The sequence below is a fragment of the Bombina bombina genome, chromosome 2 (genome assembly GCF_027579735.1).
Source record: "Bombina bombina isolate aBomBom1 chromosome 2, aBomBom1.pri, whole genome shotgun sequence".
NCBI lineage: Eukaryota > Metazoa > Chordata > Amphibia > Anura > Bombinatoridae > Bombina > Bombina bombina.
In genome coordinates this window covers 1,344,259,117-1,344,403,295 of record NC_069500.1, presented here as the reverse complement: position 1 = coordinate 1,344,403,295, position 144,179 = coordinate 1,344,259,117, and the positions used below count along the sequence as shown (strand labels likewise).

The following is a 144,179-nucleotide window of genomic DNA, read 5'->3' as shown; positions in this document are numbered from 1 at the left end:
ATACGCTGGAATTCCGCAGCTTATTTGTGGTGAGCCTGATTCGCCGTAGTTATCAAACCCTACAGACCGGCAAAAGTAGAATATAGTGACGTAACATACGATCCGGCGGACTCAGTCCAACACAGATCGATGGTTACGTCACTACAGATGTTCCGAACACAAGTTCGGCACAATCTGACTACTTTTGGTAGTTATCAAATACCTACCAGGTACGCTCGCCACTATTCTGGCCCAGCGTACCTGGTTTTCAATCCGCCGCCCTGGAGGCGGCGGATGCCATAGGAATCAATGGGAGTCTGACAGCAGCGAAAGCTCATGTTCGCTGCTGCCCGATATCCCATTGATTCCTATGGGAACGTCTACACCTAACACCCTAACATGTACCCCGAGTCTAAACACCCCTAATCTGCCCCCCCTACACCGCTGCCACCTACATTATACATATTAACCCCTAAACCGCCGCTCCCGGAGCCCACCGCAACTCTATTAAAGTGTTTAACCCCAAAACCGCCGCTCCCGGACCCCGCCGCAACTCTAATAAATGTATTAACCCCTAAACCGCCGCTCAAGGAGCCCACCGCCACCTACATTATACCTATTAACCCCTATCCTGCCGCCCCCTATACCGCCGCCACCTACATAAAGTTATTAACCCCTATCCTGCCGCTCCCGGACCCTGCCGCAATGAAATAAATAGTTTAAACCCTAAACTGCCGCTCCCGAAGCCCACCGCCACCTACATTATATTTATTAACCCCTAATCTGCCCCCCTACACCGCCGCCACTATATTAAATTTATTAACCCCTAAATCTAAGCCTAACTCTAACCCTAACACCCCCTAAATTAACTATAATTTAAAAAAAATCTAAATAAAAATCCTATAATTAACTAAATTATTCCTATTTAAAACTAAATACCTGTAAAATAAACCCTAAGCTAGCTACAATATAACTAATAATTACATTGTAGCTAGCTTAGGGTTTATTTTTATTTTACATTCAACTTTGTATTTATTTTAACTAGGTAGAATAGTTATTAAATAATTATTAACTATTTAATAACTACCTAGCTAAAATAAATACAAATATACCTGTAAAATAAAACCTAACCTAAGTTACAATTACACTACATTATCATTAAATAAATTAACTACAATTAAAGGGCCACTAAACCCAAAATCTTTCTTTTATGATTCAGATATAGAATACAAATTTAAACAACATTACAATTTACTTCTATTATTTATTTTGCTTCATTTTTTAGATATCCTTAGTTGAAGAAAAAGCAATGCACATGGGTGAGCCAATCACACAAGGCTTCTATGTGCAGCAACCAATCAGCAGCTACTGAGCATATCTAGATATGCTTTTCAGCAAAGAATATCAAGAGAATAAAGCAAATTAGATAATAGAAGTAAATTAGAATGATGTTTAAAATTGCATTCTCTTTCTAAATCATGAAAGAAAAAATTTGGGTTTAATGTCCCTTTAAGTAAAATTAACTAAAATTAACTAAAGTACAAAAAAACAAACACTAAATTACAGAAAATAAAAAAATAATTACAAGAATTTTAAACTAATTACACCTAATCTAATCCCCCTAATAAAATAAAAAAGCCCCCTAAAATAATAAAAATCCCTACCCTATACTAAATTACAAATAGCCCTTAAAAGGGCTTTTTGCGGGGCATTGCCCCAAAGTAATCAGCTCTATTACCTGTAAAAAAAAATACAATACCCCCCCAACATTACAACCCACCACCCACACACCCAACCCTACTCTAAAACCCACCCAATCCCCCCTTAATAAAACCTAACACTACCCCCTTGAAGATCACCCTACCTTGAGATGTCTTCACCCAACCGGGCCTAAGTCCTCAACGAAGCCGGGCGAAGTCTTCATCCAACCGGGCAGAAGAGGTCCTCCAGATGGGCAGAAGTCTTCATCCAGGCGGCATCTTCTATCTTCATCCATCCAACGAGGAGCGGCTCCATCTTGAAGACATCCGACGCGGAGCATCCATCCAGACCGACGACTACCCAACGAATGACTGGTCCTTTAAATGACGTCATCCAAGATGGCGTTTCTTGAATTCCGATTGATGCAATCAGCCAATAGGATTGAAGTTCAATCCTATTGGCTGAAGTTCAATCCTATTGGCTGAACCAATCAGCCAATAGGATTGAGCTGGCATTCTATTGGCTGTTCCAATCAGCCAATAGAATGCCAGCTCAATCCTATTGTATTTATTTTAGCTAAGAAGTTATTAAATAGTTAATAACTGTTTAATAACTATTCTACCTAGTTAAAATAAATACAAAGTTGCCTGTAAAATAAAAATACCCCGTATTGTTCCGAGTATAAGCCGCTCCTGAATATAAGCCACACCCTTAAAGTTTGGTGCCATTTTTAAGAAATAACCCTTACAGGCTGCCTCCTCTTAACCCACTCCTTCCCTCAAGCAGTGCCCACTACTCACACTATTACCACTACCCCTACCTTACATAAGCCTTCCCTCAGCCTCTCTCACTCCCTTCACACACAGACCCCTGTTTAATCTCTTAGCCTTAGCCCTGACAGATACCCTAAGTCTCCTTACCCTCCTCCCTTGTACACACATAGCCCCCTCATAACCCTCACAGGCTGCTTCCTTTTAACCCACTCCTTCCCTCAAGCAGTGCCCACTACTCACACTATTAACACTATCCCTACCTTACATAAGCCTCCCCTCAGCCCTTCTCACCAATCAGAGCCCCCTTTTTCCTCACACATCCCCCTCCTCATCAATCCTGACTCACCCTCCTTTAACAGGAGGAATTACCAGTACTATGGGGGCAAAAGTCTAAAAACTGTGCTCACACAAATTGTCCAGGAAGTCCAGGGTGTGTCCGGACTCCTCCCTGCAACATCAGCGATTCAACCTAAGCCCCACCCGGACCTTTCACTGTAAGATACTGAGTATAGGCCGCACCCCTGATTTAGAGACTTACATTAGGGGGAAAAAGTGCGGCCTATACTCAGAACAATACGGTAAACCCTAAGCTAGATACAATGTAACTATTAGTTATATTGTAGCTATCTTAGGGTTTATTTTATAGGTAAGTATTTAGTTTTAAATAGGAATAATTTATTTAGATTAATTTAAATTATATTTGTTAGTGGGTGTTAGGGTTAGGTTTAGGGGTTAATAAATTTAATATAGTGGCGGCGATAATGGGGACGGGAGATTAGGGGTTAATAAATTTAATGTAGGTGGGGTGGGGTCCGTAAGTGGCGGTTTAGGGGTTAATACATATAATGTAGGTGGCGGTGGGCTCCGGGAGTGGCGGTTTAGGGGTTAAACACTTTATTAGAGTTGCGGGGGGCTCCGGGAGCGGCAGTTTAGGGGTTAATAACTTTATTTAGGTGCGGGGGGCTCCGGGAGCGGCGGTATAGGGGGTAAAGTATAGTGTGGGTGCTTAGTGACAGGGTAGCAAGAAAGCTGCGAATAAGCCGATGAGCAGCGAGATCGATGACTGTTAGTTAACAACAGTCTACTGCTCATCGCACCGTACTTGGTCCGTGGCTTTTTGACAGCTTTCTTGATAATTTTGGCGAATGTATTCAGGTCCACGGCAGCAATGTTAGGCGATCTTAGGCAAGCGTATTGGTGCCGTCAAATGCAAGAAAGTCGACGGCTTGATAAGTAGGGGCCCATGCCTTTAGGCTGAGTACCTGGTGATTTAAAAAAAAAATTATGCTTACCTGGGGTGCGATCCGATATACGGCGTAGTTTTCGGCGCAAGCGAGGGAACCCGCGCCGCCCGTAATTTCACCTCGCAACTCGACCTATCCAATATACTGCGCCGTCAGATGCTAAACTGGCGTAAGTAGGAAAAACTGGCGATCAGCTAAAATGTGCGCAAATGCACATTTTAGTCGTCGCAAGTACTTACGCCAGTATTTTGTTCACGTAAACTCTCAATAAAGTGTAGTTTTATGCAAATTAGGCAACGAATCATCGCAACTAACCGCCAGTTCTAAGAGATGCGCCACATAATTACGACATTCAAAAATCATACTTAAACCCCTGCGCAGCCGCCATTTTCTTTAGTGTGTTTGATTGGTTCTTGGAGCTACAGCACACTACAGTGAGTAGGAGAAAGTGGTTAGAGTAGAGAGAGAGGCGCATTGCATAGATTTAGTTAGGTCGGATTTGGTGGATTTGTTAAGCTTGTACATTACTGTCACTTTTTTACATATTGCACACATTTTGCATACACACATATACAAAATACACAACACTTTTTTTTATAACACCTTACATATTTTATTTATCTTTAACAGTGTGAAAGGCTGAGTGTTTGGTTGTGATTGTGTGTGATTGAAGTGGGAGTGAGTGTGAGTGTGTGTAGTGTGAGGATGTCAGGGAGAGCTAGGGCAGGGGGGAGGAGGGAAGGGGAGTTGCAAGGAGAGGATTATGGTCAGGAAGAGCAGCAGGGTCCCCGTCAGGGAGTCAGTGGGGTGGGGAGAGGGAGACTTAGAAGGGAGGATGGGAGTGGGGTTGCCCCAAGGCCAGGCACACTCAGTAGAAGAGGGATAGAGGGTGCACATGGGGATAGAAGGGGGGAGGAGGGAGAGGATAGGGAGGAACCCACACCAGGGACATCCCAGGGAGGGAGCCAGGCGGCCCAGGACGAGGAGCGTATGAGGTGCCCCAACTTCACCTTTGCAGAAAACCTCGCTCTAGTCCAGGCCGTCCTGGAGAACCATACCGCCCTCTTTGGCCAAGAGAAGGGCAAAGGAGTTGCCTGTAGGCGTAAAGATGCCTGGCTGAAGGTGGAGGAGGCAGTTAATGGTGTGTCCCAGCAGAGGAGGACTGTGGATGGCCTCAAGAAACGTTGGAACGATTGTAAGAGGAGAGTGAAGGAGAAGATGGGCCAAGAAGCAATGTCCCAGAGGGCAACAGGAGGTGGGCCTCACCAGGAGGCAGAATATAATGAGTGGCAGGAGCTGATTCGTAGGTCCCTGAGTGTCACAGCAGTCCGTGGACTTCCAGGGGCTCGTGACTCAGGGATTGCAGCATCAGCGCAGCATGCTGGTGAGTAACATCCCACACACCAGTATTATATGTATTTGAGATATAACATCCTGTAATGTCACACATTCATGTACACGAGGAGCATGGTATTTGGCCTACTAACAAAAAAATCTACAATTAGATTTCACATTAAAGGGACATGAAAGCAAATCTTTTTATTTCATTATTCAGATAGAGAATACAGTTTTAAACAACATCCCAATTTACTTCTATTATCTAATTTCCTTCATTATTTTGTTATTCTTTGTTTATTAAATATCAATGCACATGGATGAGGCAATCACACGAGGCATTGATGTGCAGCCACCAATCAGCAGCTTCTGAGCCTATCTATATGCTTTTCAACTAAGAATATCAAGAGAATGAAGCAAATTAGGTAATGGAAGTAAATTACAAAGTTGTTTAAAATTGCATGCTCTAGCTGAATCATGAAAGAATAAAAATGGGTTTAATGTCCATTTAATGCTACTTAACACATTGAAATTCATGATATGAGGTGGAATAGTGAAATACTAACATGTCTCAGAGTAACACAGGCCACAAGCCACATGTAGAGTTTTCAGTAAATGGACACTATAGTCATCACAACCATAGTGTCACTTAAAGAACACATTTTCCCCATCACTGACATGTACACAGAACTATTGTATGAAACACATACATGTATACTTTGCATATTAAAAACCCTCATATCACAAATCTCAATGTGCACATGCATGTTATAGAGTTTGACATGAGAATGTGTATAGGCCCTAGCATGTACATTGTATGCCCACATGGATATATATCTGACTGTACTAATCCCTCTCATCATTTGACTCCTCCACAGAACCTCCAGTCACCAGGGTGCCAACGTCCATGCATCCACCTCCACCACCGCCACAAAGATTTTCTCCACCTCGACCACCGGTCCAGAGATTCCAACAGGAGTATGCTCCCAGGCATGAGCTGGGATGGTCTGCCTCTATTGACAATCCAGAGGTCATGCCGCCAGCAGTGCCATAGGATACCTGGCATGAGCCCTGGCCGGAGGACTATTCCTTTGGCTTGGAGGGGGAGCCAAGTCAGCCCTGAAGGGTAGATGCCTTTACCCCCCCCAACAATATCAGGCCACTCATGGATTATACCACCAGGCTGAGTGGGTGCACACCAGCTGGCAATGGGACTACCAGTCCATTCGGAGATCTCCACCATCTGCTTCGCTTGGAAGAGCTCCAGCATCTGAGGAGGAGCATAGAGCTGTCATCATCCCTCAGGCAGCACCAGCAGATGTGATCCCTCCGGCAGCACCAGCAGATGTGATCCCTCCGGCAGCACCAGCAGATGTGATCCCTCCGGCAGCACCAGCAGATGTGATCCCTCTGGCAGCACCAGCAGCTAAGGATATTGATGTTGAAAGAACAGATAGAGGTGAACCTGTGCCTAGAGTCCCTGCTGTAGAAGAGCCTATAGATCCTCTCACTTCCACCATGGGCGACGAATACATTGCCCTACAGAGGAGGCAAACATCAACCTGCGAGAGGCACACATTAACCTGCGAGAGAATGCAGAGAGACCAACGCAGGTTTTACAGGAGCCAACAGACTTTACTACAGCGTTCCATTGAGCTGCAACGGGACATGGCAGCATCTTTGAGTGGTATTGTCCAGAATCAATCTCAAATGCTGAGAGTTATTTCAGACATGCAGATTCAGAGTGACAACAGATGGAGGGAACAAAACCAACTGTTGGGTGTGTTGGTGGAGCATTTCACACACCAGCAGGACATTGCCTCCAGCATCTCATCTGTGGCCAGCACTCCTGCAGGATCCTCTGAATCCACACAACCCAGGAGAGGCAGGAGAGGCAGGAGACCTACTCCAGGCCCCTCAGCCCCCTCATCTAAGAAGCCGGAAAAAAAAAATTGTTATATTTCATCCTAAATCTTGTCCTCTGTTATTTACCATATAATTGTCATCCACATCCATGTGAGGGGTGTTTTAGTACACTAATATCTTTGAAAAATATAATAAGGCCTGTGTGGAAATGACCCAGAAAAGGTAATATCATCATGTTTATGACATATTCATGTTCTCTAAACCACATCACATAGTTGTGTATGAAGGGTACATATAGTGATAATCACTTTTAAGATGTAAATCAAGGTTTCTCACATCCAATAGAAATTGACCCATGTGCAGGGATAGGCACGAGCCAAGGCTGTGGCAGACATTTTCTAAGGTAAAGAGTTTTAGTGAAGGACACCTTGCCTATCCCTGCACATGGGTATATATATCTAAATAATAATGTTTTTACAGAAGGTGTGAACATAAGGTATAAACATCCATTTTCATTCCTTGAAATGATAGTCAATAAATCATAATGACCAAAACATGAATTGAACTAATGATATATTTTCAGTAATTAGGGTGGTTAAGGGAATGGGGGTGGGATGTAGTAGTTTCACTTACATGCAGTCGAACTCCGCAGTATGTAATTCGATGACCAGCTGCAGCAGGGGCAGCACCATCACCATCACCATGGACCTCAGCAGCAACTATAGAATCAGCATGTGTAGACATAACAACAGGGGATTGTAGGGCTTCCAGCACCCCTTGTGCCCCATGTTGACCCCTTGTGCCCCATGATGCACCCCTTTGTGATTGATTTGACAAACTTGCAGGGGCAGGAATAATAAATGCTTTGAAGAGGTTAACTATTTGTGATCTAGCTGCTGATATGTATGTTGTTAAGCATGCACTTGTTAGGCTTTCAGAGAGTTATGTTGGTTTCTAAGTCAGTGCAAGGGTTCCTGCGGCTGAAATTTGTGGCGGGAGGAGAATTGAGTAGATTTTCTGAAAAAAACGATGGGCGAAGTCAGAAATATATGCGCGTAACTTCTAAGTTACGCCGTATATAGGATACCAAACCCGCGCAAATATTGGCGTCGCCGGCTTTTGCGGACGACGATTTATATTGGATCAGGCCCCAGATATTATTTTCTTTTCTGGCATGGAGAGTGCTTGAATCCATTCTAATTACTAGTGGGGATTCAACTCCTGGCCACCAGGAGGAGGCAAAGAACACCCCAGCAAAGTTTTAAGTTTTCATCCCACTTCCCATAATTCGCAGTTATTCAGCCGAGGTAATATGGAAAGAGAAGAGGAACACGGGGGTTATAGAGGTGCCTGAAGTTTAGAAACCAAATAATAAGCCGTCTTGAATTTAGACAAGGGCGTGGACTCTCCATGCCAGGAAAATAATTTCCAAGAACAAAGGCACAGGTAGATCCCAGAAATACCAATAAAAGTCCATCTTTATTTTATCATTTTAAAAGCATCAATACAAGCATGATATAGCGTAGTAAAAGGACCAAAAAGTCTTGCGCGTTTCAGCTCATTAGAGCCATAATCATAGACCATGAAGAAAATAATTTATCAATTTATCAGGTAAGCATACATTTATTTTATTTCCAATGGCATGGAGAGTCCACAAATCCATTCTAATTACTAGTGGGAACCAAGTGGCCGCCTTGCAAATTTGCTCCACGGAAGCCTTGTTTTTAAAGGCCCAGGAAGAAGAAACGGACCGAGTTGAATGTGTCATAATCCTCTCAGGAGGCTGTTGTCCAGCTGTCTCATAAGCCAATCGAATGACACTCCTCAACCAAAAAGAAAGAGTAGTTGACGTGTCCTTTTGGCCCTTAAGTCTGCCAACAAACACTACAAAAAGGGCAGAAGATTGATGAAGATCCCTAATAGCCAGGAGATAGAATTTTAGAGCATGAACCACATCCAGGTTGTGTAACAGACACTCTTTCTGAGAAGGATTAGGACACAATGAAGGAACGACAATTACCTGATTGATATTGCGGTCCGAAACTATATTAGGAAGAAATCCCAATATGCTACGAAGGACCGCCTCATCCGCATCTCAAAAAGATAAGGGGGATCACATGGCAACATTTCATTCTTTTTGTGTTATTAGTTTAAGCAGACTGTGATTGTCTATTGTTGTGACTTAGATGATGATCAGATCACATTTTATGACCAATTTGTGCAGAAATTCATATCATTCCAAAGGCTTCATATACTTTTTCTTGCAACTGTATATATATATATATATATATATATATATATATATACATATACAATTTTGCTTGCTGCCAGACAGTGCCAGGCTGCAACCACCCACACACGGCGGTGCACTGACTTTACTCCTGCCCCAGAGCAGAGGCCAGCACAATGAGCACACGTCTGTTTTTTGAGGTCGGGCTGCGCACATTGCACACTGGCACTAAGTAAAGCCTCAGCCAGCCTGCGCCCTGCCCACAGTGCACAACATCCAGCGTAAAGTGTAGTGCGCATTTACACTGTGCCACCAATAGCTCCAGTGTGCAAAATCATTAGCGCTAGGTAGGAGGCCCTTATTTTTTTTTGGTTAAGGCGGGCAAATTCCAACATTACCAATAATAGATTCACATACCCCCAACCGGTCCTACCTACAGGTTGGGAATCGCTGCTCCAGAGGAATCGTAGTTCTCTTAGCGAATGTGGATATAGCTCCATCCACCTCAGGAATAGTATGCCAAAGCTCATGCACAGAGTCTGCAACAGGAAACATTGTCTTAAAAACAGGAGATGGTGTATAGGGAACACCCGGTTTCTCCCATTCCTGAGAAATAATATCCAACATACTATCTGGAACAGCAAACACTTCCACATATCTAGGCTTAACATCAAAAACCCTGTTCAGCATATTAACCTTAGGAGTCTCAGCAACTGTAGGTTCTGAATCCTCCAGAGTAGCCAGAAACTCCTTAAGTAGTAAACGGAGGTGCTCAAGTTTAAATCTAAAACTAACCTCATCTGAATCTACAGTACTAACCACAGTAGAATCTGATTCAGAAATTTCACCCTCAGAGGCTGCTGAAGAATGGTCATCCTCCCATAATTGGGATAAACTGACCAAGGCAGCTTTGGCGTTAGAACATATTCCTGACTTAGAGGAAATATTCTTAGATTTTCTTTTTATCTTACCCGAGATAGGTAAGGCACTCAGGGCCACAGACACCGCTGAGGTAAGCTGCGCTGCAAAATCACCCGGTAAAAATACTCCCCCAGGCACAGACTGAGTAGAACCGCAGGACACTGCTTGTGTAACTGCTAGGGATGGGGACTGAGGAGAAAGTTGAGGCATGTCAAGGGAAACATAATCCTGAGAGGCAGAGGGCTCTGAGGGGTTAGAATTTTTAGTACAAGCAGAATCTTTATTTTTAGACTGCAACATATTTGTTACACACGTAGAGCAAAATTGCACAGGAGGATTCACTTGTGCCTCTAAACAATATAAACATTTATCAAAAGTGACAGATACATTTTGATCAGAATCCATTTTGTCCATATGGGTAACAGTATATTCCCAGAACTAGACTAAAATAAAAATCCAGCAAAAATAATTTGGTTTAGCATAATAAAGATATCAAAGAAAATATCTATATCTTATCAATCCTGCAATGCTCCTTTCACTAGCTCTATTAGAAGCGCTAATCTGCAGGCAAAAAAGGACTAAACACGGCACCACTATACTCCCAGCCTATGCTGGAGTAAACTCACCACCTCCTCTACCACCAGAGTCACCACAATACTCCATTAAGACTCTCCTCCTCAAGAGCTACGGAAATCACTGCTGAATAAGCCGCTTCAGGTGGAAGGAGATGCACAGCCGTCACCTGACCGCATCAGAAATGAAAATGGGACAGTAGTAGAAAGTGAGTGAAAATACGCTGCGCTATACAAATAAAAACTGATATTTTCCTAAGTACCCTTTATTAGATTTCATGCCCAACAATATATAAATACAATTTATAAGCCTCATTTCTCTATCCTTGACAGCCTCAGTCCCAGAAAACAATGTAGCTTAAATAGTCCATTATTTCCTACTAACAGTGCCCTGCATATACTCCCCATCAATAAAAACTCCCAACAATGAAGAGATTTAAATAACTGTCCCCAGGCTCCATATTCCAGAAGAGAGGTATTAACCCCCAAAGTGCTTGAGCCTTCTCACCTAGACGGAAATAAGCACTTACCTTTGGAGCTTCAGCTGTAGGGCAAGCACAGCATCACAGGTCGGACAGATCCAGACAACTTCTGACAAGGACCTGGAGAGAAAGGAAAATCAGAGTAACCAACCCTGGTTTTCCATATGGGGGTTAGCATAAATTGTTGGAGGAGAAACAAGGACCACCCTGCTGACCTGCAACAGATAACAGCTACAACAACTCTTACTCAAGAGGATTACATGGACAGAACATTACCCCATATTCATGCTTGCAGGGAAACTATCCATTAAAGGATAAAAACTTAATTTTCTAGATATATAACTATGAAGGACCCAAGAGAGGTCTAGCAGAATATTATTAGGGACAAAAATGAAGATATTTTTTGTATTATTATGACTCCCAGATAAAATTTGTAATCTTGTTGAAAGCTTGCTATTTTTATGCTTGTATGTTTTTCAGTTTATGTTTATCCTCAATAAAAAAAAACAAAAAAAAAAAAAAACTTAACCCCTTAGTGACCAGAGCACTTTTCCATTTTCTGTCCGTTTGGGACCAAGGCTATTTTTACATTTCTGCGGTGTTTGTGTTTAGCTGAAATTTTCCTCTTACTCATTTACTGTACCCACACATATTATATACCGTTTTTCTCGCCATTAAATGGACTTTCTAAAAATACCATTATTTTCATCATATCTTATCATTTACTATAAAAAAAATTATAAAATATGAGGAAAAATGGAAAAAAACACACTTTTTCTAACTTTGAACCCCAAAATCTGTTACACATCTACAACCACCAAAAAACACCCATGCTAAATTGTTTCTAAATTTTGTCCTGAGTTTAGAAATACCCAATGTTTACATCTTCTTTGCTTTTTTTGTAACTTATATGGCCATAAATACAAGTAGCACTTTGCTATTTCCAAACCATTATTTTTCAAAATTAGCGCTAGTTACATTAGAACACTAATATCTTTCAGGAATCCCTGAATATCCATTGACATGTATATATTTTTTTTTAGAAGACATCCCAAATTATTGATCTAGGCCCATTTTGGTATATTTCATGCCACCATTTCACCGCCAAATGCGATCAAATACAAAAAATTGTTCACTTTTTCACAAATTTTTTCACAAACTTTCAGTTTCTCACTGAAATTATTTACTAACAGCTTGTGCAATTATGGCATAAATGGTTGTAAATTCTTCTCTGGGATCCCCTTTGTTCAGAAATAGCAGACATATATGGCTTTGGCATTGCTTTTTGGTAATTAGAAGGCCGCTAAATGCCACTGCGCACCACACGTGTATTATGCCCAGCAGTGAAGGGGTTAATTAGGGAGCATGTAAGGAGCTTTTTGGGGTAATTTTAGCTTTAGTGTAGTGTAGTAGACAACCCCAAGTATTGATCTAGGCCCATTTTGGTATATTTCATGCCACCATTTCACCGCCAAATGCGATCAAATTAAAAAAAACGTAAAATTTTTCACAATTTTAGGTTTCTCACTGAAATAATTTACAAACAGCTTGTGCAATTATGGCACAAATGGTTGTAAATGCTTCTCTGGGATCCCCTTTGTTCATAAATAGCAGACATATATGACTTTGGAGTTGCTTTTTGGTAATTAGAATGCTGCTAAATGGCGCTGCGCATCACACGTGTATTATGGCTAGCAGTGAAGGGGTTAATTAGGTAGCTTGTAGGGAGCTTGCAGGGTTAATTTTAGCTTTAGTGTAAAGATCAGCCTCCCACCTGAAACATCAGACCCCCTGATCCCTCCCAAACATCTCTCTTCCCTCCCCTACCCCACAAATGTCCCCGCCATCTTAAGTACTGGCAGAAACTCTGCCAGTACTAAAATAAAAGGTATATTTGGGCTTTTTTGTGCATTTTTTGTTAGCATATTTACATATGCTTCTGTGTAGGGATCCCCCTTAGCCCCCAACCTCACTGATCCCCCACTAAACAGCTCTCTAACCCTCCCCCTCTGACTTAATGTGCGCCATCTTGGGTACTGGCAGCTGTCTGCCAGTACCCAGTTTAGTGAAAAAAAATGCTTTTTTTTTAATAAAATATGTCCCTTTTCTGTAGTGTAGCTTTCCCCCCCCCCCCCAAGACCAACCCCCCACCCCTTCCAGATCCCTTAGATGTTTTTTAAAAAAAGTTTATTTATTTTTTTTTTTACTTTTCCTTTTCTACTTTTCTGTAGTGTAGCGGTTCCCACCCGCTCCCGCCCCGTGCACGCGCCCGCCCGCCACCCCCCGTGCACACGTGCGCGCCCCCGACGATCACGATCCCGATCCCGCCCCCCGTGACGTCACGCGCAACACCGATGGCCGCCCACCCGCCTCCCAATTCGGCTCCCACCCACCAACGATACCGGCCATCGATGTCCGGTGCAGAGAGGGCCACAGAGTGGCTCTCTCTGCATCGGATGGCCATGTATGGTTATTGCAGGATGCCTCCATATTGAGGCATCACTGCAATAACCGGAAAGCAGCTGGAAGCGAGCAGGATCGCTTCCAGCTGCTTTCCACACCGAGGACGTGCAGGGTACGTCCTCAGGCGTTAACTGCCTTTTTTTTGAGGACGTACCCTGCACGTCCTCGGTCATTAAGGGGTTAATTTTCTTTAAAGCACCATCTTCGCACAGCTCCTATATATACGAAGGCAAAGAATGACTGGGGATTATGGGAAGTGGCAGGGATACTTAAAGCTTTGCTGGGGTGTTCTTTGCCTCCTCCTGGTGGCCAGGAGTTTAATTCCCACTAGTAATTAGAATGGATTTGTGGACTCTCCATGCTATTGGAAAGAAAACAAAATAACGTGCTGGTGATTTTAATATGAACTTGCATGTACTGTAATCCATTATGGAAAAATGTTGTCACGGTGTTGTACTGTAAGTAATATGCTGGTGGGCTAGCCTTGGGATACCCCATGCCTATAGGCCAAGGTGTAAAATAAGCGTATTGAGATATCTTTGTTAAACTAAAGATTTTATTAATTTTAGCAAGGGGTTAATCTATTATAATCTGACTAGACTGAGTAGGAGCTAACTCTCTAGTAGTTTTAAAAGGTTTCATAGTTTTGTTATTGTATAGGCTAGCTTAGGTGATCTGCAATGAAATTAAAAAAAAATGTATGGCATAATCTAGTAATGTTTTCTCCCTTCTCCCCCTTTCATTTATTCAATCTCTCTTTCTCCCCCTCTCAATCCCTCTAATTCCTTTCCTCTCTCCCCTTTCTAGGATTCTTGCACCCTGAGGATTCTAGTTACGCCTCTGAATAGCGCTAATATTTTTGTGCCCCAATTTAGCCCTTTATTGATTAATGTATTATATCTCAAGATGTTTCCCTAACATCACTATAGACATTTTTCAAAGCTTAGAAAATATATTTCAGGGCTTAAATGCTAGACTTTGCACTAAAACCAAATCCATAAAAATGTTTGCCACTAGGGGCCTGATGATGAAAGGATTCTTCAGCTTGCAGAGAATTGCAGTGCAGATTTCACTGGGGCTGAACTCACTAATAGTTCAAAAGAATAAGGTTGGGACTCTCCAGCACTGCAAGATCTCTGAAGGAGAGACAAGCCCAGTGCAAAATAGGACTGCATGATATGAGACTTTGCTTCCACTTACACTTTGTGCATTGTATTTTATATTACTTTACATTTCAGAATGGGTCCTTTCAGTATTATTGCATTTAAGCTTTGCGCTCTTTTATATTTCAATACATTTAGATCCAGCAGTGATTTTACAAATTCTAATTATGTTTTGAATATTGCTGTTACTTTAATAAAAAAAAAAGTCCCACTTTGTATATTTCTGTGTATCTTTTACAACTTACATTGTACTTGGTATTTTCTCTATTGTTAAATAAAACACAGCTTCAGAAACTGGGAGGGACAGGGGATTTATCTGGGCTAAACAGGGGTATTTCAGTGTATGTCTGAAGCTCTCTCACAGGTCATATGAAATATTGTAAGAATTTTAAATAACTTATTTAACTGACAGAAAAGTAAAATATTCTAAACTATTGGCAAATGCTAGTGAGCTTGTAATGAAAACATTTGTTTAATTTGTAATTAATGCAAACTGAGCCTTTATATCAGCCCAATGTAGTCTCTAGTTACCTTCTCTCTCCCATGCAAAATTTTATATCTTCATTACCTTCTATGGAAGGCATTACTCATCTCTCTGGGACTTCAAGGTTATTTTCTGAGAAAATTCAGTGAGTTCAGCCCCTGTGAAATCTACACTATAATTTCTCTGCAAACTAGAGAATCTTTGCTTATCGTGCCCATAGAAAGTAATGAAGCTCTCTGGGAAACTGAAACAATGAGCAATGTAATTTGTAAAAGATACACAAATATACAAAGTATGATCCTAGTTTGTTAAAGCTACACAGAAACTTTAAAAGCATAATCAGAATGTGTAAAATCCCAATCCTAAATACACTGCTGTAAAAAAAAATACAAAACAGAAAGTGCAAAGTTTAAATTTAAAAAAAAAAAAAAACTTATTCTGAAGTGTAAAGTAATATAAAATACAAAGCACAAAGTGTAAATGCAGCAGAACAGTCATGTCATACAGAGCTATATTGCACTGGGTTTGTCTCTTCATCACATACAGAAATGCAGGGAACACTTTTGGAGAAGCAAAATCTGTCTTAAGAATTTCACTAGGGATCTCTCAGTGCTGGAGGATCATTTTAGATTATCTCAGCATTACGGAATTTTCGGCACTATACAAATAAATGATAATCTCCCACCTGAGCGCTTTAGATCATCAGGCCCTATGCAAAACCATATCCGTAATGGTGAGAATATGAGCAATTTCTGGAAGCTATATCCATACTGGTGGTTGAGCATGAAGATGCCCTAATGCAAATGCATTAAATTATTAGTTTAAAACATACAATGATCTTGTGACATTGACTGTTTTACTTTTCCATGCTTACAGGCCAAAGGAGGTCCAACAGTTCTACTGAAATGAGGTCAGACCTAAAAAGTAGCTTGCTTTCTTCCTGGGATTAAAAACCACCTGGATGGCAGAGAAAATCCAAATTGGCTAGACATTTTTAGAAGCTTTCTGGTCGTTTTTGGTACCGAAAACAGAAATGAAAATCAGATGCTGATTTAATTGGTAGCATCTAAATATTATTTAAGAACTATGACAAACCTCTTGTTCACACCTAGGATTTGTAAATAATGAAGGAACCACAACTTCAAATGTAATAGTTTGAGAGGAAACTATCTTTGGTTGAAATAACAAGAGTTTTATCCTGATGGAAAACTAAAGAACACAAGAAGAGCCTCCACGACTCAAAATTCCAAAATTTTGTAAAGATTTTAAAAGGATTTTGCTGAAGAACTTGCAAAACCAAATTTACATCAGTGAAAATAATGGAATCCTTTAGATAAGGAGCCAAAGTATACTTGTATGACACAATCCCTGCTAGGGCCTTAAGATCCTTAGAATAGTGGTCAATACAAATGGAAATACAAATATGATAACATGATAAATAGGAAAACATATTTTTATATCCAAGTAAAGGAGATGACCCAGTAGTGCAAGGCTCAATAAACCCACAAGCCAGAGTATCCATGGAGCCTTTACCATTGGTGCTCACAAATCCTGATCCTTTTTTCTGTCCACTTCCTGCTATCATCCCATCTATTTAGCTACTATAGCAGCAGACAGTCTAAAACCTTCCCACTGGACTGCAGCTTGGAGCAAAAGTTATCTGCATGATGTGAACACTGCAATATGCTGGAAATGTTTGTTTCCAACTGTGGGCCCTGACAGGTATATTAGATCTTTTTTGCGTCTGCTGGCATGAATAAAGGCTTGCTGCACTGGAGAAGACTGTATGAGCGGCAGGTGTTACTGGCCCAAGCTAGAGTGACAAGACAACAATGCAGGTATTCAGTTGGTGTGGCTGCCTTTCTTGCAGCTGGGCTATAAGCAAGTGGAACAGCTGCCTATGGCTTCTTAATCCAGAACAAAGAGAATCATTCTGTGGAGCCAATCATCTTCATGCACTGCTTCCTGTTCAGCTTAGCTGCAGCCACAACTGTTGTATGTATTCTAATACACTTGATTGCCCTGTATGTTCTGGACAATTAAGAAAAATGTAAGTGCATGTATAAAATTAAACATTGTGAGGGCACCCAAAAACTTCTAATATTTTAAATGGCTCCTAGATTATGAACATTTTTGTCAAGAGCTGCAGGTATACTCAAAAAAATTATGATGGGTGCATGGTCACTAATAAGACTGGCCACAGGGCACATAACCTACTCGCACTCAAGCTAAAGAGAATGCCGCACAATTTATTTTAGTTAAAAATACTTAAGAAATAAGTAATTATTGATTAATTTAATTGTATACTGTTTGTTTTCTACTCAGTAGTGCTAAAGACCTCAATCCCTCCCCCCAAGAAAAAAGCCCAAAACAAAACACAACTTGGCGGGCTGGATGGGACTCCTGAATCTGCAAACCTTAGAAACATCTTCAAAGTACTTTAAGGCTTACAAAATACAAAGTTAAGAATCCTCTCTGAAGAGCACTTGTGAGTTTGTTGTCCCTTTGTCCTAATGCTGACTTATAAAAGCCGAAAACACAGCCTAAAAAAAACAAAATATTCATCAAAAACAAGATAAGGAGGATCACATGAAAGAGCAGACAACGGAGACTCTACATGCAGACGAAATAGCCAAAATAAACAAAAACAGAGGATTAAAAACCACCTCATGCATAGGGGCCAATTTATCAAGACCGCTGCTCCTTAACTCATCACCCACCTCTGAGGCGGCGGACAGCAATCGGCCCGATCGGATACGATCAAGTTGATTGACACCCCCTGCTAGCGGCCGTTTGGCCACAAATCTGCAGGGGGCAGCATTGCACAAGCATTTCTTGTGAAATGCTTGTGCAATGATAAATGCAGACAGCGTATGCTGTCAGCATTTATCGATGTGCGGCGACCATGTCGGCTCACACTTTGATTATTAGGCCTCATAGGCTCAAAAAGGAGCAGTCTGCAAAACCATAAATGCCAATAAAGATTCCAAGGAGGAGAAATTAGCTAAACAGGACAAATTCTAACCGTAACTAAAACAAAACCATGAATATCAGGAAGATTAGCGTTTTTTGTTTGTTTTGTTTTTCACAAAAACTAGAAGAACAGAAATCGGACCTTTTTAAAAACAAAAAAAGCTGGCAGATAAACATTTATCTAAAACATCTTGCATAAGCAGCTGAAAATTCAGCCACCAAGAAAGACTGACTTGGCTGTTTTTAGAGGTTTATCTTAATTTCAGAATGAGTATAATCCTAGCACCATAGCTAAAGCATTCAAAGAGGCCTCATGTGAAGATGTGCAAACAGAATAGCATCAGATGCAGCAATTATGAGACCTAAACATCCTTTAAATCTATAGGACGACATAAACTGACCCAGCTGAACAAAAGGTAGAATAGTCGCATAATTTTCATTCTGAAAGAAACTCTGAGAAACTACTTCACCCAGAGGCAGAACTTTTCTTTACTTTCTGCGATGAGATTTTTTTTAGTGAAAATTTTTCTGCAAGTTATTTTTAAATAAAATTCAATTTTAAATTAGACAGTTACACTAAGACACCAGTTCAATTGCAATGTGTTGGTTAACTGAAGAATAAAGCAATTTTTTATGTTTTATAATATAGTGCAGTAGTTGAAAATTGCATTACAAATTAGCTGCATACAAAAATAAACAAATTTTAAAATGTCTCTTTAATAAATCTGTACTAATAAAAAGATGCAGTGCTCTTACATTCAGAATAAACAGCTTTGCAGACTGGGAAAGGCTAGGGGGGCGGGTTTGAAAAAATCTCACAGCCAGTCAACAAGCAATGCGCTGCTGCTTTGCAGCGCTACTGCATATTTGACTGCTCACTTCAAACTGCACTTTGCCCTGGATGCACTGTGTTAAGGAAAATTTACACAGTGCAGCCAGAGCACAGCTCTGTTTGAAGAGAACTGTCTAATGTGGAGCAGCACTACAGTTCCTGCATGCATCCTATTCTTTCTGCAGACATGCTGCATTTTCTGCGATGACATCTCACATCACTGTATGTTTCCGCCTTGGGGCTACTTCAGAGCCTTCAGATCCAAAAACTAGCCTGAAAACTCCATCCCTCTTTAGAGCAATTAAAAAATTTGAATAAAATCCTAACCCCTGTTTCAACAGAGGAACAGGAACAATCACTCCAATAAATACTAGATCCAGAATAGACTGAAAAAAGGCCCGAGCCTTCACATGATTTTTTGGTACAGTAGACAGAATAAACCTTACTCTGTAAGGCCTTATTCTGAAAACCTATCCAATAACTAAGAAACAATACTTAGAACACAGGGATTCTGAACAGACAAAAACCAAGTCCCCTACCAGAGCCTCTGGATCAGGGGCAGTGCCTTCATACAGACTTGGATGAGTAGGATTTATTTGTCCCAAGGATTGTATTAAAGAAATATATCATTATATATTATAAATATATAATATAATTAAATAACTTAATCTGGCTAATAGAGTGCCCACATAAAAATAAGTACTTACCTATAGGCACTCATCTACTGGAGGAAACCAGTAGAAATATCCAGTGCTGAAACATAACAGCTGAGTATATGGAATAGGAGTATATTGATGACCCAACAGGAGGAGGCAAAGGGCAGGTCCCTGTGACACCTGTGGAAGACTTGTGACTAATTCCCATGAGGTAAAAAATGTGTCACTACCCATACTCTCAATGCATCCCTCTATCAAACACTGCACTCTGAAGGGAAATTGACTTCAATTCAGTCTGAGAACCACTCTCTCTAAAGAATAATCTGCAAATCTTAATTCTTCACCTTCCTCCAGTGAAGGCAAAGACAAGGCTGATTTTCCAGTGAGGTGGGAATGGTTTTATAGGGCTCTTGGGAATCTTTGCCTCCTCCTAAAGGCAGGGAAGTGTAACCACCTGTATTAAATAAATGTTTCTAAGTTAAGAAAAAAAAAACATAATTTACGTAAAAATGTACCTGATAAATTAATTTCTTTCATATTGGCAAGAGTCCATGAGCTAGTGACGTATGGTATATACAATCCTACCAGGAGGGGCAAAGTTTCCCAAACCTCAAAATGCCTATAAATACACCCCTCACCACACCCACAATTCAGTTTAACGAATAGCCAAGTAGTGGGGTGAAAAAAGAAACGAGTAAAAAGCATCAACAAAGGAAATTGGAAATAATTGTGCTTTATACAAAAAAAAAAAATAACCACCATAAAAAGGGTGGGTCTGATGGACTCTTGCCAATATGAAAGAAATGCATTTATCATGTAAGTTCTTACATAAATTATGTTTTTTTCGTGTAATTGGCAAGAGTCCATGAGCTAGTGACGTATGGGATAGAAATACCCAAGAAGTGGAACTTCACACAAGAGTCACTAGAGAGGGAGGGATAAAATAATAACAGTAATTTTCCGCTGAGAAAACTAAATGCACAACCAAAAAAATAAGTTTCTCATAATGAAAGAAAAAAAACTTAAAACATAAGCAGAGGAATCAAACTGAAACAGCTACCTAAATAACTTTTCTACCAAAAACTGCTTCCGAAGAAGCAAATGCATCAAAACGGTAGAATTTTGTAAATGTATGCAAAGAAGACCAAGTTGCTGCTTTGCAAATCTGATCAACTGAAGCTTCATTCTTAAAAGCCCACGACGTGGAGACTGATCTAGTAGAATGAGCTGTAATTCGCTGAGGCGGGGCCTGACCCCGACTCCAAATAAGCCAGATGAATCAAAAGCTTTAACCAAGATGCCAAGGAAATGGCAGAAGCCTTCTGACCTTTCCTAGAACCAGAAAAGATAACAAATAGACTAGAAGTCTTTCTGAAATTTTTAGTAGCTTCAACATAATATTTCAAACTCTTACCACATCCAAAGAATGTAAGGATTTCTCCAAAGAATTCTTAGGACTAGGACACAAAGAAGGGACAACAATTTCTCTATTAAAGTTAGAATTCACAACTTTAGGTAAGAATTTAAATGAAGTCCACAAAACTGCCTTATCCTGATGGAAAATCAGAAAAGGAGATTAACAAGAAAGAGCAGATAATTCAGAAACGCTTTTAGCAGAAGAGATGGCCAAAAGGAACACCACTTTCCAAGAAAGTAGTTTAATGTCCAAAGAATGCATAGGTTCAAAAGGAGGAGCCTGTAAGGCCTTCAAAACCAAATTAAGACTCCAAGGAGGAGAGATTGATTTAATGACAGGCTTGATAAGGACCAAAGCCTGTACAAAACAGTGAATATCAGGAAGCTTAGCAATCTTCCTGTGAAATAAAACAGAAAGTGCAGAAATTTGACCCTTTAAGGAACTTGCAGACAAACCTTTATCCAAACCATCCTGAAGAAACTGTAAAATTCTAGGAATTCTAAAAGAATGCCAGGAGAATTTATGAGAAGAACACCATGAAAATATGTCTTCCAAACTAGATAAATCTTCCTAGAAACAGATTTACGAGTCTGTAACATAGTATTAATCACCGAGTTAGAGAAAACTCTATGACTAAGCACTAGGTGTTCGATTTCCATACCTTCAAATTTAATAATTTGAGATCCTGATGGAAAAACAGACCTTGAGACAGAAGGTCTAGCCTTAATGGAAGTGGCCAAGAATGGCAGCTGGACATCCAAACAAGATACGCATACCAAAACCTGTGAGGCCATGCTGAAGCTACCAGCAACACAAACGATTGTTCCCTGATGATTTTGATAATCACTTTTGGAAGAAGAGCTAGGGGCGGGAAGATATAAGCAGGTTGGACAGGTACCGGGGAAGTTTCTTGTTTAGATGGGAAGCCATCAAATCTTTTTCTGGAAGATCCCACATCTGAACAATCTGAGAAAACACATATGGATGGAGCGACCACTCCCCCGGATGTAAAGTCTGACGGCTGAGATAATCCGCTTCCCAATTGTCTATACCTGGGATATGAATCACAGAAATTAGTCTGGAGCTGGATTCTGCCCAAGCAAGTATCCGAGATACTTCTTTCATAGCTTGGGAACTGCAAGTCCCACCCTGATGATTGACATATGCCACAGTTGTGATATTAAATGAACCAAGTAGCAGGATGAGGAAGGGGTTAAAGTGGCTTTGAAATCACTCAGTGTGGTAGATAGAGGGTGATAATTCAATTGAGAACAACATATGCAAAAAAGCAAGTAATGAATGATTCATAAAAAATGTTCCCTTTCAGCTGAAATGCTGCTCCTTATATGTGGATACTAATTACTGTTGCTATCGAATGTCCACAATAACAGTGGGGAAATGAATCCCTGTATGCAACTTGAGGAAACAGTACCTGCTAAAAAATTATATGTCTATATTTGGAAGCCGGCTCAGCGCACTCACCGATCTGTCCTCTCGAAGTCCAGGCTCCGTTACAGATGCTGTCAGTCGACCGCCCCACACCTCAACTGCTGCTTGTCTTTCCTTTGTTCTCCAGTCGTCCCTACGAAGACCAGGCTTCGTCACAGTGGGTCCCGGTAAAGAAACGCTGCACCAATGTGCAGCCGCTAGCTTCTCTGGAGCCGTCAAACCGGAAATGACCACAATACTCTGTGAACCAATGGGGGAGCTGGAAGCAGGAGGTGCGTCCGTGGGCTTGTGCATCTGGGCCAATGCAAATATCCAAATCTCAATGCTGTGAATTATCTCACCAAAAAAGCCGACTCCACGGCTTGCCACGTAGGAAGTGTTGCTGCTCGTAAGGGCATTAGACATCCAACCCAAGGAGAAAGAACAATGAGCAGCAACGATGAGGTAAAATAAAACGTAGCTTTTATTAATGCAAAAGCATTAAAAAGTTCATGGAGGTGCAAAGATACAAGTGAAGTAAGACAGTATACACGTTTCGGCGTTGTGCCGTAATCACTACTGCTAAAGAACACTCTATGAGCTTAATTTAAAAAGGGTGTGTAAACCCCCTATTGGTTAAAACATATTCAAATAAGGATACTCCTTTATGACATCACACAATTGTATCTAATGAGACACTGAACCTGTCAGAATAATTGTCTAACACAACAAACAATAATAAGATCAACCCTAGGTCCTAAAGCTCATATATGACTATATATATATATATATATATATATATATATATATATATATATATATATATATATATATATACACAAAATCATCCTATTACAATAATGAACATTCATTAATGAAAAAATGTATAAAACAAAATGAGCAAAATAGACATCAGTCCTGCATCTACAAATCTTGATAGATTATGATATAATTAATACAAAACACACAGATGAATAGGGCCCAAAATTAATGATGCTACAGCTTAAAGTGGACATACATGAATATGTATAAATAAATATCCATGCTGAATATTAAATATGAAAATGAGCCATAGCAACAAAAATATATAAATTGGGCAATCGTTGACTATTGTATACATGGTATATGTGTGTTGTGAGGGATTAAAGCTAAATATAATAAAACCGAAACCCTTTGGTATATAGGTGGTAAAATGAGATAAAGATATATAATGATACCACTAAAAGAGGAATACTATGCAGACAGCAAATCTGGGTATATGGGATAATGTCCATATTGTAAATGGATCATTCCCAATAGTTGATTAAATTGTACTCAGTATTGAGGCCAAGCAGTAATTTGGTGGAGAGTTTAAATATCCAAGCATCTCACGCTTTTCAAGCAGCTTTTGTCTATCCCCACCCCTTTTAGGAGTGGGTATGTGATCTATGGCCTGCCACTTGAAAGAGGCATCATCTTTATTGTGTTTGGTACAGAAGTGTTGAACTATAGGCGAGGATGATTTCCCCACTCTAATGGTGGATAAATGTTCCCTAATACGGGACCTTATGTCCCGTGTCGTAAGCCCTAAGTACTGAACCTTGCACAAAGTGCAAGTTATGGGATATATTACAAACTGAGATGTACAGTTTAGACAAAAATTGATCTCATATGTACGTTGTGTGACACAGGACGTGAATGTATCAGATGTATATATATATATAGTCACACGGTTTGCATCTGCTACTCCCACACCTGAACATACCCTTGTGGGTGAGCCATGAACTCACTGTGGCCCGAGGGTGGCTCAAAATAGTAGGTGATAAGTAATTGCCAAGAGTTTTATTACGGCGATAAAAACACTTCATCACTTCAGCCACACAATAAGTGAGTTTATCGTCTGCCACAAGGAGTTTGAAATGCTTTTTAACAATACTACATACTTCATTATAGTCAGTACTATAATCAGTCACAAACGTTACTTTGTTGGTATTACATATTGGTTTTTTGTTGTTAGCGATTCTTTTCCCATGTAGCATTGCTGTGCGATCCATACCCTGTACTTCCCTAGCTGCCCTATTGATAACTTTTTTCGGGTACCCCCTATTTTTCAAACGATCTACAAGATCTGTTTGATGTTACATGTACACCTTTTCTGTCGAGCAATTTCTCTTCGCTCTAATCATCTGGCCCTTGGCTATGGAGTATAATACACTTTTGGGGTGGCAACTTTTGGCGTGTAGAACCGCATTGCCTGAAATAGGCTTTCTGTAAATGCATGTCTCAATTTTACCTGTAGTTTTGCCATAGAGAGTTATATCCAAAAAATTGATGGTATCCCTGTGTATTTCATGGGTGAATTTTAAATTTAAATTGTTCTTGTTGATGTAAGCCAAAAAATTAATCAAATCTCCAGCATTACCTTGCCAAATTAACAACAGGTCGTCAATAAAGCGACCGTAGTATGCAATGCTTTGTCTGAAGGGGTTCCCATCTCCATAGATGTGGGACAGCTCCCACCAACCCATGTACAGGTTGGCGTAAGAGGGCGCAAACTTCGCCCCCATTGCTGTCCCACATCTCTGGAGATAGAAAACCCGCTCAAACTCAAAATAGTTATGGCTTAAAAGAAATGCTGTGACCTCAATCACATATCTTTTAAAATCAGAATCCAAATTAGAATAATGTGTCAACATATAATCCATAGCCTCAAGGCCAGATGTGTGGGGTATTGAAGAGTATAAAGCTGTAACATCAATAGTTAACCAATTGCACAAAGGATCCCATGTCAGGTTGTCCATGACCCTCAGAACATGTTTAGTGTCCTGTAGATAGCTCGGTAGAGCTTTGACCAGAGGGCACAGAATGGCATCAAGCCACTCTGAAAGATGTTCAAAAAGGGATCCAATCCCACTGACTATAGGACGACCAGTGACATTTTCCAGGGACTTATGCACCTTCGGGAGATGGTGGAATACAGGAGTTACTGGGAACTCAATGTATAAATAATCAAAGGTATTTCTGTCCAGAAAACCTTTTTCCAAGCCATCATCCAGAAGGTGCATAAGTTCTACCTGGAAACGCTTTGTGGGATTAGTATTGAGGAGTGTGTACTGGATAGGATTGTTTAATTGACGTAAAGCCTCATTCTTATAGTCCACGGTATCCATGACCACAACAGAGCCCCCCTTGTCAGCATTACGTATCACAATTTGGTCATTATCCTTTAACTCTTTTAGGGCTTTTCTCTCTGATTGTGACAAATTATCAGGAGATTTTTTACCCTGAAAAGCAAGGTCCCTAAGGTCCTTCTCAACCCTATTATAGAATTTTTCTACAAGGGGGCCTCTGCTGTGGACTGGATAAAACGTGGAGGGCTTTTTATAGCCAACAAATTTATCTATATGTGCTGTTCCCATATCAGCAGTACTCTCCATATCCATAGAATCCAAAGTAATAATATCACAAGTTTCAGAAAACGTAAGGTCATTGTTTAAATTTACCCTTGTGATATTGGAACCAGGAGAGTCAGCTGGGGTGGGTAAGATGTCTTGCTCTGTGTCAGAAAAGTGTTTTTTCAATGTTATGTTGCGGACTAAACGATTAATATCCAGCATCGTCTTGAACAAGTCAAATCTAGAAAGTGGTACAAAGCCTAATCCTAGACTTAAAAGTTTGACTTGTGAATCACTCAAGACAATGCTGGATAAATTAATCACACTGAAGGTGCATATTTGTTGTTGTTTCCTTTCAAAGCCCTTGAGGGATAGCGATTCTGAGCTTTCTGTGTATTCCCTCCCCCCTTGGGGTTCATGGGGGCTTTGGGAAAAACCTGATCCATTAAGGTGTTACTTGTGTGGGTTATTTGTGCCTGCTGTAAATCTATTTGATTGTGAGCTGGTACAATTTGAGTATTTGTATTACTAGTATTTTTAGATTTAACAGATGGTGCTGTACTCATATATGGAGTCTGTGCCTTCTGTGTAGTAGTGTTTTTCAGAATGCCAGGTCTTATTTCATTTGAAAGTTCATTGTCTGTGATGTATTTATCATCCCCAGACTCTACATCGCTATCTGAAAAAGTAACACGTTGGCTGCTATTGGATCTTTGATTCCTATTACTTGATCTACCCCTACTCCTATTTCTGTTTTGCTGTCTGCGAGTATAAAACCTCTGTGTCCTATTCCATACATGTATGGTATCAGTGTCATAGTCTGCTTGATCACGTAGGTACTTAACATGTTTGGTATTCATAACTGAGGCTTTTATATTGGCCATAGACTTCCTCAGTACCTCATCAAACCTAGGGTAATCAATTTCATGTTTACGTGTATTAAGCTCAACTTGGATGGTGTTAATATTCTCTCTTAAATCATTCAACAATTTGTTCTTATATGACATCAACAAAATCATTAATCTTACAGAGCATTCGTTTACTATAGTGTTCCAATTATCTATGAACTCAGTGTCCTCTGTTTCAAAAGTGGGATATTTTGAGATTCTAAGACCTCTGGGTATCATCTTCATATCTAAATATTTCCCCAGTGTCCATATGTCCCACTGCAATCTAGTTTCTTTGGTACACAATTTATCCATTTCTTGGAACAAATCTGTGAGTGCAAGATCAGACTTGTTTGTTGAAAATATTTTAGCAAGTTCAGTTGGAAGTTCATCCCTAGGAACAACGGGTATCAGTGAATAGAATTGTTGTTGTGTCTCCTCCATAATAAAACAACTTCCAGTTAACCTTCTAAACTCAAACCCGCAGTGCTGCCCAATAGCACTATATAGAAAATAAATGAACCAAGTAGCAGGATGAGGAAGGGGTTAATGTGGCTTTGAAATCACTCAGTGTGGTAGATAGAGGGTGATAATTCAATTGAGAACAACATATGCAAAAAAGCAAGTAATGAATGATTCATAAAAAATGTTCCCTTTCAGCTGAAATGCTGCTCCTTATATGTGGATACTAATTACTGTTGCTATCGAATGTCCACAATAACAGTGGGGAAATGAATCCCTGTATGCAACTTGAGGAAACAGTACCTGCTAAAAAATTATATGTCTATATTTGGAAGCCGGCTCAGCGCACTCACCGATCTGTCCTCTCGAAGTCCAGGCTCCGTTACAGATGCTGTCAGTCGACCGCCCCACACCTCAACTGCTGCTTGTCTTTCCTTTGTTCTCCAGTCGTCCCTACGAAGACCAGGCTTCGTCACAGTGGGTCCCGGTAAAGAAACGCTGCACCAATGTGCAGCCGCTAGCTTCTCTGGAGCCGTCAAACCGGAAATGACCACAATACTCTGTGAACCAATGGGGGAGCTGGAAGCAGGAGGTGCGTCCGTGGGCTTGTGCATCTGGGCCAATGCAAATATCCAAATCTCAATGCTGTGAATTATCTCACCAAAAAAGCCGACTCCACGGCTTGCCACGTAGGAAGTGTTGCTGCTCGTAAGGGCATTAGACATCCAACCCAAGGAGAAAGAACAATGAGCAGCAACGATGAGGTAAAATAAAACGTAGCTTTTATTAATGCAAAAGCATTAAAAAGTTCATGGAGGTGCAAAGATACAAGTGAAGTAAGACAGTATACACGTTTCGGCGTTGTGCCGTAATCACTACTGCTAAAGAACACTCTATGAGCTTAATTTAAAAAGGGTGTGTAAACCCCCTATTGGTTAAAACATATTCAAATAAGGATACTCCTTTATGACATCACACAATTGTATCTAATGAGACACTGAACCTGTCAGAATAATTGTCTAACACAACAAACAATAATAAGATCAACCCTAGGTCCTAAAGCTCATATATGACTATATATATATATATATATACACAAAATCATCCTATTACAATAATGAACATTCATTAATGAAAAAATGTATAAAACAAAATGAGCAAAATAGACATCAGTCCTGCATCTACAAATCTTGATAGATTATGATATAATACAAAACACACAGATGAATAGGGCCCAAAATTAATGATGCTACAGCTTAAAGTGGACATACATGAATATGTATAAATAAATATCCATGCTGAATATTAAATATGAAAATGAGCCATAGCAACAAAAATATATAAATTGGGCAATCGTTGACTATTGTATACATGGTATATGTGTGTTGTGAGGGATTAAAGCTAAATATAATAAAACCGAAACCCTTTGGTATATAGGTGGTAAAATGAGATAAAGATATATAATGATACCACTAAAAGAGGAATACTATGCAGACAGCAAATCTGGGTATATGGGATAATGTCCATATTGTAAATGGATCATTCCCAATAGTTGATTAAATTGTACTCAGTATTGAGGCCAAGCAGTAATTTGGTGGAGAGTTTAAATATCCAAGCATCTCACGCTTTTCAAGCAGCTTTTGTCTATCCCCACCCCTTTTAGGAGTGGGTATGTGATCTATGGCCTGCCACTTGAAAGAGGCATCATCTTTATTGTGTTTGGTACAGAAGTGTTGAACTATAGGCGAGGATGATTTCCCCACTCTAATGGTGGATAAATGTTCCCTAATACGGGACCTTATGTCCCGTGTCGTAAGCCCTAAGTACTGAACCTTGCACAAAGTGCAAGTTATGGGATATATTACAAACTGAGATGTACAGTTTAGACAAAAATTGATCTCATATGTACGTTGTGTGACACAGGACGTGAATGTATCAGATGTATATATATAGTCACACGGTTTGCATCTGCTACTCCCACACCTGAACATACCCTTGTGGGTGAGCCATGAACTCACTGTGGCCCGAGGGTGGCTCAAAACAGTAGGTGATAAGTAATTGCCAAGAGTTTTATTACGGCGATAAAAACACTTCATCACTTCAGCCACACAATAAGTGAGTTTATCGTCTGCCACAAGGAGTTTGAAATGCTTTTTAACAATACTACATACTTCATTATAGTCAGTACTATAATCAGTCACAAACGTTACTTTGTTGGTATTACATATTGGTTTTTTGTTGTTAGCGATTCTTTTCCCATGTAGCATTGCTGTGCAATCCATACCCTGTACTTCCCTAGCTGCCCTATTGATAACTTTTTTCGGGTACCCCCTATTTTTCAAACGATCTACAAGATCTGTTTGATGTTACATGTACACCTTTTCTGTCAAGCAATTTCTCTTCGCTCTAATCATCTGGCCCTTGGCTATGGAGTATAATACACTTTTGGGGTGGCAACTTTTGGCGTGTAGAACCGCATTGCCTGAAATAGGCTTTCTGTAAATGCATGTCTCAATTTTACCTGTAGTTTTGCCATAGAGAGTTATATCCAAAAAATTGATGGTATCCCTGTGTATTTCATGGGTGAATTTTAAATTTAAATTGTTCTTGTTGATGTAAGCCAAAAAATTAATCAAATCTCCAGCATTACCTTGCCAAATTAACAACAGGTCGTCAATAAAGCGACCGTAGTATGCAATGCTTTGTCTGAAGGGGTTCCCATCTCCATAGATGTGGGACAGCTCCCACCAACCCATGTACAGGTTGGCGTAAGAGGGCGCAAACTTCGCCCCCATTGCTGTCCCACATTTCTGGAGATAGAAAACCCGCTCAAACTCAAAATAGTTATGGCTTAAAAGAAATGCTGTGACCTCAATCACATATCTTTTAAAATCAGAATCCAAATTAGAATAATGTGTCAACATATAATCCATAGCCTCAAGGCCAGATGTGTGGGGTATTGAAGAGTATAAAGCTGTAACATCAATAGTTAACCAATTGCACAAAGGATCCCATGTCAGGTTGTCCATGACCCTCAGAACATGTTTAGTGTCCTGTAGATAGCTCGGTAGAGCTTTGACCAGAGGGCACAGAATGGCATCAAGCCACTCTGAAAGATGTTCAAAAAGGGATCCAATCCCACTGACTATAGGACGACCAGTGACATTTTCCAGGGACTTATGCACCTTCGGGAGATGGTGGAATACAGGAGTTACTGGGAACTCAATGTATAAATAATCAAAGGTATTTCTGTCCAGAAAACCTTTTTCCAAGCCATCATCCAGAAGGTGCATAAGTTCTACCTGGAAACGCTTTGTGGGATTAGTATTGAGGAGTGTGTACTGGATAGGATTGTTTAATTGACGTAAAGCCTCATTCTTATAGTCCACGGTATCCATGACCACAACAGAGCCCCCCTTGTCAGCATTACGTATCACAATTTGGTCATTATCCTTTAACTCTTTTAGGGCTTTTCTCTCTGATTGTGACAAATTATCAGGAGATTTTTTACCCTGAAAAGCAAGGTCCCTAAGGTCCTTCTCAACCCTATTATAGAATTTTTCTACAAGGGGGCCTCTGCTGTGGACTGGATAAAACGTGGAGGGCTTTTTATAGCCAACAAATTTATCTATATGTGCTGTTCCCATATCAGCAGTACTCTCCATATCCATAGAATCCAAAGTAATAATATCACAAGTTTCAGAAAACGTAAGGTCATTGTTTAAATTTACCCTTGTGATATTGGAACCAGGAGAGTCAGCTGGGGTGGGTAAGATGTCTTGCTCTGTGTCAGAAAAGTGTTTTTTCAATGTTATGTTGCGGACTAAACGATTAATATCCAGCATCGTCTTGAACAAGTCAAATCTAGAAAGTGGTACAAAGCCTAATCCTAGACTTAAAAGTTTGACTTGTGAATCACTCAAGACAATGCTGGATAAATTAATCACACTGAAGGTGCATATTTGTTGTTGGTTCCTTTCAAAGCCCTTGAGGGATAGCGATTCTGAGCTTTCTGTGTATTCCCTCCCCCCTTGGGGTTCATGGGGGCTTTGGGAAAAACCTGATCCATTAAGGTGTTACTTGTGTGGGTTATTTGTGCCTGCTGTAAATCTATTTGATTGTGAGCTGGTACAATTTGAGTATTTGTATTACTAGTATTTTTAGATTTAACAGATGGTGCTGTACTCATATATGGTGTCTGTGCCTTCTGTGTAGTAGTGTTTTTCAGAATGCCAGGTCTTATTTCATTTGAAAGTTCATTGTCTGTGATGTATTTATCATCCCCAGACTCTACATCGCTATCTGAAAAAGTAACACGTTGGCTGCTATTGGATCTTTGATTCCTATTACTTGATCTACCCCTACTCCTATTTCTGTTTTGCTGTCTGCGAGTATAAAACCTCTGTGTCCTATTCCATACATGTATGGTATCAGTGTCATAGTCTGCTTGATCACGTAGGTACTTAACATGTTTGGTATTCATAACTGAGGCTTTTATATTGGCCATAGACTTCCTCAGTACCTCATCAAACCTAGGGTAATCAATTTCATGTTTACGTGTATTAAGCTCAACTTGGATGGTGTTAATATTCTCTCTTAAATCATTCAACAATTTGTTCTTATATGACATCAACAAAATCATTAATCTTACAGAGCATTCGTTTACTATAGTGTTCCAATTATATATGAACTCAGCGTCCTCTGTTTCAAAAGTGGGATATTTTGAGATTCTAAGACCTCTGGGTATCATCTTCATATCTAAATATTTCCCCAGTGTCCATATGTCCCACTGCAATCTAGTTTCTTTGGTACACAATTTATCCATTTCTTGGAACAAATCTGTGAGTGCAAGATCAGACTTGTTTGTTGAAAATATTTTAGCAAGTTCAGTTGGAAGTTCATCCCTAGGAACAACGGGTATCAGTGAATAGAATTGTTGTTGTGTCTCCTCCATAATAAAACAACTTCCAGTTAACCTTCTAAACTCAAACCCGCAGTGCTGCCCAATAGCACTATATAGAAAATAAATGAACCAAGTAGCAGGATGAGGAAGGGGTTAATGTGGCTTTGAAATCACTCAGTGTGGTAGATAGAGGGTGATAATTTTGCATATGTTGTTCTCAATAATAATTGAGAACAACATATGCAAAAAAGCAAGTAATGAATGATTCATAAAAAATGTTCCCTTTCAGCTGAAATGCTGCTCCTTATATGTGGATCCTAATTACTGTTGCTATCGAATGTCCACAATAACAGTGGGGAAATGAATCCCTGTATGCAACTTGAGGAAACAGTACCTGCTAAAAAATTATATGTCTATATTTGGAAGCCGGCTCAGCGCACTCACCGATCTGTCCTCTCGAAGTCCAGGCTCCGTTACAGATGCTGTCAGTCGACCGCCCCACACCTCAACTGCTGCTTGTCTTTCCTTTGTTCTCCAGTCATCCCTACGAAGACCAGGCTTCGTCACAGTGGGTCCCGGTAAAGAAACGCTGCACCAATGTGCAGCCGCTAGCTTCTCTGGAGCCGTCAAACCGGAAATGACCACAATACTCTGTGAACCAATGGGGGAGCTGGAAGCAGGAGGTGCGTCCGTGGGCTTGTGCATCTGGGCCAATGCAAATATCCAAATCTCAAAGCTGTGAATTATCTCACCAAAAAAGCCGACTCCACGGCTTGCCACGTAGGAAGTGTTGCTGCTCGTAAGGGCATTAGACATCCAACCCAAGGAGAAAGAACAATGAGCAGCAACGATGAGGTAAAATAAAACGTAGCTTTTATTAATGCAAAAGCAATAAAAAGTTCATGGAGGTGCAAAGATACAAGTGAAGTAAGACAGTATACACGTTTCGGCGTTGTGCCGTAATCACTACTGCTAAAGAACACTCTATGAGCTTAATTTAAAAAGGGTGTGTAAACCCCCTATTGGTTAAAACATATTCAAATAAGGATACTCCTTTATGACATCACACAATTGTATCTAATGAGACACTGAACCTGTCAGAATAATTGTCTAACACAACAAACAATAATAAGATCAACCCTAGGTCCTAAAGCTCATATATGACTATATATATATATATATATATATATATACACAAAATCATCCTATTACAATAATGAACATTCATTAATGAAAAAATGTATAAAACAAAATGAGCAAAATAGACATCAGTCCTGCATCTACAAATCTTGATAGATTATGATATAATACAAAACACACAGATGAATAGGGCCCAAAATTAATGATGCTACAGCTTAAAGTGGACATACATGAATATGTATAAATAAATATCCATGCTGAATATTAAATATGAAAATGAGCCATAGCAACAAAAATATATAAATTGGGCAATCGTTGACTATTGTATACATGGTATATGTGTGTTGTGAGGGATTAAAGCTAAATATAATAAAACCGAAACCCTTTGGTATATAGGTGGTAAAATGAGATAAAGATATATAATGATACCACTAAAAGAGGAATACTATGCAGACAGCAAATCTGGGTATATGGGATAATGTCCATATTGTAAATGGATCATTCCCAATAGTTGATTAAATTGTACTCAGTATTGAGGCCAAGCAGTAATTTGGTGGAGAGTTTAAATATCCAAGCATCTCACGCTTTTCAAGCAGCTTTTGTCTATCCCCACCCCTTTTAGGAGTGGGTATGTGATCTATGGCCTGCCACTTGAAAGAGGCATCATCTTTATTGTGTTTGGTACAGAAGTGTTGAACTATAGGCGAGGATGATTTCCCCACTCTAATGGTGGATAAATGTTCCCTAATACGGGACCTTATGTCCCGTGTCGTAAGCCCTAAGTACTGAACCTTGCACAAAGTGCAAGTTATGAGATATATTACAAACTGAGATGTACGGATAAGACAAAAATTGATCTCATATGTACGTTGTGTGACACAGGACGTGAATGTATCAGATGTATATATATAGTCACACGGTTTGCATCTGCTACTCCCACACCTGAACATACCCTTGTGGGTGAGCCATGAACTCACTGTGGCCCGAGGGTGGCTCAAAACAGTAGGTGATAAGTAATTGCCAAGAGTTTTATTACGGCGATAAAAACACTTCATCACTTCAGCCACACAATAAGTGAGTTTATCGTCTGCCACAAGGAGTTTGAAATGCTTTTTAACAATACTACATACTTCATTATAGTCAGTACTATAATCAGTCACAAACGTTACTTTGTTGGTATTACATATTGGTTTTTTGTTGTTAGCGATTCTTTTCCCATGTAGCATTGCTGTGCGATCCATACCCTGTACTTCCCTAGCTGCCCTATTGATAACTTTTTTCGGGTACCCCCTATTTTTCAAACGATCTACAAGATCTGTTTGATGTTACATGTACACCTTTTCGGTCGAGCAATTTCTCTTCGCTCTAATCATCTGGCCCTTGGCTATGGAGTATAATACACTTTTGGGGTGGCAACTTTTGGCGTGTAGAACCGCATTGCCTGAAATAGGCTTTCTGTAAATGCATGTCTCAATTTTACCTGTAGTTTTGCCATAGAGAGTTATATCCAAAAAATTGATGGTATCCCTGTGTATTTCATGGGTGAATTTTAAATTTAAATTGTTCTTGTTGATGTAAGCCAAAAAATTAATCAAATCTCCAGCATTACCTTGCCAAATTAACAACAGGTCGTCAATAAAGCGACCGTAGTATGCAATGCTTTGTCTGAAGGGGTTCCCATCTCCATAGATGTGGGACAGCTCCCACCAACCCATGTACAGGTTGGCGTAAGAGGGCGCAAACTTCGCCCCCATTGCTGTCCCACATCTCTGGAGATAGAAAACCCGCTCAAACTCAAAATAGTTATGGCTTAAAAGAAATGCTGTGACCTCAATCATATATCTTTTAAAATCAGAATCCAAATTAGAATAATGTGTCAACATATAATCCATAGCCTCAAGGCCAGATGTGTGGGGTATTGAAGAGTATAAAGCTGTAACATCAATAGTTAACCAATTGCACAAAGGATCCCATGTCAGGTTGTCCATGACCCTCAGAACATGTTTAGTGTCCTGTAGATAGCTCGGTAGAGCTTTGACCAGAGGGCACAGAATGGCATCAAGCCACTCTGAAAGATGTTCAAAAAGGGATCCAATCCCACTGACTATAGGACGACCAGTGACATTTTCCAGGGACTTATGCACCTTCGGGAGATGGTGGAATACAGGAGTTACTGGGAACTCAATGTATAAATAATCAAAGGTATTTCTGTCCAGAAAACCTTTTTCCAAGCCATCATCCAGAAGGTGCATAAGTTCTACCTGGAAACGCTTTGTGGGATTAGTATTGAGGAGTGTGTACTGGATAGGATTGTTTAATTGACGTAAAGCCTCATTCTTATAGTCCACGGTATCCATGACCACAACAGAGCCCCCCTTGTCAGCATTACGTATCACAATTTGGTCATTATCCTTTAACTCTTTTAGGGCTTTTCTCTCTGATTGTGACAAATTATCAGGAGATTTTTTACCCTGAAAAGCAAGGTCCCTAAGGTCCTTCTCAACCCTATTATAGAATTTTTCTACAAGGGGGCCTCTGCTGTGGACTGGATAAAACGTGGAGGGCTTTTTATAGCCAACAAATGTATCTATATGTGCTGTTCCCATATCAGCAGTACTCTCCATATCCATAGAATCCAAAGTAATAATATCACAAGTTTCAGAAAACGTAAGGTCATTGTTTAAATTTACCCTTGTGATATTGGAACCAGGAGAGTCAGCTGGGGTGGGTAAGATGTCTTGCTCTGTGTCAGAAAAGTGTTTTTTCAATGTTATGTTGCGGACTAAACAATTAATATCCAGCATCGTCTTGAACAAGTCAAATCTAGAAAGTGGTACAAAGCCTAATCCTAGACTTAAAAGTTTGACTTGTGAATCACTCAAGACAATGCTGGATAAATTAATCACACTGAAGGTGCATATTTGCTGTTGGTTCCTTTTAAAGCCCTTGAGGGATAGCGATTCTGAGCTTTCTGTGTATTCCCTCCCCCCTTGGGGTTCATGGGGGCTTTGGGAAAAACCTGATCCATTAAGGTGTTACTTGTGTGGGGTATTTGTGCCTGCTGTAAATCTATTTGATTGTGAGCTGGTACAATTTGAGTATTTGTATTACTAGTATTTTTAGATTTAACAGATGGTGCTGTACTCATATATGGTGTCTGTGCCTTCTGTGTAGTAGTGTTTTTCAGAATGCCAGGTCTTATTTCATTTGAAAGTTCATTGTCTGTGATGTATTTATCATCCCCAGACTCTACATCGCTATCTGAAAAAGTAACACGTTGGCTGCTATTGGATCTTTGATTCCTATTACTTGATCTACCCCTACTCCTATTTCTGTTTTGCTGTCTGCGAGTATAAAACCTCTGTGTCCTATTCCATACATGTATGATATCAGTGTCATAGTCTGCTTGATCACGTAGGTACTTAACATGTTTGGTATTCATAACTGAGGCTTTTATATTGGCCATAGACTTCCTCAGTACCTCATCAAACCTAGGGTAATCAATTTCATGTTTACGTGTATTAAGCTCAACTTGGATGGTGTTAATATTCTCTCTTAAATCATTCAACAATTTGTTCTTATATGACATCAACAAAATCATTAATCTTACAGAGCATTCCTTTAATATAGTGTTCCAATTATCTATGAACTCAGTGTCCTCTGTTTCAAAAGTGGGATATTTTGAGATTCTAAGACCTCTGGGTATCATCTTCATATCTAAATATTTCCCCAGTGTCCATATGTCCCACTGCAATCTAGTTTCTTTGGTACACAATTTATCCATTTCTTGGAACAAATCTGTGAGTGCAAGATCAGACTTGTTTGTTGAAAATATTTTAGCAAGTTCAGTTGGAAGTTCATCCCTAGGAACAACGGGTATCAGTGAATAGAATTGTTGTTGTGTCTCCTCCATAATAAAACAACTTCCAGTTAACCTTCTAAACTCAAACCTGCAGTGCTGCCCAATAGCACTATATAGAAAATAAATGAACCAAGTAGCAGGATGAGGAAGGGGTTAATGTGGCTTTGAAATCACTCAGTGTGGTAGATAGAGGGTGATAATTCAATTGAGAACAACATATGCAAAAAAGCAAGTAATGAATGATTCATAAAAAATGTTCCCTTTCAGCTGAAATGCTGCTCCTTATATGTGGATACTAATTACTGTTGCTATCGAATGTCCACAATAACAGTGGGGAAATTAATCCCTGTATGCAACTTGAGGAAACAGTACCTGCTAAAAAATGATATGTCTATATTTGGAAGCCGGCTCAGCGCACTCACCGATCTGTCCTCTCGAAGTCCAGGCTCCGTTACAGATGCTGTCAGTCGACCGCCCCACACCTCAACTGCTGCTTGTCTTTCCTTTGTTCTCCAGTCGTCCCTACGAAGACCAGGCTTCGTCACAGTGGGTCCCGGTAAAGAAACGCCTCACCGATGTGCAGCCGCTAGCTTATCTGGAGCCGTCAAACCGGAAATGACCACAATACTCTGTGAACCAATGGGGGAGCTGGAAGCAGGAGGTGCGTCCGTGGGCTTGTGCGTCTGGGCCAATGCAAATATCCAAATCTCAATGCTGTGAATTATCTCACCAAAAAAGCCGACTCCACGGCTTGCCACTTAGGAAGTGTTGCTGCTCGTAAGGGCATTAGACATCCAACCCAAGGAGAAAGAACAATGAGCAGACACAATGAGGTAAAATAAAACGTAGCTTGTTGAAAATATTTTAGCAAGTTCAGTTGGAAGTTCATCCCTAGGAACAACGGGTATCGGTGAATAGAATTGTTGTTGTGTCTCCTCCATAATAAAACAACTTCCAGTTAACCTTCTAAACTCAAACCCGCAGTGATGCCCAATAGCACTATATAGAAAATAAATGAACCAAGTAGCAGGATGAGGAAGGGGTTAATGTGGCTTTGAAATCACTCAGTGTGGTAGATAGAGGGTGATAATTCAATTGAGAACAACATATGCAAAAAAGCAAGTAATGAATGATTCATAAAAAATGTTCCCTTTCAGCTGAAATGCTGCTCCTTATATGTGGATACTAATTACTGTTGCTATCGAATGTCCACAATAACAGTGGGGAAATGAATCCCTGTATGCAACTTGAGGAAACAGTACCTGCTAAAAAATGATATGTCTATATTTGGAAGCCGGCTCAGCGCACTCACCGATCTGTCCTCTCGAAGTCCAGGCTCCGTTACAGATGCTGTCAGTCGACCGCCCCACACCTCAACTGCTGTTTGTCTTTCCTTTGTTCTCCAGTCATCCCTACGAAGACCAGGCTTCGTCACAGTGGGTCCCGGTAAAGAAACCCCTCACCGATGTGCAGCCGCTAGCTTCTCTGGAGCCGTCAAACCGGAAATGACCACAATACTCTGTGAACCAATGGGGGAGCTGGAAGCAGGAGGTGTGTCCGTGGGCTTGTGCGTCTGGGCCAATGCAAATATCCAAATCTCAATGCTGTGAATTATCTCACCAAAAAAGCCGACTCCACGGATTGCCACTTAGGAAGTGTTGCTGCTCGTAAGGGCATTAGACATCCAACCCAAGGAGAAAAAACAATGAGCAACAACGATGAGGTAAAATAAAACGTAGCTTTTATTAATGCAAAAGCATTAAAAAGTTCATGGAGGTGCAAAGATACAAGTGAAGTAAGACAATATACGCGTTTCGGCGTTGTGCCGTAATCACTACTGCTAAAGAACACTCTATGAGCTTAACTTAAAAAGGGTGTGTAAACCCCCTATTGGTTAAAACATATTCAAATAAGGATACTCCTTTATGACATCACACATTTGTATCTAATGAGACACTGAACCTGTCAGAATAATTGTCTAACACAACAAACAATAATAAGATCAACCATAGGTCCTAAAGCTCATATATGACTATATATATATATATATACACAAAACCATCCTATTACAATAATGAATATTCATTAATGAAAAAATGTATAAAACAAAATGAGCAAAATAGACATCAGTCCTGCATCTACAAATCTTGATAGATTATGATATAATACAAAACACACAGATGAATAGGGCCCAAAATTAATGATGCTACAGCTTAAAGTGGACATACATGAATATGTATAAATAAATATCCATGCTGAATATTAAATATGAAAATGAGCCATAGCAACAAAAATATATAAATTGGGCAATCGTTGACTATTGCATACATGGTATAGGTGTGTTGTGAGGGATTAAAGCTAAATATAATAAAACCGAAACCCTTTGGTATATAGGTGGTAAAATGAGATAAAGATATATAATGATACCACTAAAAGAGGAATACTACGCAGACAGCAAATCTGGGTATATGGTATATGGGATAATGTCCATATTGTAAATGGATCATTCCCAATAGTTGATTAAATCGTACTCAGCATTGAGGCCAAGCGGTAATTTGGTGGAGAGTTTAAATATCCAAAGCATCTCACGCTTTTCAAGCAGCTTTTGTCTATCCCCACCCCTTTTAGGAGTGGGTATGTGATCTATGGCCTGCCACTTGAAAGAGGCATCATCTTTATTGTGTTTGGTACAGAAGTGTTGAACTATAGGCGAGGATGATTTCCCCACTCTAATGGTGGATAAATGTTCCCTAATACGGGACCTTATGTCCCGTGTCGTAAGCCCTACGTACTGAACCTTGCACAAAGTGCAAGTTATGAGATATATTACAAACTGAGATGTACAGTTTAGACAAAAATTGATCTCATATGTACGTTGTGTGACACAGGACGTGAATGTATCAGATGTATATATATATAGTCACACGGTTTGCATCTGCTACTCCCACACCTGAACATACCCTTGTGGGTGAGCCATGAACTCACTGTGGCCCGAGGGTGGCTCAAAACAGTAGGTGATAAGTAATTGCCAAGAGTTTTATTACGGCGATAAGAACACCTCATCCCTTCAGCCACACAATTAGTGAGTTTATCGTCTGCCACAAGGAGTTTGAAATGCTTTTTAACAATACTACATACTTCATTACAGTCAGTATTATAATCAGTCACAAACGTTACTTTGTTGGTATTACATATTGTTTTTTTGTTGTTAGCGATTCTTTTCCCATGGTGTGCGATCCATACCCTGTACTTCCCTAGCTGCCCTATTGATAACTTTTTTCGGGTACCCCCTATTTTTCAAACGATCTACAAGATCTGTTTGATGTTCCATGTACACCTTTTCTGTCGAGCAATTTCTCTTCGCTCTAATCATCTGGCCCTTGGCTATGGAGTATAATACACTTTTGGGGTGGCAACTTTTGGCGTGTAGAACCGCATTGCCTGAAATAGGCTTTCTGTAAATGCATGTCTCAATTTTACCTGTAGTTTTGCCATAGAGCGTTATATCCAAAAAAATTGATGGTATCCCTGTGTATTTCATGGGTGAATTTTAAATTTAAATTGTTCTTGTTGATGTAAGCCAAAAAATTAATCAAATCTCCAGCATTACCTTGCAAAATTAACAACAGGTCGTCAATAAAGCGACCGTAGTATGCAATGCTTTGTCTGAAGGGGTTCCCATCTCCATAGATGTGGGACAGCTCCCACCAACCCATGTACAGATTGGCGTAAGAGGGCGCAAACTTCGCCCCCATTGCTGTCCCACATCTCTGGAGATAGAAAACCTCCTCAAACTCAAAATAGTTATGGCTTAAAAGAAATGCTGTAAACTCAATCACATATCTTTTAAAATCAGAATCCAAATTAGAATAATGTGTCAACATATAATCCATAGCCTCAAGGCCAGATGTGTGGGGTATTGAAGAGTATAAAGCTGTAACATCAATAGTTAACCAATTGCACAAAGGATCCCATGTCAGGTTGTCCATGACCCTCAGAACATGTTTAGTGTCCTGTAGATAGCTCGGTAGAGCTTTGACCAGAGGGCACAGAATGGCATCAAGCCACTCTGAAAGATGTTCAAAAAGGGATCCAATCCCACTGACTATAGGACGACCAGTGACATTTTCCAGGGACTTATGCACCTTCGGGAGATGGTGGAATACAGGAGTTACTGGGAACTCAATGTATAAATAATCAAAGGTATTTCTGTCCAGAAAACCTTTTTCCAAGCCATCATCCAGAAGGTGCATAAATTCTACCTGGAAACGCTTTGTGGGATTAGTATTGAGGAGTGTGTACTGGATAGGATCATTTAATTGACGTAAAGCCTCATTCTTATAGTCCACGGTATCCATGACCACAACAGAGCCCCCCTTGTCAGCATTACGTATCACAATTTGGTCATTATCCTTTAACTCTTTTAGGGCTTTTCTCTCTGATTGTGACAAATTATCAGGAGATTTTTTACCCTGAAAAGCAAGGTCCCTAAGGTCCTTCTCATTGGTTCATAGAGTATTGTGGTCATTTCCGGTTTGACGGCTCCAGAGAAGCTAGCGGCTGCAGCGTTTCTTTACCGGGACCCACTGTGATGAAGCCTGGTCTTCGTAGGGACGACTGGAGAACAAAGGAAAGACAAGCAGCAGTTGAGGTGTGGGGCGGTCGACTGACAGCATCTGTTACGGAGCCTGGACTTTGAGAGGACAGATCGGTGAGTGCGCTGAGCCGGCTTCCAAATATAGACATATAATTTTTTAGCAGGTACTGTTTCCTCAAGTTGCATACAGGGATTCATTTCCCCACTGTTATTGTGGACATTCGATAGCAACAGTAATTAGTATCCACATATAAGGAGCAGCATTTCAGCTGAAAGGGTACATTTTTTATGAATCATTCATTACTTGCTTTTTTGCATATGTTGTTCTCAATTGAATTATCACCCTCTATCTACCACACTGAGTGATTTCAAAGCCATATTAACCCCTTCCTCATCCTGCTACTTGGTTCATTTATTTTCTATATAGTGCTATTGGGCAGCACTGCGGGTTTGAGTTTAGAAGGTTAACTGGAAGTTGTTTTATTATGGAGGAGACACAACAACAATTCTATTCACTGATACCCGTTGTTCCTATGGATGAACTTCCAACTGAACTTGCTAAAATATTTTCAACAAACAAGTCTGATCTTGCACTCACAGATTTGTTCCAAGAAATGGATAAATTGTGTACCAAAGAAACTAGATTGCAGTGGGACATATGGACACTGGGGAAATATTTAGATATGAAGATGATACCCAGAGGTCTTAGAATCTCAAAATATCCCACTTTTGAAACAGAGGACACTGAGTTCATAGATAATTGGAACACTATACTAAACGAATGCTCTGTAAGATTAATGATTTTGTTGATGTCATATAAGAACAAATTGCTGAATGATTTAAGAGAGAATATTAACACCATCCAAGTTGAGTTTAATACACGTAAACATGAAATTGATTACCCTAAGTTTGATGAGGTACTGAGGAAGTCTATGGCCAATATAAAAGCCTCAGTTATGAATACCAAACATGTTAAGTACCTACGTGATCAAGCAGACTATGACACTGATACCATACATGTATGGAATAGGACACAGAGGTTTTATACTCGCAGTCAGCAAAACAGAATTAGGAGTAGGGGTAGATCACGTAATAGGAATAGAAGCCAACGTGTTACTTTTTCAGATAGCGATGTAGAGTCTGGGGATGATAAATACATCACAGACAATGAACTTTCAAATGAAATAAGACCTGGCATTCTGAAAAACACTACTACACAGAAGGCACAGACTCCATATATGAGTACAGCACCATCTGTTAAATCTAAAAATACTAGTAATACAAATACTCAAATTGTACCAGCTCACAATCAAATAGATTTACAGCAGGCACAAATACCCCACACAAGTAACACCTTAATGGATAAGTTTTTTCCCAAAGCCCCCATGAACCCCAAGGGGGGAGGGAATACACAGAAAGCTCAGAATCGCTATCCCTCAAGGGCTTTAAAAGGAACCAACAGCAAATATGCACCTTCAGTGTGATTAATTTATCCAGCATTGTCTTGAGTGATTCACAAGTCAAACTTTTAAGTCTAGGATTAGGCTTTGTACCACTTGCTAGATTTGACTTGTTCAAGACGATGCTGGATATTAATTGTTTAGTCCGCAACATAACATTGAAAAAACACTTTTCTGACACAGAGCAAGACATCTTACCCACCCCAGCTGACTCTCCTGGTTCCAATATCACAAGGGTAAATTTAAACAATGACCTTACGTTTTCTGAAACTTGTGATATTATTACTTTGGATTCTATGGATAGGGAGAGTACTGCTGATATGGGAACAGCACATATAGATAAATTTGTTGGCTATAAAAAGCCCTCCACGTTTTATCCAGTCCACAGCAGAGGCCCCCTTGTAGAAAAATTCTATAATAGGGTTGAGAAGGACCTTAGGGACCTTGCTTTTCAGGGTAAAAAATCTCCTGATAATTTGTCACAATCAGAGAGAAAAGCCCTAAAAGAGTTAAAGGATAATGACCAAATTGTGATACGTAATGCTGACAAGGGGGGCTCTGTTGTGGTCATGGATACCGTGGACTATAAGAATGAGGCTTTGCGTCAATTAAACAATCCTATCCAGTACACACTCCTCAATACTAATCCTACAAAGCGTTTCCAGGTAGAACTTATGCACCTTCTGGATGATGGCTTGGAAAAAGGTTTTCTGGACAGAAATACCTTTGATTATTTATACATTGAGTTCCCAGTAACTCCTGTATTCCACCATCTCCCGAAGGTGCATAAGTCCCTGGAAAATGTCACTGGTCGTCCTATAGTCAGTGGGATTGGATCCCTTTTTGAACATCTTTCAGAGTGGCTTGATGCCATTCTGTGCCCTCTGGTCAAAGCTCTACCGAGCTATCTACAGGACACTAAACATGTTCTGAGGGTCATGGACAACCTGACATGGGATCATTTGTGCAATTGGTTAACTATTGATGTTACAGCTTTATACTCTTCAATACCCCACACATCTGGCCTTGAGGCTATGGATTATATGTTGACACATTATTCTAATTTGGATTCTGATTTTAAAAGATATGTGATTGAGGTCACAGCATTTCTTTTAAGCCATAACTATTTTGAGTTTGAGGGGGTTTTCTATCTCCAGAGATGTGGGACAGCAATGGGGGCGAAGTTTGCGCCCTCTTACGCCAACCTGTACATGGGTTGGTGGGAGCTGTCCCACATCTATGGAGATGGGAACCCCTTCAGACAAAGCATTGCATACTACGGTCACTTTATTGACGACCTGTTGTTAATTTGGCAAGGTAATGCTGGAGATTTGATTAATTTTTTGGCTTACATCAACAAGAACAATTTAAATTTAAAATTCACCCATGAAATACACAGGGATAACATAAATTTTTTGGATATAACTCTCTATGGCAAAACTACAGGTAAAATTGAGACATGCATTTACAGAAAGCCTATTTCAGGCAATGCGGTTCTACACGCCAAAAGTTGCCACCCCCAAAAGTGTATTATACTCCATAGCCAAGGGCCAGATGATTAGAGCGAAGAGAAATTGCTCGACAGAAAAGGTGTACATGGAACATCAAACAGATCTTGTAGATTGTTTGAAAAATAGGGGGTACCCGAAAAAAGTTATCAATAGGGCAGCTAGGGAAGTACAGGGTATGGATCGCACACCAATGCTACATGGGAAAAGAATCGCTAACAACAAAAAACCAATATGTAATACCAACAAAGTAACGTTTGTGACTGATTATAGTACTGACTATAATGAAGTATGTAGTATTGTTAAAAAGCATTTCAAACTCCTTGTGGCAGACGATAAACTCACTAATTGTGTGGCTGAAGAGATGAGGTGTTCTTATCGCCGTAACAAAACTCTTGGCAATTACTTATCACCTACTGTTTTGAGCCACCCTCGGGCCACAGTGAGTTCATGGCTCACCCACAAGGGTATGTTCAGGTGTGGGAGTAGCAGATGCAAACCGTGTGACTATATATATATATATATACATCTGATACATTCACGTCCTGTGTCACACAACGTACATATGAGATCAATTTTTGTCTAAACTGTACATCTCAGTTTGTAATATATCTCATAACTTGCACTTTGTGCAAGGTTCAGTACGTAGGGCTTACGACACGGGACATAAGGTCCCGTATTAGGGAACATTTATCCACCATTAGAGTGGGGAAATCATCCTCGCCTATAGTTCAACACTTCTGTACCAAACACAATAAAGATGATGCCTCTTTCAAGTGGCAGGCCATAGATCACATACCCACTCCTAAAAGGGGTGGGGATAGACAAAAGCTGCTTGAAAAGCGTGAGATGCTTTGGATATTTAAACTCTCCACCAAATTACCGCTTGGCCTCAATGCCGAGTACGATTTAATCAACTATTGGGAATGATCCATTTACAATATGGACATTATCCCATATGCCATATACCCAGATTTGCTGTCTGCGTAGTATTCCTCTTTTAGTGGTATCATTATATATCTTTATCTCATTTTACCACCTATATACCAAAGGGTTTTGGTTTTATTATATTTAGCTTTAATCCCTCACAGCACACATATACCATGTATGCAATAGTCAACGATTGCCCAATTTATATATTTTTGTTGCTATGGCTCATTTTCATATTTAATATTCAGCATGGATATTTATATATACATATTCATGTATGTCCACTTTAAGCTGTAGCATCATTAATTTTGGGCCCTATTCATCTGTGTGTTTTGTATTATATCATAATCTATCAAGATTTGTAGATGCAGGACTGATGTCTATTTTGCTCATTTTGTTTTATACATTTTTTCATTAATGAATGTTCATTATTGTAATAGGATGATTTTGTGTGTATATATATATATATAGTCATATATGAGCTTTAGGACCTAGGGTTGATCTTATTATTGTTTGTTGTGTTAGACAATTATTCTGACAGGTTCAGTGTCTCATTAGATACAATTGTGTGATGTCATAAAGGAGTATCCTTATTTGAATATGTTTTAACCAATAGGGGGTTTACACACCCTTTTTAAGTTAAGCTCATAGAGTGTTCTTTAGCAGTAGTGATTACGGCACAACGCCGAAACGCGTAAACTGTCTTACTTCACTTGTATCTTTGCACCTCCATGAACTTTTTAATGCTTTTGCATTAATAAAAGCTACGTTTTATTTTACCTCATCGTTGCTGCTCATTGTTCTTTCTCCTTGGGTTGGACAGTTGTGATATTGTCTGTCTGAAAACAAATGAACGGTTCTCTTCAACAGAGGCCACACCTGAAGAACCCTGAAGATAGCACAGAGTTCTAAAATATTAATTGATAACCTTGCCTCTTGAGGTTTCAAAACCCCTTGTGCTGTCAGAGAAAGCTCGCCAACCTGGAAGACTTTCATCTGTTGTGATCACAGACCAGGTTGGACAAACAAAAGAGGCCCCTTGAATTATATGATGGTGATCTAACCACCAAGTCAGAGAGAGTCGAACTTTAGGATTTAAGGATATTAATTGTGATATCTTTGTATAATCCCTGCACCATTGGTTCATATGAAAACGAGAAAAGGGGATCGCGTCCGACGCTGCAGTCATGAGACCTAAAACTTCCATGCACATAGCCACTGAAGGGAATGACTGAGACTGAAGGTTCCGACAAGCTGAAACCAATTTTAAACGTCTCTTGTCTGTTAGAGACAGAGTCACGGACACTGAATCTATCTGGAAACCTAAAAGGTGACCCTTGTCAGAGGAATCAAAATAACTTTTTGGTAAATTGATCCTCCAACCATGTCTCTGAAGAAAACACTAGTTGATTTGTGTGAGATTCTGCAGAATGTAAAGACTGAGCTAGAACCAAGATATCATCCAAATAAGGAAATACCGCAATACCCCGTTCTCTGATTTGAGAGTAGGGCAACGAGAACCTTTGAAAAGATTCTTGGACCTGCGCAAGGCCAAACGGAAGAGCGATGAATTGGTAATGCTTGTCTAGAAAAGAGAATCTCAGAAACTGATAATGGTCTGGATAAATCAGAATATGAAGATAAGCATCCTGTAAGTCTATTGTGGACATATAATGCCTTTGCAGAACAAAAGGCAGAGTAGTCCTTATAGTCACCATTTTGAAAGTTAACACTCTTACATAACGATTTAAAATTTTCAGATCCAAAACTGGTCTGAAAGAATTTTCTCTCTTTGGAACAATGAATAGATTTGAATAAAACCCCAAGACCCTGTTCCTGAAACGGAACTGGTATGATTACCCCTGAAAGCTCCAGGTCTGAAACACACTTCAGAAAAGCTTGAGTCTTTACTGGAATGTGTGAGAGAAAATACCTTCTCACAGGAGGTCTAACTCTGAATCCTATTTGGTACCCTTGAGAGACAATAGTCTGAATCCAATGATTTTGGACAGAATCTGCCCAAATGTTTTGGAAGAATCTCAATCTGCCCCCTACCAGCTGAGCTGGAATGAGGGCCGCCCCTTCATGCAGACTTGGGGGCTGGTTTTGATTTCTTAAATGGTTTGGATTTATTCCAACTTGAAGAAGGTTTCCAATTGGAACCAGATTCTTTGGGGGAAGGATTAGGTTTCTGTACCTTATTTTGTCGACAGGAACGAAAGCAGTTAGAAGCTTTAAATTTACCTTTAGATTTTTAATCCAGAGGCAAAAAAGCTCCCTTCCCCCCAGTGACAGATGAAATAATCGAATCCAACTGAGAACCAAATAACTTATTACCTTGGAAAGAAAGAGATAGTAATCTAGACTTAGATACCATGTCAGCATTCCAATATTTTTTTTTTTTTTTTGATAATTTTTATTGAGGAATATTCAAAGGCATACAATAGTAATAAAAACAGGTTCTTGCATTGCATGTCACATACAGTAAGATTTAGTGTTACAAGAATGAGAAGACAAACACAGAAAATAAACGCAAGTGTAACAATTTACATATCATGCAACCATGAGATACATAGAATGCCAAACATTGAAATGCCTTTTAAATAAAATCCTAGGCCGCTCTTGGACCATCACAAGCATTAAGATAAAAGAAGGCATGTGCAAACAAAAGAGACCACTTGTGGATCTCGTTAGTAAACCTCAGTTTTTTATAATTTTATCTCATACTAATATGAATAGTGTGTAGGTTAAGTAAGGTGCTAAAGGGATAATATTATTACGTGCATATATATATTTGGACAATCTTGCGTAGGTTAAGAAAGAAATAAAGCTGAGTATAATGATAACCTGCAAGATTTTGCTAGAAAGGAGGGTATATAGGGTGTGGTATATGTGAGAAAAACCGCGTATTCAGTCCTCCCACTTAAGGGAGGCATATTAGGTGGAGTGGGGGGGTGGAGGTGATGGGTTACCTATGAGAAGCAGACAAGAGATGTCAGCTTGTCTTCTAAATTTGCCAAACAGATGCACAGGAAATGGGTTGTAATTGGGCTAACTACTATAGGTGGTTGTTTAAACTAGGTGGGTAAAACTTAACATGACTCTAATTAAGGTCTCAAGAGCATGTGGATAACTAGGGGAGAAGTAAATATAGATTAGCTACTCATAATAGTAACGCTGCATTAAGAGTGTTGAAAGTATATAGATCCCAAATAATGGGAATGTTAATGCAGGGCCAGCCTGCAACAGGAGCATACCTGGAGTATTGAATTGATGTTGTACTTCATATTGTGGTTGGGCGTGATTTTGATATGTATGCTAATTAATATATTAATGAGATAACAAACAAGAAATAGGGGATAACATTATTCCACGCCGAGATTGGTATCTATCTAGGACGAGGGGAGGAACAGAACTTACTGTAGGCAGGCTCAAACCTATTAGGTATTATTATTAGTAGCTAGTTATCTAAGGGGATCTTGCCCTTGAAAATAAGTGAACAGGGAAGCGTCTCCTCACCCCAAAGAATTACACACTGGGACTGAAGAGATATTTGGATTTACAGAAAAGTATAAAATGCAGTTGCTATAAGGGGATGATTCCTATAGGGAGAACAAACGCTAAAGCAGCTGAATAAAACATTAGTATGCTTCTGCTGCCTAGGCACGGGCCCTATGCCCAGCAACAGGCACACACCTTATTTAAACTGTCACCCACATCTTAATGAGTATAAGATCTACTATAGGCGGAGATGTCAACAATGGGAACACATCATAACAATAAAGGGATGGATCCGGTAAACATAATGGAACATTTATATTCCTGGACATATTAATTATGAAAACAATACAAACAGTTGTGCATATAAACAGGTGTCCATCACTTAGAACAACACCAAGCATTGAATTTGAAAAAAGGAATCCCAGTAAAGGCAAAAAAAAAACTCCAAGAGTAAACACATAGTTGCAGCATGTGGAGCTGTAGAGCCCCAAATTATTAGATAACGACAGAAACACTAGGCACTTTATACAAATATCTTTTAGCACAATTGCGGGCAGATTGTAATGATCAAGACAACTGCATCATTTGAGTCTATTGACTAGCATAAGGTAGTCGTTAAATCAAGGACGTGGTTCCTGGGTATAGATAAGTAAAGTCTGGTCTGGTAACTGTAATTACGGTAATAGTGTCCTTCAAATTTGATATATCATGGGCCATTTGAAAATCTGTAATAAGTAACCGAATATATGAGCAATATAGAGATAAAATCCATTTGCTGTGAGATATATACAGGTGCAGCTAGGAAATAACTGGTTATCAGGTGAAGTTCTTTAGGGGCGCTACATGGTATCTACATTAATAGCCCCTTAGTCAGATGGTGGCCATGAACCGTAGGATACACTGTGCTAGTTAATATGGGCTGTCAAAGGAGCAAGGTGTCATACCATGCAGCACATATGGACAAGCAGCAGCAGCTGAGAGATAGGAGATTGCCCAGTTAGTTATCTATCAATCTAGACCTTAAATATATAATTAGAGAGGTCACCGTGGTCTTGCCGTGAACAGTCTGTACATTGACAATAAGTGCGGTGCCTAGCAACACAAAAACAGGGTCTCCATATATATATATTATTATAGGCAAACATGGAAATTGCAATAACGGAAAGCAGATTAAGTAGCTGCATAAGAGCATTAAACTTTGGTATAACATTAATAGGTCCATCTTGTAGTGGTGATATAGGTTGGTCGCAAGAAACCACATTATTTCCCCATCACATTGTAATGGAATTTATTAAAGGAGACTCTTAGCCCACTCCTAGTCTTTCATGCAAAGCCAAAGTCCCCGCCAGTGTCCTCAATTCAAAACAGGGATCATGGATAGAGTAATGTACATTTTGGGCTGATTTCTTATCCATCTGGCTAATTTGCCACTTATTAAACATACCTCCAAAGGCCACACCAGAGGTTAGATGATACCAAGCTAGGAGGTCTCGATCCGCCGGAGCCGATGAGCCCCCAACAACACATATAGCGCCCAGAGGTGTACATTGTGCAACTTTCGACAGCCCGCCTCCATCTTCTTGCTCGTTTGATTGTACCACCGCTATCACGCTCTCCACTCCCAGAGTGTCCTGTAGATGATAGCGAGTGGGAGAGGTATGCCGGGGCACCAGAGCATCCTCCCCCTTGGGTATCTCATTAACAGCGGGAGTGCGATGAAGACAGACACTGGGCGCTGTTTCTGACTGCCGTGGCGCAGACATCCTAAAGTCCGCAAGCACCTCGTGACAGCTATTCAAAAAACAGTGGATCTCTTCCATAATGCGCTCCGCGGTGTCCATGTTGAAGTTTGGCAGCAGTCGTCAGGTTTAGGAGTAACACAGTCGCCGTTAGTAAGCCTCTGTCGTCCCTGTAGACACTGTGCAGGCCCTAAGATGGCGGCTCCCCAAGCCGCTTGCAAACAGTTTACTTCCGATATATGCGTAGTTTCAGCAAAGCAGTGTTATTAGTTTTGGGAATAGGTGCCAAGGTCAGTCATGTCAGTAAATTTGCATAGTTGGACCGATTTAGGAGCTTGCAGGGTCACTAAATTCTTAAATTATTTGTGTAGTATCAGGAGCTCCTGAAATGTGCGACCTATCAGCTTCCTAGTTGGCTCCGCCCCCCCAGCATTCCAATATTTAAGCCACAAAGCTCTTCTAGCTAAAATAGCTAAAGACAGATTTAACATCAATTTTGACTATATCAAAAATGGCATCACAAATAAAATGATTAGCATGTTGAAACAAGCGAACAATGCTAGACAAATCAGGATCCGTTTCCTGTTGCGCTAAACTTTCCAACCAAAAAGTTGATGCAGCTGCAACATCAGCCATAGAAATGGCAGGCCTGAGGAGATGACCAGAATATAAATAAGCTTTCCATAGATAAGATTCAAGTTTCTTATCTAAAGGGTCTTTAAAAGAAGTACTATCTTCCATAGGAATAGTAGTACGTTTAGCAAGAGTAGAAATAGCCCCATCAACTTTGGGAATCTTTTCCCAAAACTCCAATCTAACTGCTGGTAAACGATACGATTTTTTTAAACCTTGAAGAAGGAATAAAAGAAGTACCAGGCCTATTCTATTTCTTAGAAATCATATCAGAAATAGCATCAGGACCTCGAAAAACATAATTTATGTAAGAACTTACCTGATAAATTAATTTCTTTCATATTAGCAAGAGTCCATGAGCTAGTGACGTATGGGATATACATTCCTACCAGGAAGGGCAAAGTTTCCCAAACCTTAAAATGCCTATAAATACACCCCTCACCACACCCACAATTCAGTTTAACAAATAGCCAAGAAGTGGGGTGATAAGAAAGGAGCAAAAGCATCAAAAATAAGGAATTGGAATAATTGTGCTTTATACAAAAAAAAATCACAACCACCACAAAAAGAAATGAATTTATCAGGTAAGTTCTTACATAAATTATGTTTTCTTTCATGTAATTAGCAAGAGTCCATGAGCTAGTGACGTATGGGATAGCAGATACCCAAGATGTGGAACTTCCACGCAAGAGTCACTAGAGAGGGAGGGATAAAATAAAGCCAGCCAATTCCGCTGAAAAAATAATCCACAACCCAAATCAAAAGTTTTAATCTTATAATGAAAAAAACAGAAAAATGAAGCAATTGCAACATCATTCAAAAAAATCACAGGTCCAAGAAAAGAACCTGAAAATAAATAATTTTCCTTAAATAAGATACATTCATCTAAAGGAAAATAAATACTATTTTGCTATAGAAACAATAGCATAATTAGCAGGAGTAGAGATAGCCCCATTAAATTGGAGAACCCTCAAAATTGAAATTAACTGCCGGCAAAGAATATAGTTTAAAACCTTTGAAGAAGGAATAAAAGAAAATTCTCAGCCTATTCCATTCCCTAGTATGAGGAACTGGAAAAAACCTCTGAAAACACAGAAGAATAAATAAGCAGAAATAAAATGTTAGCTAGTCTTGAAAAATAACTAGTTACCTTTAATATCCAAAATAATCAACACCTTTTCAACAAAGAACAAATGTACTTTAATTAAAAAATAAAAAAGTAGATTTGTTAGTGTCAATATCTGATGAAGAAAATTCTGAATGAGAAAAAACATCATCAGAGAAGGATAAATCAGTATGTTGTTGGTCATTTGAAACTTCAATAATTAAAAAAGAAGTTTGAAAAAGACCTAAAAATTTTATTAGAAGGCACGATGTCAGACAAAGCCTTTAAAATAGAATCAGAAAAATATTCTTATAAATCTTCTAAGTATTTCTTGTACATAAGATGTAAAAAGAATAGCAATATATAAAGCATAAATACTAATGGATTCTGCATGTAAGTTTATCGTGATAACTTATTACAAACTAAAGCTAAAGATAAACATTCATAACATTTAAAATAAATGAACTTAGCTTTGGTAGGACTGAACTCAGTCAACAGGAATCCCTTAGAACGTTTTGAAACAGGAACAGTGAAATCTTGCAATATGTAATAGAAAAAAACAATATTTAAAGCAAAATTATCAAATTCCTTAAATGACAGTTTCAGGAATGGGTAAAGAATGCAAAATAATAAGCTTCTAGAAACCAGAAGCAATAAAAAAGTGAGGTTTAAATAATGTGAGGAAAAAAAAAAAAAGGTGGAACAAAAAATACGCCCACATTTTTTGGCGCCAAATATGACGCCCACATTATTGGCGCTAAATACAACGCCCATATTTTTGGCGCCAAGTATGACGCCACATCCTCTGACGCCAGAACCGACGGCCACATTTTTTGGCGCAAAAAAATGTCTGAATACACATGCGTCAAAAATGACGTTAACAGAATACAACTTCCGGCGTCAATTACGGCGCCGGAAATGATGACATTTTTGCGCCAAGAATGACGCAATAAAAAGAAACATTTCTGCCCCCGCGAGCCTAACAGCACACAGGGAAAAATGATCAATTGAAAATTTTCAAGGTAAAGAAAAATAAATTGAATTAAAATGCATTATCCCAAATAATGAAACTGACAGTCTGAATTTTAAAGGAATACTGATTATCCTGAATCATGGCAAATATAAGTTTAAAGACATATATTTAGAACTTTACATATAAAGTGCCCAACCATAGCTTAGAGTGTCATAAAAAATAAGACTTACTTACCCTAAGACACTCATCTACATATAGTAGACAGCCAAACCAGTACTGAAACGAGAATCAGTAGAGGTAATGGTATATAAGAGTATATCATCGATCTGAAAAGGGAGGTAAGAGATGAATCTCTACGACCGATAACAGAGAACCTATGAAATAGATCCCGTAGAAGGAGACCATTGACTTCAAATAGGCAATACTCTCTTCACATCCCTCTGACATTCACTGCACTCTGAGAGGGAAACCGGGCTCCAGCCTGCTGCGAAGCGCATATCAACGTAGAATCTAGCACAAACTTACTTCACCACCTCCATGGGAGGCAAAGTTTGTAAAACTGAATTGTGGGTGTGGTGAGGGGTGTATTTATAGGCATTTTAAGGTTTGGGAAACTTTGCCCCTCCTGGTAGGAATGTATATCCCATACGTCACTAGCTCATGGACTCTTGCTAATTACATGAAAGAAAACCTCTGCAGTAACCACAGGGGTTTATAAACAGAATATAAACGTTTACTAGTTTTAATATCAAGAGCACTAGTTTCCTCAATATCCAATGGAATCAACACTTCTTTTAACAACGAATATACTCCATTTAAAATAAATAAGTAGATTTGTCAGTGTCAATATCTGAGGAAGGATCTTCTGAATCATCAGAGGAGGATAATTCAGTATGTTGTCGGTCATTTGAAATTTCATCAATTTTATGAAAAGTTTTAAAAGACCTTTTACGTTAGAAGGCGGGATGGCAGACAAAGCCTTCTGAATCGCATCAGCAATAAAATCTTTTAAATTTACAGGTATATCTTGTACATTAGATGTTGAAGGAACAACAGGCATAGTACTATTACTGATGGACAATTCTCTGCATGTAAAAGCTTATCATGACAACTATTACATACCACAGCTGGAGATATAGCCTCCACAAGTTTACAACAAATGCACTTAGCTTTGGTAGAACTGTTATCAGGCAGCAGGGTTCCAACAGTGGTTTCTGAGACAGGATCAGATTGAGACATCATGCAAATGTAAGAGAAAAAACAACATAAAGCAAAATTATCAATTTCCTTTTATGGCAGTTTCAGGAATGGGAAAAAATGCAAACAGCATAGCCCTCTAACATAGAAAAAGGCAAGAGGCACATAAGAATGGGGTTTTAAATAATGAAATTATTTGGCGCCAAGTATGATGCACAATGTAACGGACAATTTTTTGGCGCTAACAACATCCGGAAATGACACACTCGCATCATTGACAATGCAACCTTGAGCAAGGAACTCGGCTTCAACTAAGACGCCGGAAATTATGAATCTGCGTCATCAGACGCAACTTTGCGGCAAAAATATTTTCACACCAAAAATGACGCAATAAACATCGGCATTTTGCGCCCTCGCGAGCCTAATCTTGCCAGTGAAATTTAATGAGAAAATAGTCAAAACAGAAAAAAAGACTATACCCCAGGTAAGAAAAAATATTTTCCTAAATATGCTTTTTCCCAAATACGAAACTGAGAGTCTGCAAAAGGAAATACATAAACCTGACTCATGGCAAATAACTTTATAAAAATACATAAAGTGCCAAACCATAGCTGAGAGTGTCTTAAGTAATGAAAACATACTTATCAAAAGACAGCCATCCACATATAGCATATAACCGTTTCAGTACTGGTTTGGCTATCAGTAGAGGTAATGGAATAGGAGAGTATATCGTTGATCTGAAAAGGGAGGTAGGAGATGAATCTCTACGACTGATAACAGAGAACCTATGAAATAGATCTCCCGTGAGGAAAACCATTGCATTCAATAGATGATACTCCCTTCACATCCCTCTGACATTCGCTGTACTCTGAGAGGAATCGGGCTTCAAAATGCTGAGAAGCGCATATCAACGTAGAAATCTTAGCACAAACTTACTTCACCACCTCCATAGGCGGCAACGTTTGTAAAACTGAATTGTGGGTGTGGTGAGGGGTGTATTTATAGGCATTTTGAGGTTTGGGAAACTTTACCCCTCCTGATAGGATTGTATATCCCATAGGTCACTAGCTCATGGACTCTTGCCAATTACATGAAAGAAATCAGTGAGACTAGCCTGTGTAAAATACTTATTACACTAATTCATGAGAATGAGTAATCTTCAGACATACCCTGGGAACTCCCCTGTTCACCCTTGGGAACTTCGCTGACCCTCCAACTTTCTGAAGCTGACTTTGTAATTTATCAAAGATAAAATATGGGCTTGTCTCTCCTTCACATGCAGAAATGCAGAGAATGCCCCTTAGATAAGTATAGCAAAATGTGCCTGTATAGAATCTTGTGAGATCTTGCAGTGCTAGAGGATCATTTTAGATAATCTCGTCTGAGTGGAGTGGTTTATGGAAGGCATCTCATCTCTCTTGGACTTCGTATAGCATTTAGTGAGTTGCAATGATGTGGACATTTTTTTTTTTTTTTTAATAAACTTCTGTAATCTCATTTTGTCATATAATTGTCATAAAAGTATGTTTAATAAAGTGCCATGCATCACAAAACTTCTCCTAGACATATAAAGTAGATGGCACCACAGGGGTGATGTAAATGGTTCTGTTCTCTTGCTAGGACATGCAGCTTCACAAAAGGGGTTACAGGGTTTAGGAATCTGATCTAAGGTCTTCTGCTTCTCACTGGCATAATGGGAACTGTAGGAACATGTAATGGGGATGCAGAACCATTCATCTGGTCAACCGGCCCCAATACTTCTAATTCTTAAGACTGCTGCTCCTTAACTCGCCCGGTTGCTCCGAGGCTGCAGACCTCAATCCGCCAGATCGTGTACGATTGGGTTGATGGACACCCCCTGCTAGCGGGGCTGCATTGCACAAGCAGTTCTCTAGAAGAAAAAAAAAAAAACCTTAAAAAAAAAAAAATGGAGAAAAAAAAAAGGGGGGGACCTCTGAAGAGATCTGGGATGTTTCTACATACTCGAAAAACGGTAAGAGTTTGTACCACGTGTGTGTGTAATGGGAGTTCCATCCAATACTTAATTATGCAGTTTTATACTCAAACTAATTGCATATTTTTAAATAAAGCAACCTAAATCCTGTTCTTCCTTTTTAAATTCTCATGATAATGACAATGCTCCAATTTAATATATTTATAAACAATTTGTTTAATTTCTGAACTGAAATAAAGCCTGCACTGTTAGACTAACAACTTGAATAATTATGATGGTTAAAATGTGTTTTGGATACTGAAATTGTATCTGGATGTAGTTTCAACTCCTTGCCTCACAGTGCAGTAAATTACATGAAAATTAGTAGCAGTTTCACCCTCCCAAAAGTAGTGGTGGCTGACCCCATTGTAAGGTACCATACAACCTGCAGCTTACATGTTCACCCATCACTTTTAGCAAATAATACTCATTTTACTTATAATAAATAAGCTAGTACTCCGATAGACATGTTCAAAATGTCAAATTTTGTTCATTGGTTTATAAACAAAGAAATAAATCCCCCTCTCTTTTTAGTGTTCTGTTTGTTCCAACCCTGAATATGGCCCAATAGAATATATTTTGAGTTGCACTTCAGTTCTAATGTCTGGTGTCAGAAGTAACCCAATGCCAGAAATGGAGGGTAACTGTTCTACATTTGCAAAAGTAATAACGAAATACAGAATTTTGCAGGTCTAATAAGCAGAATAATTTTTTCCCTGATGAAGTGCTGTAATGGGCAGGAAACGCGTCGGATGTATGCTATGGTGGTTATGTACTGTTTTGTTACTATGTGCAATAAACTTTAAACTTTTTAAACCTCTCCTGAAGTCTGCATTCCTAGTCATTTCTTAATTTGTGTAATAAGCAGAATGGACTGTGACCAATGTAGAAAAAAGAAGGCTGAAACACTTAAAAGTGCATTGACATTTTTTAGAGCAAACAATAGCCTTTGTATCTCATTCATTTTTGAAAAAAGTGTCCCACATAGGGATCAACACAAAGATGATAAACACAAAAACCACACGTATAATGCAAAGCAAAATTATTTTATTTCAAGGACAAATCTTCCTTCTAATATTGAAGGGGTTGTCTCCTGTGGAATTGTTCAATACAAAGTCCCTGTCTAAAGTTCAAGTGCTCTTGTACATTCTTTTGAACAATAGAAAAAACGCAATGACCTACAAGGTATGAAACTACTTGCGCCTTTAAAATGCGCATAATGTAAATTACAATTGCTTTGTTCAGGATAGAAAAACAATTCAAGTAGTAAAATAATGGGCTTTTTTTCCTTTAAGGTCACTAATACATTTGATCAAAAAGTCTTAAGCTACAGAAAAAAATAAAACCTTTGTAGATGTTCTCAAGTTTTGTAACCACCCACTACAAAAAGGAGAGCAGTTATTTTGGTATTTTGGACCAGATTCCAACTAGATTCTATTTATACGATTAACATCTTTGCCGTAATAGAGTTTTCCAACACATTTGGTTGTCGTGTGCACCAAAGATGTTAAGCTTTTAATAAAACTTATAACCACGCAGATGAGTTTATAGAATGCCCTTCTGAAAATTTATTTCAAAATAGAGAGATGTTTTTTTTAGAACTGTAAAAGCCATAAAAATGCAAAAAAATAGGTTAGATTTTTTTTTATTATTATAAATGTTTTCTTTATTCCCCTGAAACTCCTACAATGTTTCACTATTAGCAAAGTATGTGAGATGTTTACCAAGCTACATAAGTTGTGTAAACGTACTTAGTCCAACACAATTTCAAGAAGGAAGGCTGTTAATATTTAAATAGACCTTTCTTCTATTTTGCTTGAAGTGTGTGGCATAATGCCAGTCTGAACTCGCCCTTTCAGAGCTAGTTTTAGCAGAACACATACAAGAACATATACACCAACATAGCTTGGCAAACAAGGTTTCCCTCTGTAAACATTACAAGGTGTAGAACTAACCCCATCAATGCTACACAATGCATTGCAGCCTATCTTGCTTCCATTGGGGTTTTTGCAGAGCTATCTCCAACCATATTATAGTCCATTTAAAGAAACTAAACAGGTGACAATATTCCACTTGTCAGCTCCCCTGATACAGCTTCTAAACGAATGCCGAAGGCACTCAGAGACAGATGGAGATATACCGCTACCATTCACTGTCAGGACAAAGCACTTTAATAAAGCTTTGTGACTCAGTTATTTTCTATTTGCTCAAGATCCAAATCATCACAGTTTATTGGAAACAAATTCCCTTCTGTGCTCTCCGCATCGCTGATGTCCTCTTCGCTTTCACTCAATGTAGCCTCTCTCTTGTAATCTCTTGAGTTGGGAACGTGGCAGGATTCATTATGCCTTCCATCCTCGAGGGACTCCTTCATTGGACTAGGTCCAGGAGTAATATTCATAATCATGTCACTTGAATCACAGGGAGATGACACAATAGTCTTCATGTGTGAATCTTCATCCTCCTCATAATCAAGGGAACAAAGGCTTTTCGAATTTTTTAAAGTCTGTAATGAAAAAAACAAAACAAAAAAACATTAGCTTAGGAACTAAAAATATTTATAACACTATAGTTTATTAGTCATGACTGGATATACACAACACTTGCGTAAGTTTGCAAGACGTTATAAACAATACAGTTATCTCAAAACACTTTCCAGAAATATGCATCAGCTGAAATAAACCAATAGTCCATATAATGATGAACCCATCCTACACAAAAGTAAATGTCAGTTTAAGTAAATTAATTACCAGTTCAGGGACTTTATACTGAGTAAGTCATCTATTTAGAAAAAAATTTACATGAGGAAAAAAAAAAAAAAAAAAAAAAAAAAACATCTGCTTGTGGAAGTATCCACAAACTCTTGACTTTTCCCAATGAAGAATTCTGATAGTCTACGCAAACTGTCACTCCAGTCAACTATTGTAAATTCAGTTTTAGTTAAATAAAAACTGTTCAGAAAATTGTTTGCCATTAACTTTTTGATCTATTTGCAGATTTGCTGAAGTCGAGCGACAGAGAATATTATGTGAACAGTACAAGAAAGCGCATAGGAATGGTGCAACTTTACATTTAAAACCCAATCATTCCAATAAGGCAGGTCTTTGTTTCCAACATTCTGCAGCTATGACAAGTTGATGAACAATTATTGATAAAGGCACAATGTAGATCATTTTACAAAGTGCAAGGTACACATTGAAGTGCCTTAAGCATTCCTAGTTACTGTGACAATGGGCCAGCAATTATAGTACCACACCTTTGGAGCACAATCGCACAATGCAGTTTTAATGTGTACTTGATCAATGATACTCTTTCAGAAAGGACATTCTCCAGCACAAAACAAGTGAACATAGGTCAAAAACATTGCTTACAGCACAACCAGAGAAGTATTAGCTCCAAAACCACTTAAAAGGGCCTTTAAAATATTTTTTAGAAGCTGCGTGAAACAAACCTTATATCGGAGAGAAATTTAGAGAAAATTCCTTGTTTTCTCAAAACAAAAAAAAACTTTTTTTTAAAAAATGATTTTCTTATCATCCAGACCAGGACATAAGCTTACCAGTCCCAATACTGTACGTTTATCTGATGTATGAAAGTGTATTAAGTGTATAGAGAAAGTGCTCAAGGACTATAATCACCCTCTCTCTCTTTGTCCACCTCCTCTCGTCTATCAATTTTACTGCAGATTTTGTTGGTGCGTTACAAATAAATATGGATTAGAAGAAAAAAAAAAGGTTTATCAAATACACAAATTATTAGTTAAATGTCTCATATTGGTATTTTAAAAGGATATGAAACAACATTTTTCTTTCATGATTCAGACAGAGCATGCCATTTTTAAACTTTCTAATTTACTTATATTATGAATTTTTCTTCACTTTCTTGGTATCTTTTGTTGAAAATCAGGGACTTCTGCTTAGGAGCCGCCCCCTTTCTGGAGCACTATATGGCAGCAGTTTTGCAAGAATGTTATCCATGTGCAAGAGCACTATATGGCAGCACTGTTTCCTGCCGTGTAGTGCTTCAGGTGCCTACCTAAGTGTCTCTTCAACACAGAATATCGTGTGAATAAAGCTAAATTTGACATTAGAAGTAAAATTGGAAACTGTTATTTTTTAAATGGTAAGCTCCTTCTGAATTACAAAATATATATATTTGTATGCTTATTTGTATAGGACATTTATATTCTGCTCTAAACTACTTACTACCTGTGAATTACTGTGCACACATATTGCTGGTTTTGTTCTACAATAAGACCTACACCTTAAAGTGAGGGTAAATCCAAGCGCGTATTACATACGCTAGGATTTACCATTACTAAAAATAAATAGGAGTTTCTCTCATCGTTATATAAAATACAGCCTTACACTCACCCTAGCTGTTAAAGCAAATGGCAAACAGCGCCTCTAGCCATCTCTCTTCTCCAATGAGGAAACATTTAGAACTCTAGCAGTGCTAGACGCACGGCTATTGGTCTAGAGGTGGAAACATCACCTCATTGAAGAAAGCGCTGTGCTTGCGATATGCTTTGCTAACAGCTAGGGTGAGTGTAAGGATGTATTTTCCAAAACGATGAGAGAAACTCATTTATTTTTAGAGACGGTAAATCTTAGCGTTTGTTATACATCTGGTTTTACCATCACTTTAACTACCACGTATCCTCAATGCTATTGCAAACACATGGTAGAGCCATGAGTGGTGCAAATGGTAGCTTATGAGGGAAACGCAAAATCTGAAAAGTGCCTTCACAACGGTTTATGGGAACTGTGTGTTCCCTGTAAATGTATATGCTTATATGTACACATATTAACCCAAATATATATATATATATATATATATATATATATATATATATATATATATATATATATATATAATTACAATCTGCTGCCTATAGCTGCACGACTTATCCCCTTCACTAGTTCTCATGCCGTGTAACAGCATGAGAACGAGGCTCCCATTGGATCCTATGGAAGCATACACTCGTGAGCGCAAAATTGACTGACTATCTATAGAATTCCCTGGATAGAAAACCAGTTCAGGTTACTCTAGAATATTTATGACAACGATAGATATGCTTTCCCTGAGTCTCCAGTGCCCCTTGAAGGACTGTGACAGTAATAAACACTACACAAACAAAGTAGTAAAAAAAAAAAAAAGTTATATTACTTTTAAAATGATGAATAATACATATTGCATTGATTTCTATTTAATTATAAAAAAACAGTGCTTAGTGTTTGTTTTTATTTACAACAATCCCTTTAAAAATGCATATATATTTATTAGTCAGGAGAAGACCTTACTAGTTTACTCAATGTTAAATACTGGAAAAGGCCTAATTCCCTTGTCTGGGACTACCGGAAATGCGTGCACATCTTACTCAACTGTGATGAGGTTGTTAAATATCTCTAGGCTAGGAAAGTATATAAAAAAAATCTCCTAAAAGTCATCAGTCGGTTCGCACAGTTACAAATGACTTAGGCAAGAACCAGTTACCACAACAAAAGTAATATCATTTGTAATACACAGAAATATAAAATAAGTTTCATTTTCTAAAATAAAAACATTTTCTCAGTAGCTTTTTTGCTCGGTTTTCTTACAATGATTCCTTAAGGACCATTTGTATTTACCAAATACATTTGTATTCAACTTGGGTGTTTTTTGGCTTCCTTATCTACAGTTTCAATACATAGTGTTGCATGTTTCAATTTGTTAAGCAGGCTGAATTAGATTGTTGGTTTTTATTGTGGTCTTGTTTTCCTTTAGTGCAAATTAGCAAAAATGTGAAAAACTGAGAATCAAGCCTTATAATGGAATTGTCGCACACCTACAGGAGGCAAATTGTTGAAAAAAGTTGCAAGTAAAACATGGAAGCTAACTGGACACATTAATGATATTGAATTAGAAAAAAAATCATTGGAAAAGCTGCACAAAACAATTTAAAAAAGGGACAGACTACACCAAAATTGTTATTGTTTAAAAATAAAGATAATCCCTTTGTTAGTCATGCAAAATTGGGGAATGGGTAATAGTTATATTAATACAATTTTTACCTCTGTGATTACCTTATGTATGTATGTATGTATGTATGTATTGGGTACTTGTAAAGCGCGACTAATCACCCTTAAGGGTCTCAAGGCGCTGCTCATTTTATCGACCTCGGAAGGATGAAAGGCTGAGTGGACCTCGCCGGGGATCGAACCTGCAACCCATGGGTTGCTACAGAGTTCAGCCATAGTGCCTTAGAATGCTGAGCTTTCTGTTTGGCTTTGAGCTATCTGCCTCTGCAGACTGCCCGTTTATCTCAGTTCTTTTGACAAACTTGCATTTTAGCCAATCAGTGCTAACTCCTAAGTAACTCCACAGACGTGAGCACAATGCAATATATATATATATATATATATATATAAAAAAATCACACATGAACTAAAGCCCTCTAGTTGTGAAAAAAATTCAAAATGCATTCAGCTAAGAAATTAGCATATGAGCCTACCTAGGTTTAGCTTTCAACTAAGAAAATAAAGAGAATAAAGCAAAATGGATGATAAAAGTAAATTGGAAAATTGTTTAAAATTACATGCCCTATCTGAATCATTAACGTTTATTTTTGACTAGACTGTCCCTTAAATTGTTAAACAAAAAAACAACAAAAAACAAACAAAAAAAAAATACAGGAACATAAACCGTTTTAGATTAAAGAAAAATGAATATACCTTTAGCAACAAAAGCCAATTGCCCACACATTTAGCAAGCGATGCCCAGAGCACTTAAAGGGACAGTCAACACCAGAATTTTTGCTGTTTTAAAAAGATGGATAATACCTTTATTACACATTCCCCAGTTTTGCATAACCAACAGTTATTATAATACACGTTTTACCTCTGTAATTACCTTGTATCTAAGCCCCTGCAGACTGCCAGTTATTTTGACAGACTTGCATTTTAGCCAATCAGTGCTCACTCCATGGAAAATTCATGTGCATGAGCTCAATGTTATCAATATGAAACACATGAACTAATGCCCTCTAGTGGTGAAAAACTGTCAAAATGCATTTAGATTAGAGGCAGCCTTCAAGGTCTAAGAAATTTGCATATAAACCTTCTAGGTTTAGCTTTCAACTAAGAATACCAAATTAAAAAAGCAAAATTGGTGATAAAAGTAAATTGGAAAGTTGTTTAAAATTACATGCCCTATTTGAATCATGAAAGTTTTGTTTTTTTTAACTTGACTATCCCTTTAAGTACATGAAAAATACGGGAAAGTGCTCTTGCGTGGTACCAAGCTAGTGTCTTGGAAATACTCCATGTGGGTTATGCACTATAGCAAAATGCATACAATGAATTCTTCTTACGAATAACTTTAGACATTTCCAGGTTTCCTATTGATGTGCTGATGCCCAGCATGCCTGGACATGTATGTAAACTAACATCTATTTTGCAATTAAAGTTATTTATTGTATTTCTGGCAAAAAACATTGCTGTCAGACTAGTCTTGAGCAAATCTGTGTCAATTGTGAATCGCAGCTATGTAAATTAGAAGGATTACCATGAGACTTTTTCCTATGCACCCAGCTATGATACACAGCAGGCCAGGCTCGCTTTTTGGCAGCTTCAGTTGTTACAAGAGGAAGACTGCTTACTCACCATTAAGTTGATGTATTCTCTTCCATCTTAAACAGAAATACAGAAGGCAATTCTAGCCTTTTATATGCATGCTGGTCTACCATACAGAAAAAAAAAAAACTTTAATGCAGGCATGATTTTCTAGTGTTATTTTAGTGGTGCAAACTTTCCCATACATGGGAGCACAAATATTTTATAAGCCTTAAAATGATAGTGTACTTTGTTCTTTTTCCTCTCTACTTTAATGAGTTCCCAACATATTGTGTATATCAGTCATGCACAGTAGAGACTGCACAAGGACAAACATATCTGGCCTTTAGGATCTGACAGCAGAGCAGAGAGGGTGTGGTCGGCTGGGCGTGGTCGGGTGGAAGTGCCGTGAAGGTGTGTGGTCAGGCAGGAACAGATTGGGTGGGCGAGAGAGCGCGAGAATGAGAGAGAGAGAGAGAGCGAGAATGAGAGAGAGAGAGCGAGAATGAGAGAGAGAGAGAGAGCGAGAATGAGAGAGAGAGAGCGAGAATGAGAGAGAGAGAGAGAGAGCGAGAATGAGAGAGCGAGAGAGAGCGAGAATGAGAGAGCGAGAGAGAGCGAGAATGAGAGAGCGAGAGAGAGCGAGAATGAGAGAGCGAGAGAGAGCGAGAATGAGAGAGCGAGAGAGAGAGAGAGAGAGAGAGAGAGAGAGAGAGCGAGAATGAGAGAGAGAGAGCGAGAATGAGAGAGAGAGAGCGAGAATGAGAGAGAGAGAGCGAGAATGAGAGCGAGAATGAGAGCGAGAATGAGAGCGAGAATGAGAGCGAGAATGAGAGCGAGAATGAGAGAGAGCGCGCGAGAATGAGAGAGAGCGAGAGCGAGAGAGAGCGAGAGCGAGAGCGAGAATGAGAGAGAGAGCGCGAGAATGAGAGAGAGAGAGCGAGAATGAGAGAGAGAGCGCGAGAATGAGAGAGAGAGCGCGAGAATGAGAGAGAGAGCGCGAGAATGAGAGAGAGAGAGCGAGAATGAGAGCGCGAGAGCGCGAGAATGAGAGAGAGCGCGAGAGAGAGCACGAGAGAGAGCGCGCGAGAGAGAGAGCGCGAGAGCGCGCGAGAGAGAGAGCGCGAGAGAGAGCGCGCGAGAGAGAGAGAGAGAGCGCGAGAGCGCGCGAGAGAGAGAGCGCGCGAGAGAGAGAATGAGAGCGAGAGAGAGAATGAGAGCGAGAGAGAGAATGAGAGCGAGAGAGAGAGAATGAGAGCGAGAGAGAGAATGAGAGCGAGAGAGAGAATGAGAGCGAGAGAGAGAGAATGAGAGCAAGAGAGAGAGAATGAGAGCAAGAGAGAAAGAATGAGAGCGAGAGAGAAAGAATGAGAGCGAGAGAGAAAGAAAGAGAAAGAGAGAGAGAAAGAACACAAAATTCCAGGGACTGCACACCACTTTGTACAAGGGCAGAGCAGGCAGCAAGCAGGGGCACAGCACCATGTGAAAGTCTGCAGGCATGTAATTGGCCTATTAGTCTTACAGCTAAATACCACCATATCAATGTACTTTGGATGCATTCTTCATTATGACAGCAAATTACATGTTCACCCACTGATTACTTTTAGTGGAATGCCTAGGTTAAAGATCAACCCAGGAAAGATAAATCTGATTTTTGGCAGTGTGAAGTATTTTAATAAAATGTGTACAATGGTTATATTGAGAAATGTCGATGAAAAAGGAAAGTGGGATCAAGTTGATGACTCACAGAATCCTCCCCCAACAGTAATAATTGGGCTGTTACAACTTGCAAACTGATTACAATGTTTATACTGTAGCATAAAATCCATAAAGTCCCCCCCCCCCCCCGTATGTATCTATTATCTTATATTAAACAAGAAAGAGAAGAGACAGTGTATCTTGTAATTCAGTAGTTAATAGTAGTAGTGAACTGAACACATTTGTCTGCTAAAAAAAAGGGACCATGCCAAGACTTAAATCTTTTCAATGCAAATGGCGGCTGGAATTTACAACATAGAAGTATATATATATATATATATATATATATATATATATATATATATATATATATATATATATATATATATATATATATATATATATACACATACATACATACACACATCCATACATACACACACGACCAACAAATTCTTTCAATAGCTACTGTCTACACACCTTCCAGAGTCTGGGTTGCCATAACAAAATGGTTTGAATATATAGTGTGTGTGTGTGTGTGTGTATAGCTCTATAAATACAAAACACATACACAGATATAATGTGTGTGTGTATACACGTGTATCTCTATCTATAAATACAAAACACATATACATATGTTTATACAGATACAGTGTGTATGTATATATACAAATGTATCTATTTATAAATACAAAACACATATACATACGTTTATACAGATATAGTGAGTGTGTGTTTATATACACGTCTATCTCTTTATTTATAAATACAAAACACATATACATACGTTTATACAGATATTGTGTGTATATATATATATAATACCCAGTTAAATAAAGTGACCCATCTCCTAGATAGTCTCCTTAAAGTGTGGTAACATGAGAAAACTATGGGGCAAGATAAGCATTGCTCAAATTGTAAAGTCACATAAATAAGATCTAGGAACAAAGGTAGACATAGTATATAAAATAGGTGGAAGTTATTTTTCTCACAAATTTGACCTGGTTGCAATAAACTGCTTTTCTACATTTGTTAAGGGACTAAATTATTACATATAATTAAGTATGCAGACACAGACTAAAGGTTTGATTAAACCTATCATTATAATCCGTACAGATTTATAAAGTAAAAGCAGACATCTAATGAGGCTCCTTTCTTGCCTATAGTGCATTCAGTCTGAGCTCTCATTTGCAGAAATGCATAGAAAGCACAGAGCACGGAGGCGCACTTCATTAAATGCCAGTTTGGGTCTAATTTTGCATTGAGATTTCTTCTGTCTATGCAAAGGAAGCAGAGCACCAGATGCTGTGTGTGCCGGCCCCCTCCCTAGCATTTCATTCACCATTCAAAAAAAGCTTCAAACTTCCATTCAAAACTAAGTACCCCGAGCCTGTTCGCTCCTGTCAGAGGACAAAGTACTGGCTTGTCTTTAGCTCACTTTTGATGCTCGATTATCATCTCCAAGCCTTGCCTGCTGCTATCGCCTTTCCTTCTTCCCAAGCCTGCTGGAATTTGAACTTTAAATGGGTATCGTCCTGGCCAACAATAGATAAAAAGGGGCTCTTTGATTGTTCATGCGTTGCTGCAAAGAAAACAAAAAGCTGAAGATTCCTCCTGGCTGTGACCTAGAAGGATCTCATCAAGCCCTGAGCCCTCCCATTCCAGTGTGCTCTTCTCGCTTGTAGATGCTCATTGAAAATCTGTGTCTGTTCTTCATTCAAAAGGGATACATTCCAAAGACTCCCTGTTAAGAAACTAAATGTTGGGCCTGTAAAGAGTGACAAGCTTAGAAACGTGCTAAAAAGCACCATCACCCAACATCTTTGATGGGCAGGATTTATAGTTGTCTTGGATGCACAAAAGGATAAAAAAAAAAAAAAATAAAGTTTAAGGCTATGTACAAGACCATTATTGGCACAAGCCATCTGTTTTCCACATTGTGCTTTTTTTGATAGGTAGCAACACATTATTCTGACTGTAGCTGTTCCTTTGAGTTAGGTTAATGGTGCATAGAAATATTTGTGAAGTTAATTTATCAACTCTAGTTCATGAAACCCAACAATGAAGTATGAAAAACTCCAAGACACTGGCACATTTTCACAGACATTTGTTCTATTTTGAATTTACTGACTTTAATGCTGTTTATGCATTTCAGTAACAAGAATTCTGGAGATTTGGTCAGACCAACAAACAGGTACCAATAAAGGGAGTAAAGTTTGAGTTTTGTTGACATGTCCAATTTATCTGACTCTTAACCTTTTCCCGACCCCCAATGTCCCCAGACCCCTTCACCAGACTGTCTAAATAATCATTGCCACCAGTCCTGCGTGGTACCAGTATTCTCCACAGAAAATTTTGCCATTCGGGGGGGTATTATGAAGTAGCCGGATCGAGGCAGTGTAATATTTTCCAATATTATATCATTTTCTGCTATCCAAAGCACAAAATAATTGCATAATTTAACAAGTGAATTTAATGATAGTTAGTGCAATACAAAATAGAAACATTTTAATATAAGCTAATTTTTAGCTTAAAGGGACACTGAACCCAATTTTTTTCTTTCATGATTCAGATAGAGCATGGAATTTTAAGCAACTTTCTAATTTACTCCTACTATCAATTTTTCTTTGTTCTCTTTCTATCTATATTTTAAAAGCAGGAATTTTAGGTCTTGCTGATTGGAGGATTACATTTACCCACCAATGAGCAAGCATAACCCAGGTTCTCATCCAAAAATGGGCCGGCTCCTATGCATCACATTCCTGCTTTTTAAGTAAAGATAGCAAAAGAATGAAGAAAAATTGATAATTGAAGTAAATTAGAAAGTTACTTAAAATTGCATGCTCTATCTGAATCATGAAGGAAAAATTTTGGGTTTAGTGTCCCTTTAAAGTGCCATAAAACATATTGAGATCTGTGCATATCCTAAAAGGGCTAATTAGGTAAAAAAATAGTTTGCATTAAAAAAAAAATGGTTTAAAAATTGCTGGCAAGTATTTTAAAATAATTTTCAAGAATAAGCAAAATTATTAACATAATACAGGCATTGTATTACAACTGCTCTAGCAGATAATGAGTGTTAACGTGTTGTATTCTACCAAAGCAAAGTTGGAGATAGATACAGCCATAAAAGGAATTGTGTAGGGGGAGTTAGAGCTGTACAATTCAAAAACTTAAAAGAAAGGGTTAATGGCGAGGCACCGCAGTATACAATTTGCAGCCGGTAAAGTAATTAAATTTTGTCTCTATCCCCAACTTATTTTATGTCCCTTTAATATGTTTGATTTTATTGACAGCCAGGTGATGCACCCGCTAAAAAGGTACCACCATCATTTGGTTTATTTAGCTCTCCAAAGGGTATGAATATCCAGGGACTGAGATTTAAAATCTCTCCGCTCAGGTGAGATGATCTAAGACATCACGTCAGGACAGAGAGGTCCCTTAAACAAAAAAAATGTAAAAAGCACAAATTTTAATTTGCAAGATATGTATCTCACTGTGCAGGTTATTGATGTGAAGGAGATATTCCTACATTACAGTATAAGGTCTAAAAAAAATCCCAAAGATTTTGCATGATTTCTCTACAAGACGGCAAAGCTTATGAAAATCATGCCCACAAAATTAAGAAAAATGCCATAAAGCTTTATTTGTATAAGTAACTTAAAGGGTTATTATAGCAAACATATTACATGCTCTCATTCCTTAAGAGGGACACTAAAAAGTCAACTAACCGTTCATGATTCAGAAAGAATATGCAGTTTTAAGAGACATTTCAATGTACTTCCATCATGAAATTGTGCGCAGTCTTTTTATATGGCCACTTTGAGACACCGACTACTACCGATCATGTGCAAAAGTCTACATTGTATAGGTGTCCGATTGGCTGACAGATGTCACACATGATAGAGGAAAGATAGTAAATTTTGAAATTTATCAGAAAATCTACTGCTCATTCAAAATTCAGTATTATTGCATTGCGTTTTTATTATGCACTTTTACTGTATTAATGATCATTTAAAGCATGTCATTTTATCACTATTGACCCTGCAAATCTATGTTTAACCTCCTGTAACAGGGTTAAACACACAGGTAAAGTATCAATTGGTAGCCATAAAGAATTGCAGGTCCAGAGCAGAAATTGCAGCTGACCCAATCAGCAGTGACCCAGCTATGCAACCAGTACTGCTGATTGGCTCAGCAAACGATCTCTTGAGACCAGCAGTTGTACATTAACTGTGTGTTTAACCCTATAGATCGGCACGGTCAGAAGAAAAAAAAATGCTCTAACAAATAGAAGAAAGTATTTTTTCCCTTAATTATGTGACCTCTATACACAACAGCAACACTGATCTGATTTACCCTTCACCTTGATGTCACTTTGACTTTACAAAGTCTGCTAGCAAAATGCATTCGATGGAGATATGGTTCAAAAACATTAAAAAAAAAATGTGCGATTGCAAAATATTGTAGCAACAAATAAATGGTGACAGTGAAGATTTCTCTACTTATGTTGGTTTATGTGGAAAGTGCTTGCCAGGCTTCACCTTCATTAACCCTGAAGCTATTCTGTCAAGCAGCACAGAGCTTCTGCAGGGGGCAAGACATTAATGAAAGCAGCTGCCAGAGGAGCAGGCACCTTGCCTCAATACAGAGGAGATGAAAGGACAGCTGCCATCCAAGCACGAGCGCCAAGAACGCCACCAAATTAACTCTTCAAACTCACATTTATATTCTGCTCTTAGCATGGGACACAACACTGGTGGCCTGCGCAGCATGACAAGAGGGATATGAATGACAGGGCTGCAGGCGCTTTATACTCGCAAGAAACCATGTGGGACTTCTTGCATACTAATTAGAGTGGTGCAAGGTACTATACAGTAGTCATCTGGCACTCGGCTTATCCTTCTGTTCACAACACAAAACCATTTGCATTTGTTCAAAGGAAGACTTTTTAAAAAAAAAGAAAAAAAAGTTGATAGATGACATTTTACTTTTGTTTCTTAACACAAGCTGAAAATGCTTCAATGCTTATAAATTTTAGATTAAAAAAATGTAATTTATACGTTTAACAATCTATAAACTGTATATATACACTTAAGTGCAAGGCAACAGGCGAGCAAATGACACAATTTACCAGCTCATGCGCATCTGTATGTAGTGTGTATTTTGCATTAAAACCCATGCGCATCTGTATATAGTGTGTATTTTGCATTAAAACCCATGCGCATCTGTATATAGTGTGTATTTTGCATTAAAACCCATGCGCATCTGTATATAGTGTGTGTATATAGCATTAAAACCCATGCACATCTGTATGTCGTGTGTATATAGCATTAAAACCCATGCACATCTGTATGTCGTGTGTATATAGCATTAAAACCCATGCACATCTGTATGTCGTGTGTATTTTGCATTAAAACCCATGCACATCTGTATGTCGTGTGTGTATTTTGCATTAAAACCCATGCACATCTGTATGTCGTGTGTGTATTTTGCATTAAAACCCATGCACATCTGTATGTCGTGTGTGTATATAGCATTAAAACCCATGCACATCTGTATGTCGTGTGTGTATATAGCATTAAAACCCATGCACATCTGTATGTCGTGTGTATATAGCATTAAAACCCATGCACATCTGTATGTCGTGTGTATATAGCATTAAAACCCATGCACATCTGTATGTCGTGTGTATATAGCATTAAAACCCATGCACATCTGTATGTCGTGTGTATTTTGCATTAAAACCCATGCACATCTGTATGTCGTGTGTATTTTGCATTAAAACCCATGCACATCTGTATATAGTGTGTATTTTGCATTAAAACCCATGCACATCTGTATGTCGTGTGTATTTTGCATTAAAACCCATGCACATCTGTATGTCGTGTGTATTTTGCATTAAAACCCATGCACATCTGTATGTCGTGTGTATATAGCATTAAAACCCATGCACATCTGTATGTCGTGTGTATTTTGCATTAAAACCCATGCGCATCTGTATGTAGTGTGTATTTTGCATTAAAACCCATGCGCATCTGTATATAGTGTGTATATAGCATTAAAACCCATGCACATCTGTATGAAGTGTGTATTTTGCATTAAAACCCATGCACGTCTGTATGAAGTGTGTATTTTGCATTAAAACCCATGCACGTCTATATAGTGTGTATTTTGCATTAAAACCCATGCACATCTGTATGTAGTGTGTATTTTGCATTAAAACCCATGCACATCTGTATGTAGTGTGTATTTTGCATTAAAACCCATGCACATCTGTATGTAGTGTGTATTTTGCATTAAAACCCATGCACATCTGTATGTAGTGTGTATTTTGCATTAAAACCATGCATATATATATATATATATAGTGTGTATATTGCATTAAAACCCATGCGCGTCTGTATATAGTGTGTATATTGCAATAAAAAGCTATAGGTAATAATGCCTATATGTACATACACACAAACATTACTTCATCAACAGTTTTTCAGTTATTACACAATGATAGACAAATATTTGCAATAAAGAATTTTTGCAATACACGTGAGAAAAAAAAAAAAAAGGCTTCTAGCAAGTGGTAACCACAGTTTTAGTGACTTTTTACACCGTCCCTGCGACATGCCACGTACACTGGAAAATTGTGCTGTTGTCCTCTTATGCAAAGCAATAGGCTCTAATTTCTAGTGGCAAAAAAAGGACGAACAGATGATAAACGTGGAACCATAAAGTGCTTTGAAATGTTGAGGAAATGTTAACATGTATGTTATAGAAAATGTGTTGGGGTATTTGTTCAAACTACGAAGTGCTTGAAATATAGAAAAAACACCAAGGTAGGGAACTTGCAGAAAACTACTCTGAAGAATATGTTAACTGCAACAAGTACAAAAGACAAATGCAATATGAAATGACTCCGCTGTTATATGGTGAAATTGCATGAAACAGGCCTATAAAAATAAACAGGGTCTGTCACATGACATTCAAAACTGTCAAGTGTGTCTGAAACATAAAAGGTTGTGAATCACTTTTCCCAATGGTACAGTGTAAAATAAATGAGACTTCTCCTGTAAGTCGCTGGTCAGGATTGTCTGCTTATAATATAGTGCGGGTCTTGCCACAAGCTGCAAGACTGCACTATTAGACCCTCCCAACCGATTGGCTACCTAAAATTGCAGCGAGACCGCACTATAGAAGAAGCAATCACCATAGAAAGACCAGCGACTGTCATTAAGGGGTTAAAAGGGACATGAAACCCCACATTTTTCTTTCAAATATGCCTAATGGTATTGGCTCATCAGTGTTCAGCTAGTTACCAAGAGAATGAAGCTAATTAGATATAGTAGTAAATTGGAAAGTTGTTTAAAATTAAAAAAAAAAAATGTATGCTCTATTTTGAATGATTAAAGAAAAAAAATTGTGGTTTTGCGTCCCTTTAAGGGGAGAAATGTCTGCAGTACAGTGTCCCTTTAATACTAGTATAACTTTTTTGCTTCAATTATAAATCAAGTTTATAAATGAGACATCCAGGCTGCTCAGGGGAGATAAGAACGTCACTAACTACATAAAACAAACTGTCATTAACATTCACAACTGCCCAACAAAAGGAAATCCAAGAGAAAGATTTCCCTTACATAGGTGACAGATTTGCCAGAAAATGTGGAGAGAGGAGAGTACCAGTGGAAATATTCTGCGTAATATTTGGCTGCAGGGCCCCTCTGTAGCAGTAAGCATAGGAAAGCATTGCTGGATAATCACACGGATAACGTAGGAACTGGCAAGCTATTCCATTACAAAGAGACCACCTCTTCATACCGTGGGTTCACTTGTGTCTGCTGATTTATTGCGCAATTTGCGTCTGAGCATCAATTACTAATTAAACTTGAGGTAAACTTGTCTCACACTCAGATAGCAGTAAAGATTCCAACGCCACAGGATATTGCATGACTTGGACTAAAATATTCACATACACCTCCAACGTTATTTTTGGCAAACTGTAAAAATTCTCTACAAATTACAGCTCTGTCTATAAGTTAACCCAGTCACAAGAGTGTCCCACAGCAGCCACATATCATGGGCAGGAGGAAACAAAATCGCTAAACGTCATTTGCTTTCACTAACGTGATCTTTATGTTAATTCCATATAGACAGTGTGTGCACAAGTCTGCATTTTAGGCATAAATATAATCAATGCATTGCAAACGATCTGCATACAAAACAAAAAAAAAAAAAAAAACGGTTTATAGCAAACATGCATGGTTTTGCAATCCAGAAACAAACTCCTATAAAAATTGGATTACTTTTATCTCCTTTACTATGTCCAAATACAGTTGGATATAGTTGAGCTGATCGAGCAATCACTGTGTAGAATGTTTAAGGGTCAATATTCTGCACTTTAGCCTCTCTGGGGCAGGGGAGAAACTGAAATACTCCCAGTTACATTAAAGGAAATGTGCGCTAAATGAAAAAATATAAAAATGTATATAGATGCAGCCACCAATCAGCAGCTAGCTCCAAAGCCTACCTAGGTATGCTTTTTAACAAAGTATACCAAGATAAAAAAAAACTAAATAGATAAAAGTAAATTAGAAAGTGGTTTACAATTGTATGCTCTATCTGAACTATGAAAGAAAATAGAGTTTCATGTCCCTTTAAAGCACAAAAAAAAAAATCAAGTGTAATTTGCGTAATGTTCTTAAAACCTCAAACCACAGATTTGTGTGTTCAAGCTGTTCCACGTCTATGAAATGAAGAATTCTGGGAAGCAAAACTAAATGTTAAGACATTTACATCCCCTACATTGTTTCAGAAGCCGCTTTCATTTCCCATGCAACACATCGCACTGAACTGAGCTCTGACCAAAAAAACCTCGGCCCATCTTGTCAATATAACACTGGGCTCAATAGTATGTCTGTCAGGACAACTGTTTTGGACACTGTTATGGAAACAAACTTCCCTTCCAAGGTCTCTGGTGTATGATACTGTAACACACATCTTGGTCCATCCGATCAGTTATGCATATAATTACTATACTGTTTCTGTGTAGTCATGATAAATTAAAACAGTACTGTCAGGACCTGAAACCAGAGCGGCAAACGTCTTTGCTGGGAAAGGAATAGTGAACATCTGCTAAGGCAGTAACACGCTCTCATCTTCCATGACATGTGCACACGGCCTCTGTAGAGCTAATGCACAAATTCACTGCCCAAAGCAGACACGTTTACAACAGATTTCACTTTAGAAGCAGGTATGTGCATACGGCATTATCTGCATATTTTACATTTTTAGAAATAATTTTGTTAAAATATTAGTGGTTGTGAGCGCATTCGTAACATCAATAAGTTTTACTTTTACAATTAACCCCACCACATGTATGTCCTGAAGAAAGTAATCTTTATACCTTGTTTGCTAGAGGATTAGTAGAATTATTTAGCCAAAACATATTTTATATGTTTTACGGTTGTTGCAGCTACTTACGGTAAGTAATAAAACATATATACAGTTTTGCCTTTTTTAAAGGACATTCTAACCACAGTTTCATGCTCTAACTGGTTACAGCAATTTTTTTTGCTTTGTGGGGGTTAAAGGGACAGTCTACACCAGAATTTGTATTGTTTAGAAAAAAAGATAGATGATCCCTTTATTACCTATTCCCCAGTTTTGCATAACCAACAGTTATATTAATATATGTTTTACCTCTGTGATTACCTTGTTTCACAGCCCCTGCAGACTGCCCACTTATCCAAGTGCTTTTGACAGACATGCAGTTTAGCCAATCAGTGCAGCCTCCTAAATAACTCCACGGGAGTGGACACAATGTTATCTATATGACACACATGAACTAGTACTGTAACTGAAACACTTTCAAAATGAGCTGAGCTAAGAGGCGGGTTTTCAACGGTTTAGAAATCAGTTTGAGCCTACCTAGGTTTAGCATACTCCCTTCCAATCACAGACCAGGGTTCTGCTTGTAGCTACCAAGCTAGAAACCGCCTTTCCGTGAACAAAAAGCATAGTAAGCTAGGACGAGTAACGGAACAATTACATGACCTAACCAATTAGAGCAAGCCCTTTTGCATTAGAATGTTCCTGGTCTGGTATCTCAGTAATAACCTCAATGCTTGATAAGCCTGGAAGCCAATGCTCTTTTTAAATCCCCAACATTTTCTTTAGTTTTTCTTGTATTTTGCATATATTTATACGTTTAGACTGTTGCCTCAGTATCCTGGTTGGCCTGTACATTTAGTTATGCCCTGCATGTAGATACAATGCATTTACCAGAAAGCCCTCTTATTAAGCAGTAAGGATCACCATGTGTAAGGTGCAAGTTCTCCTGAAATTAAAGGGCCCATGTCCCACTGCACCAGTGCTAAGCTTGAGGACAGAGATTTACAGGGACTTGTCCCATTTTCAAATATATGAAAAGAAGACTTTTAAAGGGACACTCAAGTCAAAATTAAACTTTCATGAATCAGATAGAGCAGGCAGCAGTTTTAAACAACTTTCCAGTTCAATTCTATTAACAAAATGTGCAATCTTTTTATATTTACACTTTTTAAGTCACCCGCTCCTACTGAGCAAGTGCAAGAATTACAGAACATACGTATATGCATTTGTGATTGGCTGATGGATGTCACAGGAGGAATGGAGATAGACATAACTTTGAAATTTGTCAGAAAAAAAAAATAATCTACTACTCATTTGAAGCTTAGACTGTTTTTGCATTGTCTTTTTATAATTCATTTGTTGATTATGCAAATCTACTGTATTTACTGATCTTGTACTGGTTACCAGATGAACTGCACACAGCTGGCAGCAGCCCTGGCCTCTGCACACACTGTCACATTTGGAGGTTGAGATGCCACAGAGACTGCAAGGTTACAATGTGCTGGCTGCAGGAGCGCTGGAAAACTACGCATTAATCAATGGCACAAAACAAAAACATTTGTTCCATGAACTATTGATACTGTATTTCTGCTTAATATTTTACTGTGCATTTTCCCACAGGCCTCTCCGCCCTTAAATTACAGATATCAGCAGTGATCGTTTTAACAGTAGACTGCACTTTCACTGCTCAAGAAAAGTATGCAAAATAGTTTAAATGGTTAAAGTATGCAAAATAGTTTAAATGGTTAAAGTATGCAAAATAGTTTAAATGGTTAAAGTATGCAAAATAGTTTAAATGGTTAAAACATACAGTTTTCAAACTGTACAAAGGCAAGTAAAATCACACATTAAGGTATTTTTTTTCTTTCAAGTTCAGCATATCTCTCATTGTCTGTTCAGACAGAAGCAACAGACAAAAACTAAACTTAGACCAGTTTAAAAACAACAAGGGGAAAAAATGGAAGTCTGTGTTTTCAGATGAGTTCAATATACGGTGGGGACACTAAACAGTGCTGTGTCAAAGGGGGGGGGGGGGGGGGGGGGAGAGAGAATTCCATTCCAACATCTAAGTTTTAGACATTAAGGCTATTAACCCCATCAATGAAGGAAAGCAGTGAATTCAGTTTTCAAATACTGAGTTGCACTTATCAAACAATTAGAATCACATTGTATATCAGGATCCATATGTCACACAAAAGGGCAGTGTTAAATGTAACACTTTTGTGCAATTTCAAACAAAATGGTACAGAAAATAAGGGTAAAACTAGCTGGTTAATGCGGGGGATAGTTTGAGATGTATTGTGTGTTCTTTTGGCTATAAGCATGTGGCATCTACAGGAAAGGGGAACACTTCAATAGAACACAGACATTAATCACCAATGTTTCAGCTAAAAATGTAAACTTTCACAATTTCCAACACTTTGAATCCTGTTTTTAAAAAAAAAAAAAAAAAAAAAACAGCAAACATAAAAGGAAAGACTCCTAAAATGTTTTGTGCTCCCCCAGGGCTGGAGATAGAGGAACAAATATGTTAACAGGAGATTACATTTTTCAGCAATTAGGGACTGTATTATAAAAAAAATGTTGCCTTCTGTGCTTCTAGGACTTGATCGCGGTCTGGAGGGTGTTCCTAGGGTTGTAGGGACGCCCCCCAGATGCGATCCAATAATTGAAATCTCGCGATCGTATGCACGATCGCATAGTTTCAATTTGTCTACATCGGAACAGGTGTTCCGATGTAGGCACTTTAACCCTGTCACGAAAGGGTTAAAAACAACCAATTTCCTTCTATTAACAATTTCCTTTTTCTATTGGTTTAGCCTTTTTCTATTGGTTTCTTTTGTTGAAAAGCAATCTGGAGCACTATATGGTTCAGTTTTGCAAGAATGTTTTCCATTCATAAGAACACTAGATGGCAGCACTATTTCCTGCCATGTAGTGCTCCAGATGCCTACCTAGGTATCTCTTCAACACAGAATATCATGGGAGCGAATCACAAAAGAACATGTTTGGGTTTTATATTATATATATATATATATATATATATATATATATATATATATACACACACAATATATACACTGTTAGAAATGGAAGTGCGGAACACTGTTATATCCCACACAGCCATTGGCTGCACACTCTAGTGGCCTATTTATAACTGTCCCTAATTGGCCACAGCAGAGAAGGTAACCTAAGTTACAACATGGCAGCTCCCATTGTTTTATAGACACTAAAACTTTACACTATTTTGTCAATATTTAAAAAGCTAATAAAATGTTAAAACGTACATCTACATGTTATTCTCATGCTAATCTGGTCTTTGAATGCATCAATCTAGCATTTGTTTAGTGTTTAATGTCCCTTTAACAGAACCTACAAGGTTTTGCATATCAAGAGCAGGTAAGGGATATACCACTTGAAAAATGTGGATGAATCTGGTTTATTGTGGCCAATTAGGAACAACTTTTAATTAACTTGTGATATGTTCGCTGTGTAAAATATTGCAGGCTCAGTGAAAGGTTACTATGAAGGGAATCAAGCCTTTCCAGTAGCTTAACAAAGCCATCATTTCCGAGGTATGTGCAACAAAGGAAGGCAAAAATAATAACGACTATAGCAGCGTTCATTTACATTTAAAATTTTACAAGGAGAATAAATTATGAGTTTAAGGTCCCTTTAACAATCTGGACTCGAGAAAAAAACTAAAACTAAAAAGGGTATCACTGTCAGAGCAAGTGTGATCAATAACCTTTTTGCCCACTGCAATAGAAACAGGAGCAGACGCTACCCTTAGAAAGCAAAAATAAATAAGGCTATTGAAGAACAAAGTGTTTCCAAAAGGGAGCTGAATCATGTTTTATATTGATTACTTTTTCTGCGTATTATAAAAATGTGAGCACCTGGCTTTGCCGTGACTAAACCAGGCCAGGCCTATTTCTCAGGAGCTAAAGGCCATGCTCCTGGGACGCAGCAGGTCTCACATTACATCCGTATGCGCACCCAAGACAAACTCTGGAGTTACAGGGACAGATGCGACAGGGGTGTGGCAAGCACTGAGCAGAAAAGGATTGCTGCATAGCGCCGAGGTCAAAAGGCGTGAAGGGGCAATAACCAGCCAGAAAATAGTCTGGAAGCAAAATGAGATTTCAATGAAATAGAGAACAAACAGTTATGGTTGGATTATGATAACAGGTTAACCCCTTTGGTCTTCAATACACTGGCAAGGGACTTGCATAAGGCTGTAAGCAGCAGAGCAGTACTGAACTTCCGCCCTGTAATTATTGGTGCCGCCATGTTGGAACATAGGTTACATTGTAGGTATCTGAAGGTGTGTAACTGCACATGTGCAAACACATCAGCTCTGGAATGCAATAAAAAGGTAAATTTCAGCATGGCATTGTGCATGACTAAGAGGTGGGGGAATAACCTCCAAACTATGCTTATAAAATGTATTTAGTGTTTAATGTCCCTTTAAAAGGACACTGTACTTAAAAAAATTATTTATATGAAAGCATTTCTTTGTGTGTCTAGAAAAATATATTGAAACTAATACAGATGTGTAAGTTGTTTAACTCTTAATGCGCATTGGCTGATGCACGTTCTACTACTGCCCATTAGCAAAGGCAAAACCTATAATGTAGGTTTTCAAAAAGCTGATAACCAGCTATCAAACTCACAGAATTTGCTTTTGGTCTCTCTAGGGAGTATTGGGCAAAGTATGTTTTATTTATTTTTATACACACAGAAGCAAAATAGGTGTTTAAAGACATTTATTAAATGCTATTTCATAAAAGAACATTTTTGAGAACAGCATCTCTTTAAAATCACAAACTATATCCCAGGAGACAGCTAGATAGTTAATTATTCCATCTTGTTTTCTAAAAATATCTAAACGTGTGTGTGTGTATGTGTGTGTGTGTGTGTGTGTGTGTGTATGTGTGTGTGTGTGTGTGTTTGTGTGTGTGCGCGCATGTGTGTGTGTATGTGTGTGTGTATGTGTGTGTATGTGTGTATGTGTGTGTGTGTGTATGTATGTGTGTATGTATGTATGTGTGTATGTGTGTGTGTGTGTATGTATGTGTGTATGTATGTATGTGTGTATGTATGTGTGTGTGTATGTGTGTGTATGTGTGTATGTGTGTGTGTGTGTATGTATGTGTGTATGTATGTATGTGTGTATGTGTGTGTGTGTGTATGTATGTGTGTATGTATGTATGTGTGTATGTATGTATGTGTGTATGTGTGTGTGTATGTATGTGTGTATGTATGTGTGTATGTATGTGTGCGTGCATGTGTGTGCGTGCATGTGTGTGTATGTGTGTGTGTATGTATGCAATGCATGTATGGGAGGGGGGGAGAATGCCAAGACTGCACCTAGATTTGCAATATACTTCTATGTATGTAACCTCTACTATAGGCCCTAAATATTGTACCCGAGTGGCATAAAGAAAAGAAGGCCAAAGACTGAATGCAAATCAGAGAACAAGCAAATATAAGCCAGAGTGAAACCCTGCCCATGTGAGCTTTCATTCTAGTGCTGTTGACCTACAAAATCAGCAGTTTTATAGGTGTGTCTGTAACGTCAAGATCTTTTTTAACCAGCCTGTGGGGGGGGGGGGGAGAGAAGATATGGGAAAGGGATTTATGCACCTTAGATGAAATAGAGCAGCGGTCTCAATAAAAAGCAGAGCAGGTGGTAGAGACCTGAGCAGGTGTCATTAAGCAAAGCTGTATTGTTTAACCCATCAAGTGCCAAGACAGTAAATATACACATTTACATATTTATTATTTTTTTTTATTACAGAAGTCAGCAATACAATCCATATATTTTAGAAATAATTCCACAATTAACCAAAACTATTAATGACAAAGTAGCTATTAGTTAACATAACTGGCAAGGAAGTTTTTCTATAGTATCCACCACTGCATCTTTTAAATATTTTTTTGCATGGATGGTCAGATTCCCCCCCCCCCCCCATAACATTATACTCTGCTTCAAAATAATATCAGATTGTAGCCATATTTAATTAGTTACTAGTAACACATTTTTTATATATTTTACCTGTCTCTACTACTTATACTTAAAAGGGATAAAGTCAAATTTATGACACTTAAATTCACTTCTATTTTCAAAGGTGCTTCGCTCTCTTGGTATCCCATGTTGAAAAAGAATATGCACATATCCTACACTAGTGGGAGTCAGCTGATTGGTGCCTGCATACATTTGTCTCTTGTTAATGGCTAACGATGTGTTCATCTAGCTGCCAATGGTGGAATGTTGTTCCTTCAGCAAAGGATAACAAGAGAATGAAGCAAATTGGAAAGTTGTTGTAAAATTGTATTTGTGTTCAAATCATGAAAAATGTTTGGGGTTTCCTGTTCCTTTAAAAAATATGGTACAAATAAATACATAATTACACAGTAAAATGTGTGCAGCTGGTCAGTCTAACATTTAAAATGCATTATAATGTTTTACTGTTCCTTTTCTAAATAAAAATACTTTTGGTCAGAACATATGAGGAGGAGGAAGAACTTAGCTCACTGGCTTGTACCTCTTTATTTGCTGACTATTTGATAGCCGAGTATGTCCTGTGCACAAACCTGTTTCAAAGTCAATTTAACCCTTTAAGGACACAGCTTTCAGTTTGCTCAATTGTTTTATGACGGAAAAATTCTGTCATATGTCCTTAAGAGGTTAAAGGGATAGAAAGAAAGAATGAAATGACGGGTACATTTCAATTTGAACTAGAAGCATTTTTGCATTATACATTAGCAAACACACTTCTAATAAAAGTTTACTGATTTTCAGTGGCATACGCACATATCCTGTGAATGCCTGTGCACCAGTATTAATAAACTACACCTTCTCAGAGAGTCAGCAGTGCCTTGTATGAAGTCTCCAGAAGCAACACACACCTCGCCAGCTCTGTGAGCAGGTATGGAGTATGAATACTGGTGCGCGCGTGACTTAACAGGATATGTGCATATGCAGCAGAAATAACTTTCACTGGAAGCATTTTTTCTGATGAAAGTAGGTTGTAAAAATGCCATTTCAAATTGAGATGCACATTTTATTTGACCTTTCTATCCATTTAAACAGATTAATAGCTTATTTGTGCACAATATTTTGTAACTTTATTATCTGTGGCATGAATTGCACACTGCACAGAACTATTGGCTGTTCTGTAACTTTCTGCTTCCAAAAAAATATGGGGGTTAAAAGTCAAATTTGTTACCCTCGTAGAGCCTGCTTCAACTTTAGCATCGACTGGGAAAATAGCGAATAATGAAGACCGGCTATATAGACATCCCAGCTCTCACACACAAAAAAGGAAGCATTATTGGTCACAAGTGAGTATTACAGCATTTCCTTTTCTCTATTCATATAGCCAAAGCATTAGGTAATTTTTTTTTTAAAAAAGGAAAAAAAAAATCTGTACTTAGCGTGTGTTCAGTTCTACAACTACACATATTCTAAACAAACTCTGCCTAAGTATGGGGTGTCCGGAAGAAGCTGGATCATTTTATTCCCATTACTTAAAGGGACACTCAATCAAAATTAAACTTTCATTATTCAGATAGAGCATGCCATTTTAAACAACTTTCCAATTAACTTCCATTAACAAAATGTGCACCGTCTTTTAATATTTAAACTTTTTGAGTCACCAGCGCCTACTGAGCATGTGCAAGAATAAGTGTGTATGCGTTTGTGAATGGCTGATGGCTGTCACATGGTACATGTATGCATTTGTTATTGGCTGATGGCTGTCACATGATACAGGGGGAGTGGAAAAAGACATAACTTAAAATTGTCAGAAAAAAAATAAATCTACTACTCATTTGAAGTTCAGACTAAGTGCTATTGCATTGTCTAATCTTGCATTTGTTGATTATGCAAATCTACTGTGTTGACTGGTCCTTTAACCCCTTGGCTGCAATATAATATGTTGCAGGACTAGCTGTCAAATGAGTTAACTCATTAATGTCAGCATTGTACCTGTAGGTCACGTGTCACAAGGGGTTTTACAGTCCTGTTATAGCGCAGGGCTCGCCATTATGACGTTAGTTTTGTACATTATTAGAACTACAATAGGAATGGAAGAGTTTTCTTTCGCTTCATTTAGTAATTTAGAACAGTTTTTTTCCAAAGCAGAACCAGTTTTGTTTTTGTTAGAAATTAAAGAAACATTGTAATGTAAAATGTTCTCCATTTTAAAGCAATAGGAAAGTCAAAATTAAACTTGCATGATTCAGAGCATTTCATTTTAAGACACAAGTTATCTTCTATTTTCAAAATGTGCTTTGTTCTCTTGGTATCCCTTGTTAAAAATAAAAGAAAAATACGCACATTCTACACTAGTGGGAGCTAGTTGCTGATTGGTGCATGCGCACATTAGTCTCTTGATTGGCCAACTAGATGTGTTCCATCTAGCTGCCAGTAGTGCAATGATGTTCCTTCAACAAAGGATACGAGAATGAAGCAAATTTGACAAAATAAGTAAATTGAAAAGTGTTATGTTTTATCCAAAATATGAAAGAAAATGTTGGGGTTTCCTGTCCCTTTAACGGTTTTTCAATGATCAAATTTTACCTGCAGGAGTGTATTAAATTTGAATAGCTCCTTGACCTACTTTCCCTGTTGAAACATAGAAAAGCTATGTAAACAAGACAAACAGAACAAACCCTGTAGTGAGGTGGGAGAGAGCGCCCCCAGTTCACAGGCTTCCTGAAGTTCTTAGAGAAACTGTTTGCCCAGTATCTTCACTAGAGAGCGGTATTTTCTATGCTCAAAAACATGATATTTGCAAGTATCTGAAGTACTAGGATGTATAAAAACTGCTGATTGATTAATAGCAATGTTTACTTACATTTACTGCATGCATTGCTAATGTAAATATGTCAGCAATGTTATAATAGAAATACCTGTAAACCGCATGCCAGTTTGCCACATTTTGCCCCAAGTGATATAATCAAGTTTTACCATTGTTGGTTTCCTGTGCAAATTTCTTGTGTCAGATCGTCTTTTTCACAACATTTCTGCAAACGTGCATAAAGATTTTTTTGCTTTTCCGTCAGGAACACTGGACTAATTAAAGGGAACTTAAATTTCAAAAAAAGTGAACAAGGCTCTATTTTTATTTTGAAACCATAAATGCACAGCTGGTCCGTGGGATAGAAGCTTATTGGCAGAGAACACCGTCACCTGAATCTCTACTGGTGGATCACTTTTTTTTCCTCAAAGCAGCGTTTCAAAATGCCCTTTTAGATCCGACCAAAAAAACAACAACTTACTTCATGTCCCTTTAAGTGTAATTTTAATAGCCTGAGAAAACCTGCAGTTCACCAGATACGCTGGAGCGTTTGCTACATTTGCGTCCCTAAAGGATTAAACGGCAAAATAATATATAATCATGAAACATTAAACTGGCCCTTGCTGCTATAGTTACTCTTTATTAGGACTGTTTGTTCAAAGTGAGGGCTTTGTAAATTTGAATGGAGAAGGAAGTATGGTTTAGTGGTTAGAACTCCATAACACGATAATGATTCCCTTCCATTAACTTTTGCCAATTTAACACACGGTAAAAAAAAGATTTTCCCGTTACTTGTGGCACCTTAAGGTAAATCATTCACAAGATGGGGCTTCCTTTTTGCTCTGAGTAAAATGGATAGATTTAAATTGAGACAAACTTGGAGTACAATGAAGCTTTGTACAAGCAGTTTCTGCTCCTCTGCAAATTTTTATGCAGTAACAAAAGTTTCCATAATGAACGTTACAAATTATAGCTGTCAAGCGTACAGACACCATTCGTACAGACACAATTTTAAGAGGGCTAGAGAAACTAAATGGTGCTAATTTATTTTTCCAAAGTGCTAGACCTATGAACTTTTTTTTTTTTTTTTTAAATGTTCCCTGTCCAATCATGCGGACTGCTCTTGCATAAGATGGTGCATATGGGATTAGCCTGCAGTCTGATAGGCTAACACAGACAAGCCCCTCTGGACATAGTAAAAAAAGATTATAAAAGGACAGTAAATTAAAAAATTAAAATTGCATGCTCTATCAGAATCAAGAAAGTTTAACAACTTTAATTTTCCTTGGTTATCAAATTGTCTTTGTTCTTTTGGCATCTTTTATTGAAGAGTAATACTAGGTAGACTCAGCAGTGTTTTGCAACATTATTTGTAGCTTTGTTATTCAATGTTGCAAAACACTGCAGCCATACTAAGTAGTACTAAAGACACGTGCACACTCCTGAGCTCTTATGAGCCTACCTAGTTTTACTCTTTAATAAAATATATCAAGAGAACAAAGCAAATTTGATAAAGTAAATTGAAAAGTTGTTTAAAATTGCTTGCCCTATCCGAATCATGAAGGTTTACTTTTGATTTACTGGAAAATACTGGAAATAGTCTTGAAAACAATTAACAGCCACACAGGCTACCAAATGTGTACACAACTATTTGTTTGTTATACAGAAATACATAGAAGCACCCAACTATGAAAAAGTGAAACCTAGGTATCAGTGAATGACTGACTGCAGCACTTACAGGCAGTATATGCTTTTTATTCTTACACTGGTCTACACCAAAAGTATTTAAAGGGACACTAAACCCATTTTTTTTTCTTTTATGATTCAGATAGAGCAAGCAATTTTAAGCAACTTTCTAATTTGCTCCTATTAGCAAGAGAACAGAGACAAATTGATATCTAAATTTTAAAAGCAGGAATGTAAAGCTTAGGAGACGGCACATTTTTGGTACAGCACAATGGATAGCACTTGTTTATTGGTGGCTACCTTTAGTCACCAATCAGAAAGCGGTACCCAGGTGCTGAACCAAAAAAGGGCCGGGTCCTGAACTTTAAATTCCTGCTTTTCAGATAAAGATATCAAGTGAACAAAAATTAATAGGAGTAAATTAGAAAGCTGCTTAAAATTACATGGGCTATCTGAATCGTTAAAGGAACACTGTAGTCAAAAATGAATTCCTCATAGCTCAAAAGTATACATTGAAAACAACATTTTCACTGCCCATAACGTTTCAAATACTTACCGTTTCTAATCTATTTGCCTCTGAAATTTTTAATTTTTCCAAACACACTAACTTTCTATATTCTTTACCAATTTCCAAACCGGGCTGACAACTCTAGTTGGAAGATGGCGACTCTTAGACGCGATGCGCGAGATAGCTAAACGTCATTGAATATGTCACTGCATGCGTTATTTAGAATCTTGTTTTGGTAATGTTGGGTTCTGTGCCACAATATGTGCATGCGAGAGTACACAAATCAAATTGCACATGCATAGGTTGACGCAACAGAATTTAAAATATATGGTCCGTTTTGCATTAAAAAAAAAAAAGTTAGTAATCCTTTAAAGAAAAAAATGTGGGTTTAGCATTCCTTTAAATCCACTGTGTGCATGTGGAAAAGTGGATAAATGAGGGAAGGAGGAACCAAGAGGACATACAAAAGTTTTGTAGGGAAAAGGAAGGATGTCGGATTTCTGTAGCATTTATACCTACTGCCAATGTGCAGCAGAATGTGAGAGTTGTAGGGGAGTGTAATGTGCTACAGGCAGCAATGGTTTTCAGAATTGTGGAAAGGGCAAAAGGCCTAACATTTCTCAAGCACTTCTTACAAAAATGCTTTAAAACATTGTTGTCAAATGCTTCAAAAAGGTATATAAGGAAAAAAAAATGGAACGTCCATGATTCAGACAGAGCATGCCAGTTTAAGAGACTTATTAACTTCTATTATCAAATTTACTTTGTTCTCTTGGTATCCTTTGTTGAAAACATGTTACATATCCTTAGCAGCAGCAACGCACTACTGGGAGCAAACAATTGTGCAATAAGAAAAAGCTACAACACAGAATTTCTTTTTGAACTTGTGCTCTTTAAAGTTTTGTGTCAACATGTATGTCCCTTTAACATAATTATATTAAGTATGTTAAAAGGATATGACCAAACAGTGCAGAATGACACAACAGGGACAAGGGAACAAGATTCTGGCACTTTGGAGCTCTGCCTTCTAATTACAACTCTTCTCTAGCCACATGCTTGCTGGGAATTATAGTTCCTATGTGTGGGCTAGAATAGATGTGGTAGGTTACCCTCCACTACTGCTAGACTGCTTTAGTGCTGCCATAGACCTATATTTAAAATGCAACAACTGCTATAATTGCTACTGCTTGTAGTACAGCTAGAAAAAGGTAAAGCCCCTGCTTTTTATAGTAACCTTCTCACCCACATCATACCAGTTCACAAAACAGGCTCGACACCAGAATACCCAAAGGACTTAACTCTAGGTATGATTTAATAAATTACTGGGAATAACTCCAGTTCTTTGTTATCTCCCCTAGGTGTAATGCCTACTTTGATTTAGCATTTTGTGCTTGTCATTTTGCTTTTTCTCTTTTTTACTCCTAATATTTTATTTCTTAAATATTTTTCTTTCCTGATCATATCATCGCAACTTTTATAAGGCTAGATACATATGATACTCCTAGTTCACATATAGCTAATGTTATGAACTTTTTTCTGTACTATATAGTTGCGTTAATATATTCATTTACACTATACCGTATATTTCTATGTACCTTTCGTGCATTTTTGCACCAGCAGTCCTAATTTTTCTGATAATTATTATTATTTTTCCATTGACATTTATTCAGCATATGGTTTAGGCATTGCACTTTATCTCACACTATTTTTAAGTTGATTTATATATTACATCTTCTCCTGGCATATATAGTTCCTTTGTCTAATACTTTTGTCTCTCATTTTGACATTTATTTAGTCCTTTTGTCCTTCAACCATCCTATTTGTTTCTATGTTCCTAATAATGATAATTGTATCGATGTTTGTATACATATGGATCTTTATACCATTCATTGTTTATTGGACTATACTAGTAGAGATGGTGTATTTGCTTCACTTATACTATATTTAGTTCTTGACACTTCCAAGCGGGCGGGTTGTTTTTCTTTTGCTCTTAAATTTTCTTTTAACCAATGAGAATCAACCTAAGGTGTTAAGTTCACCTGTCAGGCACAGCACCTGTATGCTATGATTAAGGCTTCACAGCCGAAACGCGTAAGCCCTGGTGCTGCGCCTGCAAACGTGTCTCTTTGTTCTCCATGATTCTGTTATTTTAAAGAAGTACCAATAAATAAATTTGTTTTATTTTTATCGGAGCATCCAGTACTCTTTCTTTTTGATGAGTATAATATTATGCAGATTAATACTTAATGGAAAAAGAAATTGATATATATTAAACTTGTCTAAATATGTGTCTGAAGTTGGTGTACTGTTATTTGTACAATAATCACAGCACCGGGCATATTTTGAAAGCCAGAGGTCTAATTGCTAGAGCAATGTGAATAACAGCAAGCTACCAGTTGTTGAAGGGAAAAGACACCGTTACAGAGTGTTTTAATCTTGCAAAATGTTTGGAAAAGGTGCCCTTTAACCCCTGGATTGCCAGATGGTACAGCTACTAAGACATTTATTTCAGCAATTTTCAGCAGCCAATGAGTTAAACATAATTCAGTAATTAACAGTTTGACATTCGAATGATACCATATCAGGTCTGTCAATTGGAAACAACTTTGGTCACTGTTTAACATTGGGAAATGACTCACTGTTGAAAGCAGAAGACTTCAAGCTGCCTTTACTTTTAATGCGTCTATTGCAGTTTACATTTATTATGACTTTTCTTTTTTTTTTTTTTTTTTAGAACAGAACAGTGTTGAGACATTTTGACGAGGGTGGCTAATCCAAATAAAGTGCAAGCAGTTCCTGCAGAGGAAAAAGCTTTTGCTTTAAAAGGGTCTGAGAATACATTCAGATTATTTAAATGCATGATCAAACACACCACTGGCAACGTTTTAATACAGGAAGTCAACACAGAAATAGATGTGCAATGTCAAGTAAAATAACTTTACAGCAATAGAAATCAGCTAGAGATTTTAGAAAACAATATATTGGAAAATAATTTATACTAATAAAACCTAATTTGAAGGGGCATTGCAGAGTAAAAATGACATGCCCTAATTAAAGGGACACTGAACCCAATTTTTTTCTTTTGTGATTCAGATAGAGCATGCGATTTTAAGCAACTTTCTAATTTACTTCTATTAGCAAATGTTCTTCATTCTCTTGGTATCTTTATTTGAAAAGCAAGAATGTAAGTTTAAATGCCGGCCCATTTTGGTGAACAACCTGGGTTGTTCTTGCTGATTGGTGGATACATTCATCATCAATAAACAAGTGCTGTCCAAGATTCTGGACTTTCTTTTTCAAACAAAGATAGCAAGAGAACAAATAAACATTGATAATAGGAGTAAATTAGAAAGTTGCTTACAATTGCATGCTCTATCTGAATCACAAAAGAAAAAAAATTGGGTTCAGTGTCCCTTTAAGGGTTTGACAAACCCAAGTGCCAGAGAGCCACAGGCTCTTAGAATTGTACCCCTGGCTCCTAACTTTTTGGCTCATTCTCCATATGTCTATACCACTGTCTGGCTCCTAAATATTCTTACTGGCTGCAAAATGTTAAACAGATTTGTTGACCCCTGTCCTAATTCAATTTTTGCACTACAAACTGTCATTTTTGCACTTCAAGGTCCCTTAATTTTTTTTTTTTTAACTATCATGATTTATATAGAGCACACTATAAAATATCTTTCCAATTCACTTTTATTAACTAACATGCTTGTTTCTTTTGGTATCCTTTGTTTAAACGTATACCTACTTAGGCTAAAGAGCAGCAATGCACTAGTGGGAGCCGATTAGTGGATGCACATATAGGCCTCGTCATTGGCTCACATGATGTGTTCAGCTAGCTCTCAGTAACACATTGCTACTCCTTTAACAAAGCATAACAAGAGAATAAAGCCAATATGATAATATAAGTAAATTGGAAAGTTGTTTAAATGGATATGCTCTATCTCAATCATAACATTTTGGATTTCATGTCCCTTGAAAATTAAATTTTTTCCCTCTAACCACAGAAGCGGTGAATTTGATCTTGCAGGGTCTGGAAATGTTGGATGTATCAGCTTGGGATTGGCTAAGAGTGCACCCGCAAGAGAGAACTACACCCAAATATCCTAGGCTGTTTATACAGGTAATCAGTTTACAAGTATTATATGAATATCCTTGAACACAAATGTTTAAACCAAGCAGTTTGGGAGGGATCAGGGGGTGGGAGATCTCTACACTACAGCTAAAATTAATCTTATAAGCTACCCGATTAGCCCCTTCACTGCCAGGAATAACAGAAGTGTGGTGCACAGCTACAATTAGCGTCATTCTAATAACCAAAAACCAATGGTAAAGCCATGCATGTCTGCTATTTATGAACAAAGGGGATTCCAGAAAAGCTTTTACAATCTTTTGTGATATAATTGCACAAAAAGTAAATAATTTCAGTGAGAAACCCAAAAGTTTGGGGAAAAGTTTATCGCATTTGGAGGTGAAACAGTGGCGTCAAATATACCAAAATGGGCCTAGATAATACTTTGGGTTGACAAAAAATTTTTTATATATATATATATATATATATATATATATATATATATATATATATATATATATATATATATATATATATATATATATATATATATATATATATATATATATAAATATATAAAAGGTAAATAAACAAAAAAACACAAGGCACTATTTCTGTTTAAATGGAGTGATAAAAAAAAAAATGCTAAAAATTCTCCTGTATTTTGGGCAAGTTCTTCTCCGTAGCAAAGGGGTTAATATTTATCTTCTCTTTGCAGTAAAAATGGAAGACCTGCCTAGTACTGGGAAAGGTGGCCGAAATGCGAGGGAACCCAAAAGCTAAGATAACCAAGAAGAAACTGCAGATTTTTCAGCAAGGTCTAACAGCTGTCTTCAAAATTAGCCGAACTGTTTAGCAAAACTAATAGCTGGAAAGTATGAAGGCCGTCCATTCACAAGCTCATATTTGTCTGCCTGCACTGAAACTCTATCTGCACCTTGGCTGACATTTCAACTTTTTTTCTTATACAGGTGGTGAATAGTAGCACAGTGCAGAGATTCTAATATTTTCCTATTCCCAGAAAGGATCACCTGAGTAGAACTTTACATTAATACATAAAAAAAAAAACAACAACAAAAAACAGATATATAGACACGGCCATTTCTCACCACTAATCGGTCATGTGTGATGAGTGTTAGCCATAAAAATCTTTATTTAAAACAAAGAACTCAACAAATGTTTCAAAATCTATTAGCCCAAACATGCGTTTTTTTTATTTTAGTATTTGAGGTATGGGCAACCCCAGAGTTGCAAGAATCACAACAGTGATAACACCCTATTAATTGGCAAAAAACAAATGCAGCCGTGGCTTAGCCAAACAGAGGAAATCTAGGGGTTAAATAAACAGTATGTACCTCTGAATTAACCCCTTGATTGCCTGTAAAGACATGAAGCAGCAATTAAAACACTTACTTCCGACACATGTATGGTAAGCACCCCTTTGCAGGGACAGGAGTTGAAGGGAGAAGGAAAGAAGGGGAGATGGTAATTCTAGTGCACACCAAAAAAGAGAAAAGAGCAGTTATGCTTCCACTTCTACCCCAAACAATAATGGTCAGTTTCCTTATGTGCCACGATGCCCTATTTGTAAAGCGCTGGCCTAACGCATAAAAAGCCAGAGGAGTTGCATTAGAGGTGACCATAAATTACTTATTTCACACACCACAAGCTCTCCGATAAGAACCTATAAATCTAGTCAAAAAAGACACCTCTTCCTATTAATAAAAATGTGTAAGAGCTAAAAATTACTTCTCCTAAAATAGGATATTTGGAGTACAGAACCAAGTACAAAAATATAGGTACACATCTTTGAAAGAAATGTTCTTCCAGAAACAAAAAGGGAAAAATGCACACAATTTGTAACAAAAAACTTCCTCGAGGCCTGCTTGATTATATCTGGTAGTTTTTTTTGTTATTTTTTTTAAAGGAACACTAAATATTTAGTATGTGGTAAAGCAGCAGAACAAGAACGGACTTATCTTTATACAGCAGCTGACAAACCCCAAAGGAACAATGGCTCCTAACAATGTAACCACTGCTCCATTTATTATTCCAAGTATATCCGTGTGATCACTCTTCTAACAGATACAAATACAGAGGGTCAGGCACTCTTATTACAGTACAAACCGTTTCACTCTGAAACAGGTTAATAAATGTCCTCCCAAACCTAAACTAAAATTAAGAGAAGTTGCTCAGAATAGACGCACCGCGCCAAGAAAGCAGCTTTCCTGAGATCTGATTTATCTTGCACATTTTGTGACACTTTTACACAATGGAAATACTACGAAGCCCTGAAAAACAGTAGTAGCTGCCAGTTTCCTGACCTGGATAGTGTTCCCTTCACATGCTGACATCTCAGGAAAGCAGCACCCATTCTTGGTGTCCCAATTTAACAGCACACTGGCCTTGTGAGTGAATATAAACTTGGGGAGTTCCTGTTTCCTCTAAAGTGATGTCCTTTTAGCTTGGTCTACATCCAGCAGGGCACTGTGCTCTTTAAATAAGGCAGATTAACATCCCAGCTGTGCAGCTGAAGTAATGGCAGATTTTGACTTGTACTGTTCAAAATATCCAGTGCACAAATTGTAGTTCAAACTCTGATTTGCCTTTTAAGCAATATTTGTCTAAACATATGGTAGTAAAGGCACTTTTATATGTATGAGGGGAAAAAAATAGGTGCCATATAGAGGTTATGTAATTAAAGATCTGGCTCACTTAAAGGGACAGTTCACCCAAAAACTTTCTCCCCTTAAAATTATTCCCAATGTTCCTTTTTACCTGCTAGAGTGTATTAAATTGGTTTCAAGTAGCTCCTTTACTCATATTTCAGCATTTGAAATAGCTGATTTAGCTTGTGGTTTCCCAACCTATACTGAAAGTTTTGATACTGGCGTATACGCTATTGACAAGCATAAGTAAACACAGCCAGCAGAAGAGATTACTCTCCCAGTGGGGGGCATGATAGTTAAGTAATAAAATGGTAATTTTCCATTGTTCTCTCTATGTATTGAGCTTTGGTGTTCCAGACAAATATAAGATAAGGAAGCAAGTCTGTGTACATAAAAGTGATAACATAATGAGATCTGATATTACCTGAAGCTCAACCCATTGTAATAGGCTGTGGTTTCAAAGCACAAAACCAGCTACTTCAGATACACAAAAACCCGAAAATGCAATTTCTCAAATATTTTATACTCTGCAGTTGGTATAACAAGTAATTTAAAATACATTAATGGAAAAACAATTTTACAGTGTACTGTCCCTTTAAGGACAATGCGAATATATTACTCTAGATTTGTTTTCACCTGGTGAAATGAATAACTATTAGCACAATTACAATATCTTATGCACTAATTTAGCCATTTAATCTTTACAAGTATCTTAAATTCTAAGGGCAATTAGTTTATTTAAAAGAAATAAAAATCTGTCTCAAAAGATGGCCAAATGTATCTTTAAAAGTTATCAAAGTCTTTGACCTGTAAATGTTTAGTCTGATACTTCTTAGCAAAATGGCTAAACATTTAGGAATTAATCTTACTATGAATGTTTTGTACGGTTCGTACATCTAAAATTGTGCATTTGTGTTTTTTTCTTATAATTATTAATGAGAATTACAAAAGGGAAAATGCACCATAATGAACTGCAAAAAGTGATATTCTATCTTCTCCTTTCCCACAGATATGGGGAATTGTTACATTGTTCGGGAAATCAAATATATTTGTTACAAGTGAAGCTTAATACTGCTAGTGGTAAAGGACATTTTACAGTAAACTAAAACTAGAGCTGGAAAGAACATTTGAAATAAAATATTAAAAGTTTCTTCCAAATATTATGCTGTAGCCAAGACAGACGTTTGTGTTAGAGTAAAATATTCCTTTAAATAAGAAATGTTTCTGCTTTCTACACACTTGTCTATTTTAGGAATAGAACTCGGTGTACTTGCATCTGCTGGCTGCTAGGGAACATTATGCAAGCTTACCAACACTGCACTGGTCGATACCCACGGAAATTACACTATTACCTGCTTCCTATCATATCAGCACAACAGATTAAAGGGCCACCAAGTCTAAACATGGCCCTTTTAAAATGTATTTTAACTTATTTGGTTGTTCTGCATAAAATTAAAGGGACGTTTTACACAAGATTTTTTTGTAACAATGTATAGTTTTGCTTATTTTTTTTAAATACCATTATGCTGATTTTCAGACTCCTAACCAAGCCCCACAGTGTCAGATGTATACAGGTGTTTAGAGACTCCTGCTGGCTCTGTTATCTGTATTTTCATAAGCAGGGAAGGAAGAAGGGTCTGCTGTTCTTGTTTTTCCAGCCCATTTCACTGGGTGTCCCAGCCTAACATCATCAGTGCTAAACTGGAAGCTTTTTGTAACAATGTATAGTTTTGCTTATCTTTATTTTTTTTAAATACCATTATGCTGATTTTCAGACTCCTAACCAAGCCCCACAGTGTCAGATGTATACAGGTGTTTAGAGACTCCTGCTGGCTCTGTTATCTGTATTTTCATAAGCAGGGAAGGAAGAAGGGTCTGCTGTTCTTGTTTTTACAGCCCATTTCACTGGGTGTCCCAGCCTAACATCATCAGTGCTAAACGGGGAGCTTCTAAGTACGTTTTTAAAAGGTTTTATACTGGATTTTTAGATCAATATCTGTACATATTCTTTATACTAGTGCCTATTAAATGTTGTTATATAGAAATTGGTGTATACTGCCCCTTTAACTATTGTTGATCTACTAATGGTCAACTTTAGCAGCAGTTAGCATGCAAGTATTACAGTACTGTCTGGAAAATAGCTTGAGATTCTGCCCCAGAAAATGTTACTAGTAAGTACTATAAGATACGTTTAACATAGGAACCGAGTCCAACTAAAACCCATTAGATTATATAGAAACTGTCTTCTGTTGCATTTATGAATAATTTTAAATGTATTAAAGCTTTTTTCCCATAAAGATATTCCTGCCCTAAATAAAACATTCTTGGTTTTATGCTAGACAGTGTATGTCCATTAATGTGGCTTTAGGAATAATACTAAATCCCTAGGTACGCCAAATGAATTTCCTGATAAAATTGCTTAAATTTACTTTTTCACACATCATAGCTTATTCTGAGACTGGACTGGGTGTCTGGTACCTGCATTTCTACATAGCAATCATAAACCTATCATGTACATGTGTCCCAGGAAGAATGAAACAGGCACTCACTGGCATGAGAGAGTCTGTATTTTAGAAACACAGTGAAAAGCCCTGTAAAGATTCTTTGCATATCCTTACCCAGAATCCCCTACTACAGTGACAGGTTGCTATGTTCTCTGTGGGAAAAGACACCTACATTTGATGTGCTAGACATTGATCTATTTTATATTGGGATATAAAAAATATTTAACGTGTGTTTTCATACAGTAGCAGACCTACTCAGAACCGTGGTGGAGATCATTTTTGGGCCCGAAAAAATAACTCTAAAGGTAAGCAATATTAATAATATGCATGCTGCTCTGAATAATGAGGATAGATAGATCTGCAACCGGTACTAATGTATAGACTGGCTGATATGGAGCACTGGTGCAACTGCACCTGCTAAACCAATGGTAGTTCTCCCCCTGGTTTCATGTTTTCAGATGCATTATAGGATACTAGTTATGTTTAATCTGTATTGGATCCCAAATAAAATCTTTTTTTTTTAATACTTTAAGATGTAGAGCAATATGATTTTAAAAAAGGGCACTGAACTGTAATTGCATTTTATAAGCTTAGTATTGAGGTTATTCCCCACCTCTCTTTAGTCATAGGTGACTTTATGTAGACGTCTAGTTGCATTCCAGTGCGGATGCGTTCGCACATGCACAGCAACTCCCCTTTAGAGGCCTACAGTGTCATCTTGGTTTAAAAATGGCAGCGTCTATAAATTAGAGGGGGTACATGAAATGTATCAAGTGTTTAAATGTCCCTGTAATACACATTAAACAATATGAAAAGTTTAAACTATGTGCTTTGCTGGCTCTTCCGATTTAGCAATAAAGACAATGTATTCCTTCTCAGGTCATTTTAAAAGTCTTCATGCAACTCTATATAGAATAGAGGGGCTTGCTGTCTGCTAGAATTTCTCCATAGCTGCAGTCTCTCTGAATCATTGCTAACATTTATAGTCCTATCTGTATGAAACGAGAGTTGCAGAGAATACGAAAACGGAGGATCCTGCCCTCAATTTCTAGGCATCAGGAAATGCCATTAACGTTGTTTTTTCATAAAGTGGTATCATTTCTGTCCAACTTATTGGTCAATACCATTTCATTGGTCTACATTGCAGTGGCATAATATAAAAGTGAGTACAATTAGATGATTTCACTAGATTTGGAACTAGATAAGGCTTTACAATCCTACACAATGGTGTATATATATATATATATATATATATATATATATATATATATATATATATATATATATATATATATATATATATATATATATATATATATATATACATATACATATACATACACAAAGATTTTAGAAGAGTAAAACTCTACGTGCCCTGACAGCAATAAAACACCAACCACTGTTAACCAATTATGAAGAACACTTACCCTTGTCATTTTAAAAAAATCTAAAGATGGCCGGTGCCATCGGACATCTTCGTCACGTCTGCGCTTTAGTCTGGTTTTCCTCTCATTTAGCACACAGGGCTGGGAACGGCATCTCAGTAAGCCCTGACGCCTCCTGAGCTCTGGAGTTGAGGTTGGTGTGCTATTGGCTGAAGGCAAGAGGTCTCCGTTCTCTGTAATATGCTCCTGAGACAAAGAGAGGCGTCTCCTTGGATCAAACTCACAAGGTTCTTCAGAGTTCCAGCGACTGCTAGAACTTGTGCTTCCTTCACTGCTGTCCACATAGCCACTGCTGGCAGATGAAGGCCTAGGGACAGGAGACAAGTCGCATGCAGTAGCTGTAAAGATGTTATTGTTGAGAGCCAGTGCATTTTGTGGCAGACTGATACTTGTGCTTCTCTGCAGAGTGGCACCAACATGGCTATTGCAGCGCTGTAATGTGGAACTCCCACCACTATTACAACGTCTTTTTGATACAGGAGTCCAAACCTTGGAATTCCCAGGTTTCCAGGGGGAGCGGCAACGGGACAGTTCATCTGGCTCAGACAATGACCTGCAGTGCCGTTTTGTGGGAGGTGCCAGAGGCTGTCCAAGGCTTTCATTGAGGTTAAGTTCACTTATCCACCCTGATACTATGGACTTACTGGTTGATTCATTTTGCCATTTAAGATGTAATCCTCCAGTGGTGCCTGCACTGAATGGGCACACCGGAAAAGGGAATATTGAATTCTTGTTCAACTCAGTCCTGATTGGACAAGCACTGTTAATAATATTCCATGGGCTCTCTTCTAAAGGAAAGAAAAAGAAAGAAATGTATTAAAGTACATAAAAAACCTTGAAAGTAAAAGCATTATACAAAGTCAAGTCAGTTATAGAACTAATGGCATATTTAGTATATTTAGATATGAGAAGTTAATCAGAAGGCTCAGCATTTGCAGAACTAAGCAGGATGATATTTTAAAAAGGGGCATGGACATAATATATTAATTTGCTCTAAAATACTTGTGCATGTATATGGTAAGCATGTGTTTTGTTCCAATAGATTCCAAATTCACAGCATGCAGCACAGATATTTTTGGAAAGGCCCTGGAACAAAAAAAAGTAACTTCTATAATTAAAGTGAAGGTAAATCCTAGAGTTTCAAAAATGCTAGGATTTAACATTACAAAAAAATAAAAGGCCGCCTTCATTCATCAGTTTAAACAAATAAACTAATGAAAAGGTGTCTATATTTGCCACTGTTTAGCTAAGCGGCTCTGACAGCCCAGCTCATTTTTTTCAATGAGGCGACGTTCCCACCTTTTAGCCAAGAGCGATGAGGGCCGATCGGCATTATGCTGTAGACATGCACGGCTATTGGTCAAGAGGCGGAAACATCACTGAAAAATTAAGCAGGGCAGCCAGAGATGCTAGGCTTAGCAGTGAAGCCAAGCCAAAATGAAGGCACCTTTTCATCTGTTTATTTAAACTGATAAATGAAGGTGGCCTTTATTTTTTAGTGATGGTAAATTCTAGCATTTTATCAAACGCTAAAATTTACCATCACTTTGAGAACACACACACAGGCGTTCAACATTTTGGGGTCACTTATTTCATGCATGTTTTCATGGAAAATATGGAAGTGTCAGAGTTTGAATAGGAAATATAGTCATTGACAATATTTTTTAAAAATAAAAACTGCTTTAGTCAAAGAATCCTCTATGTGCAGCAATTACAGCTTTGCAGACCTTTGGCATTCTAGTTCTTAATTTGTTGAGGTAATCTGAAGAGATTTCACCGCATGCTTCCTGAAGCACCTCCCACAAGTAGGATTGGCATGATGGGAACTTCTTACATACCATACGGTCAAGCTCCTCCCACAAGCTGCTTCATATGTACCATACGGCCAAGCTGCTAAATAGGGTTGAGATCTGGTGACTGTGCTGGCTACTCCATCAGAGACAGAATACTAGCCGACGGCTTCCTCACTAAGTAGTTCTTGCATAGTTTGGAGCTGTGCTTTGGGACATTGTCCTGTTGTAGAAGGAAATTGGCTCCAATTACGCGCCGTCCACAGAGCATGGCAAAATGTAGTTACAGCCTTCCTTCTTCAAGGTCCCTTTCACCCTGTATAAATATCCCACTTTACCACCACCAAAGCACCTCCAGACCATCACATTACCTCCACCATGCTTGACAGATTGTGTCAAACACTCCTCTCCAGCACCTTTTTATTTGGTCCCATAAATGTTCTTTGTGATGCAAACACCTCAAACTTAGATTCGTCTGTCTATAACACTTTTTGCCCCATCTTCCTCTGTCCAGTGACTGTTCTTTTGCCCATCTTAATCGTTTTTTTATTGGCCAGTCTGAGATATTACTTTTCTTTGTAGCTCTGCCTAGAAGGCCAGCATCACTGAGTGTTTTGCGGATTCTATTTAATAAAGCTGCCAGTTGAGGATCTGTTAGTTGCCCATTTCTCAAACTATCAAACTCTAATGTATTTTGTCCTCTTCTCAGTTGTGCACCGTGGGCACTACTCTTTCTATTCTCATTAGAGCCAGTTAGTGCTGTTCTGTGAAGGGAGTAGTATACAGCGTTGTACAGAATCATCAATTTCTTGCATGGAATAGCCTAAATTTCTCAGAACAATTATAGACTGACGAGTTTCAGAAGAAAGTTATTAGTTTCTGGACATCTTGAGCCTGTAATCGAACCCACGATTGCTGATGCTCCGGACACTCAACGAGTCTAATAAAGTTTTCTTGCTTCTTTAATCGGCACAACAGTTTTCAGCTGTGCTAACATAACTGCAAAACGATCTAATGATCAATTAGTATTTTTAAATGATGAACTTGGACTAGCAAACACAATGTGTCATTGGAACACATTACACATGGTTGCTGATAATGGGCCTCTGTACACCTATGTAGATATTACATTAAAAATCAGGTATTTCCAGCTCCAATAGTCATTAACATTAACTATGTCTACACTGTATTTCTGATCAATTTGATGAAAATAAATTGTTTTTCTTTTGAAAACAAGGACATTTCTAAGTGACACCAAACTTTTGAACACGTGTGAGTGAGAAAAAATTTTTATTGGTTGATTCAGGGCTGTCTTATGATTTTGGGTTATCTTATTTTTCTCTGGTTGATATCAAATCTTTTGCTTGATAAGTCGCTTTACGTTACCTGATTGTAGCTGGCAAAACTAGACCCATAAGCCTTGAATGTCTTTACTAATGTTACAGGAAATGATTTTGCTGCCACCCATCTATTGATAGGAAACAGCAAAACAAACATTAATTATAACCAATTCCTGATTGAATTGGGGAATTTTAGTTTTGTATGTGTAAGATGCTTCTATTCAGCTGCATTTAAAGGTCCTCAGACACCAAAAGGGTAAACGGAATGTTTATTTTGCCCTTTTCATCTGCCCTATGAAAGAAGGCATTTTTACTATTCAAAGCAGCTTACATACACAAAACAGGATCCTACCACTGATACCCTGGTATTGTTCAAAGACCAGTATAAGCACCAGGTATCTGGACATATCACTCAAGACTCTTTCTATAGTATCTGATTTGCAACAGAAAAAAAGGCTTTAACTTATCCAGACACCTCGATTTTTCTAAATAAAACATAAAATACATTTTTTTATGTTTCACAGAAACTTACCATTGATTTCGTAAGGGAACAAGTTGCCAGTTTTGTTCAGCTTCTCAGATGAGCGCTGAAATTACCAAGAAAAAGAAAAGTTTCAACACCATACAACAGCTCATGGTGTGAAAGACAGTGAACATAGCCTTACTGAGCACAAACTAACCAGAAGAAAGCATAAATATATAAAAAGCACTTTTTTTTCTTCTGTCCAACAATATATACAAATAATACAATGCCAATGTTCTCTGTTTAACTTGTTTACATTAGAATTTCTGAAGAACATACATTATACAGTAACTAATATTCTGTGATGTAATCAGACCACCCGCTTCTTTTTTTAAACAGCCCATGGGCATCCATTTACAAAGCATCTTTTTTGTGCATGTATATAATGCATTAAATATTTACTGAAGGCTTCCAACAAGAAGTCACATCTGTTACCCTCAAAGTACAGATTACAATTTTATTTTTTATGTTCATTTCAAAGCAGGGGTCTTCCCAAATCTAGAGAGACAGGGACTCTAAAATGCATACATTCCTGCAAAGTGGTTTAGTATAGAACAGCCTAGAAAAAACAGTTTTGTACATATATTTTGTGAGTTTGTCATAAAGTCTAAAGGATAAAAAAAAAAAGGATCCACAAATAGAGAGAATAAATGTCAGAAGCTTTCAGTAAAATATTTTAAAATCAAAAGGATATTTATACAAAAATGCATTTATAAAGCATACAAAATAATTTGACGTTCCTATAAGCAATTAAATTAAGCTATATGTATCTCCGACTCACAAACTGTAAGCAAAGCTGTCACATTGCTAGATAATGCACTGTGTCACGGGACATGAAACCCATCAATTCGCTTTAATGGTTCAGATGGAGCATACAATTTTGAACATTTTTAACAAATTTGCTTCATTCTTTGATATCCTTTTGCAGTGGGTCCCCCCCCTCCCAGAACCTTTTAAATGGGCAATTTTTATTGCACACATAATCAAATATATTTATGTTAAAAATTATGCAATTAATTTGTGCTTTGGATAGCAGAAAATGATAATAGAAAAGATTACACTGCCCCCACACAATGCCACCTAGCTGGCAATGAACATTGTATATGTGATGCCACCAATCAGCAGCTAACTCCCACTAGTGCTCTGCTGCTCCTGAGCCTAACAAGGTATGCTTTTCAACAAACAATACAAAGAGAATGAAACAAATTACGTAATTGAAAAGTGGTTTAAAATTACATTCTCTGAATCATGAATGCTAAATTTTCCTTTAGTGTCTCTAAACCAGATATTTCCATAAATCAATAGTTGTAATTTTACAAGATGTCTGGTCATCTAAATTTGAATACATTTGTGGTGACATGCAATTAATAGTATGCAAATAAAAAGGCAATAGTTGTGCAGAGAAAATATTCCTAGGTTTATATGAAGCTTCATAAAAATATAAAATGTAAACATGAAGATACATCTTTAAAGGCAATGGAAACCCAAAAATGTCATTCATGATTTAGATAGAACATCCTTTACTATTATTATCAAATATGCTTCATTCTCTTGTTATCCTATGCTGAAGGGACAGCATCACACTACTGGCAGCTAGCTAAACACGTCTAGTTAGCCAATCACAAGAGACAAAGTATGCAGGGTTCAATCACCAGCTAGCTCTCACTAGTGTAGCATATGTGCACAGTCATTTTCAACAAGGGATACCCAGAGAACAAAGCACATTTTATAACAGAAGTTATTTTAAAGGCGTCTTTAAAACTACATTTTCTGATTCTTCAAAGGGGAAAACAAAAATTAAACACACAATGCCAAAACAAATGCCTAGTTTGCATGTTACACAACTATTGGCCATCACTCAAATAGAAAACAAATATGAACTATATTGTACCGATTTATACAGCATATTCTGAGAATGAGAAAAGCCATAAAACATATTTGATTATCGAACTTCCTTGCAGGAATGCTTGCTGGACCTAGATTTATTTTCTACATCGCCAAAAAAGATACTATTGTTCAGCAACTTCCTGTCCTATGATAGCTTTGTGTGTGCGTTTCTACTGTGAAAAGTAAACATCCTACACCCTCTTCTTTTTTTATACACTAGGTAGAAATATATAACAATCCCTAGTTCAGAGAAAACCAATGTCAATCAATACACCTGAGATATGCCCACACAAACTCGTTACGTTAAGTAATCTGCAGTAAAAAACATGGCTGTTTATGTTGGCAGCGCAATATGAATTTAAAGGAGCACAGACCAACACTTTATTATTTGATGTAATAACTAACATCTTTGAAAAGGGACACTAAATGCCTTTACAACATTACAACATTTACAAAGACTACAGAAAAATTAACAGTGTGATATTTTTAGAATGAATTCCTCGTATGCTGCATTTGTTTTTCAAATAGCCAAACTCCCCCCAACATTTGTCTTATTTGGAGAAGCTAATCTGAACTTGTTATAACGTAGTGTTCCACTGTCATTTTGTTAGCAAAATCTCCATTGTATCTGATCAACCTTGCTGAAGTCAATTTGGCAAAGATATGTGGCACGGTTACGCTTGTGAAGTCCACAGTGTGCACTTCCAGTTCTCAGATGTGGAGAGCCCACAATTAAACAAATCAGGGAAGAAGGGGGGGGGGGTGTAATACAAACTTTAAAAATTTACTGCAGAGTTTATTACAGAAACATTTTATAGATCACAAACGGTTAGTCATCGCTTTAATGTATTGGCTAAAATGTTACCCCAGAGTGAATGGTACATTCACTAAAAATCTGATTGCTATTTATATGCTATTGTTATTATGGAACATAACCTGAAATACAGCATGTGCTATGTTTGCACAGTGAACCCTTTCTTATCAGGGTAGAAAGCATACTTCATCCATTCAAACATTCCTAATTCGCACTATGCTTAAAGAGAAACCGCACTAACCATATGCATTCAGCATAACAAAATTAGTAAAAGAAAGCCAATGCATTGTGTACAAAAGGTTGTTTTCAAGCCAGTTACATGGAACAGAAACAGGGCAGGTTTGATTGGCGGCAATGTGCCTGGCTCTGTATGCCAAGACTGTTACAAGATAATTAACAATAAAATAGAGGGAACAATTGCTTAGTGCAAAGGACTGAAAATAACTACATGACTGTGTGCCAAACTGCCACCTTTAACTCACTGCCTGCCAGCGAGGGCTGCAAAACAAACCTATATATACCCTCTCTCCAAGCCTTCTGTTTGTGGTGAAAGTGTAAGGAAGGCCATGCAATGTTACATTAGCAACATTTGTTTAGTTCTATCCATTTATTTTTTTAAACCTTACAAAATAGCCAGTATATAACAAATAATTAAAATAAATTACTGTGATTTAAAAATAGCAAAAAAATGAAATGTTGCCCCTTTAAATTTAGGTGTGAGCAGACACGCGTAATAATTTAAACTTTAATAGTAATTATTTATATAAAATATACAAGATATATGGTCAGAACCAGTAGGGGTAAAAAAAAAAAGTCTACACGCCCCTGTTAAATTGTCAGGTTTCTGTGGTGTAAAATAATGAGACAAAGCTAAATCATTTCAGAACTTTTTCCACCTTTAATGTGACCTATAAACTCTACAACTCAATTGAAAAACAAACTGAAATCTCTTAGGTAAAGGGAAATAAAAAAAACTAAAATAATATGGTTGCATAAGTGTGAACATCCTTAAACTAATACTTTATTGAAGCACCTTTTGATTTTATTACAGCCCTCAGTATTTTTGGGTATGAGTCTATCAGCATGGCACATCTTGACTTGACAAGATTTGCCCACTCTTCTTTGCAAAAACACTCCAAATCTCTCAGATTGTGAGGGCATCTCCTGTGCACAGCCCTCTTCAGATCACCCCACAGATTTTGAATTGGATTCAGGTCTGGGCTCTGGCTGGGCCATCCTAAAACTTTAATCTTCTTCTCTTGAAGCCATTCCTATGTTGATTTGGATGTATGCTTTGGGTCGTTGTCAATGTGAAAGATGAAGTTCCTCTTCATATTCAGCTTTCTAGCAGAAGCCTAAAGGTTTTGGGCCAATATTGTCTGGTATTTGGAACTGTTCATTATTCCCTCTACCTTGACTAAAGCCCCAGTTCCAGCTGAAGAAAAACCGCCCCAAAGCATGATGCTGACACCACAATGCTTCACTGTGGGTATGGAGTTCTTTTGGTGATACGCAGTGTTTTTGTGCCAAACATATCTTTTGGAAAACTTTGGTTTCATCAGACCATAACACCTTTTGCAACATGCTTTTGGGAAACTTCAGATGTGTTTTTGCAGGGCTTGGGTGTTTTTTTTTGTAAGAAAAAAGGCTTCAGTCTTGCCACTCTACCCCATCGCCCAGACATATGGAGAATACGGGCAATTATTGTCACATGTACCACACAGCCAGTACTTGCCAGATATTGCTGCAGCTCCTTTAATGTTGCTGTAGGCCTCTTGGCAGCCTCCCAGACCAGTTTTCTTCTCATCTTTTCATCAATTTTGGAAGGACATCCAGTTCTTGGTAATGTCACTGTTGCACCATATTTTCTTCACTTGATGATGACTGTCTTCACTGTGTTCCATGGTATATCTAATGCCTTGGAAATTCTTTTGTACCCTTCTATTGACTGATACCTTTTAACAATGAGATCCCTCTGATGCTTTAGAAGCTCTCTGCAGACCATGGCTTTTGCTGTGGGATGCTCCTAACAAAATGTCAGGAAAGACCAACTAGAGCAGCTGAACTTTATTTGGGGTTAATCAGAGGCACTTTAAATGATGACAGGTGTGTACTGACTACTATTTAACATGATTTTGAATGTGATTGCTTAATTCTGAACACAGCTACATCCCCAGTTATAAAAGGGTGTTCACACTTATGCAACCATATTATTTTAGTGCTTTATTTTTATTTCCCTTTACCTAAAAGAGTTCAGTTTGTTTTTCAAATGAGTTGTACAGTTTATAGGTCGCATTAAAGGTGGAAAAAGTTCGGAAATGATTTATCTGTCATTTTTTTACATCACAGAAAACTGACATTTTAACAGGGGTGTGTAGACTTTTTATATCCACTGTATAAGGCTTTGCTTAGAATTGCATACGACAGAAATGTGGGCCGACTAGATATCTTTCCATCAAACTGTTCACTTTTATTTTCTGAGTTTCCAAATTAAGTCTTAAACCATTAACCCCGTATCAGAGACCACATGTAAGAAAACACAAAAGGTACTCAGTTTTGTCCTCCCGCTATTTCCTGTTCTAGGATTTGTATTGCAAGACATAAAAATAGGGTATTTTACGTCATGTTAGACAGTTGAAGACTTTATCTGATTCAGAAAATCTATTTGCTGTGTTCTGAAACTTTAAACTTTTTGCAAACAGGATTATACAGCATACAAAAAGGTGTGAAGATTCCAGATCAGTGTTTTCAACACATAACATAAAACAGCTGAAGGCAAAAGGTTTTTAATCATAAGAACAGTCACTTATCCTCCCAACAAGTTACAACTGACACCACACCCAGCATATCGCCAGAGAGCAGCTTTGGTCAATGTTTAGCCCAAGGTCAAAACCTATCAATGGTCCAATGAGGGCTGGGAAAGGAGTGGAGCTCAGTCAAGGTCGCAAGAACAAAATCACAAAGGACTTGTTGCTATGTATAGCTGAGTAAATATGAAATAACGGATGGACCTACACGTTTATTTTATGTTACTGTTTTACAGTAGTGGATACGTGGATCAGCCTTTCAAGAGAACACGAGAGCAAATGAATAAAATGCTTAGGATATGTGTAATGTTAATATAAAATGATGTGATAATCATTACATAGGAAAACACTTTATTTGGTAGTGTATACTGGTGCTTGTCATTTAAGCTTACGAGCAGAAGCATGTGCTTTTTTAGGTTATCTAGTATAAGATAACTTACAGTAACATTTAGAATCAGATACTAAATTAAAGGGACAGTCTACTCAAAATTAAACTTTCATGATTCAGATAGGGCATGACATTTTTATTTAATTTAATTGTATTTTTATTATGCAATTCTACTGCATTTAGTGATCTTAAATTACCACACACAAAAAAAAAATATATATATATATATATATATATATATATATATATATATATATATATATATATATATATATATATATATATATAGAAGGTCCAGAACATAAATTACAGTTTCTCAGTCCAGTATTAGGAGTATTGCAGAAGAGTTAAAATAGGGCTGTCCAAGTTTTCATATGGCCAAATTTTTCTCTACAATAGAGGTTTTAGAAACGATATAAAGTGAAACAAAATGTATTTCTGAAGAAACTTTAAATGAGAAATGCACTTAGTCAAGATATGGTACTAAACGGTTTCCCAATATCACTTGTCAGCTGCACGGATAACCAACGTAGATGAGCAGTGTGCAATACAGATGGGGAGAAAGCCCAACACTTCAATCCCTCAAGTATCTGCTACATGGGGGTTTTACACAGGTGCAGTGAAAATGCCATAGTGGTGGGTCAGATATAAATATAAAATGGCCTCACAATAAGGGGAGGGTGTACATAAGTATTAGAGAGATGCATTGTGGTCCTAAGTCATAGACTTGACAACCCAGAATAAAAAAGGATAGGAAAGTAAAAAATTATACTAGCTAAAAAAAAAAAAAAAAAACGCATGCCATTTTAAGGGCCACTAAAGTCATAATTCAGATAAAAGCATGAAATATATATATAAAACATCTCTTTGTATATGCACACTGAGGCTGCAGCTCCTGGAAATGTGCAAAAATACAGTATATGCATGTTGTGATTGGCTAAATCACTGTCACATGAAACAAGTGGAAGGAAAATTGGACCAACTTTAAATTTAAAATTTGCTAGAAAATATATATTTTTTGTAAGTGTTATTGCATTGTCTTTCTATTGTGTATGTGTCAATTTAACCCTACTATTTATTTAGTGGGCCTTTAAAATGTACTTCTATTATCAAATTTACTTTGGTCTCATATCTTTTTTGAAAATATGCAAATATCCTCAGAGAAGCAGAAATGCGCTACTGATTGGTGGCTGCACACGTCTTGTCATTGGCCCACCAGAAGTGTTCAGTTAGGTTTCAGAAGCGCCTTGCTGCTCTTGAACGGACCATCTCCTATGCAGGCATTAAACAGTTATATGCAAGCAGCAATACAATAATAAAATGCCGTTAACAGATTAAAGCATATTCTTCTTGCCCCCCCCCCCTTTAAAACAGATCTCCCTATAAAAAATACAATTAGGAATGTCTAGATATCTATATGTAACGGATACGCAGCAGAAGTGTATTTTATTTATACAAGATGAACAAAAATACCATTTCAAACCAGCTCTAACATGTCTGCTGTATAAACTAAACGAAAATAAAACCAAAAATGCTTCTATAGAAAGGTAACAAGGGTGAAAAGCTGCTTTTTGATCTGGGTTGTGTGCTGGGTTAATTAGTAACCTAAAGAATGATTAAGTGGAATTCCCAGATCTGTTTCTTTTAAACTGTGAAACGTTTGTGAAAGAATCAGCTTTGACCCTCCACAACATTGTGGCTGACGCACTACTGCAGCAACAATGAAATAAATGAGCCATCTCAAGCAGAGGTGAAACTAGTCTGTAAACCCTAATGGAATATACATTTGGTAACAGAGAATGATTGAATCCTCACTGTAAGAGTGCAGTTCCTGTGACAACACTGTGGCCAGTCTCTTCTTCTACAAGATATTACGCTAGGATTTCAAGTTTGCATATTATCTTAAGGGGTCTTTTGTCTTTATTTTTTGCTTCATATGAAGCTCTCTATACTAAATTAATGTATCACAGAAGTGTCAACAGCTGTATAAATTTATGGAAAGGTCATACAATTTTAAAAAAGGTAACATTTTCCTTGGAATCCTTCTTAATGCTAAACCAACCTGCTGGAACCATTTGACCAAACAGTTAGGGATAGACAGGTGATGGTTGACCTTTGGTGCAGAGGGAAGTTGTAAGCCTTTCCCCAGGCTGGTCCAGTGGATCCATGTAAACCAGGGTCAGGAAACTTGGGCCCCCAGATGTTTTGGAACTACATTTGCCATGATGCTGAGACACTCTCTAGGCTGTCTGAGCATCATGGGAAATGTAGTTCCAAAACATCTGGTAACCCAAGGTTGCTAACCCCTGATGTAAACTAATGTGAAAGCTGAGACAGGCAGCTAGATTATGGCCTGGTATAATGGGCTTTGCCCTCTAAACTGAATGCGGACAGTACTCTGCACAAGACCGCAGACAATCACTCTCTCACACTACCGGTTTAGTGCCTTTTCTCCTATGCGGTGTGTTAATGTGGTCTTTTTTTAATCTCAACATAGTGTTTAATAAACAGACACTGTACCCCCTTCACTTTCATGCAAGACAGCAGAAAAGTCTATAACCAGCAAAATACTGGGAAAATGTCAATATTGTTATGGGTTGAGTTATATATTTGGAAATATGGTCTCACAATGTTCCATACAAAACCAGTTTCCTCTCGCCACCACATAGGTTTTTTATAGCATACAGCTATGTGCAGTGCAGCCTGAATGCAAACAGTAGATAAGTAAAATGATTTGGACTGCTGTCATTTCTTGTACTATAGTGTTTGTGTGGCTATTTATATTGCATGAAACCCTCAGCCCAACATGACACTGCTCTATTCAGCAGCAGGCAGATATGAAATCATTATCCCCCTGATGAACGAAACCACTGCAGTTAAGAAAAAGTGCATTTCTGCACAGATGCCTAAACTCCAACTTTCCTAAAACAGACGGTTACAAGAAATACTTCTAACTATCTGCCTTCTCTTTCTACTTGAGGCATTTGCTGCCTAGTAATGTGCAGTAACATCCTGTCTTTTGGGGTGTTTTTAAACCTTACATCTTATATACGGTTAAACACAAAATTTAAAAATGCACAAATTAATTAGAGCATTTTAAATGCTGAAAAGGGTGAGGCACGGCAAAACGAGTTTCCCAGATGGGCTCCTATTCTGCTCCTGAGAAAGACAAAGATGACAAGATACTTATGAATGCCACTCCTTATTAGTTCATTGGCCATTGTGCTAGTCTAGCAGCAATGCATCTCTGAGCATAACTAACTATATGTTAGCAATGAGCATCTGTGTAATAAAATTCTGTAACAGAGTATTTTATTAATACACTAGAATGTCAAGATATTAGTTATTTATAAAGCACCAATATTTTACGCAGCACTATACAAAAAAGGTACGCTACATAAATGTGGGTACAAAAAAATATTTACAACAAAAGATTGTGCAAGGATATATTATATTACATACGCACACTGAGAAAACATTACAAGATGGTGACTCATACGTCATCACACAAATTCAAAATGATTAGCTTTAGTTGAAGAAATTCTAGCAGTTACACAGGTTATGTGGATCAGCTCCTTCAATGTACATTTCGGTATCCCTATACTGACCTACAATGGTTACATTTGTTGATGTTGAGCTTTTTCGCATGCATTTGCTTACCAGATTAATATTATAGGTTTTGCAAGTCAAATCATCCAGGCTTTGGTTTTGAAGCTTCTCGGTTATTAGTGTTACCATGGTAGTTGCACCTTTTCCTTTTCGCAAGCCTAAAAGCATGGATCCTCTTGGTTTAATACTGTTTAGCCATTTTATCAGCTGGTGCAATTAAGCATCCATTCGGCTTAATTCTGTGTAGTACTGCAATGCATTATTCTCATCTGCAAAAACAAACAAAAAATAGTACTGAGCAAACAAAAAAAATAAAAATAATAATGTAACATAACAATTGCAGCAAAATGCCTAACACTAAATTACTAGGACCTTTAGAGGCAGTTTTAAAACAAAACACTTAGACTCTTATTTTAAACTTGCCAAAGGTCCATCTGTTTCCTAAATGGCACTGATCGAATGAACATTAAAGGTTCACTTAACGGTAAAATGTAATTTACCCATAATAAGTTCCAAATTAATTCTTATAACAGCCGCAGAGTATTGGATGTATTGGAAATTGTTCCTTTAGATTTATTTTTTGCAATTGAAATAGTTGGTTTTACACATTGAAACCAGCACCTTTAAGGCACATTTCAGTACATAAAGTAATACATCTTTAAGATGCAGCCAGCAGATCCAATATGGCAGCCGCCAAATGGTACACAACATTCCTGGCGCTAGGCCCAATTTCTGAGATGCTGTGAATTTGTCAAACCTTGAACTAATGTCCCCTTAAAGGGACATTAAACACTAAATACATGCAGTGTTACCTAGGTTCCAATGATTTCCAAATTAAGTACTGACTGATCACTGTTCAGCTCCAGACAGGGAAAAAAAAAATGATGACCATAGGACTTCAAGGACTATATTATGAGATGAAACAAACAGGTCGGTGAGAAAAGTTCAGAGACTAGTAAGGAAAACTTGGTGTAAAATAACATTCCTTGTAAGCAGAAAACAACTTTTTCAGCAAAAGAACATCCATTTAAAAAAAAAAAAAAAAAAAAATACAAAAAACCAAACGTACATACTTTTACTAATTTCCCTCCTTTAAATGCAATTTAAAAAAAAACTAACGATCTTTTCAATGGTACAGAATTTGAGAATACTGACAAAAAAAAGCACACACAACTCATGTCCCTTTAAAACGAATACGTAAACAAAAAAAAAGTAAAAGAAAAAACTTTGACCTGAAATCAGTAGTGTAGAAACTTGTCAGGATAGGTCATTTATATAAAATGCAAACAATCTGGCTTTTAACACTTCAGATGATACTATTACATTTGCAATACTGAAAAACAGCATCCAAGTGAAATAGTAAGTGTGTTAGCGCTGAGAAGGCCTTCAGTCTATTGCTAAGGAAATGACATCTTTCTGCCATCCCACAGGGACAGTAACCAAACCAAAGCCCTCAGGTCCTATTGTTCTAACACAAAGGATCAAAAACAGTTCAAGATAGCCCTCTATGGAGAGGCCAGCACCACACTGTAACTTTATACAATGCGGGCCCCGTTGGGACTATAGCACACAACCTTCAGAAGGGCTCCACAAACACTACAAATAAAAGCAGAACATCTTATAAGACAAAGAACTGTGTTCATGCATCCCAAAAGGAGGGTTTGGAAAAATTAATCACGCTTACATCACCCCTTAAGCTCTGTGAAAAATAAACATTTTCTTTTAAATAGGAGCAGTAATTATCGGACATTAATTTTATTATTCAATCCTCAACAGTTGGCCGGATAATTATGGCATCACGCTTACTTCTCAAGGCAACGACAGGCAATAATAAGAGGTCAGGCAAGGTGGCCGTTCAGCCCGTGGATAAGATGATTAGAGTTTATATTAACCCCTCAGCCGTAAGAGGGATGCAACTTGACTGCTATGCAATGCAGCCCTCCATGCTAGTCAACAGGGTAAAGGGACAGTGCTATTATACACTCCGTGGGACAGTAAAGTTAACAAAAAAGGACAGATTTTTTTTAATTTTATTTAAATAAAAAAATAAATAAAAAAAAAAACCCTGCTACTTCTGATTTTTAATGCAAAAAAAAAAATCCTTGCTTTAAAAAATGACTAGGTGGTTCTTGCATTACTGCACCAAGTTAACTATGGCTCCCAAACGAAAAACCGTAGGCATATCGCAAGTTATGTGCAACTGCCACTTCTGATTGGCTAACTGCTCTTGTAACTGAGCTGAAAGGACCTGCAACAACTGAACCTTTTACCTCTGAGTTATCTAAAGTCACTAAAGCAAAACTTACATGTTGTAACAAAATAAGAGCTTTTTACATTGGGTTTCTTTAAAGTTTACTACAAGGTCCTGAGCAAAATTTAAATATATACCCACACAATCATAGTTCCTTGCTTAAAGGGGCAGTAAAAGTCAAAATTAAACTTTCATCACTCAGAGCATGCAATAAATTGTATAAAAAAAATAAAAAAAAAAAAAAAAACCCTTTCCAAAATTACCTCTTTAACCCAATTTCCTTTGTTTTCTTAGTATCCTTTGTAGAAAGGCATACCTACATAGGTTCAGGAACAGCAATGCACTACTGGGAGCTGTTGGTCCAACATATGTGTTCTGCTAGCTCCCAACAGTGCATTGTTGCTCCTTTAACAAAGGATACCAAGAGAATGAATCAAATTTGAGAATAGAAGTAAATTGTGAAGCTGTTTAAAATAGGATGTTCTATCTGAATCATGTGTTTAAGGTCCTTGAAGTTTAAACAGTTATAATACAAATGGTTTGTCCCAGAAAAATAGTAGATGTTAGTATCTGTTTAATAGGAGTTTCTACATATGACTTAAAGGGACAGAATGCACCTTGAAATGACAAGACATTTCTGTTGTGTTGATAAAAAAACAAAACAAAAAAACATCTCAGCCAAGTCTAAATATTTGAAACCAATTAACACCTTTTTTACTGCAACCATTTTTCAATAGCCAAACTTCATCCACCATTTACCTTACTTGGAGCAGCCAATATGGGCTTTAGACTACAGACAAACAGGCTAGCCACGGTCATAATAGTATAAAAATGTATTGTTTTGGAGCAGTGATCAGTTAAAATCAACTAGGGAGTGGTATGTAGCAGGGTTAGCCTCCCAGAGTCAGCAGGGTGCGTTTCAAATTCTGAGAATTAGAAAATCCTTGTGTCATTTTTCTTGGAGCTAAATTACATTAAAAAGAGAGGGGGGAGGGCAAAATAATTAAGATATTACAAAGTTGTTTCATTATGCATAATTAAACATTTTATATAAACAAATCATCTCAAGGTGTTTACTGTCACTTTAAAATAAGCTGTAAAATGATGCCCTCTCCCAGTACAGCTCCAGGTTACACCACCATGAAAGGACATGTATGGATGAACTTGTCAGGGATCCTTCATGGAGCACTATTGAGTCATACAAATCACGGAGGAGTTTGGAGAGGGGTTAAATTCATTTATATACATTTGTGATGCTTAAAAGGAAAAGTCTAGTCAAAATGTAACTGTCTTTATTCAGATAGAACATGCAATTTTATGAAACTTTCTAATGTACTCCTATTAACAATGTTTCCTTTGTTTTCTTGCTATCTTTATTTCAATGTAAGCATAGGAGCCGGCCCATTTTTGGTTCAGCACCTGGGTAGTGCTTGCCGATTGGTGGCTACATTTAGACACCAATCAGAAAGTGCTACCCAGGTGCTGAACCAAAAATGGGACTGCTCCTAAGCTTACATTCTTGCTTTTTTACATAAAGATACCAAGAGGAGGAAGAAAAAAAAAATTAATAGGAGTAAACTAGAAAGTTGCATGCTCTATCTGAATCATGAAAGTTTGATTTTTACTGAACTATCCCCTTTAATGTATTTGCTTTAACTTCAGAATAATTTTTTTAAGGACAATTTTCTCTGAAGATAATTCATTGTGGTTTGCTGTTTGTTTTTTGGACTTGACTGTCCCTTTAAGCACTTTCATGTTTCAAATAGGGCATGTAATTTTAAACAACTTTCCAATTCACTTATCACCAATTTTGCTTTGTTCTCTTGGTATTCTAAGTTGAAAGCTAAACCTAGGAAGGCTCATATGATAATTTCTAAGCCCTTGACGGCCGCCTCTTGTCACATGCTTTTTTATTTGCTTTTCACAAAAGGTGAGAGCTAGCTCATGTAAACCAGGGGTGGGCAATTACCGGCCCTCCAGATGTTAAGGACTACATCTCCCATGATGCTTTGCCTGCATTATGGAAGATGTAGTCCATAACATCTGGAGGGCCGATAGTTACCCACCCCTGATGTAAACCATATACATAACATTGTGATCACACCAGTGGCTTGTGGCAGACACTGCACTAATTGGATAAAATGGAAGTCAATAGGTAATAAATAGCCATGTGATCAGGGGGCTGTCAGAAGATTCTTAGATACAAGGTAATCGGAGGTAAAAAGTATATTAAAACATAGCAGCGTTGGTTATGCAAAACTGGGGAATGGGTAATGAAGGGATTATCTATCTTTTTAAAAAATTAAATTCTGGTGTTGACTGTCCCTTTAAGGGAAGTGACCATGAGAGAGATCCTGGGTAGTCCCATCTGGAGCACAGAACTGGTGCGCTCTCTAATAATAGAGTAAAGTGAGGGAAAGCAGAACTTTACACAAGAGAAGAAATGTTGTATTCTTACAAGAAGAGAAGTCACATGGATGGGTGGCCTGCAGGTCTCAATGGGACCACTTGTTTTATATGTACATGTGGTTGTATCAATACTCTTCATGTTTGGCAATAAAGTACTAAGCAATGTCTAGTTACACATTTGTCATAAAACAGATTCCTAATAAATCATGATAAATATGATCACACTAAATACTGGAGCTACCAAAACAGCCTATAGGGTGGTAGATTTAAAATCAGTCTGCCTTCCATCAAATAAATTATATATTTTGCCTATTCTCACATATACCAGGACCCTCGGAATTCATTCATGCAATAATATTTATCTTACCCAAAAAAAACAAAAACAAAAAAAAAAAAACATTTTGCAGATTTTTATCAAACGGAATTGGTGAAACTATTACTTTTCAGACATATAAAAAACTTGTACTTTGATCTTTACTCAGAGCTTTCAAACTGAGATATCTATATAAATTGGGGGTCATAAACCGCAGCATTACCGTTAAATATTGCAGCTCTGCAAATTTATCAAACATAAAGCACCGCTAAGGACATAAAGTTTCATTCAGATAAAGCATGCAATTTAAAAAAAAAAAATTTCCAATATATTTCTGTTATCAACATGTGCAGTTTTCCATTCCTTTAATAAGCACACTGAGGTTCTGGCTCCTACTGAGCATGTGCAAAAATGCACAGTATACATATATGCATTTTGTGATTGGCTAATTGCGGTCACATAATACAGAGGGAGGGAAAAAGGAATTCATTTTGAAATTTGCCAGAAAATAGTTTACTGCCCATTTATCAGTTATTTAGTGGTCTTTTAGTATTCCGTGATCGCAAACATACATTTATTTGACGCTAAAGAGCACAACAATGTGCTTTTGTATCGCTTATACCATTTGCTGGGGAGGTGGCAGTGAACCTTCAACAGTTCAGAGGTTCATTTCTAGGGCACACGTTACTTCAACTGTCAAAAGAATCCACAACCTGAAACCCAATATGGCAAATGCCCGATGACGCATCCAAGAGAAAATGAATATGCCCTGGACTCACGGTCCTTAATACTAAAGAAGTAAACCTGCACTATGACACGGAGCATAAAGCTACACAATATATTCATGCACATATAACTAAGATTAATGTATAATTGCCAGGCCACTATTTGTATCACATATTTCAGTTTATATTGTATTTATGCGATACCGTTCAAAGAAATTGTGTGTAAAATAAAACTGGGTTTATGCAGTGTTATCACATCACACACACTAATTTTTTATATATATATATATATATATATATATATATATATATATATATATATATATATATATATATATATACACACACACACACATACACAATTTACAAGGTTTTGCAGAGAAGCAGTTCAGGGATACACCCATTTAAAAGCCTTATGGAATCCATGCTCCTGGTCTTCGCTGTTGCCAATTATGAACAGGAGTAAAAATGTGAAGCAGAATGGAGGAGGGTTGGATACATTTCACCATACAGAAGTATAATGGAGGCAAGTCAGGTACACTGGAACTAGCATAATTGTATATGTATATTTTACAGCAAAATAATTATTAAAGGGACTAGAAACCCCAGCATTGTCTTTTATGATTCAGATAGAATCTGAAATTTTAAACAACTTTCCAATTTAATTTTATTATCACATATGCTTCATTCTCTTGTTATCCTTTGCTGAAGGAACAGCATTGCACTACTGTCATCTAGTTAGCCAATCACAAGAGACAAATATGTGCAGGCACCAATCAGCAGCCAACTTCCACTAGCGTAGGATATGTGCATATTCTTTTTCAAGAGATACAAAGAAAATGAAGCACATTTTAAAATAGAAGTGAATTTAAAAGTGTCATAAAAAAAAAGCTCTATCTGAATCGTGCAAGTTTAATTCTGACTTTCCTATCCCTTTAAGTATTTCAAAATGTTTGCTTAACAAATGGTTTAGGGGATAAAATATGGAATTTAACTTCCCCTTTAAAGAATATAATTCTGCTTGTAACGTCTTCTCTCACACATCAGCGATTCCTGCAATGAACAAATGTAGCCGATCACTGTACAGAAAGGTTTGTACTCTAATCTCTAAGGCAAATTGCTTTATTTCCTGCATAATGGTTAAAGTTTAGCAGAAATGTTCTACTAAAACAATCTCCATAACCACCCAACATAATTTGTGGTAAGTCAGAAGCAGCAGTTTGGCTTTTCGAGCTGAGCACATGGCGTGTATATAAGATACACCTTTACTGGTTAATAAATGACTCGCCCACACGTCTCATTACTAAGCAACAAAACAGCATTATTTGTTATACGCATTGAATACGTGATTGCTTCAGTATGAAGTTTCAGCAATGGGTTTATGGTTGTCACATGGCAAACGCACCTTACACCTCAGTACACGTAATCCCCAAGCGTTGTATTACCTGGAGGTTACCGATCAGGGCATTCATCTAGTGCACTCAGTGTATGGCTCACTTTAGAAAATCAGCCCCAACCAGCACTTAGCATAGCACATGGATGGCTATAGGGCATTCTAGTATACAGAGCGTTAAAGGGATATGAAACCCAAAAAATTCTCTTGTGATTTAGACAGAGCAAACAAAAAAAAAAAGTTTCAAATTTACTTCTATAATCAAATTTGCTTTATTCTCATGATATTCTTTTTGAAGAGATACCTAGGTAGGCATTTTGGAGCACTACATGGCAGGAAATAGTGCTGCCATATAGTGCTCTTGCATATGGATAATATTCTTGCAAAACTGCTGCCATATAGTGCTCCAGAAACAGTCTGGCTCCTATACACCCCTGCTTTTCAACAAAAGATACAGAGAGAACAAAATGTGAAAATAAAATTAATACCTTTTTTTTTAAATCGCATGTTCTACCTGAATCATGAAGGAAAATTTGGGTTTTATATCCCTTTAAACAAAGGCTACTTTATAAACGATCTTTATTAAATCAATGTCATAAATACACCACAAGACAAACCTTCCAGAGAGCTGAAATAATAGTGTATGTTATAAGGTGTGAGGTACAGCGAGGTGTGGGGGCTGAGTAAGCTAAACAAAGGGTGGCCAGTTTACACTCAACAGCTGAGGCCATAAATGTGCACTGTTCTCTAGGCCCCTAAGAACCACTGCACTCTACTCTGCACATAGAGGCAACATAGGTCACCCACATGCGGTGGTATCTTCTCTTGCAACCACTTCCTGTCTACAGGAGCAAGACAGGGTCCCTCTCTTACGCACCAACAAGAAATCAGACTCCACAAAGCATTTGTTCTCTTTTCCCTCAAATATAACGAGAGCACTGGATTGGCCCTTGGGTTATCAGTAACGTTCATCATCTATTATATACATGACTGTCACCAGAGCAAGACAAATAGATCTACAGTAGAAAAGCTCCTTACTGGTCTGCAAGCTTGTTTAGTAAACTATCACAGGAGAGTGGAAATTTCCAGCCGCACCATTATAATTATCTACAATGAGCCAACACCCGCTAATAGGTACGGTTCACATTGCTGTTGGATTCACTTAGTGCTGACCTTTTGATAGGACTTTAGCTGTGTCATACTGAAAGATTCAGAATATGAGCTAAGTATCTGCAGCTAAGACATGTGTTTTCTCTATATCTTTCATGAACATTCTGGATCATACTGAAGACAACCCAAGTGACACTGGCTTTAGAAGTAGGCTAATTTCTATAAAACTTTGGGGAGTAGCTAGCAGCACATTTTAGGAGCCAAACAACGAAGTAAGAGATCTATGTAAAATAGTTTAATATAGATTATAGCAGAAGGAGAAAACAAAACCACAGTTAAATAACTACTTTTTTCCCCACAAGGCCCCAAAAAGTTAAGGGGCAATAAAAGTAAAAAAAAAATAAAAAATGACAGTCTTAAAGTTATATGCTATATCAAATTAGAGCATATTGACCCTACACAAAAGATGACTCGCAGAGCCTGCTGGTAGTGATCCAATCAGTAGCGCTAGTCCCATGACTCTGCTGTCTAACTAGTGAAACTGATTGGATCAGCAGCGGGTTGCGCTAAGGACCAGCAGTGCACTGCAAATTAGAGCACGTCTTTTTTTTTTTACTTACTAACCCCTTTAATAAAAGCCTTAGATAGAAAGGCAGCCCCTCATGGCCATTTGGAAAAACAAAGAATATTTGCACAACTATCACTATTTACACATATTTGCTGCTAAACAGACACAAAGATATTAAACATCTTTTCTAGCTAGAACAAGAGTATGTTAACCCCTTGGATGCCATAGTAAAGTGCAAAGCATTTAAATGAACAGCCAGACTTACCTGGAGCCTAAGGGTTTACACAAAGTGCATAGATTGACGGTTGTGAACAAAACATCTGATCTATTTATCAGTAAAAAAAAAAAAAAAAAAAGAGAAGTAAGGCAGGTTTGGTACCTTGTACCTATGGTTTATTACAACAGCTGCAGGAATTAAATATTACACCCTGCAGTAAAGATTACTGAGTAACACTTGAGTAGGCGATTTTCTGCATGTCTTTCCTTTGACAGAAGCCGTTACCTGTCCAGACGCTTGGCTGCCAGGGTAAACAAACCAAACAGATGGAATATTGTACTCTGCTATGACAGGCAGAATCCCTTTCAAACTTGGCAGTTTGAGTATTTAGATTCCACCCACCCCCTCATTTAACAACCAGACCCAAAACGTTAATAATTTCACTAAGATGCAACTACTGAAATATATATATATCTCCATTTAACTATCACAGCAATACTGAACTCAAACATTATATCATCCTTAGCAGCAACTAAATATGGAAAAGCTTAGAGGAGCAGTAAAGTCAGAATTAAAACAAATGGATAGGATAGAACATGACAACATTTTAAACGACTTTCCAATTTACTTCTATTTTCAATTTAGGTCACTTGCTATCCTTTGTTAAAAGTGCAATTCTGAGTGAGCTCAGGAGCGTGCATATGTCTTTAGTCATACAGCAGCAGTGTTTGCAACAATGTTTGTAGCATTGAAAGTAGCAAGCAATGCTGCCATAGAATGCTAGACAAGTGCACCTTTCTAAGCTACTATCAAGCCTACCTAGATTTACTCTTCATCAATGGATACCAAGAGAGCAAAGCAGATACGTTTTTTTAAAATTGCATATTCCGTCTGAATCATACATTTCATCTTTACTTAATGTCCCTTTAAAGGGACATGACACTCGAAATGTAAGAAGTTAATGGTTCAGATAGAGACTTCAGTTCTCTCAGCAGATATGCTCAGCTAGCTCCCAGTAGTGCATTGCTGCTCTAGAGCCGACTGTGTACTTGGCCTCTCTGCAGAGGTTAAACAGTTACATACAAGCAATAATAAGATGCTCTAACATAAGTGTCCCTTTAAATACAACAAACAGAACAGGCATTTCATTACCTTGTTAAACAGTCTCACTTTTACAAATAGGGTTCCGTTTGGTGGGCATAAGCATTTAAACAGTGTGCATGAATTTACTACATAAAAAAAGAAGTGTATTCACAGCTGCATGAAGCCCTCTAACACTACTGGAAAACAAGAGTTGCGTCAGGTCAGTGAAGCTTCCCAAGGCTTGCATCAGCTGAGACACTGATATCCGGCCTGCAACTCTCTGTAAGAGTAAGACATATTCTCACTAATCAGATGCTGAAGTAGTTCTTATGGGCTGTGCGCTGGTTCCTCCAGCACTGACGAGGAGCAAAACCCATCTGAACTGATTAGATTCTGGCAGGAAAGTTTATCTTCCTGTATTGTATGCAAGCTTGTGTTTTCTGTCTAGCACAACAAAATGTGGGTTCATACACTTATCCATGTCTAGCAGATTCTCTGCTGCAACTCTTACTGTATTTGTTGTTACTATTTTATGTACCGTTAGATAGGGAAACTGCAGAATGTGAAACCAGTCAAATTGCAGTTATAAAAGCCAAGTAGAAAGCGGGAGCGTGTTCTGTTTATTTTCATTCGGGCAGGTAGTTGCACAAATATTTCAAAAATAAGCTGCAGCAGAGTTAAAGGGCCACTGTAAGTAAATATTTTCTATGCCTGTTACTAACTAACTACCCCAAATACGCTTTTTACCAATAGCATTTCATTAACATATCTCTACCGTATATCAGAAATCTTGTCTGGAAATTTAATTGTTTTCCAAACCCACTTTGTGGGTATCCTTTGCTCTGTACCAATCCGTTTACAATACCTAGGTTTCAAAATGGCGCTTTAAACACAAAGTTATTGGTTTAAGTATTTTGAACATGCAGTGCTGAAAATAGTGGGCAGGATAACGTGACATCATCGGCGAATAAAAGATATAACTTTTAGAACGTTATGAAACTTCGTTTTGGAGAAAATATAGGTCAGTAGGTTTTAATTAATGTTTATTAACTTTAATATGTTAGTTGTTTAGCTTAAAAATTATAACAGAAAGTAATCCTTTAAGCACACACTTATGCAACAACATACACAATCTAGTTATAAACTACAATTGCGGTATCTAACTTTTTCCTATCCCATACAGCAGCACAGACCAAGCATACTGTCACCGGTTATGTCAATTTTACTGAGTTAATATTTTCAGGAGAAGCCAGAAACCAAAAAAAAAATATATATCACACTGCAGCAAAAGGATGGAATGTAGAGAGCTACTTCAATAGTAAAACATTCTAAGAATGACTTTTTAGCAGAGGTGATAAAAAAATATCAAGCTAAACACAAGCGCATTTGTGTATTCAGGCTAGTCTTGTGAACGTGGTGGATTTAAAAGCTAATAGGAATATAAATTTGGTTACCCATCAGATAATTATATTGAGTTTCTGAAACAAAGATGATATGTGTATTCGCCACTTTCATTAGTTGCCAAATGTGGAAAATGGCAGCCACTCCTGGTATTTAGCTCTTTTCGGAGCTGGATTTTATTTTTGTTAAAGTGCAGCAAATCCAGATCTTGGTGTTTTACACTTTTACGAAAAAAAAAAAAAAAAAAATAGGAAAAGGACTGAACGAGCTTCTGCTTTTAGCCGCTAATGAAACTACCGAATGCGCATACTTAGAAAAGAGTTATAGAAGAAAAAAAATGTAGGACAAGGCGCCACATAGCGTAATTCCGCAGAGTATATCTTATATCATATGCTGAATTGTATACACTCACATTTGGTGTAGCACTGTAACGTAGTGCAAACTAGGCAGACCGGATCCTCAGAGTTGTCTGGTAAAACTCTCCTCTCGGTACAGGACACACAGAACTTGAAGGTACCTCTTCCCTCGCAGTAGGTTGGTATATTGGTTACCCTTAGGTGCCACCTTACTGCTACAAACCATCCGGTGGAGGAAATAGGTCACCCAAAGTATTGAGAGTGTATATAAATAACATAATTTATGCTTACCTGATAAATTTATTTCTCTTGTAGTGTATCCAGTCCACGGATCATCCATTACTTATGGGATATTAACTCCTCCCCAACAGGAAGTGCAAGAGGATTCACCCAGCAGAGCTGCTATATAGCTCCTCCCCTAACTGCCATTACCAGTCATTCGACCGAAAACATGCAGAGAAAGGAAAACCATAGGGTGCAGTGGTGACTGTAGTTTAATGGAAAAATTACCTGCCTTAAAGTGACAGGGCGGGCCGTGGACTGGATACACTACAAGAGAAATAAATTTATCAGGTAAGCATAAATTATGTTTTCTCTTGTTAAGTGTATCCAGTCCACGGATCATCCATTACTTATGGGATACCAATACCAAAGCTAAAGTACACGGATGACGGGAGGGACAGGCAGGCTCTTTATACGGAAGGAACCACTGCCTGAAGAACCTTTCTCCCAAAAAAACAGCCTCCGAAGAAGCAAAAGTGTCAAATTTGTAAAATTTGGAAAAAGTATGAAGAGAAGACCAAGTTGCAGCCTTGCAAATCTGTTCAACAGAAGCCTCATTCTTAAAGGCCCAAGTGGAAGCCACAGCTCTAGTAGAATGTGCTGTAATTCTTTCAGGAGGCTGCTGTCCAGCAGTCTCATAGGCTAACCGTATTATGCTACGAAGCCAAAAGGAGAGAGAGGTAGCCGAAGCTTTTTGACCTCTCCTCTGACCAGAATAAACGACAAACAGGGAAGACGTTTGTCGAAAATCCTTAGTTGCCTGTAGATAAAATTTCAGGGCACGGACTACATCTAGATTGTGTAGCAGACGTTCCTTTTTCGAAGAAGGATTAGGACACAAAGATGGAACCACAATCTCTTGATTGATATTCCTGTTAGTGACCACCTTAGGTAGGAACCCAGGTTTAGTATGGTTTAGTATGCAGAACTACCTTGTCTGAATGAAAAATCAGATAAGGAGAATCACAATGTAAGGCAGATAACTCAGAGACTCTTCGAGCCGAGGAAATCGCCATTAAAAACAGAACTTTCCAAGATAACAACTTGATATCAATGGAATGAAGGGGTTCAAACGGAACCCCCTGTAAAACATTAAGAACTAAGTTCAAACTCCATGGTGGAGCAACAGTTTTAAACACAGGCTTGATCCTAGCTAAAGCCTGACAAAAAGCTTGAACGTCCGGAACTTCTGACAGACGTTTGTGTAAAAGAATGGACAGAGCTGAAATCTGTCCCTTTAAGGAACTAGCGGATAAACCCTTTTCTAAACCTTCTTGTAGAAAAGACAATATCCTCGGAATCCTAACCTTACTCCATGAGTAACTCTTGGATTCGCACCAATATAAGTATTTGCGCCATATCTTATGGTAAATCTTTCTGGTAACAGGCTTCCTAGCCTGTATTAAGGTATCAATAACTGACTCAGAAAAACCACGTTTTGATAAAATCAAGCGTTCAAAGTCAGCTTCAGAGAAATTAGATTTTGATGTTTGAAGGGACCCTGGATCAGAAGGTCCTGTTTCAGAGGTAGCGACCAAGGTGGACAGGATGACATGTCCACTAGATCTGCATACCAAGTCCTGTGTGGCCATGCAGGCGCTATTAGAATAACTGATGCTCTCTCCTGTTTGATTCTGGCAATCAATCGAGGAAGCATCGGGAAGGGTGGAAACACATAAGCCATCCCGAAGGTCCAAGGTGCTGTCAAAGCATCTATCAGAACCGCTCCCGGATCCCTGGATCTGGACCCGTAACGAGGAAGCTTGGCGTTCTGTCGAGACGCCATGAGATCTATCTCTGGTTTGCCCCAACGTCGAAGTATTTGGGCAAAGACCTCCGGATGAAGTTCCCACTCCCCCGGATGAAAAGTCTGACGACTTAAGAAATCCGCCTCCCAGTTCTCCACTCCCGGGATGTGGATTGCTGACAGGTGGCAAGAGTGAGACTCTGCCCAGCGAATTATCTTTGATACTTCCATCATTGCTAGGGAGCTTCTTGTCCCTCCCTGATGGTTGATGTAAGCTACAGTCGTGATGTTGTCCGACTGAAACCTGATGAACCCCCGAGTTGTCAACTGGGGCCAAGCCAGAAGGGCATTGAGAACTGCTCTCAATTCCAGAATGTTTATTGGTAGGAGACTCTCCTCCTGATTCCATTGTCCCTGAGCCTTCAGAGAATTCCAGACAGCGCCCCAACCTAGTAGGCTGGCGTCTGTTGTTACAATTGTCCAGTCCGGCCTGCTGAATGGCATCCCCCTGGACAGATGTGGCCGAGAAAGCCACCATAGAAGAGAATTTCTGGTCTCTTGATCCTGATTCAGAGTAGGGCACAAGTCTGAGTAATCCCCATTCCACTGACTTAGCATGCACAATTGCAGCGGTCTGAGATGTAGGCGTGCAAAGGGTACTATGTCCATTGCTGCTACCATTAAGCCGATCACCTCCATGCATTGAGCTACTGACGGGTGTTGAATGGAATGAAGGACACGGCATGCATTTTGAAGCTTTGTTAACCTGTCTTCTGTCAGGTAAATCTTCATTTCTACAGAATCTATAAGAGTCCCCAAGAAGGGAACTCTTGTGAGTGGAAAGAGAGAACTCTTCTTTTCGTTCACCTTCCATCCATGCGACCTTAGAAATGCCAGTACTAACTCTGTATGAGACTTGGCAGTTTGAAAGCTTGAAGCTTGTATCAGAATGTCGTCTAGGTACGGAGCTACCGCAATTCCTCGCGGTCTTAGTACCGCCAGAAGAGCACCCAGAACCTTTGTGAAGATTCTCGGAGCCGTAGCCAATCCGAATGGAAGAGCTACAAACTGGTAATGCCTGTCTAGAAAGGCAAACCTTAGATACCGGTAATGATCTTTGTGAATCGGTATGTGAAGGTAAGCATCCTTTAAATCCACTGTGGTCATGTACTGACCCTTTTGGATCATGGGTAAAATTGTCCGAATAGTTTCCATTTTGAACGATGGAACTCTTAGGAATTTGTTTAGGATCTTTAAATCCAAGATTGGCCTGAAAGTTCCCTCTTTTTTTGGGAACCACAAACAGATTTGAGTAAAACCCTTGTCCTTGTTCCGACCGCGGAACCGGATGGATCACTCCCATTAATAAAAGATCTTGTACGCAGCGTAGAAACGCCTCTTTCTTTATTTGGTTTGTTGACAACCTTGACAGATGAAATCTCCCTCTTGGGGGAGAGAATTTGAAGTCTAGAAGGTATCCCTGAGATATGATCTCTAACGCCCAGGGATCCTGGACATCTCTTGCCCAAGCCTGGGCGAAGAGAGAAAGTCTGCCCCCCACTAGATCCGTTCCCGGATCGGGGGCCCTCGATTCATGCTGTCTTAGGGGCAGCAGCAGGTTTCCTGGCCTGCTTACCCTCGTTCCAGGACTGGTTAGGTCTCCAGCCTTGTCTGTAGCGAGCAACAGCTCCTTCCTGTTTTGGTGCAGAGGAAGTTGATGCTGCTCCTGCTTTGAAATTACGAAAGGAACGAAAATTAGACTGTCTAGCCTTAGGTTTGGCTCTGTCTTGAGGCAGGGCATGGCCTTTACCTCCTGTAATGTCAGCGATAATTTCTTTCAACCCGGGCCCGAATAAGGTCTGCCCTTTGAAAGGTATATTAAGCAATTTAGATTTAGAAGTAACGTCAGCTGACCAGGATTTTAGCCACAGTGCTCTGCGTGCCTGAATGGCGAATCCAGAATTCTTAGCCGTAAGTTTAGTTAAATGTACTACGGCATCTGAAATAAATGAGTTAGCTAACTTAAGGGCTTTAAGCTTGTGTGTAATCTCATCTAATGGAGCTGATTCAAGTGTCTCTTCCAGAGACTCAAACCAAAATGCTGCTGCAGCCGTGACAGGCGCAATGCATGCAAGAGGTTGCAATATAAAACCTTGTTGAACAAACATTTTCTTAAGGTAACCCTCTAACTTTTTATCCATTGGATCTGAAAAGGCACAGCTATCCTCCACCGGGATAGTGGTACGCTTAGCTAAAGTAGAAACTGCTCCCTCCACCTTAGGGACCGTTTGCCATAAGTCCCGTGTGGTGGCGTCTATTGGAAACATCTTTCTAAATATCGGAGGGGGTGAGAACGGCACACCGGGTCTATCCCACTCCTTAGTAACAATTTCAGTAAGTCTCTTAGGTATAGGAAAAACGTCAGTACTCGCCGGTACCGCAAAATATTTATCCAACCTACACATTTTCTCTGGTATTGCAACTGTGTTACAATCATTCAGAGCCGCTAACACCTCCCCTAGTAATACACAGAGGTTTTCCAGCTTAAATTTAAAATTTGAAATATCTGAATCCAGTTTGTTTGGATCAGAACCGTCACCCGCAGAATGAAGCTCTCCGTCCTCATGTTCTGCAAATTGTGACGCAGTGTCTGACATGGCCCTAATATTATCAGCGCACTCTGTTCTCACCCCAGAGTGATCACGCTTACCTCTTAGTTCTGGTAATTTAGCCAAAACTTCAGTCATAACAGTAGCCATATCCTGTAATGTGATTTGTAATGGCCGCCCAGATGTACTCGGCGCTACAATATCACGCACCTCCCGAGCGGGAGATGCAGGTACTGACACGTGAGGCGAGTTAGTCGGCATAACTCTCCCCTCGTTGTTTGGTGAAATATGTTCAATTTGTACAGATTGACTTTTATTTAAAGTAGCATCAATACAGTTAGTACATAAATTTCTATTGGGCTCCACTTTGGCTTTAGCACATATAGCACAGATATCTTCCTCTGAATCAGACATGTTTAACACACTAGCAAATAAACTAGCAACTTGGAAATACTTTTCAAGTAATTTACTATAATATGAAAACGTACTGTGCCTATAAGAAGCACAGAAAAAGTTATGACAGTTGAAAATTAATAAACTGAAAAGTTATAGCATCAAATCTTTGTAAAAAACACAATTTTAGCAAAGGATTGCTCCCATTAGCAAAGGATAACTAACCCTGATAGCAGAAAAAAATAATAATACAGAAATAAACGTTTTTTTATCACAGTCAACTACAATCTCACAGCTCTGCTGTGAGTGATTACCTCCCTCAAAACAAGTTTTGAAGACCCCTGTGTTCTGTAGAGATGAACCGGATCATGCAGGGAAGACAATAAACTTCTGACTGAATCTCCCCCTCACACATAACAGTGAGAGAGATCAGTAAACTGTCATAAATTAAATAAAACGACTGCCAAGTGGAAAAAAATAGTGCCCAAAACATTTTTTCACCCAGTACCTCAGAAAATTAAACGATTTTACATGCCAGCAAAAAACGTTTAACATTAATAAATTGAGTGTTATTAAAAAGCCTGTTGCTAGTCCCTGCAAATTAGGCTAAAGTTTTATGCATACAGTATAATTCCAGTGAAGTGCCATTCCCCAGAATACTGAAGTGTAAAATATACATACATGACAGCCTGATACCAGTTGCTGCTACTGCATTTAAGGCTGAGTTTACATTATATCGGTATGGCAGAATATTCTCATCAATTCCATTGTCAGAAAATAATAAGCTGCTACATACCTCTTTGCAGATTAATCTGCCCGCTGTCCCCTGATCTGAAGTTTACCTCTCCTCAGATGGCCGAGAAACAGCAATATGATCTTAACTACTCCGGCTAAAATCATAGAAAAACTCAAGTAGATTCTTCTTCAAATTCTACCAGAGAAGGAATAACACACTCCGGTGCTATTATAAAATAACAAACTTTTGATTGAAGGTATGAAACTAAGTATAATCACCACAGTCCTCTCACACATCCTATCTATTCGTTGGGTGCAAGAGAATGACTGGTAATGGCAGTTAGGGGAGGAGCTATATAGCAGCTCTGCTGGGTGAATCCTCTTGCACTTCCTGTTGGGGAGGAGTTAATATCCCATAAGTAATGGATGATCCGTGGACTGGATACACTTAACAAGAGAAATATATATTTTTTTATTTTAAATGCACGTTACAGGATTTGCTTTTTGGTTTCACTAGCAGGGCCGGCTCAACCATGGGACCAAGTGGATCCAATGGACTCAGGCAGCATATAAGTGACTGAGTCAGTCACTGTCAGGCCCAGACCACTCCTGACCTCTGTCTCCATGATGGAAGTCGCAGGCTTCCAGTAGCATAACCTCATCGCAAACAGGTCAAAGCTGACATTCAAGGTGGGACAAGTGCATCTCTTACCCAACTTCCTTACCACTCATTGCACAATTGTGCATAAGCATTGGTTGCATGCAGGTAGGCAGGCTTAGAAAGGTTAGTAAAATGCTAATCAGTACTGGGGGGGCTTGTTGCATTCTCAGACCCAGGCAGCACAACATCTTGAGCCAGCCCTGCTCACTAGGGACTCTGAGTGTGGGACAAAGCACAAAAGCAAGAAATGTTGAATGCCCTTTTAAAATTACTCAAAAGCTTAAGGTACCAGGAGGCAGGAGTTCAATACCTGTAGGATGTAAGCTCTTCGAAGCAGGGCCCTCCTCCTGTGCTAGAACCGTCTTCGGTTTTAGAATCTTGTCACAAACCCTGTCATTGTATATGCCTATCTACACACAGCACTACAAAATGTTAGGGCACTGCACAAATTATATTATTAATAATACCTTAATCACAATATCAATGTAAAATCCTTTGTCACTGCATTGACATACCTTAAAGAGATTATTCAACCCATTGGCTAAGAAAGTAGGTTTTAACCCCTTATTTTCTAAGTATATACAAAGTTCTTTGAAGGACAGCAAAAATCAAGGGTCTGACAGATATGAGGCATTCATGACTGCATATGCTTCAGATGGAAGCAATTAACTGGTGTGTGATTAATGGTTCACCTTTCATTTGAATGGCTATGAATAAACACATGAAATTTACGTCCCTGCTAATACTTTGCATAAGGCAATGAGAAGAAATGTGTGTGCTTGCTGATGCCAAAAGATTTTTCCACCATAGATTTCCAACACTATTCCCTAATGTGCTGTTCTTAGGCCCAAGGAAAATGCATTTTTGTTACATCCAGCATTCACATCAGACTATCAGATAAATAAGAGCTGTGCTTATCTTCAGGAGTCCAGTCTTGTGCACTCATCATGTGAATCCTCTTTCATATCAAAAGAAAACCCATATCTTGATCAAATTGTGTTACACAGTTGAGCTATTCCGTCATTTTTATAATAATAAGCTGTATGTAAACAGCCTTGCCAAGAAAAAAAAAAAAATTGAAGAGCAGAACTTGTTTTTCACACAAGACTTTGTAAATTGTGGGTTTTGTAAGTGGATGTAATTCTGTAAGGCGACTTGTGGTACTTGTTTTTAAAAAAAAACAAAAAAAACAAAAACAGCCGTTTTCTTCTTTACACAATTGTACAGGTATAGCTTACAGGCCATTAGTGTGTCCTTTTTTGTTTAAGGTGGACTTAAACTCCAGTTTCCCATCATGCATATGAAAGAGTAGCAATAACACATTGGATTGGAAGGGAAAAAAAAGGAATGGTCTAGTCAAAATTATTAAAAAAAAATTGTGATTCAGATGAAATTTTGAGCAACTTTCTAACTTACTTCTATTATCAAATTTTCTTCGTTCTCTTAGTATCTTTACTTGAAAAAGCAAGAATGTAAGCATAGAAGCGGGCCCATTTTTGGTTCAGTACCTGGGTAGCACTTTGATTGGTGTCTGAAATGTAGCTACCAATCAGCAAGCACTACCCAGGTGCTGAACCAAAAATGGGTCGGATCTTATGCTTACATTTAAGTGTAGAAACCAAGAGAACGGAAAAAAGTAAATTAGAAAGTTGCATGTTCTTTCTGAATAAAAACAGTTTAATTTTGACTAGACTATTCCTTTGAGGCAGGGTTCATTACTTTGTTACAGCCCTAAAAGGGGATGTGGTCTTTACAGGAAGGTAACAGTTTGATATGGCTGCTCAAGCTGCAGTTAGTTTCTTGCCCATGCTCAATAGAGGACTTTTGCTGCATAAATCATGTGACTTTAGAACATTAAGTTCTGTAATATCTGGTTACTTATCTCACTAAGAAGTGTCTGCACTGAAATGTGCTCATTCTGCAAGGAAAAAATAAGCAGTTTTATTTCCCTTTAAAAGTCGTTTAAACAGGAAATGCATGTTTGTGCTCTTCCCCAGGAATTAACCACTTATTGACTGAAAATTCCCACAGCACAATTGGAAGACATGGACATGCCCCTACAAGCATAAAAATAAAACTAGTTTTGCTAAAAACAGGAGCATCCCATTTAAAAAAAATATATATATATAAATACAATGTAAATGTTTCCTTTCATAGGATCCACACACTCTTGACGGTTTCTGATTTTTTTTACCGTCCCAGAGCGTTAGTGAATATAGCCCAGATGTATGGAACGTCTTGTATGTTGCTCATTTTAAATTTAGACTTTTAGAATAAAATAAAAAAAAAATTGGGTTTCCAGTTTTAACAAGAATAATTTATTCCAAACCAAAATATAAGTTTAGCTTCTTGCAATCAGCTACAAAAAAGGCAAAGTCAGTAATTTTGAATCCAGATGCTTCCTGCTGTAGCTTATTGAGACCAGACTGTGTACAGCAGTAGCACGTACATGTATACACCCTTGTGCCATTCAGAGTGAAAAGAGATACAAAAAAACTTAAGCGTTAAAATAAAAACAATTAAAATAGGTCTATAAAAAGCAATTTTTTTAAACCTGTACTTTGTGTCCTGTAAAGTGATGGTAAAACTGTCAATATATATAAGCTATGGAAAATGCCAACTGATCCTGATTCTAGGCCAAAGTTAATATTTTTCAGTGCAAGAAACAAGGAGAGACAATTGAGCAATAATACATGTTGTAAGATATATGGTTTGTTTATAAACTGATCGGGTGGCTTTAGAAACACTACAAGAGCCCCCCCCTTCTTATTGCTCTCTGGCTTCTAAAAAGTAAAATGTTATGTCTGAGAGGAGTTGCATAAGGCAGCCCTCTCTTCCAATTAGGTTCATTAGTTTTATTCTAGGCTAAAAACAGCCGAGTAATAAAATCCAGAGCTGCTGAACAGGCCCATTTGGTCACAGTGTAAAAGATCAACTTGACAGCTCTGAAATGAAAAATAAAAGCAAAGTTAACCATGAGAAAGGTGTGCAAGACTAATGGTAGGAAACTGCACACGGCTATAAATCAGCAATACAGTTATGACAAAGCATCTAGCCATTGGCAGATATTTAAATCACTGCAGACTTTGTAGTTGCTGGAGTTTTTGTTATTTAGGAGGGGTTTTTTTGTTTTTGTTTTTTGCCAACAGCAAAATATGTAAGTGGGGTTAGAAAAGGAACAGATATATTTCAGAGAAATTATAAAGTTGGCATGGCTTTAAAAATGAGGCCTCAGGAAAAAAAATAAAAAAATAAGCATTTTATAATTCTTTATCAAAAGGATATTAGCAGCCAACACTATATCCTAAATAGTATTACACTACAAACAGGAACACAAACCTGAAAGGCATATACTGTAGAGACCTACAAAAACATGTCTGCATTGCGTACCTCTGAACGATTAGGCCTCTCTGGCCATTCATTACTAAACATTAATTCACTGAATGGTAACAAGAGTGGCCTCAGTGATTTATTACAAAAAAAAACCCTGAAGATCTGCATTTCGTAGGCAACAATCACCCAAATTGGAAGATTATCGTAGAACCAAGATGTTTAAAGTGTTCATTTTGGAACAAAACAAGTTAGTTGTTTGAGGTTTTGTAACAATCTGTTTCCGTTAAATACTAGTGATAAAATGATAAGCTCTACGTGTTTAAACCCCACAACATGGGTAAATGCATAGTTAAAGTACCGCTAAGGACAAGAAGTGTTCTGTGAGTGACTAGTGATACCAAATTAGAGCATGTAATGTCATTGCTATTGTGTCCTTTAATAAGGACCAGCCCAGACTGAACTGCTGTACAGTATAGCAGCACTAAATAAGTGTAATATATTTCTGAACATATTGGGTAAAGTACAAAGATATGACATGGGAGAAAAACAGTTTGTAAGAAGCTGCACAGACTTGCTTCAGATTCCACAGGAAACAGCATCATACAAAAAAAGCTTCATGGGAATTTATAGCAGGAATGAAGCTGTGCAAAGGAAAGTTTTAATCATAAGTAAAGGAATAAACTATCAAACCACAGGAGGTGACCAGGGCTGCTATCAGCACTGTTTGGACAAAGGAATGTGTCTGGGGGGAGCTCTGCTAGCCAGAGCCGGGGATTTCCTATTGTACACAAAAAAAATAAAAAAAATCTGTAGAAATAAAAAGCTGCTGAACATTTACTAAACATCCCAAACCATGCGGCAATACTGTGCTTTTAAATGAGCTATATGAAGCCACACGTGCGCAGGCGCAGCAGGCAGCGGTCTCACACGTGTACACGCGCAGCAGGCAGCGGTCTCACACGTGTACACGCGCAGCAGGCAGCGGTCTCACACGTGTACACGCGCAGCAGGCAGCGGTCTCACACGTGTACACGCGCAGCAGGCAACGGTCTCACGTGTACACGCGCAGCAGGCAGCGGTCTCACACGTGTACACGCGCAGCAGGCAACGGTCTCACGTGTACACGCGCAGCAGGCAACGGTCTCACGTGTACACGCGCAGCAGGCAACGGTCTCACGTGTACACGCGCAGCAGGCAACGGTCTCACGTGTACACGCGCAGCAGGCAACGGTCTCACGTGTACACGCGCAGCAGGCAACGGTCTCACGTGTACACGCGCAGCAGGCAACGGTCTCACGTGTACACGCGCAGCAGGCAACGGTCTCACGTGTACACGCGCAGCAGGCAACGGTCTCACGTGTACACGCGCAGCAGGCAACGGTCTCACGTGTACACGCGCAGCAGGCAACGGTCTCACGTGTACACGCGCAGCAGGCAACGGTCTCACGTGTACACGCGCAGCAGGCAACGGTCTCACGTGTACACGCGCAGCAGGCAACGGTCTCACGTGTACACGCGCAGCAGGCAACGGTCTCACGTGTACACGCGCAGCAGGCAACGGTCTCACGTGTACACGCGCAGCAGGCAACGGTCTCACGTGTACACGCGCAGCAGGCAACGGTCTCACGTGTACACGCGCAGCACGCAACGGTCTCACGTGTACACGCGCAGCACGCAACGGTCTCACGTGTACACGCGCAGCACGCAACGATCTCACTGATCTCACATCTGTACACGCAATGATCTCACATCTGTACACGCAATGATCTCACATCTGTACACGCAATGATCTCACATCTGTACACGCAATGATCTCACATGTGTACACGCAATGATCTCACATGTGTACACGCGCAGCACGCAATGATCTCACATGTGTACACGCGCAGCACGCAATGATCTCACATGTGTACACGCGCAGCACGCAATGATCACACATATGTAAACTTGCAAATGATTTGCCAATTTCTAAAATGTATTTGTATGCACATTTTTTGGAATGCGGTGTTTAACTGCAGATAATGTTTGTATTCATAACAAAAAGTTCAGTGTACTTTATCCTCTATATTGCAATGCCCCTGAGTGGCTTCACTTGTCAGGCCTTGCAAGATTTGAAGTCAATAAGAAATTTCATGGCTAATTATATTTGTGGTTTTGGGCCTAGGGTGTGTTTGCACCATTGTGTGAGTAAGCAAGGCCTCAAGGAAATCTGGGGTGTAATTAGGGATGGCAGAATGTTTCTGCACATTAATAAAAAATATGAAAAATGCGTTTTTTTTTATTCAAATAAATGTTCCCCACATCAAATGAAACATTAAAATATAAAATTCTATCACTTGAATGTTGAATTTCATAGACAATGTAGGTCTACAGAAATCAACATGCAAATACATTTGAATGTTAAATATACGTGAATCTCACCATTCATTTTATAGAAACATTTGAAAAGCAGAACGAATGACAAAGACGACATTTGCTATTACATTTTAATGTCAATAAACAGAAATATGGTGATTACTTTGTCATAATGCTTAAAGTGAAAGTTAATTTTGCTTCCAGTGAATCAAGCTGCAGTTAGCCTTCCTAATAAATACTTAAGTCGCTAACTTTTTTAAAAAAAAAAAAAAAAAAATATAAGAATCTGTAAATAATTTTATTTTTACAGATCGCATTGTGTTCCTCCGCCCCCTCGCATTCTTCCTGGTTTATGCCGTCTTCACTGTTCAACTGACAGAACAGTCAATTGCGTAAGGATGCGCACTCGTACCCAACAATCCAAAATGTGTGCATGCGCACTTACACTCACTATGCTGATACATACTGAGAGCAGGATTGCCATTGTCAATGTGCATGCGGCTAGCATGAACGCGCTTTAAGAAACATAATGAATTTGGAGTTAGCCGCATGCGCATTAGAAGCCGTGGGCGTTGTTCTTGATGCTGGAGATGCCAATGGGGGAGCTAATCAGTTAGATACCGATAGATTTGTCACAGCAAAATATATATTTTTTTTATTTATTTTTTTAACACGGGTGGAGGAACGATTAGCGATTTGCACACAATGCGAAAGGGAAACAAAGGTATTTAGAAACAGATGTTTAAAAATTCATGAATAAAAGTTAACTTTATTTTGCATGTAATTTCGATATATAAATGGCGCAACCCCTGACTTTACTTTCACTTTAACTGGAATGCCTATTCCATATTTGGGAACCATCTTTGTTATAGTATGTATCTAGCATTTCTTGTTTTGGTAAGGGATTCTCTTATGCAATATTAATTCTACAAGCATACAATTTGAAACAACTTTCCAATTTACTTCTAGTATCAATGTTGCTCTGTTCTCTTGGTATCCTTTGTTGAAGGAGCAGCAATGCACTGCTGTGAGCTATTTGAACATACCAAGTAAGCCAATGACCAGAGGGGGGTGTATAATTATATATACATACAAAAATACAATATATTTGAAACTATATATGGAACACTGAGTTTTCTTTGAGAGATATATAGATATATATATATATATATATATACATACACACACACACATACAGACCTGCAGGTAGTTCCCAGTAGTGCTTTCTTGCTCCTGAGGCTACCTAAGTATTATTTTCAACAAAGAATAGTAAAAGAACAAAGCAAATTAGATAATAAATAGGAAAGTTGCTTAAAATCTCATGCTCTGTCACTGGTTTCAAACCTGTCCTCAGGCCTCACTAACAGTCCATATTTTGAGGATATCTGAACTAGAGCACAGGTGAAAATCAGGTGATAAGTAAACTGTTATTTTACCTGCTCTCACCCAAAGTAATCCTGAAAATCTGACCTGTTGGGGAGGCCTTATGACAGGTTTAAAAACCAGTGCTCTGTGTGAATAATGAAAGAAATAATTTGGGTTTCCTATCCTTTGAAGTCAAATTTACACAAATCAAAGGGCAATATTAAGGTTAAAAAAAAATATCCTAAATTGTAGATTCACTAATATTTATATTTTCAAGTAATCTGTAATTAAGAAGCTGAGTTCTATCAGCCTCATCCAATTTGCCTCCAGTTCTAAAAAGTGCATTTCAAAACAAAAAATAAATAAAAAAAAAAAAAGTCTGGAAATTGTTGCAAATAAAATAAATAATAAAAAACATTTAAAAAGTTACCAATTAGATGCAACGAATACAGTGCTAAAGTAGTGAAGAGAAAAGATACTTTTAGCCTAAACAAGATATTTTAAAGGAGTAAAAAAAAATAGTTTTAGTTAGTTAAGATACAAGGTCAGCATTGCTTAAATAAAACAAAGCTAAAATCTCACAAATGTGCCTTAAAAATATTAGCAATACGTCTAGCCGCTCAATAAGAATACATTTTTATTAGAAGGTTATAAATTCAAACCAAATGTTGGTTCTCACTGTGGTGCAGTCATGAAAAGAAAGATTTACAATGTATGGCAAGAAGTCTAGCAGAAAGGATGATGTGAGAGGATTCGAGTAAACACTATTCATTAAGAACACCGGGTTTACAACGTGGTATAAAAAGGGTACTTGCCACATTCATGAAAAGCCAGAAATGACACACGTAGGACGTATGAACATAAAGTCAGATTATATTATGTCCAATATATAGAAAGGGAAAATGTAATTACACATTTAAACAATGATAATACCCAGATACAATTCAGTATTGTTTACAAAGCAAAACTTGGTGGCTGGGTTGTACAATTTAGTTAACTTTAAAATAGAACTGGCAAAAATGAATGCAGTTCACTGGGTAACATTATATCTTGTAATCTTCAGAGGGAAGCCAGGGTAATATCAACAATCACTCGGCAGTCAAATAAACCTGAACACATGTTCCAACCTAAAATGTGCCTGAAACTAGAATGGTCTGAGCATGGATTAAATTAAAGCACTAGTGTACTCTTAGTATAAACAGTTCCCATTCCCTTTATGTCAACTCTGGCCTCTGGTTTTCTTTACATATCCATCCTGCCCTCAGGAGTTTAATTTACTATTTCATTTTTTTTTTCTCCAACTCTGTATACTAAACTGTGCAAGTTAGCCATAATATGTGTAGTGTTAAACACACGCATACACCAAAAAGAATTAGACATTAGAAAAATGTATGTGTAGGGAACAATGTCTGAAAAGTAGTGATTAAACCATCTTGGCAGCTAAGGAGTTAATCAGCACTTGCACGTCTGCTGGGATTTAATAATGCACATAAAACAGACAATGAGATACAAAGCTACTTGTTCACACTCATCTGAGGCCTAGCAGCACTTTTTAAAAGCCATCCCCCATGTCTTTATCTGATCAGAAGGGTATTAGCACTCAGCATTTCCCCCATTTTGCCTGGAGGACCTGGTACTGCAAGAGGGTTTCTATTTATAAACTCAAATGGCATCAGTTTGTCAATTTCATGAGATCACGTCTCACCTAAGATAACCCTCTCATCTGGCCATTCCACCTTACATAAGAGTTCTCTCTTCCAGAGACAGAAAAAGCCTGGAACAAAATCAAAACCTAAAAAAACGATATGTCGAATATATTTTGAACAATAAATATGAATGCACTACAAGAGCCTGCAATTAAAAACAATGTATCCACTCTTGGGTATTTTCATGGCATGGTGAGGAGATATATATATCTGGGAAAGTATTTCCTCTAACAGTAAGGAAAGATATTGCAACATGTAAAGCTAATTTATGTGTATATTTTGGAAAACGGTTTGCAAAAATCACTTTTCTTTCCATCAATATATAAACATAATGCACTGTGCCCTCATTATCTATAAAATAAATATATATATAAAAAACCTGCTTCTAGAAATAGCTGTGGTTCCCTTTATAGATACAAAGCGTCATCATATATGAAGCAACAGACAGAAAGAGAAAAAAAACTTCCCAGCACGCAGTATAAACTGGATTCTTTACAACTGCATCTTTCAACCCAGCTGGGATTATTAGCATGTGAGTCGGCCTGGATGACGGGTGAGATTTTCAGCAAAACAGGACAGACACACACATAAAAGCATGAATATTAACATCTGGGGTGTATAGTTGCAGAAACAATAGCCGAGCTATGTACTGAAAGCATACACTATTATAATTATATACAAAATAAAAGATTAACACTTGCAAACCAATAGTAAAAAAGTATATATATAATCCCATTAAGAAGTTCCTTTTTGTGTTTTATTGCTCATCAGGGTCATAAATCTCATGTATATTTGCATATTGGTCCAAAGAATGAAGTTATTGCCAATTATGTTTCCAGGTAGAGACGCAGACAAGATATAAACTGAAACAAGGTGGATTATTTAAAATATACTTTTACTACTTGACTGCCAGAGAGGGGTTGCAATGCAATGATTTGCAGCCCTCGCTGGCAGCCAAGGATTCAGAGATGCATTTTAACTAAAGGGTTAAGAGTGAGTCCAGTCCCTGGGTCGAGTACAATTGCCATGAAGTAAGCAGGATATACTACAAGTACTATAGGAGGTGCTGGAGTCAGCCTGTGCCTAGACAATACATAGTACCTGTGCAGCACGCTGCCTTCCTGGCTGCTTCCCTGCATATGACCAACACAAACTGGCTGCAAGGAAGAAATAAGATATGCACACGCCTCTTGTGCTCCAAACTCCGCCTAGCTAGCACTGATTGGTCAGAATATTACACTACTAAAGAGCTTTTTTTCTTTCTTTTTTTTTTAACACAGCTTTATTGCAAAAACTCAAAAGTACCGCACAATAACCACATGCAGTTTATTCAAACTGAATTTGAGTTCAAAAAATAGTGCTAGAATTCTGAAAGAAAATTTACACTATACATAATAAAAACATATAAAAACACAAAAAACATATAATTACATTTTCTTACCATTATCTCAGAATGGTTTTTGTAACTGTAAAAAAAAAAAAAGTTTAACCATATGGCTGGCCCCCGCAGTAAGAGGCCTAAACCTTTGTTAATGTGCAAAATCACAGATATTCATTTCTTTTCTATTTCATGAAGGCACTAATGAAAATTATTGTCTGCAATATATTACCTGTGCATTTAAAAGGGACAAACAGTGAAAATAAACTGCCCTTAATTAATCATGCACTTTATTTGCTGTCTCAGAAAATAAAATGTATATTTTTAATTATACAAACATTAAAGCAGACAACTATTAATCATAACTTCTACTACCCATCACAATGTCATACAATGGCATGTGGGCTTGGCAGACAAATATGAGCAATGTGTAAAATGAATAATGTATTTGTGAGAGTGCTGTTTGTTGTTCCCTTATAATGACATTAACTTCAGTTACAATTTACTTCTTGTTACACTTTAATAACGAAAATATAAAATGTTTAAAGTCTGCTCCAAATCTCAAAATGGCTTCCAGTTCCACATATGCACAGTTTTAAATTACACACAGACAAAAAAATTGAAAAACAATTATAACCCATTTGGCTGCAAAAAAAGCAGTAATTATTCTTTAGCTCTATTGTTTCAGTTACATTTTTTCATATGATTTCTCCTGTGAAGCCCAGAGATAGGCATATTCCCCCATACAGTCAAAGAAAACCATGGGAATGTCATTTTTACATTATTTTAACAAAAACCTGAATACCCAAAAATCTGATCTGCCAAATGATTTACTCTGGGCAATAAGGGGGTACCCATTGACGGTAAGGGTGGCTAGCAACATATTACAATAATAACAGAAAGACAATTATATAGATATAATAAAGATGATCACACCCTTTAAAACGAAACTTAACTCCATTCACCCACCTGGGAATATGATTTACAGGTATAAGAATAGTTATAGGCTTCTTATCTTTACAACGTTATAGGCCTCAATAAAACAGATAAAGGCAGATATAATATCTTAAGTTACATGATTCTGAAATATTACTTTGGAATTTTTTGTCTATTTTATCAACAATAAAGGTCAACCGTGTTACTTCAAAATAAAAAATACGTTATGGAATATATGTAGGGGTCATAAATCTCACCAATTAGAAACAATAAAAAAAAATCCATCGAATATCTCCACACCATTTAGAAATTGTGCTTCAATGTTAAACAAAATTTTCTCACGGTTTCTTATTTGAATCCTCAGGGATCAGAAAAAGAAAACAACATACTGTGTATCAACAGATCACAAAAGAATTAAAGCGCCACATGGTGGAGAAAATAATTCAAATTCTCCCAAGTAAACCATGAGCCCAGCAAGTCAACCAGAATTACAGAACACATTTATTATTTCAATAAAGGCCAGGCAGAAGGCAGAAAACCACACCTGATTTACCTACAAATTTCTATTTACAAAAAATAGTTTTTAAATCATACAGACCAGATATATATCATGTTTTGTGACTTAAAACAAGCAAAGTGTCTGCAAAAAGATAATTAATCTAGTCTACAAGCAGCAAGGGGAATTTTATACCACAAAGAACTTGTGTGAAATTACCCACAACCAGATGTATTTAAGTGCATCTTTAAAACAAAATACAAACTAATGCAAGGGAGGGGGAAAAAATCTCTGTATGATTCGCCAACTTATTCAACAGTACCAAGTATAAGTTAGACAAATATATGATGGGGGACCAATATAAAAACATACCAATACGAAAAACAAAATACTAGCGTTGGGTTGAAAACAAAAGTTGGTGCAGTTGTAGGAGAATGGCTTTCTGGTATACTGTAACCACAAAATGTTTCCAGAAACAATTTGATAGTGCCCAGACTTTTCAAAAAGTTAAGCACCTCCTACATTCTGCTGTTGCTTAGTTCTGCAACGAGACCAAAAAAAAAAAAACTGTAAAGGTTCAGCAATAAAATTCATAGTATTTCTTGAACTCATAGCTCTTAAAATAGCAAACTGTACTAATATTTGTAAATGATAAAAAGTAAATACATGTTTAAAATGCATTCAATTTTAGACCATATTTTCATGGATTTTTTTCCCCATCAAAATAATCCATAAATTCCAATTCTGTATATATGCCACATTCTATTGAATTTGGTGGAACTATTTTGTGTATTGAATGAAAATAGAAAACGGTAACTCATTCTCAGTAAATTTATCAAGATAGATCAAAGGATTAATTAATATAAAGCATGCAATAATAAGAAATAGTTTGTTGCTTAATCATAGGGGTGGTGTAAAAACATATTTTTATTAGGGGCTTTAAGGGAACATTTCATGAAAGCAGCTGCTGAGGAGTTGGGTTACACTCAAGAGTAACTCTAGCCTGTGCTGTCTAATTCCCAGGAAGCAGCATTGTTATAGCCCTTCTGAACAGTCACTAAACTGCAGCCTAGTAAATGAGTGCATTGCATGAATGGGGAATTGCCAGTGTGCATTCTGCATATGCAATCTTATGAAAACAGGGTCAAAACTGGTAAAAGAAAAATGCAAGAATTACAAATTAGTTACAATGATTTACTAACTATATCACAGACTCCATACAGAAATACACAGGAGATACACATGAATATTGGTGTTACATTGTATATACAAATTGCTAAATTATACATTAATCAAAACTAAAGAAATTGCTTAATTATGCATTAATTAATGTATCAAAACTAAGATATACAGAAAGCAAATACACATGTGGATAGAAACATGGAGGCTTACAACTGCAGAATTATGCATTCATGCAATACATTTTATATATACATGTGCAGTACTAAGAGGGACTGTGGTGCAAATACTGTACTGCTACTAAGCCATTTCAGCAAATAATACAATTATAGTCTGCGTTTCCTGCCTGTTTCCCATTCATCCCTTTGCTAGCAGATACACCAATAAACCAGTTACCTGAATCTGTTAAGTCCTCAAAAAGAAATAAAATAATCAAAAAGTCTCCAGGAAAGTGTGTAAAAGTTCAAATTGGAGATTAAAATATAAAATAAAAAAGTGCTTATCTTTTGTTTAACTACTTTCTACGAACCAACTAAAGTTTCTTGTCCCCTGATTTGTAGGGAAACTTGTAAGGTTCAGGTCCTTTGTACAGGAGGTTTTATAACTTCAGGCCATACCATTCTTCAAGGCGAGTCAGGGGTGTACTGATAAAGATTATGTGAACACAAGTTGTAAATTAAAAAAATAATTGTGTATGTTTACGAAAATACAACAATTATAAAAGCGATATTATAAATGTTATAATATTAAGCGTTACAAAGTTGTTGATTTGGTTTTTATAAGATTAACAAGTACGACGCTTTCTTCTAAACCAGTAAGCGGAATGGTACAGCCCAGTTTGCAAATTATAAACAAAGAACCTCGTGGGAACCAGAGTCAGTCTCAGTCTGGAGTTGAGGCTGAGCACTGGGGAAGTGGGAGGTGGCAAGAGCAGGCAACGTGTGCTGAGGTCACAGTGTCACTGTTTCCTTACTTTCGTTTTTGCGTTAGTGCTCAGTCAGTGTGCTTCCTCCTCATGTGTAGACCTGCAATACTGTGTCTATTATAGTTTTCTACTCAGTGACGAGTGTAGTTCGTTTATAAAGCTGATCTCTCCTTTTTTTTTTTTACTTGATTCCCTTTCTCTAAATGTAATAATGCATTTTACTCATAATGTTCAAAAATACTGCTGTTGATTATTAGAGTTCTCTTCTAAATTAAAAAAACATAATGCTTATGTATAAGAAAGCAGCTGCTGCTATTTTCTAACTTCGCCATACAGCATTATTTTACTTCAAAAATTGAGATGTGGTTCAAATCAGAGCTACCAGCAATACTCCAGTCCAGAACAAAAAATGGAAATTTAATTTGTGGTGTAAAATCCCTGTTTTTTTCATGGATTTTTCCCCAGCTCTGCTCCTATATGGATACATTGGGCTCCATTACATATGTGGCGACGCCGGTTTTTACACGGTTTTGGTATCACATATACGGTGTAGTATACAAGTTACGCGCATATATTTTACCCGCCGCCTGCATTTTTTACTTCCATAAACTAACATAGAACTATATCCAATATACAGCGCAAGGACTTACGCACACAGAATTGAGAAAATCTGCAGTTTCATCTCGCCGCACATAAGCAAGCACAGCAACCCTTGCACTGACTAAAAAAGCAACGTAACTCAATGGAAGCCTTAACAAACACATACATTTTAGCAGCATCTCAAAAGTTAAAGAGACAGTATACTATAAAATTGTTTTTTTCTTTCCAATTACTTCTTTTACTTGCTGCAGAGTATAACATGTATGAGATTTTCTTTTTTAAGGTTTATTTGTGTATTTGAAATAGCTGATTTTGTGTTTTGAATTTACAACTTAATAGAATAAACTGAGCTTTTAGGTATAATCAGATCTCATTACTGTATCACATTTTTTACATATAACCTGCTTCTTTATCTTATATCTGTCCATAAACCAATCACCAATACTTGGAGAGAACAATGGAAAATAATTGTATTACCTTATCTCTTCTAGAACCCTCTGGGAGTGTAATTTATTCTACCGGCTGTGTTAACACAGCTTGGCCTTGAGGCCAAAATACTTAAGGATGGGTGGGGATACCACAGGCTAAATAAAATATTTCAAATGCATTCATAAGGGTAAAGGAAATACTTGTAAACAATTTAATACACTCCAGCAGGTAAAGTGGATAATTGCAAACAAATTAAAGGGAAGAACATTTTTTGAGTAAAATGTCCCTTAAAACCTTGCTGCCCACTTAATTATTATAATAAATATTCCTCCTCTGCAATTGTGTCAAACCAATCACTTAAAACACCGGACAATTCATACCCTATCAGTAACATCAGTATTATATATATACCCATGTGTCAATTTATATTGGATGTGAGATATATTGATTTACATCTTATAAGTGAATATTACTATATGTACCCTTCATACACAACAAATATTACCTGTCTTTATTGCCATTTCAACACAGGTCATATTATATGTTTTAACAATATTAGTGTAATAAAACACACCTCACATGGATGTGTATGACAATTACATGGTAAATAACAGAGGACAAGGTTTATGGTGAACTATAATAATATTATTTTTTTGGCTTCTTGGATGAGGGAGCTGAGGTGCCTGTAGTGGACTGCCTTGTTATAGCAGATTCTGGTGTTTCTGCTGGTGTGCTGGCCACATATGATAGGCTGGAGGCAGTGTCCTGCTGGTGTGTAAAGTGTTCAACCAACACACCCAAGAGATGATTTTGTTCTCTCCATCTATTGTCCATCTGCATATCAGACATAATCTGTGATTGGTTTTGAACACTTGCACTTAACGATGCTGCCATGTCCCTCTGCAGCTCTAT

The 144,179-nt window shown here is 38.0% G+C and overlaps 1 protein-coding gene and 1 long non-coding RNA gene across 4 annotated transcripts; one reads left to right on the top strand and one right to left on the bottom strand.

Moving 5' to 3' along the window:
- Window positions 1-57,813: 57,813 nt before the first annotated feature.
- Window positions 57,814-141,867, bottom strand: FAM53A (family with sequence similarity 53 member A). Of its 2 annotated transcripts, none has more exons than XM_053704236.1 (5): window positions 141,710-141,867; window positions 110,364-110,581; window positions 100,817-100,871; window positions 97,137-97,942; window positions 57,814-59,289 (listed from the first exon to the last, which is right to left on the bottom strand). In XM_053704236.1, the coding sequence occupies exons 2-5, from the start codon at window positions 110,478-110,480 to the stop codon at window positions 58,972-58,974; spliced, it is 1,296 nt and encodes a 431-aa protein (XP_053560211.1). In that variant the 5' UTR covers window positions 110,481-110,581; window positions 141,710-141,867; the 3' UTR covers window positions 57,814-58,971. The 2 variants fall into 2 exon arrangements, with proteins under 2 accessions (XP_053560211.1, XP_053560212.1); XM_053704237.1 differs by lacking the exon at window positions 141,710-141,867 and adding an exon at window positions 138,426-138,468.
- LOC128650354 (uncharacterized) lies at window positions 79,490-95,543 on the top strand. 2 transcript variants are annotated; one of them, XR_008400741.1, is made up of 4 exons: window positions 79,490-79,835; window positions 82,701-82,807; window positions 90,472-90,587; window positions 91,255-95,543. It is a non-coding gene; the product is annotated as an uncharacterized LOC128650354 (long non-coding RNA). The 2 variants fall into 2 exon arrangements; XR_008400742.1 differs by lacking the exon at window positions 82,701-82,807 and having other exon boundaries at window positions 79,494-79,835.
- Window positions 141,868-144,179: the final 2,312 nt, after the last annotated feature.

Excerpts from the sequence above, each read along its gene's own strand:
- FAM53A (XM_053704236.1), bottom strand. The coding sequence starts at position 110,480 with ATGCTTTTAGGCTTGCGAAAAGGAAAAGGTGCAACTACCATGGTAACA. Across the intron at positions 100,872-110,363 it reads AAACCTATAATATTAATCTG|CGCTCATCTGAGAAGCTGAA; the intron begins GTAAGCAAATGC and ends TGGTAATTTCAG. Across the intron at positions 59,290-97,136 it reads ATTTTTTTAAAATGACAAGG|ACTTTAAAAAATTCGAAAAG; the intron begins GTAAGTGTTCTT and ends TTTTCATTACAG.